At 39.9% G+C, this 144,179-nt stretch overlaps 3 protein-coding genes across 13 annotated transcripts in view; all 3 read right to left on the reverse strand.

Moving 5' to 3' along the window:
• Positions 1-11,956: 11,956 nt before the first annotated feature.
• On the reverse strand, positions 11,957-20,540 carry sqd (RNA-binding protein squid). 3 transcript variants are annotated; one of them, XM_053784858.2, is made up of 6 exons: positions 20,283-20,540; positions 18,958-18,998; positions 14,134-14,261; positions 12,896-13,364; positions 12,579-12,681; positions 11,957-12,375 (listed from the first exon to the last, which is right to left on the reverse strand). In XM_053784858.2, the coding sequence occupies exons 1-6, from the start codon at positions 20,453-20,455 to the stop codon at positions 12,249-12,251; spliced, it is 1,041 nt and encodes a 346-aa protein (XP_053640833.1). In that variant the 5' UTR covers positions 20,456-20,540; the 3' UTR covers positions 11,957-12,248. The 3 variants fall into 3 exon arrangements, with proteins under 3 accessions (XP_053640833.1, XP_053640835.1, XP_053640836.1); XM_053784860.2 differs by having other exon boundaries at positions 11,957-12,365; positions 12,580-12,681; positions 20,283-20,539; XM_053784861.2 differs by lacking the exon at positions 12,579-12,681 and having other exon boundaries at positions 11,957-12,365; positions 20,283-20,539.
• Positions 20,541-37,596: 17,056 nt separating this feature from the next.
• Positions 37,597-102,519, reverse strand: LOC128694663 (long-chain fatty acid transport protein 4). 5 transcript variants are annotated; one of them, XM_053784862.2, is made up of 15 exons: positions 102,427-102,519; positions 83,957-84,052; positions 81,158-81,308; positions 78,088-78,213; positions 75,690-75,801; positions 72,827-72,913; positions 71,236-71,383; positions 70,064-70,265; positions 68,201-68,275; positions 67,563-67,680; positions 55,472-55,615; positions 48,360-48,494; positions 40,372-40,529; positions 39,489-39,642; positions 37,597-38,482 (listed from the first exon to the last, which is right to left on the reverse strand). In XM_053784862.2, the coding sequence occupies exons 2-15, from the start codon at positions 84,037-84,039 to the stop codon at positions 38,325-38,327; spliced, it is 1,851 nt and encodes a 616-aa protein (XP_053640837.2). In that variant the 5' UTR covers positions 84,040-84,052; positions 102,427-102,519; the 3' UTR covers positions 37,597-38,324. The 5 variants fall into 5 exon arrangements, with proteins under 5 accessions (XP_053640837.2, XP_053640838.2, XP_053640839.2 ...); XM_053784863.2 differs by having other exon boundaries at positions 83,957-84,049; positions 102,427-102,502; XM_053784864.2 differs by lacking the exon at positions 102,427-102,519 and adding an exon at positions 102,307-102,404.
• Positions 102,520-127,691: 25,172 nt separating this feature from the next.
• The window catches only part of LOC128694664 (transcription factor E4F1-like), a 68,521-nt gene continuing 52,033 nt past the window's right edge, over positions 127,692-144,179 (reverse strand). For 4 of the 5 annotated variants that reach the window (XM_070095849.1, XM_070095850.1, XM_070095852.1 and 1 more), the window contains 4 exons: positions 140,597-140,795; positions 130,457-130,608; positions 128,529-128,700; positions 127,692-127,852 (listed from right to left, as the gene is read on the reverse strand). In XM_070095849.1, the coding sequence (XP_069951950.1) occupies positions 128,605-128,700; positions 130,457-130,608; positions 140,597-140,795 (447 nt within the window). In that variant the 3' untranslated portion in view covers positions 127,692-127,852; positions 128,529-128,604. Of the gene's footprint in view, positions 127,853-128,528; positions 128,701-130,456; positions 130,609-140,596; positions 140,796-144,179 lie in introns of those variants that run through there. The other variant, XM_070095851.1, reaches the window with a different exon arrangement.

The following is a 144,179-nucleotide window of genomic DNA, read 5'->3' on the forward strand; positions in this document are numbered from 1 at the left end:
CCACCACTCCTTGCTCATGATAGTATCCTATTCTACTTTCCAAATAATTTGTTAATCCATACTTCAGTCGATTTACACGCTTCCCCTCACCCACGTAAAACCTACGAATCCTCTCCTTGGCCACACTGTCCCACCAACGTACAACATTATCAACCCTTATTGCCTCCTCACTTAGCTTCCTCCACAGCGAAGCAAACCCCACCTCCACTTCCTCATCCTCAAGGAGTCGCGTGTTTAATTTCCAGTAGCTTTCAAACCGTTTCACTAACGAATCCCATGCTACCCCCACCACCACTGCCCTGTGATCTGAATAAATTGCTTCTATAGTGTTAAAAGACTCTACTGAAACCACTTGCGTTATATAGATCCTATCCAGTCTAGCTGCGTATTCCCTCCTTACATACGTATGTTGCACTTCACCTATTCCACCCCAAAATGCATCTCGTACCCCAATATCTCTACACAGGTCTCGCAACACGTTTGAAAAATATCCCACCCCCGCTGGCGTCACATCAAATCTTCGTATTATACAATTCCAATCTCCCCCAATCAATGCAACCCTGGGCAGCGCTCTCAAGAAATACACCAGATCATCCCTTACAAATGCCGATTTTACCCTCGCATCGTTCTCCGCCGGAGCATACACTCCAACAAAGGACACGCGTTCACGCATCCACCACCCGTCCACTCTCATTATTCTTCCCTCACCCCCCCCCTCAAACCTTTGCAAAACAAACGGGCTTGCCTCACGAATTAAAACACCTACTCCGCCTTTTAACCGTGTCGTTGGAGTTACAAAAGCCCTATATCCATCCACCTCCAGCAATTTTCCTGCTTTCAAGTTATGCTCTTGTATAAAGGCAACATCTACCTTGTAACGATACAGCAGTCCTCGCAACCATACACACTTACCACTCTTACATAAACCATTAACATTAATTGTCATACACCTTAGGTCTGCTTACGTTTTCCCCCCACTTTTCCCCACCACATTTTTCCGCTGTCCAGTAGCCTCATACACACCGTCCTTGGCACTCACCCCACCCCATCCACTCCTAACCCCTTACTGGCGTTTCTTTTTCTCTGTGCCTCTACACACATCTTCAATCCCCGCCTTTTTCCCTGGTCTTTGTGCTGGAGTGAGGACGTCATCCGAGTCAGACGTGACAGCTGCCCGCTTCCTCGACACTTCCTCTTCCGCCATGCTTGTCTCCTGGCCTTCCTCATTGTGCACCTCCACCTCTATCACCTCATTCCCCTTCTCACTACTTGGCCAAGCCGACATTACATTCCTTTCTCCAGACCCGCATGCTTCCCCTTGTCCCTGTACCTGGTCTCCCGTCGTTACCTCTGTCAAGGCTTCCTCCGATTTAGGGAACATCTCCTGCAAAACTGTCTCAAGCACTACGTCAATTTCTACGTCATTCGGTACGTCCTTGTCCGCCTCGTGCATCACATCCTCTGCAGACGCACTCAATTGCTGCACTGCACCCTCATGCTCCACCTCACGTTGCATTTCCTCCACTTCCTCACTCCACAACCGACCACGCCTACGTCCATCCTGGCGGTTCTGATCTGTCACTGTAGGTCCTCGCCTCGAAATGTCACTCCTTGGTATTCCCTGGCCAGTCCTCCGCCGCACACATTCAGCTGCTATGTGATCATAACCATCACAGTCTACAAGTTCTACGTTGGCCAGCGTAAGTTACAAGTATTTGTGTCCTAAATTCCTCTAAGAACACATACGAAGGTATAGGTTGCCTCAGAGTCATCTTTAGGCTAAAACTACCTTCTGGATAACCCACATAAGCCCCTGCCGTCCACTTGCCTTGTTGAGCTACGTGTACAGTTCCAAACTTCCCGAACACACTACGTAGGTCAGCTTCATTTGCCTCGAAAGGCACATTACGTAACTTTACATACGTAAATTGACTCGAAACATCGACCATCTTTACCAGGATGCCCTCGTTAACCTCGATAGCAACATCCTGATAATGAGCAAGTAGATCCTCATACACGTGTGATGACAGCAGTTTCACAAACATTCGGTAGTTTCCATTTAAGGCTACACCGTAAAGGTCGCAAACCTCAATCCCATATGTCTCTCGAATAATCAGAGGCAACAACGTCAACGCCGAATCTTGATTAATTGTACCTCTCAGTAATTCTATGCCAACAGTGTTAATTCTGCGTCGCACCCCAACCACCATTGTGACAGCCTGGCTAGCACTTGCGCCTGTCAGAGAGGAGTAGCAAACGTCCACCCTCACCGGCAGCTGGGCGAGGAATGATTTAAAATATATTTAGTTGGGTTAGGCTAAAATAAATTGCTCTTGTTATAATAAGGTTAGGTAAGCTTTCTAAGATTCTTCTGGTGCAAAATTAAAATGAAAAAAAATATCTTTAAACGTATTAGAGAAAATTTCAGAAAGGACTTAATTTTAAATGAGTTCTTGCTAATTGACCAGTTAGCATTACATATTAAACGGAAATGGATTTGTCACTACACACATACAAAAATTATAGGGGGGATAAGTTTTTTACATTAACATTAATGAAAAAAAATATCTTTAAACACAGAAAGGACTTAATTTTAAATGACTAATTGACCAGTTTTACATATTCGGCACTATATATATATATATATATATATATATATATATATATATATATATATATATATATATATATATATATATATATATATATATTGTGAGACCAATAGCCTCGGAGAACTGGATAAAAAGGCTTCAAGGAAGAGTATTTGGATTTCTTCCTGAAGCCGTTTAAATATTCCACTTCCCCTACCACCCCATCTTTTCATTCTTTTTTACCAATAGGTATATTTTATTACATAATATGGTACAAAAGGTTTAAAGGATACATTGTTGATATAAAGATGGCATATACAGTACATGAGATGTGAGAGATACATGTCTGGTACATATTGTTACGTGTTTGTCACTGATTTTAATGCAAAAATCGCATCCAGCTCTTCAGAACTGGGGTGCGTGCCCATAATACAACAGGCATTACCCCTTTGAACAGCAGCGCTGAGTTGCTGGAACAGAAAACTAGCTGCCCTGGGATCCCTAGTTACCCTGATGAGTCTTTTGCCTAGCTCCTTAAGGAACTTGGATGCACTCTTTCCCCATGAGCCAAGGGTCTCTGAGCCTATGGGAACAAACATATAATGATGGGCAAGTTCTCCATATTTTCTATACTTTCCGGACTCCCTGAAACTGGCGGCTGTCCCTCCTTCCTCCCTGGTGTATTGGAGATAGGTATCAGCCAAGGTAGATGCACATGCGTAGTCCCACACCACCTGGTTACCGTCTGTCCAGGCTTGAAGTGTGATACCATCTGGACGCTTCTGGCTGCCATCAGATCTGCATAGTTGGGGTGGCTCCCTTACTGCTGGGCATCCGGCTGTTGTGAGGCTCCTCTTGATAATGTTATTAACCTCCTCATGTCTTGCAATCTTTCCCTCGGATTTACGGCACACAAGACCATGGTACCCGAATCGGTCTGCTGCTTCACTGCCACAAATACACTTGTGTTTGGCGAGAATAGGGGCGGCAAGTCGAAGGGCAACACCAATGCGGATGGTCTGTGGGTCGAGCCGTGTGCCAAGGCTGGAGTTGGGAACAGCCAACAGAAAGTCCCCTGTATGAGGAGCTCTCACTGCCAGGAGGCAAGCTCTCTATCTCTCTCTCTCTCTCTCTCTCTCTCTCTCTCTATATATATATATATATATATATATATATATATATATATATATATATATATATATATATATATATATATATATATATATATATATATATATATATATGTATATATATATATATATATATATATGTATATATATATATATATATATATATATATATATATATATATATATATATATATATATATATATATATATATATATATATATATATATATGTCGTGCCGAATAGGCAGAACTTGCCATCTTGGCTTAAATAGCAACGCTCATCTTGCCATATAGGACAAGCGAAAATTTGTGTACGCAATAATTTCACCAAAATCATTCTGAACCTAACGGAAAAAATATATTTCACTGTGTTTGTTTAGTATTAAATTATTGTAAACAAATCTAAAATATATTTAGTTGGGTTAGGATAAAATAAATTGTTCTTGTTATAATAAAGTTAGGTAAGTTTTCTAAGATTCTTTTGGAGCAAAATTAAAAAATTTTACACTAACATTAATGAAAAAAATATATCTTTAAACGTATAAGAGAAAATTTTAGAAAGGACTTAATTTTAAATGAGTTCTTGCTAATTAACCAGTTTTACATATTCGGCACGACATTATATATATATATATATATATATATATATATATATATATATATATATATATATATATATATATATATATATATATATTATATATATATATATATATATATATATATATATATATATATATATATATATATATATATATATATATATATATATATATATATATATATATATAGATATATAGATATATAGAGATATAGAGAGAGAGAGAGAGAGAGAGAGAGAGAGAGAGAGAGAGAGAGAGAGAGAGAGAGAGAACAAGAGGATATCTTTCTCGTGTCGCGCAGTGACTGCAGTAGTTTATTCTCTATAAGGATTACAATGCTGAGTTAACAGAAATTTGGTTGTTGTGTGGTTTACATGTAGTAAAATTGTGATTACAGAGTGTACCACTAGAACGCTTAGCATGGCTAGGCATTTCGGGCAGACTTAGTTTTATTCTTAATTGTAACATATTGGAAATTATGAGGTAAGTTGGTATTATGGCTAAGTGACTAAATACTAGTTTGTGAGTTTAGCAATGTGAATGCTTTTGTTTTGGCACAGTACATAGTTTCAGTATTGGAGTATCACAGGATTCATTATTTTAAGATTGAGATTAATATTTCTGTTTATGGTCAAATGAGTGAGTGTAAGTGTGAACCACCAGGTGGTATTCGTGTAGTTAGTTGACAGGGTGTATCAGGGAGATAAGATGTTTTCTAATGGTAGTTTTGAAGGTGATGAATGTGTCTGCAGTTCTAGAGTTCTCAGGTAGGGTGTTCCAGATTTTAGGGCCTTTGACATACATTGAATTTTTGTAAAGGTTTAGTCGGACACGGGGAATGTCGTAGAGATGTTTGTGTCTGGTGTTAAGCCTGTGGGTTCTGTCACAACTATCAAGAAAGCGTTTTAGGTCAAGGTTGATATTAGAGTTTAAGGCCCTGTAGATGTAGATTGCACAGTAGTAAGTGTGGATGTACTGAACAGGGAGTAAGTTTAGGTCTATGAAGAGTGGGGGGGGGGTGTTGCCAGGGATGGGATTTAGTGATTATTCTTACTGCAGCTTTTTGTTGGGTTATTGGCTTTAGGTGTGTTGCTGCAGTTGATCCCCCCTCAAGGAAGGTTCCTTGATGTTGGTGAGGGGCTCTTGATTTAGGGAATTGGATCTGTGCTCCAGTTCCCCGAATTAAGCCTGAATGCCTTCCACATCCCCCCCCCAGGCGCTGTATAATCCTCCGGGTTTAGCGCTTCCCCCTTGATTGTAATAATAATAATGCAGTTGATCCCCAAGCACAAATAGGATAGGTGAGGTATGGATAAATAAGTGAGTGGTATAGTGTGAGAAGGGCATTTTGCGGCACGTAGTATCGTATCTTGGAGAGGATCCCAACCGTTTTGGATACTTTTTTGGTTATATGCTGGATATGGGTGCTGAAATTCAGGTTGTTGTCAAGGTATAAGCCTAGGAATTTGCCCCCATTATTTCTGGTAATTAGAGTGTTGTCAATCATAATGTTAATTTGTGCATCTCCTGCTCTGCTACCAAACATAATATAGTAGGTTTTGTCAGTGTTAAGCGTAAGTTTATTGGCTGTCATCCAAGTCGATATTTTGATCAGCTCCTCATTCACAGTGGTGTTGAGGGTGGCAAGATTAGGGTGAGAGATGACATAAGTCGTGTCGTCAGCAAAGAGAATGGGTTTCAGGTGTTGGGATACGTTTGGAAGGTCATTGATGTATATGAGGAAGAGCAGGGGACCAAGGACACTTCCCTGCGGAACTCCAGTATCAAGTGGCCGTGTTGCTGATGTTGTGTCTTTAATGGTGACATACTGATACCTATTAGTAATGTAAGATTTGAAATAAGCAAGCGCATGGCCTCTTATACCTTAATGATCAAGTTTGTGGAGTAGGATGTCGTGGTCTACTGTGTCAAAAGCTTTTCTTAGGTCAATAAAAATTCCTAGTGGATATTCCTTATTTTCCAATGCTGTGTAAAGCAGATCTAGCATTTTTATGATTGCATCATTAGTGCTTTTATTTTTCCTGAATCCAAATTGGCAGGGGTTGAGTATGTTTTGAGCCATTATAAATGAATACAGTCTCCTGTGTACGAGTTTCTCAAAGATTTTGGATAGCAATGGTAAGTTAGATATTGGCCTATAGTTGTTTAAGTCTGTAGGGTCACCACCTTTATGTATTGGTGTAACCCTTGCCATCTTGAGTAGTTTCGGGAAGGTGCTAGTCTCTAGTGACTTGTTAAAGAGTAATGAAATAGCATGCGAAAGGACATGGGCCGCTCGCTTGTACAGTAATGGTGGGACATGAGACAGATTCCCCGAGTTATTTTTAAGTGACTTTATAATCTCGGTGACTTCCGTGGGCTCAGTTGGTGCAAGATAGAAGGAATTAGGGAAATTCCCATCTAGGTAGTCCCCGGCATGGGCATTGGTATGTGGGATTTTACTGGCGAGATTAGATCCTATGGTTGAGAAGAAGTCGTTTATCTTGTTAGCTGTGTCAGTGGGATGTAGTGGTGTTTCATTAGGTTTAGTTAGGACAATATTCTTGGTTTTTCTCAGTTTGTGGGTCCCTAGAATCTGAGAGAGTGTTTTCCAGGTTTTTTTATATCTCCTCTAGTGTCTGTGAATCTACTGGAGTAGTATAGTTGTTTGGCTTTCTTTATTACTTTGGTGAGAGCTGATGAATAGTGTTTAAGAATATCTTTGTGTATTAAGCCTTGTCTATATTGCTTTTCATATTGGTGTTTCTTGTCAATGGATTTCAGAATGGTGCTGGTTAGCCATGGGCAACCAAGCCGTTTGTTTGTGATCTGTTTTGTTTTTATAGGACAATGTTTGTTGTATAGTCTAAGTAATTTGTTAAGAAAAATGTCTGTCTAGTCATCAATACCATTGGCCTTGGAGAATTCTGTAGGCCAGTCAACAGTCTCTAGGTCAGCTGTGAACTTCCTTACTGAGGCCTCGTCATGGAGTCTAAATGAGACTTTGTTGTATTCAAGTGGTGGTTTACTAATGTTTGTCAGGAGGAAGGTAGGGTAGTGGTCTGTAGTGCTATCTGTGATTATCCCTGATTTAAGGGGGGCTAGTATATTGGTCCATATGTGGTCTATTATGGTTGCACTTGTCTCAGTGAGCCTGGTTGGTTTAGTTATTGTTGGTTACACTCCCTGGGGTTGTGGCAATGCTAAACTCATGGGGGTCATACAGCAAATGGAATGGGAGACAACCAGGCTCAGTCTAATGGAGGATGGATCCAATTCTTGGAACAAGAAACCCTAAGAGGCACCAATTCGGAGTTCACAATTCCTTTATTTTGCTTAAAGTAAGATTCACACTGCTATGGAGCAGTCCATATTTACCCATGTTTATATTACTGAATAAACAAAGTTGGACAGGGAAGGAGGGCCCTGCCCAAGATTGGCAGGTCCAACGCTTTTCCCCTGAGCTACAATTATAATAATGATGGGGAAGCGCGAAACCCATAGGATCATACATTATTATAATCAAGGGGAGCACTAAACCCGGAGGATTATACAGCGCCTGTGGGAACTGGAGCACAGATCCAATTCCCTAGATTAAGAACCCCTTACCAGCATCAAGGAACCTCCCTTGAAGGGCCCGCTGAGCTACGAGCATCAAAATAAGTTCCAGACAGTACTGCTGTATAATTATAAAAAAAAGCGCTAAACCTACAAGGGTCATACAGCACCGCCGGGCAGGGAAGGATGCTGGAGTAATGGGTAGCAAGAAGGGAAGGGATGATGTTGGGGTAATGGGTAGCAAGAGGGGAAGGGATGATGCTGGGTTAATGGGTAGCAAGAGGGAGGGATGATTATGAGGTCATGGAGTGCAGTGGGACAGTGGATATTATCAAGGGGGAAGCACTAAATCCGTAGGATTATACAGCGCCTGTGAGGAGGATGGGAAAGGTATTCAGGCTTAATTCAGGGAACTGGGGCACAGATCCAATTGCCTAGATCAAGAGTCCCTCACCAGCATCAATTATAATAAAGGGGAGCGCTAAACCTGTAGGATTATACAGCGCCGGGGGAAGATGTGGAAGGTATTCAGGTTTAATTCAGGGAACTGGAGAACAGATCCAATTCCCTAGATCAAGAGCCCCTCACCAGCATCAAAGAACCTTGAGGGGTATCAGCGTCAAGGAACCTCCATTCAAAGGGGGGGGGTAGGGTCAGTGGATAGTGCAGGGGTACAGGGTAGCAAGAGATCGAGTGCACTGCTCTCAAGTCTGCATCAGACTGTTAATCAAAACTAAGTGCTACACCCAAGGGTCATACAGCCATGCAGTGCCGAATGTGTTAAGATGAAATAAAAGATCAAAGCCCACAGAAGATTAGGAATATACAAGAGGCAGTCAGTAATGGTAGGAGTCCCACAAGGAAGCGTCCTTGGACCACTCCTTTTTCTCATCTACATCAATGATCTACCGAATGCATAGCAGCTACTCAAACCCATATTATTTGCAGATGACACTACATATGTATTTTCCCACCCAAACGCAGTCATACTAGCAAACACAGTCAATGCTGAATTACAGAAAATATCTGCCTGGATGACTAACAAACTTACCTTGAACACTGATAAAACCTATTTTATTCAGTTTGGAAACAAAGCTGCAAATGATCCAATTAACATTACGCTAAATGGATCATCAGTCACAAGACTCAGAGGAAAAATTCCTAGGTATCCGCCTTGACACTAGCCTTAAGTTCCGGACACACATACAACAAATCACCAAGAAAATCTCCAAGACTGTAGGCATACTATCAAAGATAAGGTACTACGTTCCACAATCAGCTCTCCTCGCACTGTACCATTAACTCGTATACCCTTATCTTACATATGGAATTTGTGCATGGGGATCAACAACATCCAATCACCTAAAACCCCTAATAACCCAGCAAAAGGCAGCAGTAAGAATGATAAATTCCCACTCCCGCCAGCATACTCCACCAATTTTCAAAAGTCTGAATCTGCTCACCATTAAGAACATCCATACTTATTCATGTACCTACTACATACACTGAACAATACACGCAAATATAAAACCCCCACTCAAACTTTTCCTCGCCAACCTAAACAGGGCACATGACCAAAAGACAAGACATCTCTGATGTACCTCGTGTCCATATCACACTAAAAACTCGATGCACATAAAGGGCCCCAAAATATGGAGTTCATTACCAGAATTATAATAATCAAGGGGGAAGCGCTAAACCCGGAGGATTATACAGCGTCTGGGGGGGGGGATGTGGAAGGCATTCAGGCTTAATTCGGGGAACTGGAGCACAGATCCAATTCCCTAAATCAAGAGCCCCTCACCAACATCAAGGAACCTTCCTTGGAGGGGTTCATTACCAAAGATATTAAAGTTACCCAGTCTGAAAATCAATTTAAGACTTCTCAATTATTATTATTATAATCAAAAAAGAAGCGCTAAGCCACAAGGACTATACAGCGCTGAAGACTTCTCAAAAGCCACTTATCAAAAGCCACTTAAATCACCCTAGATTAAATGCTAAATACTCAGTATACATTTACTCACCTATGTACTCCCACATCATAACTGAAAATCACATTTGAACCTTTTATCCATTGTTGACAGGAATATAACTGAATCGTTTTTCACAAACATTTTTGAATATATTATTATAATCAAGGGGGAAGCGCTAAACCCGTAGGATTATACAGCGCCCAGGGGAGGGGGATGTGGAAGGCATTCAGGCTTATTATTATTATTATAATCAAGGGGGAAGCGCTAAACCCGGAGGATTATACAGCGCCTGGGGGGGGGGATATGTGGAAGGCATTCAGGCTTAATTCGGGGAACTGGAGCACAGATCCAATTCCCTAAATCAAGAGCCCCTCACCAACATGGCATTCAGGCTTAATTCGGGGAACTGGAGCACAGATCCAATTCCCTGAATCAAGAGCCCCTCACCAACATCAAGGACCCTTCCATAAGGGGATTTTTTAATATAAATACGTATATCTTTGTATTATACAAATTTATTCATTTATAATGTTCTACTGTACATTATTATAATCAAGGGGGAAGCGCTAAACCCGGAGGATTATGCAGCGCCTGGGGGGGGGATGTGGAAGGCATTCAGGCTTAATTCGGGGGACTGGAGCACAGATCCAATTCCCTAAATCAAGAGCCCCTCACCAACATCAAGGAACCTTCCTTGAGGGGTTCTACTGTACTACGAAATAATTACTTTCCTACTGTACAACTATGACATACTATTTCTTAGCATTATTTAGGATGTAAGCCAATAATGTTAAGTTGGCCCATTATGCCAAGGCATAATAGAGGCGCTCTGCATTGCAACCCACTACTGTATATACACAATCTCAGTGTACTGTTTGCAAAGACATTAAATAAAATAAATAGTTTGAGTCGTATATACCTGCATCTGAGACCAGTGACAATTTTCCCACAGCAAACTATCCTTACCTCCCTCAAAATCATTAACTCGAGTCAAGTCGTAATGAAAAAAAAAAAAAATCTACGAGAATAAACATTGAGGGGGTGAGGACTTGAACCAATGCTGTACCGGAGCTACGTCACAGGGAAGCGTTAAACCCGTAGGACTATACACCGCATGTCGGGGGATGGAAGGTATTCAGGCTCAATTCCGGGAACCGGAGCACAGATCCATTTTCCTAGATCAAGAGCCCCTCACCGGCGTCAAGAAGGTTGTACTGAGGGGAAGGCACCGAACCCGTTAGGGCCGTCCTGCACCGAGGGTAAGAACATTAAGATGTAAACCGTAAAGGGTTAAGGGAATGGGGGAAAATGTAGATCAAAAATCCTCAGTCAAATTGCATTCTCAGGAAGCAATGGCACCACCCTAAAATGCAAGGCTACATCCACTGCCCATGGTTACCCACTTCCAAAGTAAATGAGGCTAATAGAACGGCAATTGTAATCAACTTAAGGTAAACCTATATTATAATCACACTAAACCCTTAAGGTCATATAGTGCTGCAGGGTAAGGTCCTAGGCATTGATGTGATTGATCAGATCAGCTAGGATTGAGCTGAATCTTCGAGTAAATGGCACAGCAGATAATTTGTCAAGCACCAGTGGAACATTCAGCAATCAAGAATGGGAATTTTGTTAACTATTCTTTAAGTTAAATTAATTTTCCATTTTACAAAGTATGCCATATACAGAAAGCTAGAAAAAGGTAGTTATTTTTACTCTTATTGACCCACGGATGTACGTAAAGTTCCCCCATGGTGCACATTCTGCTCGCCATTCCCGTAAAATTCCAGGCAAAAATGAATATATTAAAAGGCAGAATTCATAGTAAAGGCAGTGAATTTGAAATCTTATTTAAAAAATATTTATTTTAGCCATTTATAACATTTGTAAAAATCTTTCCTGGCAAATATCAATAATCTGGCTTAAGCCGAAGTCCATACCCAGTATCCTGGTATAGTCAAGTTTCATACTATCTATAAATAGAAAATTTCAAAAATCTGAATGTTCTCTACAAAATACTATTTTATAAATGTAACATTTCTGGTCTAACATATTACAATTTATCATGGAAGACTAGGTTCAGTAAAACTATGAAGACATACACAAAAAAATCGCATTTATTCATACATGTAGGACTGTACAGCCATGAGAAATAAAATTCTTAAAATTACGTAAAAAAATTATTTGTATGAACTGTCCAGAGTACAGTGAAATTGCCTGTACACAGGAATGCTTCACATGAACTATAAATGTTTTTGTTGTGACATTCACATTTTGTCATTTTCCATTTTTATAAATATTTTAAATATAGATGGGGCAACTTGACATGGACGCAGGCGTTGCTGTGTTGCAGCACTTCAGGCTTCGCAGCATCATGAGAGCAGGCAACACTTAGTACTCGGTGCCGTTCCACGTGTTGTCGTATTCACCACGCCGACCACTCTCAATATGGTTGGTGCCGCGTCTGCTGCCGCCCACGCTGGCTCTTCCCGTCGTACCCTTGGCCGCCTGGTAAGGGCCAACACCGCCATAAATAATCAGTCTCGTTGAACACTAAAAGTACAGGCTGCCCCATAAAGTTGAACCTATGTATATTTCCATTTATATTTGAGGTTAGGGGCTACATGCAGGTCTAAAAAAACAGGTGGACATTAATTTAATAATGGCATGCAAATAATGCAGACCTAAACACCATATTAACAAGCATGAGCCTGATACTTACCATAACTACCATATCCCCCGCTGCCATAGCCATAGTAATCATTACCATAGCCACCATAACCACCATATCCCCCATATCCACCATAGCCGTAGTCATAGCCACCTGCAATGAAGATTAGATTTAAGGACCTAGAATGTAAGTCGCTTACTCTTCAAGACCACATTACCTAAATACATCAGAGTCAAATGTCTATGATCATACTGCCGGGATACAGGACAAGCATAAGAAACCAAGTTTTCAACAAGTTACACATGATCTTGTTAAAAACTTGAGTCCCACAGCTCTACTGCTTAAACAAATTTACTTGTACACATACCATAACTCCCATATCCTCCATAGCCCCCCTGTCCATAGCCGCCATATCCCTGGTTCCAATTTGCGCCCCATCCTCTTCCTCTACCACGCATAGTAGTGCCACGAGTGCCTCTGATGGCTGTACCACCACGTATACCCCCTCGCATCATTCCCATGGCATCAGGCTTGGGTGTAGCTTTCTTAACGTCAACTTCGTGACCATTTATGCTCTGTTTTGGAGTCTTTAACAATTCGGTGACAACTTGCTCTTGCTCGAAAGTGATAAAACAAAAGCCTTTCCTCTGGTTCTTTTGTTTATCAAATGGTAATTCAACATCAATTATAGTACCGAACTTTTCAAAATAACTTTTGATATCATCATCAGAAAGATCTGCTTTTAAGCCACCAACAAAGATTTTGCCATGGCGAGCTTTAGCTTTCTTTGGATCCACCTTCTTTCCATTGATAACATGATCGCCAGCATTTATAACCTGTAAAGTAAAATTACATTTTTAAACAGTTACAGTTCAAGTTCTTCCTTGAATTCTCCCACGTACCCAATATCCAGAATTTCTCCCCTCCCCCACAATGGAAAATTTCTTGAAGTGCAAGGTATACAGCACGTCAATACTGCTGCATTAATTAGCTAGTTAATGGTTTGACATCAAAACAAACCCAGTTTTAGATTTACTGAATTTTAACAAGTACTTCAAGGCATTTAACATTGTTTGGCACTAAAATGGCAATAAATATTTTCAGCAAAAAGAAATCTCAACCTTTCATTACACTGATAGTACATCCCAATACTTTTGAAACACTAATACCACTGCCATAAATTCCTTTAAATTCCAAATTAAAGCACCAAAATTTTATTAAACTACAGGAAAAAGTTTACCATTCTTCATACTGTGGAAAGCATTGCTTTGGAAAACGAGCTTTCAAATTAACATTAATAAATGCAAAAAGCAACTGAAATGGCACTTAAATTTAGCCTGACAGTCAGGATCTCTCATTACACAAATGTAGGAAATCTTTCCAGAAAAAATTACCTAATGACAGTTCAGCTTGAAACTTATAAAGCCCTTATCTTTCAACTACTGGTAATGCATTTATTCAAAGTATAGTACTAGGAACAATTTAAATTCAATTAGCATGAAATTTTGTACAGTAAAAAAAATCCAATAAATATTTCACTATTCTGCTGTAGTTTGCCTCAAACCCTATCCCAATAAAGAAATCTCTTGCTTTGCTTTAACATACCTTATCAATGGCATCTGGGCTACCAAAGACAATAAATGCAAATCCTCTTGATCTACCAGTGTTTGGGTCCGTCTTTACATTTATGCTCTCAATATTGCCGTATTTACTGAAGTGCTCCCTTAGCTCTTCTGTAAAGTAATATCCAACATTAGCATTTCATTTAAATGGTTATACAGAAATGTTAAAGTAAAAGCCTCAGCAGTGGTCAAAGTCTTCCTAAGAATCAGTAGCAGAACTGTATGATGATCATCATTATAGTGTTTCCTCTACACAAAATACAAAAGAATTGTTAGGCTTCATTCCCCCCTAGGATGGAGTTCAAAGTATTAAGGAAACGGCAAAACTGGCATATGTTATGTGCCTCAGTTTGCAATACTTGATAAAATTTAAACCAACATAGGAATTACAATTATCAAGGCTTAAACATCTGGAATAGAAGTGCTTAAGATCAGCAGTAATTAACCATATTTTTTAGTTTTACCAAACTGGTTAAGCTGTTTCCTTAATCCTATTATACCCACTTGCAATTTCATTCATGCATGGTAGTATACTAAATCAGTAAATGTAACCAATGCCTCTCAAGTTTAAGGTGATCCAAATGAAACTTTCTCTGGAAAGACATTTATTCCAAATCCTACTAGACAAGTATGTCAGACATTTAGGGAAACTAGATTTGTAAGTTTCTTCAATGCCAAAATGTGCAACAATCACTATTAACCATAGTTAAATTAGAGAAATTTGTCATACCATGAATTTGCCAGTCCATCTATTTCTTCCCTCTATTCACTAAGCATTCTAATTAGACAAACGACCATAATTAAAGTTTATAAAATCAACAAGGAATTGTACATAGCATAATGGTGGATATATAAAACTTTATACTCCTTTTACCTATATACCAGCATCAAGAAGAAAATGCCTCAAGATTGGCAAGGTGCTTTTTATCCTCTTTCAATTAATAAACTTTTTGCTTGTGGTATTTTACTTTGGACTTATGGCTTGCCAATTTGTTTGGTAAAGTTAATGGTAAATCTAAATGAAATTTGTCAAGTTATAGTTCAGAAGAAAATTCAAGTAAATATCTGGCTGAAACTTTTGGAATGAGGGTAAAAAATGGGTAGTTTTGAGATTTGAAAAGAATTTGACCAGGATTATAACGGCTACAAGGAAAAAATAATTAACTAAAATCACAAACTACCAGCATCAGTTTACAAAATTATTCCCAGACACTCGAAAGTTACTAGGCACCCGAGTATTTATAAAAACTTGGGCCCAAGGAGACAATGTTGCCAGAAACCCACATCAAAACTCAAAGCAGCCAACCAAATAGCTAGCATTAGTAAACAGTACTTCAAGGATATTATGTGACCCATTAAGTCAGCAAGGTGAAAGTTAAAGAGATGGCTATAGCAGCCTTTGTCATCTATCAATTCATTTCCAAGCAAAACTATAGTTTTCATCAATTTAAGTACAAAACACAGTAGGGTCAGGCTTCTGGGAAGGATGTGTGCAAGTAGGAATATGTAAGTCGAGTAAGCAAGGGGTAGGATGCAATGTCAGGGGTTAGTGCACGAGTAAAACAAAGTTCATGCAAGATTACTCAAAGTCTGGTCTGCATCAAAGGTGGAACTTTCAGCAAGGCCTGCATTGAGGTAGTTCATACAATGGAAGTGGAGCCTGCATGCACTTATGAAAATCCAAAATGTTGAGTAAACAGTGCAATGTAAGATTAATGGGCCAGTACAGAACATTAGGAATCAGGGTACAGAAAACCAAGATCCAACTAAACCAGCTATTGGAAGATAAGCAAGGATGGTAGAGCACTCTTCAAAACAGGTGCTATAACAATTTCATGACAAATACTAGGCAGAAGCAAAAATGTTTAGCAAGCACAGTGGAGCTGAGAAGAGATTTGAAGGTAGTAAAACCAACCATTCAATAGAAAATACTAAAATTATTTAAATTACAAAAAATGGTTGTCCTTTCTTACAACAAACTGGCCGTATCCCACCGAGGCAGGGTGACCCAAAAAGAACAAAAGTTTTCAAATTTAGTAATTTACACAGAAGGGGTTACTAGCCCCTTGCTCCTGGCATTTTAGTCACCTCTTACAACACGCATGGCTTACGGAGGAAGAATTCTGTTCCACTTCCCCATGGAGATAAGAGGAAAAACAAGAAATAAAGAAAATTGCAGAAAACCCAGAGGGGTGTGTGTATATATATGCTTGTACATGTATGCATAGTGTGACTTAAGTGTAAGTAGCAAGATGTACCTGAAACCTTGCATGTTTGAGAGAAAAATGGACATCAGCAATTATACCATGTACAGGGTTTAAAAAAAAAAAAAGGGGGGGGGGGGGACAAAGTAGGTCTGTAGCAAAAAAAATTGGCCACTGTAAGGGAGATGTAGGTAGTTTTAAAAGGCTGTATAGATTAGTGGACCTGCCTAGCATGGGCAAGTAGGCCTATTGCAGTATTCCCTGGTATTGGGGGAAAAAAAATCAACAGGCAGTAATTATAACCACACCACCAGTAACAGATGGATGGGATGGGGAAGCTAACCAATAGCTATGGACATGATGTGCATACCAGATACTTTGGCAGTAGTGTCTAGCGACAACTGTCTAGTGGCAATTCAAGGAGAAGATTAGGACTTGTTGCAATGACACATTTAAAAGGTTATAAAAGTTAATACCACCAAAGGTCAATGGATAAATTTCCAAACATTAATTTTCCTAACTTTCTATACATGTAATGTACTTTAACAGTACAACACAAGACTACATTTTTACCTAAAAATACATCTCCATAACCTATGCACATTTTGGCATGAAAACTCAACCTAAAACTGATTAGGCATCAACTCCTCATGGAGACCATTTTTTTTTTTAAGTGATTTTCATTTACAAAACTTGGTTCAAAGGCAACATATTAAGAGTGGGTGTTAGGAGTTTGATTTGTCTAGCCAATAAGGCCTATGACATCGTTCATTTATTCATATTACAGAATGGAGTTGGTAAACAAAAATCCTGTGCATCTTGCTTAGAGTTAAAAGAAAAATTAGGATATACACTTAGAGAAATGGTTAAGAACTTTAGGCGCTACATCAAAGTATGGAGAGTCAGGCCGATGGGGAGGGGGTTGTGTCATGGAGCATATAGGTATCATCAGGTCAAAGATTATTTCGAACCATACAATTTGGGCGAGTAGTTTCTCTAATATGTAATTCCTGATCTTGTGCTGGCATTCAATGTTAGGTTGAGTGCTGATGTATTTCTCGGGGCAAATTTGGACAGTTTGGTTTCCACTGTCCCTGTTTAATATTAAAATTGGGAATGGTAGCTTAGAGCAGATTCTCCAATTTTGTGTTTGTTGCAGTGGGATTGACAATTTATAGCAGCAACTTCCAAATGAAGATGGTTGTTGCTAACACTGAAAGATGGCCAAATTATTCTGTCCATAGCTTAAAACCCTCATGTCTGTAATCCTCAATGAAAGCATTCAGCCTGTGTGCAAAGTATACTTTGCAACAATCTGCATGGTATCTGGTAGGCTCCCGTGTCATAACTGGATGCTTACGTTTTTTTTTTTAAATATTTCCCAGTTTATCAGGTTCCTACGCAGGTCCCTCTGTTAAGGCAAATGACTGTCCCTTGAGGGTTGAGTACATTGAGTTTCAATTTGTTGGATGGTTTTGCTAAGCTCAGATATTGTAGAATCTCCATCCAGCAAATCAACTCCTTGTACCCTACCACCAAAGAACAGTGTCTCAACATGACCAACATCCCTTTCTATCCTAACAAACTGGGAAATCTTCTCCAAGAAAATCATCCAGTTGCAAAACACTAGGTTGCTGACAAGTACATGGATTAACAAACATGAGGCCAATATGTCAGACAAGAAAATTTAGACAACATATTAGCAACATTCATTGGAAACTGCCACCATCAATCACAAATCAAACTGCAGCTGTACAAACAAAAATCTCATTAGCTACCATGCCTAATTTTAACAGGGACAATGGAAACCACACACTTCAAGATTCACCCTTAGGTGCATACCAGCACCTAGCCTAACAATGCCAGCACAAGATCAGGACTACTACTTGGCCAATTTTTAAGTTTTATTTCATCACCTGCATGACTTTACACCCACATTTTCCCAACCCAACTTCCCACTCACAGATCTGATGCTCCATACCTACCTGCACTGCTCAGGGGTGCAACCTTCCTATATATGCTAATTTTTATATCTGAAAACCCAAGTAAGGGGGTTGAAATGTACAAATTCATCTTCAGTCTCCATGTGGGTTATTGCCGAGCCATGACATGTGCTCACCACCTTAATTGATTACAAGTTTGAAACTGAACATTGTTCAATTACTGACAAGTAGACAAGTAAACTTTTCAGCCTTTCACTATCTACAGCTAAACAAATTAGGCATCTTAGAAATCTTACATTCCACATCTTTCACAAGTTGAAGCTTAATTCTTACACGAATTTATGAAATGTGCACTTACTATACACTACTATCACACAAACTTTATAATTTATAAATTAAATGGTTGTACGTAAATGGAATACAATACAGACAAGATGAGGAATTAGACATGTGCAACATCTAGGCATCTTTAATTCTGTAAACGTTCTATCAATCAGTGGCTATCAATACAATATTTCTTCACATTGTCCTTGTTTTGTATTGATAAAACCACTGGTTGGCAGAAACATTACAAAATTAAAGCTACCCAGATGCTGCACATGTGTAATTCAAATTAAATGGCACCACTTACACTTCAAATTTTAAAAGCAAAGCACTTACTTTCTGTAGTTTCCCAACTCAGGCCTCCAACAAACAGTTTCCTGTAACAGAACAGCGAGTCAAAATCTGTACATTACAATTTGGAAGTTATATTCCCTTAATCCTAAGATGTACTGTACCTTTAGGCTGACTTTCTGCTTCAAATTAAGATGGCAGGGAGAAATACTGCACAAATCTTTTTAACCCACACTTCGGCACGTCAAGCTAGTTGGCAAAATCAACTGCTTAATTTTCTGCTTTTACATTATTCTGAAAAGTCTGGGCAAAACATGGAAATAGATATAAAGGGGAAAAAGATCGAAAAAAAGATGAAATGAGTCAAGTTCTAGTGCATGGTAAGAAATCTAGAACCAGTGAGATGAACCTTTGAACCACTAAGACAAGACAAGATAAATACCCTGGTGTGGATGCGGCGGGCTACAAGGGGGCAACATTTCTTCCCGAAGTAGCTGCCACCTGGGAGGAAGCAAAACAAGGCGCCGTTAGTGGTGATCCAAGCAACTATGGCTCTGCCTTCCAGTTACTGTACCTTAGTCTTACTAGTACCATCACAAGCAAGCTGGGACTTGACGAAACTTGATGCTTGTAGAGCGTCAATTACGTTATCTGGGACACTTCCGCAAAAAAGTGACTGAACAACCATTACAAAACAGCAGTTAAGAGGCATCCCACCCACCGCTAAGACTGTACGCGCCACTGACGCCCAATTATTGTATCCGACTTACGAACCAACAGCAATGACGAGCAACAGACTGAACATGACCACATGAAGGATATGAATCAATATAAGTGACCTAGAAAACCAAAAAGACAAGCTTAATAGTAATATGATGATGCCGAAAGCCTGCAAACACCCTGGACTTATAAATTAAGAACTTATCAAAAGGAACAAATGCCGTGTGAACGCTCCAGGGTGTCTCAAACTGAACATTTTGAATATTGAGGAAGCCAACGCATGGTGGAGCGTCAAGCACAAGGAAAATGGTGGCTGGCGGCGCCATTTTGGTGATCCCGGCAGTCGTGAGCGGTACAGTCTACACTAAGTTATCTACACCTCTACGATTCTTGTGCCCCATGAAACGCGCGCATCATGGCTCCAACACCCTCGTCTCTCAGATTAGCAAGATTATATACAAGTATGCGCCATGATGAGTCAGATAAACACTGATCAACATTCCGGGGGGATGCCTCTTGTTGCTTCACTAAATTTAATAGCAAAGACTTAATACTGATGCACATGTACTTTACATTTTATTATTATTCTTTATATAATTCTGCGTTATATAATGTGGTAGAGGTAGTAGTTATTATACACCTGGTCTTACCTGTCATCGTCCCTGCCGGGTGCGTCCGCTGCGCCGCTGTCGTCTTTATTAGTACCGCCTCCCGTGCATTCCTGAGTCGCCATACCATCACCATTCTCCATGCCGTTGCCTTGAAAATCTCCTCCGGAATAATCTTCCGAGAAATCTTGTCCTTCCATCTCCTGGTCAGCCATTTATAACTATTATTTTCCTTAACAGTAACTGTACGCGTCCGACACGTATGAAGTCCAGCGGCTGAGAGCGGCGCTGTTAGCCCCGTGGAGGCAGCCCGTAATGCGAAGACTCGTTCCTCAACACTACCAACTAGTCAACCAATCACCGCCCGTCTTGGCTAACTCGCGAGCCTAAGTTTACTGCGCATGCTCCTAGGGGTGACGCTTGTTTTGGCGTTTCTTTGCAAGAATTTATTGATCTTAAAAGCGTTATATGGGTCATTTCAATGCATATAAAATATTATTCAACAAAAAATTATATTTATAGCTGTTATGGTAATTAAGATCGGTGAATAGACATCCTCCAATGTTTACAAAATGCTACTCTATATCTGGCAAGGATTTACGTACAATGTTGATGTTTGTTGTATACATTTTTTTCATAAATATAAACAATTTCGTAAATATATATAGTGTTTATTGCCGCACATTAATGAATGCGTATTCCTATATAAATCTAGAACATGTAACATAGAAACTTGAAGTGCAGTAGCTTGACGCCAGTGAAGGTCTGTTGATCCAGGGAAGTGACGCTATACTTCACTGCCACTTCCTTGGATCATTCCTTATTATTTTCCATTTCCTAGTCACTATAGGACTCCAACTGTTTTAATCCTTCCCCATATATATGATAACAATAATTTAATGTACTTTAGGTAATAAAACATAACTGAATGTCAAGATGGTCACTAAGAATATAATAATACAGAAGCTACAGGAACTTGTGAGCGGGACTTTAATTTAAGTAAGTTTATTCAGGTATACATAAATACACTTACACAGATTATCATACACAGCAACACATGTGTAGAGAACTTAGGATAACCCAAAAAAAAGTAAAAGTGACTTATTTCCACTGGTGTCCTTTAAAAATAAAATAACAGGAACAAGGACCTCTGGAAATGTCACTGACTTTTTTGAGTTATTCTAGGTAATATACAGTATGTATGATAATTATACTTATGTCAGTCTGTACCTAAATAAACTTACGCACATCTTGCTATATAAGACGATTGCATTTATCTAAATTTCCGTAAAATTGCACTTGCGTAAAATGTTTATAAATATACACAGAAGCTAGAAGAGCTGCAGTAAACATTACATCATAACTGACTAGTCACATTATAGTGGTAATATTTGTACTCTCTCTCAACACACCGGTCGATATAAATCACATTGACCCTAACTGAGTTAATCCTAGCTTTACATCTACCTAATTTACTAAATAAAACCACTGTAAATAAAATATTCAACCCACGGTGTAAGTAGCAGTGTTGTAAGACACTTGAGCAGTGATAAAGACGGACCCAAGAACACATTTGTGGCCAAACATTTCCTTAATGAATGTCTTGACTAGTGCATATCTTTTTTTTTTTACCAAAAGTTCTATATTATCTTTGAGGAGTAAATAAAAACTTGCCAGGGTCAAGTATATTTGTTAATTAATGCCCCGGCAAGCCAAGCTCCCTAACTCTGTATGATCTCGTTATTCATACTGTAAAAATTACCTATATTAGACATAAGCATTTATTATTATTATTATGAATAAGGGAAAGTTATGAGAGTATTCTCACTGGGAAAGCGCTAAACCCATTCGGGTCATACAACAGTTGTGTAATACTGTCAAGGTTACAGCTGTGGAAAGTGACACAGTTCATATTACTATTACTTCTACTACTCAGTGCTGAAATAAATGGTATAAAATACCGACACAGTGTAAATATAAACACAAAAGCCGTATAATGTGATCCTTTATTGACAACGTTTCTCCCACACAGTGGACTTTATCAAGTCACTTGATCAAGTCCACTGTGTGGGAGAAACGTTGTCAATAAAGAATCACATTATTCGGCTTTTGTGTTTATATTTATGATGATGATGATGATGATGATGATGATGATGATGATGATGATGATGATGATGATGATGATGATGATGATGATGATGATGATGATGATGATGATGATGATGATGATGATGATGCTGCTGCTGCTGCTGCTGCTGCTGCTGCTGCTGCTGCTGCTGCTGCTGCTGCTGCTGCTGCTGCTGCTGCTGCTGCTGCTGCTGCTGCTCCTCCTCCTCCTCCTCCTCCTCCTCCTCCTCCTCCTCCTCCTCCTCCTCCTCCTCCTCCTCCTCTTCCTCCTCCTCCTCCTCCTCCTCCTCCTCCTCCTCCTTAATTAAACTTTATTTCTATAAAGTGGATTACAGTATAATATACAATTAAGGTGACTGACATACATTACTACTACATAGAAAGCCCGTGATACGCAAAGCATCCGGGGCAGCTTAAAACTAAATCGTAATTAGAGATATATTAAAGAAGCTACGTACTCTATATGCCTTTGATGAAGATTTAGACACATGTGCAACATCTGGGTATCTTTATTGTAAACGTTTCGTCATCCGGTGGCTTTATCAATACAGCGTCTAGGACATAATTTGAAGACAGTAGAACTATATACAAAAGATGAGGTAATCAGTCCCTCAGCCTTGGAGTTGGTGTGAAGAGCACCGTAGCCTTTCGTATATGGTTCTACTGTCTTCAAATTATGTCATAGAATCTGTATTGATAAAGCCACTAGATGGCGAAACGTCTACAATAAAGAAACCCAGATGTTGCACATGTATCTAAATCTTCCATCTTGTCGGTAGGTGAGGTGAAGTATGACCAGAGCTTTGGTAAGATTGGGAAGGAAGAAGGATGGATAAAGATAGAAATACGGGAAAGGGTTGGGAGGGTGGTGAGGGTGGCGGGGTTTTAAAGGTAAGTGGCCTAATCACTTTGTCGCAATTTATAAAAGTGTGTATGTTGTGTTATTCATGAATACATTAAATTCATTAGATAGGTATACCTCCTGCCCATCAGTTGCACAGTTATACCAGCTGTATACCAGCATGCCTCTGAGTTGGTTTTGCAATTGCTTTTTTTCCGCAAGAGGCCGGTCGTAAGCCTGCTGCTGCAGATGGAAGTTAAGGGCATTCGATGGAGATTGGTTGCTAACCTGGAGTTGGTTGGCTAAGCAGTTTCTGAGGTGGTGTCCTACCATAGGATGTTTGCAGATGTTACAAGGTTAGTTGTAAGGTGTAGTTTCGTAGAAGTAGGTCTCCCAAAATTGGGGTGCATTTATCCTTGTTGTCGGATGTAGAATGGTTTTGGGGAGGTCACTCAGGATCCTTGGTCGTGGGAAGGTCTCCTTGTGAATGAATTATTATTATAATCAAAAAGAAGCGCTAAGCCACAAGGACTATACAGCCCTTGTGAATGAAGCGTTGAACTCTTTGATGGAGGGTCATTCTTTGGGTCCTGTGGGGAGGTGTGCTGATGATGTAGTCGGTGGTGTTCATTGTATTGTATACCATTCTTGTACAACTTGTATATCTTTGGTTAGGCCTCATTTAGATTATGCTGCACAGTTCTAGTCACCGTATTACAGAATGGATATAAATGCACCGGAAAACGTACAAAGGAGGATGACAAAGTTGATCCCAAGTATCAGAAATCTTCCCTATGATGATAGACTGAGGGCCCTGAATTTACACTCTCTAAAAAGGCGTAGAATTAGGGAAAAATTATTAAGGTATATAAATGGAAAACAAGAATAAATAAAGGAATGCAAATAATGTGCTAAAATATCTTGCCAAGACAAGACGCGCAGCAATGGCTTCGAGTTGGAAAAATTTAGATTCAGAAAGGATATAGGAAAGTAATGCTTTGGTAATAGAGTTGTGGATATGAGTGGAACAAACTACCGAGTAGCATCAGTGAAGCTAAAAGTTGCGTTGTTTTAAAAAATAGGTTAGATTAGGTGTGGATGGGTGTGGGTTGGATCTGACTAGCTTGTGCTAATGGGTCTGATGCAGTGCTCCTTCCTTCTTAAGTGGATATGACTTGGGCCTGACTACCTTAGGCCGTTAGGTGACCTGGACCTGCCTCGCATGTGCCAGTAGGCCTGCTGCAGTGCTCCCTATGTTCTTACGAATTGCACTGCATGCTAGTGGCTTTCGTTTGAGCCTAACAATATTTAATTACATGTAAATGTACATGCTGCAGAAAATAAATTTATTATTATTATTATTATTATTATTATTATTATTATTATTATTATTATTATTATTAATATTATTATACATCATATAGCCCACAGTCACTAAAAACAACATAGCCCTATTCCACATTATTATTATTATTATAATCAAGGGGGAAGCGCTAAACCCGGAGGATTATACAGCGCCTGGGGGGGGATGTGGAAGGCATTCAGGCTTAATTCGGGGAACTGGAGCACAGATCCAATTCCCTAAATCAAGAGCCCCTCACCAACATCAAGGAACCTTCCTTGAGGGGCCCTATTCCACAAAAGTAGCAGTAAAGCAATTGCAAAGAATTACAGACCGATAGCATCAACTTCCCACACCATAAAAATCTTTGAAAGGGTTCTAAGAAGCAAGATCGCCACCCACTTAGATACCCATCAGTTGCACAACCCAGGGCAGCATGGGTTCAGAGCAGGCAGCTCCTGCCTATCCCAACTACTGGATCACTATGACATAGTTTTGGATGCTTTGGAGGAAAAACAAAATGTAGATGTATATACACAGATTCCGAAAGCCTTCGACAAGTGCGATCATGGTGTAACAACACTCAAAATGTGTGATAAAGGAATAACAGGAAAAGTAGGTAGATGGATCTATAACTTCCTAACAAATGGAAAACAAAGAGTAGTAGTAAACATTATTATTATTATAATCAAAAAGAAGCGCTAAGCCACAAGGGCTATACAGCGTAGTAGTAAACAGTAAGGTCAGTGATGGCTACAGTGAAAAGCTCTGTTCCACAATGTACAATACTCGCTCCCATCCTGCTCCTCATGCTCATATCTGACACAGACAGGTGTAAGCCACAGCACCGTGTCCTTTGCGGATGACACCCGAATTTGCATGACAGTTTCATCCATGGAAAACACTGCAAATCTCCAAGCAGACATCAACCAATCTTTAAACGCGCTGCGGAAAACAATAAGAAGTTCAATGTAAATAAATTTCAATTACTCCGCTATGAAAAACTCGAGGAAATTAAAACTGTATCGGGGTATAAAACAAATTCCAACCACACAATAGAGCGAAAAATTAATGTGAAGGACCTGGGAGTGATAATGTCAGAGGATCTCACAACAATGTGCAGCGCTGTATAGCCCTTGTGGCTTAGCGCTTCTTTTTGATTATAATAATAATAATCACAACAATGTATCTACCATATCTGTTAGGAAAATGATAGGATGGATAACGAGAACCTTCAAAACTAGAGATGCCAAGCCTATGATGATTCTCTTCAAATAGCTTGTTCTCTCCAAGCTGGAATATTGCTTTGCACTAACGGCCTCTTTTAAGGCAGGCAAAACTGCAAAAATGGAGAATATACAGAGAACTTTCACGGCACATATAAAACGATAAAACGCCTAAATACTGGGAACGGTTGAAGTCCCTTGATTTGTACTCCCTGGAACGCTGGCGAGAGATACATGGTAATATACACTTGGAAAATCCTAGAGGGGTTAGTGCCAAATCTGCACACGAAAATCACTCGCTACGGAAGAAAAACACTCGGCAGATGTAACATCCCCCAGATGAAAAACAGGGGCGCCACTAGCACGATAAGAAACAACACAATAAGTGTTAGGGGCGCAAGACTGTTCAACTGCCTCCCAGCATACATAAGGGAGGTTACCAATAGACCCCTGGCTGTGTTCAAGAAGGAGCTGGACAGGCTCCTGAAGTCAGTACTCGACTAGCCGACCTGTGGTTTGTAGCTCGGTTTACGTGCGACCAGCAGTATCAGCCAGGTTAATCAGGCCCTGATCCACCACGAGGCCTGGTCACGGACTTGGCCACAGGTGCGATGACCCCCGAAACCCTCTCCAGGTATTAACTAATAGAGGGCTCAACTCGCACCATTGAGGGACCGGGCGAATGGAAACGTTAGTCGTTTCCTTTATAGGTGTTGTCCCTGTTCGCCTAATAATATATAGGTAAGATAAGGTACCTGTCGACTATTTTGAGTCACATTCTGAGGAAGAGGGTTGAAGGTCTCCAATGTAAATAAACCAGGCTGATTACATGGATTCATTGGATTATCCTGGATTATTAACCCTCCGGGTTAATCAGAACAAAAACTTATTCTTCTACCTGCAATAACAGTGAGCACTGGGTTGAAAAGTTCCATCTGACCGAAACGCATCGTAAGTTTCAAAATGTAATATATTGGTAGAATTACCGACAATATGACTCACGAAATCGTAATGATACGATTGCAAACAAACCATACCACGGGCGGGATTTGAACCCGCGACGGTCTAGAGTTTTGAGACTCTCTGACCGTGGGTTCAAATCCCACCCGTGGTATGGTTTGTTTTACCGACAATATGTTAGTTACCCACAATATGTTTGTTGCCATTATAAAATGTCACATTAGTTGCACGTGTCCTTTTACCTAACAAGTTTCAAAATGCTGCACATGTGTCTAGTTAATACATGTGTAGTTATTTACATACCTCTTGTTATGCTTTATCGTACACCTTGTGTGTGATACAGTCATGAGTATATTTAGAAACTTTGAGTGTGAATACAAATGTTACAGTTTCTCGCACGCACAATGGTTGTCCCACAAACACAATAGGTACTTTGTGTAGCCTAGTGGTAGAGCACACCACTCACAGCGGAAATTTCCAGGGTTGAACCATGATGAGATTAAGACACATGTCCAACATCTGGGTATCTTTATTATACCCAGATGTTGCACATGTGTCTTAATCTCATCTTGTCGGTATTATATACCATTCGTACACAGGGTTGAACCATGCATGAGACGGCAGGTAGGGGCAATAATAATAATAATAATAATAATAATATGCATGCTGACTGTTAATAAGTTTATTCAAGTACAGGTACGCATAAATACAGTTACATAAATTATCATACATAGCATACATAGGTGGCCTGGTGGCAAAAGCTCTCGCTTCACACGGTGAGGGTCCCGGTTCGATTCCCTGCGAAGGGGTGGAAACATTAGACGTGTTTCCTTACACCGGTGTGTAAGTTCACCCATCAGTAAAATGGGTACCTGGATGTTAGTCGACTGGTGTGGGTCGCATCCTAAGACAAAACTGAACTAATTTGCCCGAAATGCTCAGCATAACAAGCGGCTTTCTGTATAACAGTGTCATTGATGTCAGCTATGCCTGTATACCTTGTACATGTACTTGTTTACTTGTAGTAAATGAAGATTATTATTATTATTATTATTATTATTATTATTATTATTATATGTGTAGACTACCTAGGATAGCCTCCCCAAAAGTCATAGTGACTTATTTCCACTGGGGTCCTTAGCAATAAATAGTTACCGTTCTAATTTCTCCCCATTTATGCGAACTCCGTTGCCTATCGGTCAACCACGCCTCGATCCATAATAATAATAATAATAATAATAATAATAATAATAATAATAATAATAATAATTAATAATAATAATAATCTTTATTTCTACAGGTACATGTACAACGTCAAAGACCTGGGAGTGATCATGTCGGAGGATCTCACCTTCAAGGACCATAACATTGTATCAATCGCATCTGCTAGAAAAATGACAGGATGGATAATGAGAACCTTCAAAACTAGGGAGGCCAAGCCCATGATGACACTCTTCAGGTCACTTGTTCTATCTAGGCTGGAATATTGCTGCACACTAACAGCACCTTTCAAGGCAGGTGAAATTGCCGACCTAGAAAATGTACAGAGAACTTTCACGGCGCGCATAACGGAGATAAAACACCTCAATTATTGGGAGCGCTTGAGGTTCCTAAACCTGTATTCCCTGGAACGCAGGAGGGAGAGATACATGATTATATACACCTGGAAAATCCTAGAGGGACTAGTACCGAACTTGCACACGAAAATCACTCATTACGAAAGCAAAAGACTTGGCAGACGATGCACCATCCCCCCAATGAAAAGCAGGGGTGTCACTAGCACGTTAAGAGACCATACAATAAGTGTCAGGGGCCCGAGACTGTTCAACTGCCTCCCAGCACACATAAGGGGGATTACCAACAGACCCCTGGCAGTCTTCAAGCTGGCACTGGACAAGCACCTAAAGTCAGTTCCGGATCAGCCGGGCTGTGGCTCGTATGTTGGTTTGCGTGCAGCCAGCAGCAACAGCCTGGTTGATCAGGCTCTGATCCACCAGGAGGCCTGGTCTCAGACCGGGCCGCGGGGGCGTTGACCCCCGGAACTCTCTCCAGGTAAACTCCAGGTACAATGTATACAGGCCTAACTGACAACAATGACACCAATCGACTAATACCCACGTACCTATTTTACTGATGGGGAGCATAGACAACCAGTGTAAGGAAACACGCCCAATGTTTCTACCATTGCCGGGAATCGAACCCGGACACCTCACCGTGTTAACATAAGAACATAAGAACGAAGGAACATTGCAGCAGGCCTACTGGCCCATGCGAGGCAGGTCCAAGTCTCCTACCGGCTTAAGCCAATGCACCCAACCTAGTCAGGTCAGGTCACATTGACTTAAGGGAGGAACACGGCAACCGACCTGGTAGCACAAGCTATCAGGTCCAACTCACACCCACCCACATCCACTCATGTATTTATCCAACCTATTTTATGAGAGAGCCACAAAATTTGATTAACACAAGCCTATCCGATGTTATCCTGACGCCAAATGACTTCGAACAGGCGATAAATGACATGCCCATGCACTCTGCCCCAGGGCCAGACTCATGGAACTCTGTGTTCATCAAGAACTGCAAGAAGCCCCTATCACGAGCCTTTTCCATCCTATGGAGAGGGAGCATGGACACGGGGGTCGTCCCTCAGTTACTAAAAACAACAGACATAGCCCCACTCCACAAAGGGGGCAGTAAAGCAACAGCAAAGAACTACAGACCAATAGCACTAACATCCCATATCATAAAAATCTTTGAAAGGGTCCTAAGAAGCAAGATCACCACCCATCTAGAAACCCATCAGTTACACAACCCAGGGCAACATGGGTTTAGAACAGGTCGCTCCTGTCTGTCTCAACTACTGGATCACTACGACAAGGTCCTAAATGCACTAGAAGACAAAAAGAATGCAGATGTAATATATACAGACTTTGCAAAAGCCTTCGACAAGTGTGACCATGGCGTAATAGCGCACAAAATGCGCGCTAAAGGAATAACAGGAAAAGTCGGTCGATGGATCTATAATTTCCTCACTAACAGAACACAGAGAGTAGTCGTCAACAGAGTAAAGTCCGAGGCAGCTACGGTGAAAAGCTCTGTTCCACAAGGCACAGTACTAGCTCCCATCTTGTTCCTCATCCTCATATCCGACATAGACAAGGATGTCAGCCACAGCACCGTGTCTTCCTTTGCAGATGACACCCGAATCTGCATGACAGTGTCTTCCATTGCAGACACTGCAAGGCTCCAGGCGGACATCAACCAAATCTTTCAGTGGGCTGCAGAAAACAATATGAAGTTCAACGATGAGAAATTTCAATTACTCAGATATGGTAAACATGAGGAAATTAAATCTTCATCAGAGTACAAAACAAATTCTGGCCACAAAATAGAGCGAAACACCAACGTCAAAGACCTGGGAGTGATTATGTTGGAGGATCTCACCTTCAAGGACCATAACATTGTATCAATCGCATCTGCTAGAAAAATGACAGGATGGATAATGAGAACCTTCAAAACTAGGGAGGCCAAGCCCATGATGACACTCTTCAGGTCACTTGTTCTATCTAGGCTGGAATATTGCTGCACTCTAACAGCACCTTTCAAGGCAGGTGAAATTGCCGACCTAGAAAATGTACAGAGAACTTTCACGGCGCGCATAACGGAGATAAAACACCTCAATTACTGGGAGCGCTTGAGGTTTCTAAACCTGTATTCCCTGGAACGCAGGAGGGAGAGATACATGATTATATACACCTGGAAAATCCTAGAGGGACTAGTACCGAACTTGCACACGAAAATCACTCACTACGAAAGCAAAAGACTTGGCAGACGATGCACCATCCCCCCAATGAAAAGCAGGGGTGTCACTAGCACGTTAAGAGACCATACAATAAGTGTCAGGGGCCCGAGACTGTTCAACTGCCTCCCAGCACACATAAGGGGGATTACCAACAGACCCCTGGCAGTCTTCAAGCTGGCACTGGACAAGCACCTAAAGTCAGTTCCTGATCAGCCGGGCTGTGGCTCGTACGTTGGTTTGCGTGCAGCCAGCAGCAACAGCCTGGTTGATCAGGCGCTGATCCACCAGGAGGCCTGGTCACAGACCGGGCCGCGGGGGCGTTGACCCCCGAAACTCTCTCCAGGTAAACTCCAGGTACACAACGTTCTAGCCTCTATAACTGTACTTGGGAGTTTGTTCCACTCATCCACAACTCTATTACCAAACCGGTACTTTCCTATATCCTTCTTGAATCTGAATTTTTCCAACTTAAAACCATTGCTGCGAGTCCTGTTTAGGCTAGATATTTTCAGCACACTATTTACATCCCCTTTATTTATTCCTGTCTCCCATTTATACACCTCAATCATATCCCCCCTAATTCTACGTCTTTCTAGAGAGTGCAGATTCAGGGCCCTTAGTCTATCCTCATAGGGAATGTTTCTGATACATGGGATCAACTTTGTCATCCTCCTTTGTACATTTTCCAGAGCATTTATATCCATTCTGTAATACGGTGACCAAAACTGTGCAGCATAATCTAAATGAGGCCTAACCAAGGATGTATAGAGGTGAAGAACAACCTGAGGACTCCTATTATTTATGCTTCTTGATATGAAGCCAAGGATTCTATTAGCTTTATTGTGAACACTTATGCACTGTTGTCTTGGTTTCAGATTACTGCTAACCAGAACTCCTAAATCTTTTTCACAATCCGTACTATTAAGATCTACATTATTTAGTTTATATGTGGCATGGTTATTGTCCTGTCCAACATTTAGAACTTTGCTTTTGTCTATATTAAACTGCATCAGCCACTTCTCCGACCACTGCATCAGTCTATTCAAATCTTCCTGGAGTGCTCGAATGTACTCGTCAGAATGAATTCGATGGCCTATTTTGGTGTCATCGGCAAACTTGCCGATGTCACTCTTTATGCCCTCATCTTTGTCGTTTATGTAGATTGTGAACAGCAGGGGGCCCAACACTGACCCCTGTGGAACACCGCTCTTGACGCTTCCCCACTCTGATTTCTCTCCATTTATGCAAACTCTCTGCTGCCTATTTGTCAACCATGCCTCTATCCAGGAAAAAATTTCTCCTCCTATTCCATGTGCCTTCATTTTCCTCAATAGTCTCGGATGTGGGACCCTGTCAAAAGCCTTACTGAAGTCCATATACACAATATATTCATTACCATGATCTACCTCCTCAAATACCTTAGTGAAAAAAGTTAATAAATTCGTAAGGCAGGAACGCCCCTTTGTAAAACCATGCTGAGATTCGTTGATTAATTTATGCTTTTCAAGGTGGCTACGAACTGCCTCAGCAATTATTGATTCCATAAATTTTCCCACTATGGAGGTTAGGCTTATTGGTCTATAGTTCGAAGCTAAGGACCTGTCACCTGCTTTGAAAATAGGTATCACATTTGCCATTTTCGAGAGCTTTAGCCACCAGGCCTTCCTATTTCGTGTGCTTCTACTTTCTTCAACAATTTCCTGTTTGGAAATCTATCAAATGCCTTACTGTAGTTCATATACATATACTGTATATGCCTCCCAGCATACATAAAGGGGATTACCAATAGACCTTTAGCTGTCTTGAAGAGGAAGCTGGATAGGTACCTAAAGTCAGTACCTGAGTAATATGACCAGCCGGGCTGTGGCTTATACGTTGGTTTGCATGTGGCCAGCAGTAATAGCCTGGTTGATCAGGCCCTAATCCCCCGCGAGGCCTGGTCGTGGAACAAGCCGTGGGAGCATTGGCCCCCGGAACACCCTCTAGGTTTATCACCTCAAATACTTTAGTGAAAAAAACAAGTAACTTCGCAAGGCAAGAACGCCCCTTGTAAAACTGTGCTGAGATTCACTGATCAAATTATATCTATCAAGGTGGCTTCGAACAGCTTCAGCGATTACTTGTACTGATTCCATCAATTTTCCCACAGTGGAGGTTATCCTGGGTCATTTGCACTCAAGTGTCATCCTGGGTCATCCTTGATTATTACCCTAGTTTTCTTGGGTAGTTAACCCTTAAGATAAGATTTGTTCAGATATTCAACCGGAGGGTTAGCCCCCAGGATAACCCTGTCTTATTTCAGTTTTCATCCTTCAAGCTTGTCCCCCAGGATGCGACCTACACTGGTCAACTAACACCCTGGTATACCTACTTACTGCTGGGTGAACAGGGACAGGTGTAAGGAAACATGCCCATGTTTCCACCCATGCTGGGGATTGAGCCATGGCCACTGTGAGGTGAGGTGAGTGCTCTGCCAACCAAGCCATAATATACTATCTTTATTTACTACAAGTACATGAACATGGTATACAGGCCTAGCTGACTTCAGTGACATACTTCTGTGTAGAAAGCTGCTTGTTATGCTGAGCATTTTGGGCAAATTAGGTCAATTTTGTCCCAGGATGGGACCCACTCCAGTCAACTAACACCCAGATACCCATTTTAATTAAACTGATGGGTGAACAGGGACAGGGACAGCAGGTTTCTTATGGAAACACGTCCCTAATGTTTTCTAGCCGTACCGGAGGAGATTCAAACCCCGGACCTCAGTGTGTGAGCTGAGTGCGCCAGCAATCAAGCTGAGACACTGGGTTTATAACCCTTCAATGTTATACTGGGAAATTTTTCCTCCAGTATTATCCAAAATTAACCTGGTTAGTAACCTGGGAATACCCTAGGTTATTAACCCAATTTTATCTTAGTTTATTATCTTTCAGGGGGTTATCCTCAATAAGTAACCCTCTAGGGTTATCACAGATTAATAACCCTCTAGGGATTGATCATCATAAATTATACACTCTCTAGCTTATTCTGGGTTAACTCCCCATTTTTGTTTTTGGTTATTAACCTTACAATGTTATCCTGAGTTTTTAACCCTCCGATATTTTCCTTAGACATTAAGGCATTAAGGTTATACAGTAATGGGTTATTAACCCTCTGGTGTTATCCTGGGCTAACCCTAAGTTATCATCCGTCTTCAAGGTAGGAAAAAAATTATAGAACTAGAAATGTTCTGAGAACCTTCACTACTCATATAAATTTTGTCAAGAATATGAACTGCTGGGAACCGCTTGAAGTCCCTTGAACTGTATTCCTTGGAATGTAGGTGAAAAAGGAGCAACACAGTGTACACCTGGACAATCTGGGAGGATTAGTCTCAATCCTGTAGGCACTGTACTTCCCAACTTCCAAGACTTAAATCTGGCTAACCAGTTTCCCTGAGCCCCTTCATAAGTGTTACCATGCTTGCTCACACTCGAATAGCACCTTTATTAAAAACCACTTGTCTCCATTCAGTCTTAGCACTCACCACCTCTTACCTTCCACTACAGATATATACACCCCTCTGTCATCCTATTCCTCTATGTCCTCTCTACTTTCCCAAACCACCTCAACAACCACTCAGCCCTTGAAGTGACCCAATATCCTTTTACTTTCCCCATCCCAAATTCTCTAAATTATATTCCAACCACACATTGGCCTCAAACATATCTTCATTACCTGTAGACTCTTTCTTGCTGCAGCATTCAAAACCCATGCCTCACCCTTTTTTTTTCACTTCTATAGATAACCATTTCACCGATGCCTGAACACACTCACCTTTCTCCCCTAAATCAACTGAATATAAATACCCTTTACACATTCTACTGTTTACTCTACATCTTAATGTTGACCTAGACAAAAGATTTCATTACAAGCTGTGATGAAACTGGGCCTAACACTAAAAATAAATACCCTTCAATTAATTAATTTTCATTTGAATATCTATAGAGCCCACATTCAAAGAAACGATTTGGAATAGTTTACTAAAGGAGAAAAGGTTGTACAGTACATTATTAAATGAATTCCAAACAGAATTAAGAAAATAATCTGTGCTCAGTTTAAGTACACTTTTTTTTTAAGCATTGTATCAGAATAAACACTGAAATACTGGTATGCAGCTTCCTTACTAACTAATAAGATTATTTTATTTTGTTACTATATGTATACACTTTACATTCTTGTTTTTGTTGCAAATTTGGCACTCTAAATTTAACATTATAAAACAATTATACTGAATCTTGAATTATCACATATTAGAATTTTCTAGGTAGTAAGTTGGTAGACAGCAACCGCCCAAGGAGGTACTACTGTCCTGGGTTTTCTTCCATTTTCTTTCTAGTTCTTATTCTTGTTTATTTCCTCTTATCTCCATGGGAAAGTGGAACAGAATTCTTCCTCCGCAAGCCATGCGTGTTGTAAGAGGCGACTAAAATGCCGGGAGCAAGGGGCTAGTAACCCCTTCTTCTGTATAGATGGCTAAAAGAGATCAATATATCTGAAATGCGTAGGGAGACACTGGTCAGAGAAATAGCAAGCATCGAACTTAAGCTAAAGGAATCTTATAGGAGTCAGGTATCGCAGGAAGAACTAAAAGCCATAAATGAAATCGAAAGAAACCCAAAGTATTTCTTCTCCTATGCCAAATCAAAGTCGAGAACAACGTCCAGTATTGGGCCCCTACTTAAACAAGATGGGTCCTACACAGATGACAGCAAGGAAATGAGTGAGCTACTCAAGTCCCAATATGACTCAGTTTTTAGGAAGCCGCTAACCAGACTGAGAGTCGAAGATCAAAATGAATTTTTTATGAGAGAGCCACAAAATTTGATTAACACAAGCCTATCCGATGTTATCCTGACGCCAAATGACTTCGAACAGGCGATAAATGACATGCCCATGCACTCTGCCCCAGGGCCAGACTCATGGAACTCCGTGTTCATCAAGAACTGCAAGAAGCCCCTATCACGAGCCTTTTCCATCCTATGGAGAGGGAGCATGGACACGGGGGTCGTCCCACAGTTACTAAAAACAACAGACATAGCCCCACTCCACAAAGGGGGCAGTAAAGCAACAGCAAAGAACTACAGACCAATAGCACTAACATCCCATATCATAAAAATCTTTGAAAGGGTCCTAAGAAGCAAGATCACCACTCATCTAGAAGCCCACCAGTTACACAACCCAGGGCAACATGGGTTTAGAACAGGTCGCTCCTGTCTGTCTCAACTATTGGATCACTACGACAAGGTCCTAAATGCACTAGAAGACAAAAAGAATGCAGATGTAATATATACAGACTTTGCAAAAGCCTTTGACAAGTGTGACCATGGCGTAATAGCGCACAAAATGCGTGCTAAAGGAATAACAGGAAAAGTCGGTCGATGGATCTATAATTTCCTCACTAACAGAACACAGAGAGTAGTCGTCAACAGAGTAAAGTCCGAGGCAGCTACGGTGAAAAGCTCTGTTCCACAAGGCACAGTACTCGCTCCCATCTTGTTCCTCATCCTCATATCCGACATAGACAAGGATGTCAGCCACAGCACCGTGTCTTCCTTTGCAGATGACACCCGAATCTGCATGACAGTGTCTTCCATTGCAGACACTGCAAGGCTCCAGGCGGACATCAACCAAATCTTTCAGTGGGCTGCAGAAAACAATATGAAGTTCAACGTTGAGAAATTTCAATTACTCAGATATGGTAAACACGAGGAAATTAAATCTGCATCAGAGTACAAAACAAATTCTGGCCACAAAATAGAGCGAAACACCAATGTCAAAGACCTGGGAGTGATCATGTCGGAGGATCTCACCTTCAAGGACCATAACATTGTATCAATCGCATCTGCTAGAAAAATGACAGGATGGATAATGAGAACCTTCAAAACTAGGGAGGCCAAGCCCATGATGACACTCTTCAGGTCACTTGTTCTATCTAGGTTGGAATATTGCTGCACACTAACAGCACCTTTCAAGGCAGGTGAAATTGCTGACCTAGAAAATGTACAGAGAACCTTCACGGCGCGCATAACGGAGATAAAACACCTCAATTACTGGGAGCGCTTGAGGTTCCTAAACCTGTATTCCCTGGAACGCAGGCGGGAGAGATACATGATTATATACACCTGGAAAATCCTAGAGGGACTAGTACCGAACTTGCACACGAAAATCACTCACTATGAAAGCAAAAGACTTGACAGACGATGCAACATCCCCCCAATGAAAAGCAGGGGTGTCACTAGCACGTTAAGAGACCACACAATAAGTGTCAGGGGCCCGAGACTGTTCAACTGCCTCCCAGCATACATAAGGGGGATTACCAACAGACCCCTGGGAGTCTTCAAGCTGGCACTGGACAAGCACCTAAAGCCGGTTCCTGACCAGCCGGGCTGTGGCTCGTACGTTGGTTTGCGTGCAGCCAGCAGCAACAGCCTGGTTGATCAGGCTCTGATCCACCAGGAGGCCTGGTCACAGACCGGGCCGCGGGGGCATTGACCCCCGGAACTCTCTCCAGGTAAACTAAATTTAAAAAGAGAAACTTTTGTTTTTCTTTTTAGGCCACCCTGCCTCAATGGAATACGGCCAATTAGTTGAAAAAAAAATAGAATTTTATTTATTTTCTGCCCACTAGTGCCTCTACCTATGTAAGCAACTGATAAATCATTTTTATTCTTCTATCAGAAGTATTTTTCTTCCTTTTAGTTCTGCTTCAACTGACAAATGTTCAAATATATAATTACTGACAATGTAGAATAGCTATACACTACATATTTACAGAACAGAAGTCAATTAACAGAATAGTAGAAAGTAAGTTGTTGAGGATGTTGAGGAGTTTGTGATAAGAAAAAACATTTGTCAAAGATTGAAAAAATTAATATATCAGTTTACAGTACTGCAGCAAAGAGAATGGAGGTAGTGGCAATGTCTGTTCTATTGTCAATAAGGATGTGAATATCATGTAAAAAAATAGAAAGTGAAAAAATTAGAAGACTCCATCAGTATAAATAATAGTCATATTGAATTCAGATTTTTATTGAAAATGTAGAAAGTCAGAACTCTAACACTTTTACACTGGAAATAAAGGCATCATAAATACATGATCCCACTAAAATAGGCAAGATTTTTATATACATATACTGTGAGTGTTTTTTCTTTAAACATTATTCATAGGCTAACTGTACTAAGCCTGAATGTCATGTTGGTTATGTAATAAAATATCCTCGTATAAATAAGTTATCAATAATATCCTCAGGAAAATAAACATTTCCAGAAAATAAAATTTTTATGAGCTAAAGTGTCAACATTTAAAGAAATATTACACTATGATATGCCATGTAACAAAAATCCATTATTGCACAAAAAGTACCACTAATAAATGTGTATTATTATTCTCTAGAAACATTTTGATGAGTCATCTTCATATTACAAAATTGTATAAGGCAGTTAACATGTGTATAAGATAGTCAATATTATAAAAACAAGACAACTAAAGAGTGTTATAAGGCAGCACAAATGAATCTCAGATGTTCAGAAATTAGATGTATGTACAATATTTAGTTATATATTACCTAGTACATGTATTTTCTATGCATAAAATTAAACTGGTATATACTCTCCTGAAAAATATAAGGTGATAAAAGAAAGAGAAAAATGCTTTCATGATACAGTAGCATTTCAATTACATTGCCTTTACAAACTATTACCCCACCTCTTCACTCATCTCTATTTGCATTTTCTCTACAACCTATACCCTTACCTCATGATTTACTATCTTACTGTAAAGACTAACTGTAAGTGGAACATAAGCTCCATCACTTTGGTCCATGAAGTATAGCCGGCCACTGACAATACTGGGATTATAGCCTTCTTCTTGAAGAGTGTATTTCTCTATCTTGAAGGTATCTGAAAAAAAGAAAAGAAGGTATGGGAGTAATGAGTGAGGTGATATGGCCAATTAGCCACCTTTATTAAAAAATTAGGTGCTGTTATTTCCCTTGTGGTAACTTGGGAATGGATTCAAACTCTCAACATTGGTGTATCTTACCTAACAGATACTTAAACTAATTCAGTCAAAAAGCAACTAAATACAAGTTTCGAACAGCTCCCAACTCGAACAAGTATTTTTTTTTTTAACAAGTCGGCCGTCTCCCACCGAGGCAGGGTGACCCAAAGAAAAAGAAAATCCCCAATCGAACAATTAAATTAAATTGAACAATTAGTTAGTTTAATATGTTTATTATGCACCCCATACCCATCCTGTGGGTGGTAGTCAAAAGATTACAGAGGTACATAATTGGTCCAGGGACTGGACTCCAAAGTTTTGATAGCTGAGCAAGTTACAGAGGTAATGAACTCACAATTTACAAAGGTAATGAACTCACAAGTTACGAAGGTAATGAATCCTGTAAGAATGGTTACTTACGTTTATACATGGCTACAATCATGAACAAATTATAGAGTAATGAGCAATTCACACTTCCACACCTGGTCACAACTGTAATGAGTTATTGGTGCAAATATTGATTGTTGAGTCACACACACACACTCACAATACACACACACACACACACAGTTAGTTTTAGTTAGTTTAATATCTTTATTATGCACCCCATACCCATCCTGTGGGTGGTAGTCAAAAGATTACAGGATGGGTATGGGGTGCATAATAAAGATATTAAACTAACTGTGTGTGTGTGTGTGTGTATTATGTAAGTGTATATTTGTAAGTGCTTTTGTAGGTGTATTTTTGGGGGTCTGAAACGGACTAATCTAATTTACATTATTCCTTATGGGAACAAATTTGTTCGGCATCGGCACTCGAACAGCCTTCTGGAACGAATTAAGTTTGTAACTCAAGGTACCACTGTACATCATGCATACCTGCAGCCAACAAAGGTACTGTACTAACCAGTCTTCTTCAAATGCTTAACCACCCTGATAAACAGAGGGCGGGCATAGACTGGAAGTGACATTTGAAGTGCAGCATATAAGTCTACCAGATCAAGTGATTTTTCTTGATCCAAGATGGCTGCCATGCCACAACGACCCTCATATCCAGGAATCTGAAAAACGATCATTGGCAACTTCACTCTTGGCTGATAAGTAGGATAATTTTCCCTGCATGTCTATATGTAATGTAAGTAAAAATACCATTCATTGTTTTCTAATGTATTTTAGTGCAGGGCAGGTTCAATTTCTTTGCCTTCATTCATCTGCTGTTACAGCATGATCTACTCCTCCCCTCTTAGGTGAACTTAATTAGGTTAGGTTAATATAACTTAACCACAAATACTGCAAACAGATGCATAAAAAGGAATAAAGTGAGAGGATATTCTCACAGAAATGTAGACCTAGAAAACATACAACACACTAGAATTTGTAAATGACTGGGGAAAAAAATCCAGTATAAGGTCAAGCAATATATTTCTGCTTCCACATGATCCCACAAACTTAGTGTCCCCCACTCTTTCCTCCATCTTTTTCAATGGTCACACCACCCAGTCAGCCTTGTTTGCCAGTTCCTACACCCCCTCCTCTGCCTTCATCATCAATGAAGAAAATGAGGATTTTTGACCATGTGCATCAAACTGATGAACACAAACTAAGCAACTTTTTACCATGTTCAAATACTTCGACAGCAATGCAAAAAATTTCATACCAGGTGCAAAGAAAGAATTTTACACAATTTTAGAGTGCATGAAACAGAATTTCCACTGTTTGCTTAGAATTTGCAGTATTCACGTACACAAAGTGACATAATAGTAACACAGTATGCACCATCCCAAACTCACCTGAACTCCATATACTGCAACATCATTATGGCCAGTAACTGTGTAGATAATATCTTCCACTTCCATAGTTGAAACATTTTCACCCTTCCATCGAAAAGTGTCTCCTGTTCTGTCTACAAAGTAAACGTACCCTCTTTTGTCCATCACTAGAATATCACCTAGAAGAAACATTTTTGGAAAGTGAATAAGCATGTAAGAGATCATTCATAGAAACATTACCATGAGAGAAGCAATGTAGATCCTACTTCAGTTTTTTAACACACTGGCTGTCTCCCAATGAGGTAGGATGACCCGAAAAGAAAAACTTTCATCTTCATTTACACTGTCACTGTACTGCCAGAGGTGTGCAGATATGACAATTTAGATGTCCCTCTAAACAGCAAATATCCCAAACCACTCCTTTAGAGTGCAGGCACCGTACTTCCCACCTCCAGGACTCGAGTCCAGGTAATCAGTTTCCCTAAATCCCTTCACAAAATATTACCCTGCTCACATTCCTACAGCTCATTAAGTCCCAAAAACCATTTGTCTCTAAACACTCCTAACATGCCTGCTGTATGTCCAAGCCCCTTGAACACAAAACCTCCTTTATACCCCCTCCCTCCATCCTTTCCCAGGATAACCTCTATCCTGCCTTCCCTCTACTATAGATTGATACATTCTACTTTGCCCCATCCTCTCTAAATGACCAAACTGATTTAAAAGTCTTATTATAAAATACCTCCTAAACCTCTTGTGATTTGCTCTGAATGATGATAAATGATTAATTCCTCTATTACGTATTTTAACCCAATGTTACCTATTGCAACAAACATCCATGCTCATGTGTTATTCTCACCACCTTTCAATTTTTCCCAAAACTGACTGCCAGTTTTGTCTATCTCTACATACACTGATGTAATAATATTAAATTTCTGGCAAGGAAACCCTTACCTATGTCTGGTTTCTTCTCTCCTTCCTTAATTCTAGATTCTGCTGATAAATCAAAGTTGTAGCATGCCCAAAATACACTGTATAATTAGTGGCTTTAAAAATAGCAATTATTTTAGTAATTTTTGTAAGCTCTATTTGGAGTTAAAATTAATTTCCATTTTCAAGAACAAAAGAGGGGTTGATGGGATGTTATGGACATGGTGAAAAATGGAGTGAGATAAATTAAGAGGATGTATAATCTTTGGGTGGACGAAAGGAAGTACAGAAGATACACATGAAGGGGATTTTAAGAGGTAGGGGCTTGTGCCCTAGCAGGCATATGTGAACATGTTAAACAGAAGTGGAGACAGTGGCATTTAGGATGTGACATGCTGTTAGAGCATGAACATAGTCACATCTGTATGAATTCTGGGGTATCAGCCAGACTCAAAATTCTTTAAGATGAGAAAGTATCCCACAGTGTCTGCACTGTAAAGGACAGGTTGGGATGATTTCAGTTTGATGGAACATTACATGGTTCCAACTGTTTAGGTACGAAAAGAATGAAGAACTCGAAAGGACTACTATGTATATACAAAACTCAAGAGGGTCACGAAACAATGTAAAGAACACATAAAAAACCTGGGAATAATTATGTCACCTGATCTTTCTTTTCAAGACCATAACAAGACAAAGATCACAACAGCCAGGAAGATGACAGGGTGGGTATTGATTAGAGATTAAACTTTGCCACCGAAGTGGCTAGTTTATTGTGCACCCCATATCCATCCTGTGGACAGTAGTGCGAGAGCATATGGATACACAAAAGGCCTAGGAACTAGGCCCCAAAGGGTAAACAGGAATACATATGGATTTATATCTACATAGTTTTTATTGCATTTATGGATTTAGAAAAGGCATATGATAGAGTGGATAGAGGAGCAATGTGGCAGATGTTGCAAGTATATGGAATAGGTGGTAAGTTATTAAATGCTGTAAAGAGTTTTTATGAGGATAGTGAGGCTCAGGTTAGGGTGTGTGGAAGAGAGGGAGACTACTTACTGGTAAAAGTAGGTCTTAGACAGGGATGTGTAATGTCACCATGGTTGTTTAATATATTTATAGATTGGGTTGTAAAGGAAGTAAATGCTAGGGTGTTCGGGAGAGGGGTGGGATTAAATTTTGGGGAATCAAATTCAAAATGGGAACTGACACAGTTACTTTTTGCTGATGATACTGTGCTTATGGGAGATTCTAAAGAAAAATTGCAAAGGTTAGTGGATGAGTTTGAGAATGTGTGTAAAGGTAGAAAGTTGAAAGTGAACATAGAAAAGAGTAAGGTGATGAGGGTGTCAAATGATTTAGATAAAGAAAAATTGGATATCAAATTGGGGAGGAGGAGTATGGAAGAAGTGAATGTTTTCAGATTCTTGGGAGTTGAAGTGTCGGCGGATGGATTTATGAAGGATGAGGTTAATCATAGAATTGATGAGGGAAAAAAGGTGAGTGGTGCGTTGAGGTATATGTGGAGTCAAAAAACGTTATCTATGGAGGCAAAGAAGGGAATGTATGAAAGTATAGTAGTACCAACACTCTTATATGGGTGTGAAGCTTGGGTGGTAAATGCAGCAGCGAGGAGACGGTTGGAGGCAGTGGAGATGTCCTGTTTAAGGGCAATGTGTGATGTAAATATTATGCAGAAAATTCGGAGTGTGGAAATTAGGAAAAGGTGTGGAGTTAATAAAAGTATTAGTCAAATTCAAATTCAAACTTTATTCTCTATAAGTATTACAATGCTGAGTTTACAGAATTTGGTTATTGTGTGGTTTACATGTAGTAAAATAATAATTACATAGTGTACCACTAGAACGCCTAGCATGGCTAGGCATTTCGGGCAGACTTACATTAAATCTTAGGTTTAAAATGTTACAAAATTGAGATAAGTTGGTATTACGGCTAAGTGACTAAATACTAGTTGTGAGTTTAGCAATGTGAATGCTTTTGTTTTGGCACTATACATAGTTTCAGTATTGGAGTATCACAGGCCAACTTTTGACTAGTTAAGATTCATTATTTTGAGATTGAGATTGATATTTCTGTTTATGGTCAAATGGGTGAGTGAGTGTAAGTGTGAACCACCAGGTGGTATTCGTATTATTATTTGACAGGGTGTATCAGGGAGATAAGATGTTTTCTGATGGTAGTTTTGAAGGTGATGAATGTGTCTGCAGTTTTGGAATTTTCAGGTAGGGTGTTCCAGATTTTAGGGCCTTTGACATACATTGAATTTTTGTAAAGGTTTAGTCGGACACGGGGAATGTCATAGAGATGTTTGTGTCTGGTGTTGTGCCTGTGGGTTCTGTCACAACTATCAAGAAAGCGTTTTAGGTCAAGGTTAATATTGGAATTTAAGGTCCTGTAGATGTAGATTGCACAGTAGTAAGTGTGGATGTACTGAACAGGGAGTAAGTTTAGATCTATGAAGAGTGGGGGGGTGTGTTGCCAGGGATGGGATTTAGTGATTATTCTTACTGCGGCTTTTTGTTGGGTTATTATTGGCATTAGGTGTGTTGCTGCAGTTGAACCCCAAGCACAGATAGCATAGGTGAGGTATGGATATATAAGTGAATGGTATAGTGTGAGAAGGGCATTTTGCGGCACGTAGTATCGTATCTTGGAGAGGATCCCAACCGTTTTGGATACTTTTTTGGCTATATGCTGGATATGGGTGCTGAAATTCAGGTTGTTGTCAAGGTATAAGCCTAGGAATTTTCCCCCATTATTTCTGGTAATTAGAGTGTTGTCAATCTTAATGTTAATTTGTGCATCTCCTGCTCTGCTACCAAACATAATATAGTAAGTTTTGTCAGTGTTAAGCGTAAGTTTATTGGCTGTCATCCAAGTCGATATTTTAATCAGCTCCTCATTCACAATGGTGTTGAGGGTGGCAAGATTAGGGTGAGAGATGACCCTAATGTATATGAGGAAGAGCAGGGGACCAAGGACACTTCCCTGCGGAACTCCAGTATCAAGTGGCCGTGTTGCTGATGCTGTGTCTTTAATGGTGACGTACTGATACCTATTAGTAATGTAAGATTTGAAATAAGCAAGCGCATGGCCTCTTATACCGTAGTGGTCAAGTTTGTGGAGTAGGATTTCGTGGTTTACTGTGTCAAAAGCTTTTCTTAGGTCAATAAAAATTCCTAGTGGATATTCCTTATTTTCCAATGCTGTGTAAAGCAGATCTAGCATTTTTATGATTGCATCATTAGTGCTTTTATTTTTCCTGAATCCAAACTGGCAGGGGTTGAGTATGTTTTGAGCCGTTATAAATGAATACAGTCTCCTGTGCACGAGTTTCTCAAAGATTTTGGATAGCAATGGTAAGTTAGATATTGGCCTATAGTTGTTTAAGTCTGTAGGGTCACCACCTTTATGTATTGGTGTAACCCTATATAAATCTCCTGCAAGACCAGGACCCACACTTAACTGAATTCACAAACACAATGAGTAACTGCATGTTGCTACCAACAGTAACAAAACCTACAAGAGTTACGGAGACTAGTGTTTCCCTACTTGACCACATCTGGACCAACACCATATCCCCTTTAAAATCAGGCATAATTACAGATAATACCACAGACCACTACCCTACTTTCCTCATAACAACTCTTGGTAAAATACCCCAAGACACTACTAAAGTCACCTTCAGACTTCACAATGAGGCAGCCATATGACCTGTCTTTGTAATACTCATTTGTGCTTTATAGTTATCTGTTTACAATAATGTTTTATCACTGATTTCATCATTGCTTAGTTAATTTTAAGCCAGCCCGTAATGCTATGCATATAAGTGGCTTTGGCATGCTGCTCTTACCTGTATTTTTTTGTACCTCTGTATGTATGCTAAAATTACTAAATAAAATAGGATCTAATCTCGCCAATAAAATCCCACATACCAATGCCTATGCCGGGGACTACCTAGATGGGAATTTCCCAAATTCCTTCTATCTTGCACCAACTGAGCCCTCGGAAGTCACCGAGATTATAAAGTCACTTAAAAACAACTCAGGGAATCTGTCTAATGTCCCACCATTACTGTACAAGCGAGCGGCCCATATCCTTTTGCATGCTATTTCATTACTTTTTAACAAGTCACTAGAAACTAGCACCTTCCCGAAACTACTCAAGATGGCAAGGGTTACACCAATACATAAAGGTGGTGACCCTACAGACTTAAACAACTATAGGCCAATATCAAACTTACCATTGCTATCCAAAATCTTTGAGAAACTCATGCACAGGAGACTATATTCATTTATAACAACACAACATACTCAACCCCTGCCAATTTGGATTCAGGAAAAATAAAAGCACTAATGATGCAATCATAAAAATGCTAGATCTGCTTTACACAGCATTGGAAAATAAGGAATATCCACTAGGAATTTTTACTGACCTAAGAAAAGCTTTTGACACAGTAGACCACGACATCCTACTAATCAAACTTGACCATTACGGTATAAGAGGCCATGCGCTTGCTTATTTCAAATCTTACCTTACTAATAAGTATCAGTATGTCACCATTAAAGACACAGCATCAACAACACGGCCACTTGATACTGGAATTCCGCAGGGAAGTGTCCTTGGTCCCCTGCTCTTCCTCATATACATCAATGATCTTCCAAACGTATCCCAACACCTGAAACCCATTCTCTTTGCTGACGACACGACTTATGTCATCTCTCACCCTAATCTTGCCACCCTCAACCCCATTGTTAACGAGGAGCTGATCAAAATATCGACTTGGATGACAGCCAATAAACTTACGCTTAACACTGACAAAACCTACTATATTATGTTTGGTAGCAGAGCAGGAGATGCACAAATTAACATTAAGATCGACAACACTCTAATTACCAGACATAATGAGGGCAAATTCGTAGGCCTATACCTTGACAACAACCTGAATTTCAGCACCCATATCCAACACATAACCAAAAAAGTATCCAAAACGGTTGGGATCCTCTCTAAGATACGATACTACGTGCCGCAAAATGCCCTTCTCACACTATACCACTCACTTATTTATCCATACCTCACCTATGCTATTTGTGCTTGGGGATCAACTGCAGCAACACACCTAAAGCCAATAATAACCCAACAAAAAGCTGCAGTAAGAATAATCACTAAATCCCATCCCTGGCAACACACCCCCCCACTCTTCATAAATCTAAACTTACTCCCTGTTCAGTACATCCACACTTACTACTGTGCAATCTACATCTACAGGACCTTAAACTCCAATATCAACCTTGACCTAAAATGCTTTCTTGATAGTTGTGACAGAACCCACAGGCATAACACCAGACACAAACATCTCTACGACATTCCCCGTGTCCGACTAAACCTTTACAAAAATTCAATGTATGTCAAAGGCCCTAAAATCTGGAACACCCTACCTGAGAACTCTAGAACTGCAGACACATTCATCACCTTCAAAACTACCATTAGAAAACATCTTATCTCCCTGATACACCCCATCAACTAACTACACGAATACCACCTGGTGGTTCACACTTACACTCACTCACCCATTTGACCATAAACAGAAATATTAATCTTAATCTTAAAATAATGAATCCTATGATACTCCAATACTGAAACTATGTACTGTGCCAAAACAAAAGCATTCACATTGCTAAACTCACAAACTAGTATTTAGTCACTTAGCCATAATACCAACTTACCTCATAATTTGTAATATTTTAAAACAAAGAATTAAACTAAGTCTGCCCGAAATGCCTAGCCATGCTAGGCGTTCTAGTGATACACTCTGTAATCATTATTTAACTACATGTAAACCACACAACAACCAAATTCTGTAAATTCAACATTGTAATCTTTATAGAGAATAAACTTTGAATTGAATTAAAGTTATACCAAAGTTATATTCTACATTCTCCTTCTGGGTACTCTTCTTGGCTAACATATCAACTTTATCATGAAGGAGTAATCCAATGTGTGATGGGATCCATAGCAATTGTACATATTGAGAACTTTCAAAACAAGGGAAATACAGTGGACCCCCGGTTAACGATATTTTTTCACTCCAGAAGTATGTTCAGGTGCCAGTACTGACCGAATTTGTTCCCATAAGGAATATTGTGAAGTAGATTAGTCCATTTCAGACCCCCAAACATACACGTACAAACGCACTTACATAAATACACTTACATAATTGGTCGCATTCGGAGGTAATCGTTATGCGGGGGTCCACTGTAATGCCAATGGTGACACTCTTCAAATCACAAGTGCTCCCTCACTTAAAATATTGCTCAGTGCTGACGGCCCCGTTCAAAACAGGAGAAATATCAGAGCTGGAACAAATACAGAGATCGTTTACGGCTTGCACTGAGCCAGTAAAGCACCTAAACTACTGGGAACACCTTCAACTCTTGAACATGTACTCACTGGAGCGGAGGAGAGAGATACATGATAATATATACCTGGAAAGTACTCGAGGGCCTGGTCCCAAATCTGCACACTGCCATAACAACATACTTGAGTGAGTGATATGGGAGGAAGTGTAAAATAAACCCAGTGAGGAGCAGGAGTGTGGTGGGGACAATAAGGGAACACTTTATCAACATCTGGAGTCCCAGACTATTCAACATCTTACCAGAAGATATCAGAAACACAGCTGGGACAAGTGTAGAAGCTTTCAAGAGGAAACTGGACAAGTATCTTCACGAGGTGCGAGATCAACCAGGCTGTGATGGATATGTGGGGCAGCGGGCCTCCAGCAGCAACAGCCTGGTTGACCAGGCAAGCACCAGACAAGAGTAGAGAAACTCTCAAAACTCTTCAAAGGTATATCAAAGGTATGCACTTCTGGAAAGACAGTTAGGGCACATATAATGAATGTTTTTTTTTTGTGTCTGGGGGGGGGAGGCTTACTTTAATCTGAAAAATACAAATAATAATGTACAAGTACATGTATTCTCTTCTTTGGGGTCACCCTGCCTTGGTAGGAGAAAGTCATTGAGAAAAAAGTACATATAAATTAATTTTACCTGATACATATGCAAAGTCTCCCTTCTTGAAAACATCGTTTATAATCTTTTGTTGTGTTGCCTCTGCATCTACATATCCATCGAAATTACTGAATGAATTTTTCTTGATCATTCCAATGATTTCTCCAGGCTCACCTAAGGAAGCCAAATCATGTGCTAAGAACTTCTGTAGCTATGATGGGTTAACTTTTTTAAATTCTAGATACCTATTTCTGAGCATTAAAATAATGATAAAAAATTAAAACTTGATATATTGGTATTGCTCCCAAAACTGTCAAAGTGCAATGGCATAACAGGAGGCCATAACTATAAACTGCAATAAGGAATAAAAGCTACCTAGACTTTTTCTTTATATAAAAAAAAAGTGGTAGAACAATGGAATGCTTAACAAGTGCTATAACCACTGAAAAATTGAAAAACTTAAGGATACAGTAGATTAAATGCTGAAGACAAGATACATGAACTTTGTTTTGCTCTTGTAGCTAAAAAAAAATAAACATGCATACTGCCGATTACTACTATATAAAGATCATTAGTGCGTAACTTTTTTTTTTTATATCAAGTCGGCCGTCTCCCACCGAGGCAGGGTGACCCAAAAATGAAAGAAAATCCCCAAAAAGAAAATACTTTCATCATCATCATTCAACACTTCCACCTCACTCACACACAATCACTGTTTTTGCAGAGGTGCTCAGAACACAACAGCTTAGAAGCATATACCTATAAAGATACACAACATATCCCTCCAAACTGCTAATATCCCGAACCCCTCCTTTAAAGTGCAGGCATTGTACTTCCCATTTCCAGGACTCAAGTCCGGCTATATAAAAATAACCGGTTTCCCTGAATTTTTTTTTTTTTTTTCAACAAGTCGGCCGTCTCCCACCGAGGCAGGGTGACCCAAAAAAGAAAGAAAATCTCCAAAAAGAAAATACTTTCATCATCATTCAACACTTTCACCACACTCGCACATTATCACTGTTTTTGCAGAGGTGCTCAGAATACAACAGTTTAGAAGCATACACATATAAAGATACACAACATATCCCTCCAAACTGCCAATATCCCAAACCCCTCCTTTAAAGTGCAGGCATTGTACTTCCCATTTCCAGGACTCAAGTCCAACTACAGTATATGAAAATAACCGGTTTCCCTGAATCCCTTCATTAAATATTACCCTGCTCACACTCCAACAGATTGTCAGGTCCCAAATACCATTCGTCTCCATTCACTCCTAACACGCTCATGCACGCTTGCTGGAAGTCCAAGCCCCTCGCGTACAAAACCTTCTTTACCCCCTCCCTCCAACCTTTTCGAGGACGACCCCTACCCCGCCTTCCTTCCCCTACAGATTTATACGCTCTCCATGTCATTCTACTTTGATCCATTCTCTCTAAATGACCAAACCACCTCAACAACCCCTCTTCAGCCCTCTGACTAATACTTTTATTAACTCCACACCTTCTCCTAATTTCCACACTCCGAATTTTCTGCATAATATTTACACCACACATTGCCCTTAGACAGGACATCTCCACTGCCTCCAACCGCCTCCTCACTGCTGCATTCACAACCCAAGCTTCACACCCATATAAGAGTGTTGGTACTACTATACTTTCATACATTCCCTTCTTTGCCTCCATAGATAACGTTTTTTGTCTCCACAAATACCTCAATGCAGTGGGGGGAAATAAATGGGATTACTACTATACTTTCATACATTCCCTTCTTTGCCTCCATAGATAACGTTTTTTGTCTCCACAAATACCTCAATGCAGGATGTACTACTATACTTTCATACATTCCCTTCTTTGCCTCCATAGATAACGTTTTTTGTCTCCACAAATACCTCAATGCCCCTCATCAATTCTATGATTAACCTCATCCTTCATAAATCCATCCGGTGACACGTCAACTCCCAAATATCTGAAAACATTCACTTCTTCCATACTCCTCCTCCCCAATTTGATATCCAATTTTTCTTTATCTAAATCATTTGATACTCTCATCACCTTACTCTTTTCTATGTTCACTTTCAACTTTCTACCTTTACACACATACCTTTACATATTTATGTTAACTATTTTTGACATGTTAATGATGCCTAATCTAATAATCCCTACAAACCTCTCATGCAGAACAGTGCTATAGGTCAAGATAAAAATTATATTAATATAATGCATTTGCAGTTGTAGTTTAAAGCAATTGGTTGAGGCTTAAGTTTAGATGAACATTTAATTAGTGCCAAATCTGTTATATAAGACATCTAAATATTAAGAAGCATTGTTCTGAGAGTCAGTGTAGATTCCTGCTGAATATTTTTGTTAAAGCTGAGATAGAAACCCAGAATCATTACACAGTACTTCAGAAACCTAAGGTGCGTTTGCATTAAAGGTTAATTATACTAATTTAAGCACTGTTGAGATACTGATAAAAATAAACAGCACATAATATTGTAAATCTGTCAACATGGGTCTATGAAGCTTTATAACACAGTATCTACACTGTTTTGCACAGGCTTCTTTGTTCCTAACACAAGTGCCAATCATGAAACAGCTTAGGTCAGAATTAATATTAGGGTACCCTAAAAATTAAATGAAAGTCTCTAACTCTGTCATTAAAAGTATGTTCCCAAACTGCCATAATGAACTACAGAACTCAAAATATAGGACAGAAACTACATATTCACAAATTATGTGCATCAAATTCTAACCTAAATGGTGAAAATATTATTAATAAGCTTGGTCACAAACCTATAACAAACACCACCCTTCTATACAACATAAAAATATGATTGGTTCCCACAAATTGTCAACAAGAAAAATGTGAATTAACTAAGACTACTTTCCATAATGCCTGGTACTAAGGCATATGCACACCTAGCTTGATTAAAAATGACTAATTAGTCAAATTACTTACCAGGATACTCTGTTATCTAGTAACAACAGTGCATATTAAATTATACTAAAGGAATGTGCATTTTGTTTTTGAATCAAAAAATTTTTTTTTTTCAACAAGTCAGCTGTCTCCCACAGAGGCAGTGACTCAAAATGAAAGAAAATCCCCAAAAAGAAAATATTTTCACCATCATTCAACACTTTCACCTCACTCACACATAATCAATGTCTTTGCAGAGGCACCCAGATGCAACAGTTTAGAAGCATATATAAAAAAAGAGCAGAGTATATGAAGAGTAAAAGAAAGGTGAAGAGAGTGGTGAGAGAGTGCAAAAGGAGAGCAGATGACAGAGTGGGAGAGGCACTGTCAAGAAATTTTAATGAAAATAAGAAAAAATTTTGGAGTGAGTTAAACAAATTAAGAAAGCCTAGGGAAAGTATGGATTTGTCAGTTAAAAACAGAGTAGGGGAATTAGTAGATGGGGAAAGGGAGGCATTAGGTAGATGGCGAGAATATTTTGAGGAACTTTTAAATGTTGAGGAAGAAAGGGAGGCGGTAATTTCATGCACTGGCCAGGGAGGTATACCATCTTTTAGGAGTGAAGAAGAGCAGAATGTAAGTGTGGTGGAGGTACGTGAGGCATTACGTAGAATGAAAGGGGGTAAAGCAGCTGGAACTGATGGGATCATGACAGAAATGTTAAAAGCAGGGGGGGATATAGTGTTGGAGTGGTTGGTACTTTTGTTTAATAAATGTATGAAAGAGGGGAAGGTACCTAGGGATTGGCGGAGAGCATGTATAGTCCCTTTATATAAAGGGAAAGGGGACAAAAGAGAATGTAAAAATTATAGAGGAATAAGTTTACTGAGTATACCAGGAAAAGTTTGGCAGTTTGGAGGGATATGTTGTGTATCTTTATATGTTTATGCTTCTAGACTGTTGTATTCTGAGCACCTCTGCAAAAACAGTGATAATGTGCGAGTGTGGTGAAAGTGTTGAATGATGATGAAAGTATTTTCTTTTTGGGGATTTTCTTTCTTTTTTGGGTCACCCTGCCCCGGTGGGAGACGGCCGACTTGTTGAAAAAAAAAAAAAAAAAAAAACCAGGAAAAGTATACGGTAGGGTTATAATTGAAAGAATTAGAGGTAAGACAGAATGTAGGATTGCAGATGAGCAGGGAGGCTTCAGAGTGGGTAGGGGATATGTAGATCAAGTGTTTACATTGAAGCATATATGTGAACAGTATTTAGATAAAGGTAGGGAAGTTTTTATTGCATTTATGGATTTAGAAAAGGCATATGATAGAGTGGATAGAGGAGCAATGTGGCAAATGTTGCAAGTATGTGGAATAGGTGGTAAGTTACTAAATGCTGTTAAGGGTTTTTATGAGGATAGTGAGGCTCAGGTTAGGGTGTGTAGAAGAGAGGGAAAATACTTCCCGGTAAAAGTAGGTCTTAGACAGGGATGTGTAATGTCACCATGGTTGTTTAATATATTTATAGATGGGGTTGTAAAAGAAGTAAATGCTAGGGTGTTCGGAAGAGGGGTGGGGTTAAAATATGGGGAATCAAATTCAAAATGGGAATTGACACAGTTACTTTTTGCTGATGATACTGTGCTTATGGGAGATTCTAAAGAAAAATTGCAAAGGTTAGTGGATGAGTTTGAGAATGTGTGTAAAGGTAGAAAGTTGAAAGTGAACATAGAAAAGAGTAAGGTGATGAGGGTATCAAATGATTTAGATAAAGAAAAATTGGATATCAAATTGGGGAGGAGGAGTATGGAAGAAGTGAATGTTTTTAGATACTTGGGAGTTGACGTGTCGGCGGATGGATTTATGAAGGATGAGGTTAATCATAGAATTGATGAGGGAAAAAAGGTGAGTGGTGCGTTGAGGTATATGTGGAGTCAAAAAACGTTATCTATGGAGGCTAAGAAGGGAATGTATGAAAGTATAGTAGTACCAACACTCTTATATGGATGTGAAGCTTGGGTGGTAAATGCAGCAGCGAGGAGACGGTTGGAGGCAGTGGAGATGTCCTGTCTAAGGGCAATGTGTGGTGTAAATATTATGCAGAAAATTCGAAGTGTGGAAATTAGGAGAAGGTGTGGAGTTAATAAAAGCATTAGTCAGAGGGCAGAAGAGGGGTTGTTGAGGTGGTTTGGTCATTTAGAGAGAATGGATCAAAGTAGAATGACATGGAAAGCATATAAATCTATAGGGGAAGGAAGGAGGGGTAGGGGTCGTCCTCGAAAGGGTTGGAAAGAGGGGGTAAAGGAGGTTTTGTGGGCGAGGGGCTTGGACTTCCAGCAAGCGTGCATGAGCGTGTTAGATAGGAGTGAATGGAGACGAATGATACTTGGGACCTGACGATCTGTTAGAGTGTGAGCAGGGTAATATTTAGTGAAGGGATTCAGGGAAACCGGTTATTTTCATATAGTCGGACTTGAGTCCTGGAAATGGGAAGTACAATGCCTGCACTTTAAAGGAGGGGTTTGGGATATTGGCAGTTTGGAGGGATATGTTGTGTATCTTTATACGTATATGCTTCTAAACTGTTGTATTCTGAGCACCTGTGCAAAAACAGTGATAATGTGTGAGTGTGGTGGAAGTGTTGAATGATGATGAAAGTATTTTCTTTTTGGGGATTTTCTTTCTTTTTTTGGGTCACCCTGCCTCGGTGGGAGACAGCCGACTTGTTAAAAAAAAAAAAAAAAAGATATATATAACATACCCCTCCAAACTGTCAATATCCCAAACCCCTCCTTTAAAGTGCAGGCATTGTACTTTCCCAAATTCCTAAAATGTATATTAGTGTTAATGCTTAAGGTTCGAATCTATCAACTCCGAGAAGGGAAATGCAAGTGTGTATGTGTACCCGGCAATATACCGGGCAAAATGATGATCTATTATCATCTGGAAATAGAATGGTAAAAAATCTGAAGGCAGCAAAACAATACTGTAGTCTTCAAACTGGAATGATGATGATGATAATACTAGTAATAACAGAATAATAGCAATAAAAACATTACTATTTATAACAGAAAAGATAAATTAACAGAGGCATATAAATCTGGAGTGACTGGAAAGAGTAGATGACATTCCAGTAAGAGTTAGGAGAGGATGAAAGAAGTTTTGAGTGGATGGGGCCTGAGCATCCAGCAGACATGTGTAAGCATGTCAGAAAGAAATGAATGAAGACAAATGGATTTTAATGGATGTGTTGCTAGTGTGAGCAAGGTATAAAGAATTCAGGAAAATCGGTTAGCCAGACTTGATTCCTGGAGGTTGGAAGGGTGTGCCTGCACTTTGAAGGGTAGGTCGAGTTGCTGCAGTTGAAGGGCAATCCGAGTTGTGATATCAGCATACCCCTGGCAAGGCATTGAATGAATGAAAAATCATCAATGTGTGGGAGATGGCCACTGGGGTAAAAAAAAAAAAATAATAATGGTAAAAATAATACAATTTTATAAATATTATGTAGAGAATTTGTAGTGTGGAAATTAGGTGATGTGGAGTTACTAGAAGTATTATTCAGAGAGCTGAGGAGAGGTTGTTGAGGTGGTTTGGTCATTTAGAAAGGATGGAGGAAAATAGGAGGATTTGGAGGGTGTATAAATCTGTATTGGAGGGGAGGATGGGTAGGGTTTGTCCTAGGAAAGGATGGAAGGAGGGTCGGGGGTTAAAGAGGTTTTGTGTGTAAGGGGCTTGGACATAAAGAAGGCATGTGTGAGCATGTTAGATAAGAGTGAATGGAGAAGAATAGTTTTGGGACCTAATGAGCTGTTGGAGTGTGAGCAGGGTAATATTTTGTGAAGAGATTCAGGGAAACCTGTTAGCCAGACTTGAGTCCTGGAGATTGGAAGTACAATGACTGCACTTTTAAAGGTTTAGGATATTTGCTGTTTAGAGTGACATCTAAACTGTCGTATCTGTGTGCATCTGTAAAGGCAGTGACGGTATCAATGATGGTGAAAGTGTATTTTTTTTTTTATGGGTCACCCTGCCTCGGTGAGAGATGGCTAGCGTGTTAAAAAAATAATAACAATGAAAATAATAATGAAAATATCAATAATAATAGTGAAAATAATAATAATAAAACAAATTAATAAAAACCGTTTTCTTAAAATTATTACTTTTATACTACAGAACCTCTAATACAACAAGTTAATACTAATTAAATACAGTAATTCTGTTAAAATTCCATGATACCTGGTTTACACTTGATGCACATTCCATCGACTCCTCTGACAATTTCTTTGGTCTTGTTATCAATCTTGAGGAGAGCTACTGGGTATATTTTAGGTGCCGTCAATAGCAGAAAACCAACAGCTCCAGTGTGGCCTTCCATGTTTACTGTTGAAGAAGTTACATACTGTACATAACTTTTCCATTTCATATGATAAATGATAAACTTTGTTTCTACAAAACATGGTTTACACTTGATCCCAAAAAGGCAACACTAATGACATACTTTATAGAAATCACCTGGTTATTCAGAGCATTTCGAGCTGCCTTAAAATAAACTTATAACTGCAGTATAACCAGAATTTTTGTAAACAATCGGTTGGAAGTTTCAGTAAAATAATTTGCTTTAATGTTTGTGGAAGTTATTACAAATGTTGGTCAAATACAAATGCAACTACTGATCAAAATTTCAGTACTACTCCACAGGACATGCAATAAACTGAAGGCCCAGAAAATGCATAGCATCTTGAGCAAAACTTAGCCTATACTAAACTTAAAATTTACTCAACTAATTTAAAATAAAAATCACAAAAAAAATCCTTGTCAAATTTAGCAGTGTGAGTGGGAGTAGTTACTTGACTTACAATACAAAATATAATGAGATAGTAAATGCCTATCTACTAATACATGGGAGTTGATGAAAAGTTGGAACAACAGGGACAGAATTAGATGAAAACAGGCTTTTTTTTGACACACTGTAAATTTTTTTTGTCAAGATAGCATTAACGTTAGGAGGTGCTTTGCTTTTTAACAGTAGCCAAAATGGTTGGGATCCTCTCTAAGATACATTACTACGTACCACAATCTGCCCTGCTCACACTATACTATTCACTTATCTATCCCTACCTCACATATGCCATTTGTGCTTGGGGATCGACAAAGCAACCTACCTAAAGCCAATAATAACCAGACAAAAAGCCTCAGTAAGAATTACTGTATCATGCAATCCAATACTAGGCAACACACACCCCCCCTCTTCAAAGACCTAAACTTAATCACTGTGCAGAATATCCACACTTACTACTGTGCAACCTATATTTACAGAACCATAAATTCCAATATTAACCCTGAACTAAAACGCTTTCTTGATAGTTGTGACAGGGCTCATAAGCACAATACCAGACATGAAAATCTCTACGACATTCCCCGTGTCCAGCTAAATCTATACAAAAATTCATTGTATGTAAAAGGGCCTAAAATCTGGAACTCCTTGCCTGAAAACTCTAGAACTGCAGACTCAACCACCATTTTCAAAACTACTGTTAAAAAACACTGTCAGCTAAGTACATGAAAACCACCTATACACTGGTACCTCGAATTTTGGCCATACGTAATTCGTTCCTGGAGTTTACCTGGAGAGAGTTCCGGGGGTCAACGCCCCCGCAGCCCGGTCTGTGACCAGGCCTCCTGGTGGATCAGAGCCTGATCAACCAGGCTGTTGCTGCTGGCTGCACGCAAACCAACGTACGAGCCACAGCCCGGCTGATCAGGAACTGACTTTAGGTGCTTGTCCAGTGCCAGCTTGAAGACTGCCAGGGGTCTGTTGGTAATCCCCCTTATGTGTGCTGGGAGGCAGTTGAACAGTCTCGGGCCCCTGACACTTATTGTATGGTCTCTTAACGTGCTAGTGACACCCCTGCTTTTCATTGGGGGGATGGTGCATCGTCTGCCAAGTCTTTTGCTTTCGTAGTGAGTGATTTTCGTGTGCAAGTTCTGTACTAGTCCCTCTAGGATTTTCCAGGTGTATATAATCATGTATCTCTCCCTCCTGCGTTCCAGGGAATACAGGTTTAGGAACCTCAAGCGCTCCCAGTAATTGAGGTGTTTTATCTCCGTTATGCGCGCCGTGAAAGTTCTCTGTACATTTTCTAGGTCGGCAATTTCACCTGCCTTGAAAGGTGCTGCTAGTGTGCAGCAATACTCCAGCCTAGATAGAACAAGTGACCTGAAGAGTGTCATCATGGGCTTAGCCTCCCTAGTTTTGAAGGTTCTCATTATCCATTCTGTCATTTTTCTAGCAGATGCGATTGATACAATGTTATGGTCCTTGAAGGTGAGATCCTCCGACATGATCACTCCCAGGTCTTTGACGTTGGTGTATCGCTCTATTTTGTGGCCAGAATTTGTTTTGTACTCTGATAAAGATTTAATTTCCTCATGTTTACCATATCTGAGTAATTGAAATTTCTCATCATTGAACTTCATATTGTTTTCTGCAGCCCACTGAAAGATTTGGTTGATGTCCGCCTGGAGCCTTGCAGTGTCTGCAATGGAAGACACTGTCATGCAGATTCAGGTGTCATCTGCAAAGGAAGACACGGTGCTGTGGCTGACATCCTTGTCTATGTCGGATATGAGGATGAGGAACAAGATGGGAGCGAGTACTGTGCCTTGTGGAACAGAGCTTTTCACCGTAGCTGCCTCGGACTTTACTCTGTTGACGACTACTCTCTGTGTTCTGTTAGTGAGGAAATTATAGATCCATCGACCGACTTTTCCTGTTATTCCTTTAGCACGCATTTTGTGCGCTATTACGCCATGGTCACACTTGTCGAAGGCTTTTGCAAAGTCTGTATATATTACATCTGCATTCTTTTTGTCTTCTAGTGCATTTAGGACCTTGTCATAGTGATCCAATAGTTGAGACAGACAGGAGCGACCTGTTCTAAACCCATGTTGCCCAGGGTTGTGTAACTGATGGGATTCTAGATGGGTGGTGATCTTGCTTCTTAGGACCCTTTCAAAGATTTTTATGATATGGGATGTTAGTGCTATTGGTCTGTAGTTCTTTGCTGTTGCTTTACTGACCCCTTTGTAGAGTGGGGCTATGTCTGTTGTTTTTAGTAACTGTGGGACGACCCCCGTGTCCATGCTTCCTCTCCATAGGATGGAAAAGGCTTGTGATAGGGGCTTCTTGCAGTTCTTGATGAACACAGAGTTCCATGAGTCTGGCCCTGGGGCAGAGTGCATGGGCATGTCATTTATCGCCTGTTCGAAGTCATTTGGCGTCAGGATAACATCGGATAGGCTTGTGTTAATCAAATTTTGTGGCTCTCTCATAAAAAATTCATTTTGATCTTCGACTCTCAGTCTGGTTAGCGGCTTGCTAAAAACTGAGTCATATCGGGACTTGAGTAGCTCACTCATTTCCTTGCTGTCATCTGTGTAGGACCCATCTTGTTTAAGTAAGGGCCCAATACTGGATGTTGTTCTCGATTTTGATTTGGCATAGGAGAAGAAATACTTTGGGTTTCTTTCGATTTCATTTATGGCTTTTAGTTCTTCCCGCGATTCCTGACTCCTAAAGGATTCTTTTAGCTTAAGTTCGATGCTTGCTATTTCTCTGACCAGTGTCTCCCTACGCATTTCAGATATATTGACCTCTTTTAGCCGCTCTGTTATTCTTTTCCGTCGCCTGTAAAGGGAGCGCCTGTCTCTTTCTATTTTACATCTACTCCTCCTTTTCCTTAGAGGAATAAGCCTTGTGCATACATCGAGTGCCACCGAGTTAATCTGTTCTAGGCATAAGTTGGGGTCTGTGTTGCTTAGTATATCTTCCCAGCTTATATCTGTTAGGACTTGGTTTACTTGGTCCCACTTTATGTTTTTGTTATTGAAGTTGAATTTGGTGAATGCTCCCTCGTGACTAGTCTCATTATGTCGGTCTGGGGCTCCACGCATACATGTCTGAACCTCAATTATGTTGTGATCTGAGTATATTGTTTTTGATATGGTGACATTTCTTATCAGATCATCATTGTTAGTGAAGATGAGGTCTAGTGTATTCTCCAGTCTAGTAGGCTCTATTATTTGCTGGTTTAAATTGAATTTTGTGCAGAGATTTAAAAGCTCGTGTGAGTGTGAGTTTTCATCAGAGCTGTCTCCTGGTGTTATTACTGCAACAATATTATTTGCTATATTCCTCCATTTTAGGTGCCTTAAGTTGAAATCCCCCAGGAGCAAGATGTTGGGTGCAGGAGCTGGAAGATTTTCCAGACAGTGGTCAATTGGAATTGCTGGGATGTTGCATCCGGAGGCTTGTAGACTACCACAATGACTAGGTTTTGGTTCTCGACCTTTACTGCTAAAACTTCCACTACATCATTTGAGGCATTAAGCAGTTCTGTGCAAACAAGTGACTCTGCAATGTACAGGCCAACCCCCCCTTTTTGCCTGTTCACTCTGTCACATCTGTATAGGTTGTAACCTGAGATCCATATTTCGTTGTCCAAGTGATCCTTTATGTGGGTCTCAGTGAAAGCCGCGAACATTGCCTTTGCCTCTGCAAGCAGTCCACGGATGAAAGGTATTTTGTTGTTTGTTCCTGGCTTTAGACCCTGTATATTTGCAAAGAAGAATGTTATCGGACTGGTGGTATTGTTGGTACTGGGGGGGGGATTTTTTTTCCGGCATTAGTATCTGTATCTGTTGGTTTGGAGTGGAGGCCATCGACTGTGGTTCCACTCCAGGAATGACTGGATTTGGTGTACGATTTCTACCATTTCCTGCCAGTTTTTTTTCCTTCCTGGGACTAAAAAACCTCTCCCTCTTGAGTGGCTGTGGCTACCCAGGTTTTCCCATGGCCTGGATGTTTTGTATCTTTTTGTCCCCTTTAGATGGTATGCCTGGCAATTTAAGTTATAGCACAGTCTTTCCTGTACTGAAGAGGTACACAGTTCAGGGTGAAAAAGCTTACAGGAAGGGAGTTTGCATTTTCCTGTTGCCATATGGGCATGGCATTTTCTAGGGTGGTCATAGTTGCACATCCCATCTGTTTTTCCAGATTTCCCATGCCAGCAGATACCAAGTGCAGAGTATGTGCACAGGCTTGGTTTCCGTTTGCCTTGGGTTTCTGTGACTTTATTCCCTGTTGGTGCATGTTTACCTGTCTTACTTCTATCCTCCCTAGCACCAACAATGGAGCTCCCACCAGTTGTTCTTGGTAATATATCCTCACTATTGCTAGTGGAGTCCTCTTGTTTGCTATTTCCTGCAGTATTTCTAGTTTGCAATATTGGTTTTATCTTATCTTTGACTACACTTGTTTCCCTACTATGGCTCCTGTCCCCTATGAGGTCATTTATATGTATTCCTTCCTGCGTATAATTCCCGACTACCTGGACAAAATCTCCAGCTTCACCATTACTGTCTCCCAGGACAGCATCTCCAGCTTCACCATTACTGTCTCCCAGGACAGCATCTCCAGCTTCACCATTACTGTCTCCCAGGACAGCATCTCCAGCTTCACCATTACTGTCTCCCAGGACAGCACCTCCAGCTTCACCATTACTGTCTCCCAGGACAGCACCTCCAGCTTCACCATTACTGTCTCCCAGGACAGCACCTCCAGCTTCACCATTACTCTCTCCCAGGACAGCACCTCCAGCTTCACCATTACTCTCTCCCAGGACAGCACTATCAGCCCCACATTTACTGACTACCAGGAGCTGTTACCGAACGAATTTGTTCCCATAAGGAATAATGTAAATTAGATTAGTCCATTTTAGACCCCCAAAAACACACTTACAAAAGCACTTACAAAAATATATTTACATAATTGTTCAAGTTGGGAGCTGTTCGAAATTTGAGGTACCACCGCACTATTACTCATATCATGCACACATCCAAAACAAAATAGACTTACTCTCGATATCTGTGATTCACCCTAATTTACATTTACACTCACCCAAATGACCATAAAAATAAAATTCCGAATATAACTATTACCTCATAAATCTTAAGCAATATAGGAGCTTTAATAGAAAATATGTATCATGCCAAGACAAAACCATTCTCATTACTAAATTTACAAATTGTAATATAGAGTAAGAATTAACATTAGTCTGCCAGAAATGCCTAGGCATGCTAGTGGCCTTCTTTGTAATTTCTATTTTATAATATGTAAACCACAAATTGTAATAAAAAAAAAAAAAAAAAAAAAAAAAAAAAAAAAAGGTAAACCCCACATTGTAATCTTTACAGAGAGATAAACATTTCAATTTCAAGTGGTTGGTAGATAGAGAACCTTAGAAATGCTCCGGTAGAGTTACAGATTTTAGAGCCATTGATGCAAAATGAGTTTTTACACAGATTGAGTTGGACATAAGAAATATTAGAGATATTTTTGTGATGAATTATGTCTATAGATTCTGTTGCAGCTATCATGGAAGTTTCAGAGCAGGGTTTATATTAGAACTGATTGTTCTGTACAATGCATGCAATTTAAAGGAGGGGTTTGGGATATTGGTTGTTAGGAATGACATCTAAATTGTCATATCTGAGTGCCTCTGCAAAGACAGTGATTAAGTATGAATGATGGTGAAAGTGTTGAACAATGATGAAAGTTTTTCCATTCTTTCTGGATGTCCCTCCAAACAGCCAATACCCCAAACCCCTCCTTTAAGGTGCAGGCATTGTACTTCCCACTTGGAGGACCTAAGTCTGGCTAACCAGTTTCCCTGAATCACTTCACAAAATATTACCCTGTTCACACTCCAGTAGAATGTACAGTAGTATGAGTGAATATTATGTACACTGATTAAGTTTTATACACAAATAAGTTGCACATAGGAATCTGAAACTTTGTGATGATGTTTCAGTCTGACTTGGATCATTAACTAGTCACAGAGAGAAGCATAAAGGGAAGGAAGCCAGCATACTGTGGATACAAGGGGGAGGTAGGGGACAGGTGGGGAAGAATGGTAGTAGGAAGTATGGAGAAAGTGCATGTGTTCAGATATTATGGAGTAGACTTGTCATGGATCTGAAAGATAAGGTGAAACATAAAATTGACAAGGCATCTGTAGAGACAAAGAACAATTATCCATGGAGCCAAAAAGGGGAATGTATCAGAGTACAGTGCTACTAAGACTTGTATAAGAGTGTGAAGCATGGGTCTTAAACATTGCAGTGAGGAGGAGGTTGGCGACAGCAGAAATGTCATGTCTGAAGGCAATGCATTGTCTGAATATTATACAGAAAATTAGTAGTTTGGAAATTAAAAGGAGGTACGGGGTTACTAAAAGTATTATCCAGAGAATTGAGGTGGTTTGGACATTTAGAGGATGAAGCAAAATAGGATGACTTGGAGGATGTAAAAATCTTTAATGAGGGGAAGGTGGGTTAGAGGTCATCCAAAGAAAGGTTGGAGTGACAGGGGTAAAGGAGGGTTTATATGCAAGATGTTTGGATGTTCAACAAGTGTGTGTGTGTGTGTTAGATAGGAGTGAATGGAGACGAATGGTTATTGGGACCAGATGAGCTGTTAGTGTGTGAGCAGGGTAATATTTTGTGAAGGAATTAAGGGAAACCAGTTAGCTGGACTTGAGTCCTGGAGGTGAGCAGTACAATGTCTGCACTTTAAAGGAGAATTCTGGGATATTGGCTGTTTGGAGTTACATCTAGACTGTTGCAACTGAGTACCTCTGCAAAGACAGTGATTATGTTTGAATGATGGTGAAAGTGTTGTTGAATGATGTGAGTGTTTTTTTTTTTTTTTGAGGGGGTCACCCTGCCTTGGTGGAAGAAGGCCGATATGTTAAAAAAAATAATCACAGGGAAGCATTAAACATGTAGGAGTCATACACTGTTTGGGAAATGGCCATTAATCAAGTTTCATCAAAGGATATAGTACTGTATATACTGTACATTAAAAAATCAAACTGATAGTGGTTGATAACAAGTGTTCACTCTCTGTTTGACTGTCAAGGTCCAGCAAGAAATTTCCTATTTTTAATTCCCTTGTCTACCTTATTATATTGTGATGAACTTATTTGAATTACAGTAGATAAAATTCATGATAGACAACAAATCTCCACCAACTGCAGTGCTACCACATTCATGCAAATTTCCTTTCAATTTTTTTTTTAACACGTCAGCCATTTCCCACCGAGGCAGGGTGACCCAAAAAGAAAGAAAAACCTATAAAGAAGAAAAAACTTTCATCATCATTCAACACTTTCATCATCACTCACTCATAATTACTGTCTTTGAAGAAGCACTCAGATACAACAGTTTAGATGTCCCTCCAAACTGCCAATATCCCAAACCCCTCTTTTAAAGTGCAGGTACTGTACATCCCATTTCCAGGACTCTAAGTCCAGCTAACTAGTGTCCCTGAAAAAACACTGCAAAGTCGCTGTTTTAATCGAAAATCACGGTCTCAGTTTTTTCTCATTATACACTGTGTGCTGCAGGATTTGTTTTATGTGGTGTACACATACCACATAGATGTATTCTCTCATATCTAGGCCCAAATTTACCACTCACAGCTTATCAGAGTGAGCTGAGCTCATGGCGTAGATCTACGGTTTGGACCCTGAACGTAAAGCCATAGATCTACAGCACGGACCCTGAAAGGGTTAATACATGTGATAACATTACTGACTGTAGCACATGCAGTATTTTGGATGAAACTAAAGGTACTGACATAGAAATTTTGTACAAAACCAGAAATAATAACAGTTAATTTTAAGTCAAATCTGCTTGTACTCGCCTAATTGTGGTTGCAGGAGTTGATTCATCGCTTCTGGCCCCGCTTCTTCACTGGTCACTACTGGGTCAGTCACTCCCTCTCTGCTCCGTGAGCTTATCATACTTCTTCTTAAAGCTATGTATGGATCCTGCCTCCACTAAATCACTTTCCAGACTATTCCACTTCGTGACAATTCTGTGACTGAAGAAATACACTGGAACCTCGGTTTTCACAATTAATTCGTTCCAGAAAGGCTGACGAAAACCGAATTGTACGAAAACTGAAGCAATATTTCCCATAAGAAATAATGTAAATCCAATTAATCCGTTCCAGACACCCAAAAATATTAACAAAAAAAAAATGCATTTTATAGAGAGTAACCAGTTTTACATACAGAAAACAATGAGAAATAAATATAAATGACAAATGAAATGGATAAATGAACATTTAACATCACTTTTACCTTTATTGAAGACTCTTGTTAGCGTATGGAAGACAGCGGAGGGGAGAGGAAGTTGGAGAGGTTAGTGTTTGGAAGGGGAATCCCCTTCCATAAGGACTTCAGGTATTAATTAAGGCCCTATCCCGGGTTACTTCCCTTCTTTGTCTTTTACTGCCGAGATCGGCCACATGTACGCCACTTTTGTACTTTGCTACGAGTTCTTACTTGAATATCGTGTTTCTCACCTTCTTTATCAAAGGGCTGCCACTTGGAACTCTCTTTGGCCCCATAATGGCTTATTTAGGAGTCCCACTCAATAAACAATGGATTACATGTATTACGAAATGTTTCAGATGAACACTCAGGGTAATGCTCACTCAACTAGAAACAAAACCAGACTGACTCAGAACGCGTGGAATGCTTTGTGTGGGTGCAATCAGGCGGACATGTTTGGTATGGTATACCATTGTCAACTCTTTGAAAACTGAGTGGATGTACAAAAACTGGGACAAAATTTCAATGAAAAGTCATCAAAAACCAAATCCTACGAAAACCAGGGTATGTGAAAACCAAGATTCCACTGTACGTGTACTTCCTATCATCCCTGCGACTCAAACGAGTCTTCGGCTTCCAATTGTGACAATTGTCCCAACTCTGAAACATCTTGTTCCTGTCCACCTTGTCAATTCCTCTCAGAATTTTATATGTTATCACGTCCCTCCTGTCCCTCCTGTTGATAAGTTACATTTATGTACTTAACAAGGCAACTACAGTGGTACCTCAAATTTTGGCCATAATTCATTCCAGAAGGCTGTTTGAGTGCCGTTACCAAATGAATTTGTTCCCATAAGGAATAATGTAAATTAGATTAGTCTGTTTCAGACCCCCAAAAATACACTTACAAAAATACACTTACATAACTATTTGAGTTGGGAGCTGTTCGAAATTCGAAGTACCACTGTACTTCAAAAAAATTTTTCTTTTTTTTCAACAAGTCAGCAGTCTCCCACCGAGGCAGGGTGACCCAAAAAGAAAGAAAATCCCCAAAAAGAAAATACTTCCATCATCATTCAACACTTCCGCCTCACTCACACATAATCACTGTTTTTGCAGAGGTGCCCAGAATACAACAGTTTAGAAGTATATACGTATAAAAATACACAATAAATCCCTCCAAGCTGCCAATATCTCAAACCCCTCCTTTAGAGTGCAGGCATTGTACTTCCCATTTCCAAGACTCAAGTCCAGTTATATAAAATAACCGGTTTCACTGAATCCCTTCACTAAATATTACCCTGCTCACACTCCAACAGCTAATCAGGTCCCAAATACCATTTGTCTCCATTCACTCCTATCTAACACGCTCACGCACGCTTGTTGGAAGTCCAAACCCCTCGCCCACACCTCCTTTACCCTCTCCCTCCAACCTTTTCGAGGACGACCCCTACCCCGCCTTCCTTCCCCATATTTATACGCTCTCCATGTCATTCAACTTTGATCCATTCTCTCTAAATGACCAAACCACCTCAACAAACCCTCTTCAGCCCTCTGACTAATACTTTTATTAACTCCACACCTCCTAATTTCCACACTCCGAATTTTCTGCGTAATATTTACACCACACATTGCCCTTAGACAGGACATCTCCACTGGCTCCAACTGCCTCCTCGTTGCAGCATTTACAACCCAAGCTTCATACCCATATAAGAGTGTTGGTACTACTATACTTTCATACATTCCCTTCTTTGCCTCGCTAGATAACATTTTTTGCCTCCACATATACCTCAATGCACCACTCACCTTTTTTCCTTCATCAATTCTATGATTAACCTCATCCTTCATAAATCCATCCGCCGACACGTCAACTCCCAAATATCTGAAAACATTCACTTCTTCCATGCTCCTCCTCCCCAATTTGATATCCAATTTTTCTTTATCTAAATCATTTGATACTCTCATCACCTTACTCTTTTCTATGTTCACTTTCAACTTTCTACCTTTACACACACTCCCAAATTCGTCCACTAACCTTTGCAATTTTTCTTTAGAATCTCCCCTAAGCACAGTATCATCAGCAAAATGCAACTGTGTCACTTCCCATTTTGTATTTAATTCCCCATAATTTAATCCCACCCCTCTCCCGAACACCCTAGCATTTACTTCTTTTACAACCCCATCTATAAATATATTAAACAACCATGGTGACATTACACATCTCTGTCTAAGATCTACTTTTACCGGGAAATAGTCTCCCTCACTTATACACACCCTAACCTGAGCCTCACTATCCTCATAAAAACTCTTTACAGCATTTAGTAACTTACCACCTATTCCATATACAGTGGACCCCCGGTTAACGAACTTTTTTCATTCCAGTAGTATGTTCAGGTGCCAGTACTGACCGAATTTTTTCCCATAAGGAATATTGTGAAGTAGATTAGTCCATTTCAGACCCCCAAACATACACGTACAAACGCACTTACATAAATACACTTACATAATTGGTCGCATTTGGAGGTGATCGTTAAGCGGGGGTCCACTGTACTTGCAACATCTGCCATATTGCTTCCCTATCCACTCTATCATATGCCTTTTCTAAATCCATAAATGCAATAAAAACTTCCCTACCTTTATCTAAATACTGCTCACATATATACTTCAATGTAAACACTTGATCTACACATCCCCTACCCACTCTAAAACCTCCTTGCTCATCCACAATTCTACATTCTGTCTTACCTCTAATTCTTTCAATAATAACCCTACCGTACACTTTTCCTGGTATACTCAGTAAACTTATTCCTCTATAATTTTTACCTGGTATACTCATTAAACTTATTCCTCTATAATTTTTACAATCTCTTTTGTCCCCCTTTCCTTTATATAAAGGGACTATACATGCTCTCCACCAATCCTTACGTACCTTCCCCTCTTTCATACATTTATTAAACAAAACTACCAACCATTCCAACACTATGTCCCCCCCTGCTTTTAACATTTCTGTCATGATCCCGTCAGTTCTAGCTGCTTTACCCTCTTTCATTCTACATAATGCCTCACGCACCTCCCCCACACTCACATCCTGCTCTTCAAATATAATCAAATAATCTACAATAGCTTATAATACATGACTGACTTACTTAAATTGGCATTGCCTTCTGTGGAGCCATAAAACTCACAAATCTTGGGTATCTGAAATCTATTCTTGAAATCATTCCATATGTGATGACGTAGCCCATTGCCAAACATTACACGTATCTGATGGACATGTCTTGGAATTATTATAATTATACATATAAAAATACAAATACAAAATTTATTTCTTCACAAGGGTTACAATGTGTGACTACATTTTATAATTTGTTAAGTACAAAGAAACCCACCATCATGCCAGGGCACTTCAGGCAGACTAATTTTGGTATGAGTAAGACTGATATGAATATTTAGAAAGAAAAACTAAAACAAATTGAATGATGAAAATAGATGTGTTGTTAAAATATGAGAAAGTTAACATTTATGAAGGAATTTAGGGAAACCAGTTAGCCAGACTTGAGTCCTGGAGGTGGAAAGGGCATTGCCTGCATCCTGAATGAGGGGTGGGAATGTTGCAGTTGGAATGTAATCTGAATTGTGGTGTCAGCACACTTCTGGCACAATAGTGACTGAATGAATGATGCAAGTGGAGGTCATTTTGAGAGCTGTTTGTTGGTGCACAGCTTGAATATAAAAAATATGAACCCTTAACCCCTGAACATATAATGAGTACAGTACAGTTTACCTTGTGCTTAGTATCCTCTGGCTTCTTTGGTTGATTAACCAGGTAACGGCACATCTCTCCAATGTATTGTCCAGCCTGAGAATAAGAGTGAATATATCTGAATTGATGAGAGGAAAAAGGTGAGTGGTGCACTGAGGAGTCTGTGGAGACAAAAAATGTTATCCATGGAAGCAAAGAGGGGGGAATGTATGAGAGTATAGTTACACCAATACTCTTATATAGGTGTGAAGCATGGGTGGTGAATGTTGCTACAAAAGGCTGGAAGCAGTAGAGAGGGCATAATGCAGAGAATCTGTAGTTTGGAAATTAGGTGTTGGATTACTAAAAAAGTACTGTCCAGAGGGCTGAGGAGGGATTGTTGAGGTAGTTCGGACATTTAGAGAGAAGTACTATTTGATTATTTAGAAAGTTGAAAACTAACATAGATAACAATAAAGTGATGATGGTATCAAATGATTTAGATAAAGAAAAACTGGATATCATATTGGAGGGAAGGAGCGTGGAAGAAGTGAACGTTTTTAGATATTTGGGAGCTGACTTGTCAGTGGATGGGTTTATAAAAGATGAAGTTAACCACATAATTGATGAAGGAAAAAAGGTGAGTGGTGCATTGAGGTATCTATGGAGACAAAAAATGTTATCCATGGAGGCAAAGAAGGGAATGTACGAGAGAATAGTAGTACCAACACTCTTATATGGGTGTAAAGCATGGGTTGTAAATGCTGCAGCGAGGAGGATGGCGGCAGTGGAGATGTCATGTTTAAGAGCAATGTGTGGTGTAAATATAATCCAGAGAATTCAGAAATTAGGAAGTGTGGAGTTACTAAAAGTATCAGAGGGCTGAAGAGGGGCTGAGGTGGTCTGGTCATTTAGAGAGAATGGAACAAAGTAGAATGACTTGGAGAGCACATACATCTGCAGGGAAAGGAAGGCGGTGTAGGGGTCATCCTCGAAACAGTTGGAGGGAGGGGGTAAAGGAGGTTTTGTGGGCGAGGGGCTTGGACTTCCAGCAAGTGTGCGTGAGCATATTAGATAGGAGTGAATGGAGACGAAGGATTTTTGGGACATGACAAGCTGTTGGAGTGTAAGAGATAAGATAAGATTTCGTTCGGATTTTTAACCCCAGAGGGTTAGCCACCCAGGATAACCCAAGAAAGTCAGTGCGTCATCGAGGACTGTCTAACTTATTTCCATTGGGGTCCTTAATCTTGTCCCCCAGGATGCGACCCACACCAGTCGACTAACACCCAGGTACCTATTTGCTGCTAGGTGAACAGGACAACAGGTGTAAGGAAACGTGTCGAAATGTTTCCACCCGCCGGGAATCAAACCCGGGCCCTCCCTGTGTGAAGCGGGAGCTTTAGCCACCAGGCCACCGGGCCTGGTGGCAGGGTAATATTATTTTGTGAAAGGATTCAGGGAAAGCAGTTAACCGGACTTGAGCCCTAGAAATAGGAAGTATAATGCCTGCACTTTAAAGGAGAGGTTTGGGATATTGGCAGTTTGGAGGGACATATAAACTGTCGTATCTGAGCACCTCTACAAAGACAGTGATTATATGTGAGTGATGGTGAAAGTGTTGAATGATGATAAAAGTTTTTTTCTTTCTTTTTGGGTCACCCTACCTTGGTGGGAAATGGCCGACGTGTTAAAAAAAACAAATTCCCTAATCAAACATGCAATAGTGTACACATATAAATGAGAAGCATAATTAAATATCTGGTACATTATTATTATTATAATCAAAAAGAAGCGCTAAGCCACAAGGACTATACAGCATATCTGGTACAATCATTAAAATTAAAACATTGCAAAACCTTAAGTAACAGAAAAATGTTCAGTTCTTTAGCAGGAATTACATACAGTTGCACCATACTTTATGGCATCTGTCCAATACTCTGTTGATGAAAATTTCTCTTTTATTACAGTACAGCAGCCAAACAACAAAGCCTGACCAGTTCCCAGCATGCCCCCTGATGAATGGAAGAGAGGGAGGGGGTTGTATATCACATCTCTGGGCTCAAGCTTCATGAAGTAATATATGCTGCTTGTGAACACAAGAAATCTGTGGAAGAAATATAATCATACACCTTAATATTTAGATAATTAAACTGCTAGTTTCAAAAGAAGAAATTCAACACACTAATACAATGAGAAAATGAAAACAAAAAGTTTTATAACAGAAAGAAACAGTCACTTACTCTCTTTATTACTACCAATGAGAAATGATTAATGCAATATCTCGTACCTCTGCTCATACCTGTCATGAGCAATAAGTAAAGCTGTCACAGACTATTAATAACAACTTGCATGAATTTGTAATACGTATACGAATGGTATATAATACCGACAAGATGAGAGTAAGACACATGTGCAACATCTGGGTATCTTTATTGTAGACGTTTCGCCATCCAGTGGCTTTATCAATACAAATTCTAGGACATAACTTGAAGACAGTAGAACTATGTACAGAAGATGAGGTAATCAGTCCCTCAACCTAGGAGTAGGTGCGAACAGCACCATAGTCGTGGTGCTGTTCGCACCTACTCCTAGGTTGAGGGACTGATTACCTCATCTTCTGTACATAGTTCTACTGTCTTCAAGTTATGTCCTAGAATTTGTATTGATAAAGCCACTGGATGGCGAAACGTCTACAATAAAGATACCCAGATGTTGCACATGTGTCTTACTCTCATTTGTAATACGTAGTTGTTTTTAAAGCCACCAATAAAACCACCTGAGACATCTCTAAGTTATTTTAAACCATACATATGGTCAGTTTTATTTTTCCCATTATGCACTGCATTCTCTTATATCTAGGCCAAAATTTACACTTCACAGCCTCTCTCAGTGAGTTGAACTCATGACATAGAACCAGGTGAGGGAGCCCTGGCTTCAATGGCGTAGTTCTATGTTATGGCCTCTGAAAGGGCTAAACTGGTGGAAAAAAAGATACTGTAATTCTAAGAAGTGTTATTCCTAAGCGATTCATTAGAACCTTTATGTAGAAACTACCACTTGAGAAAAATGATTACCTAGAATGCGTGATTCTGACAGCTTTGGGCAAGCCAGTTGTTCCTGAAGTATAAATGTAAAGCATGTCATCACCAAAGTTGACATACTGAAGTTGCACTGGGCGAGTTGGATCCCCATTGTAGACAGCAGCATCTAAGTTCACCCAATCTAGTCAATTTACATCAAACATTGTCATTAAATTTTTCTTGTCTTTCATAATTTTCAAAGAAAAAGCAAATTAAACACACTCACTAATTTTTTTTTTCAACAAGTCAGCCGTCTCCCACTGAGGCAGGATGACCCAAAAAAAGAAAGAAAATCCCCACAAAGAAAAAACTTTCATCATCATCAACACTTTCACCTTACTCACACATAATCACTGTTTTTGTAGAGGTGCTCAGAATACAACAGTTTAGAAGCATGTAAGTGTAACGATACACAACATATCCCTCCAAACTGCCAATATCCCAAATCTCTAATTATAGACATTATTTATTTATGAACCATCAAACTAAAATGATGTAACATTTGAAGCATAGGTGGCGAATGTTGCAACATGGAGAAGGCTGGAGGCAGTAGAGATGTCGTGTCTGAGAACAATGTATGGTGTGAATATACTGCAGAGAATTTGTAGTTTGGAAATGAGAAGGAGGTGTGGGATTACCAAAACTATTATCCAGAGGGCTGAGGAGGGGTTACTGAGGTGGCTTGAAATAGAATGACTTCGTGAGTGTATAAATCTGATGTGGAGGGAAGGCAGGGTAGGGGTTGGCCTTGGAAAGGTTGGAGGGAGGGAATAAGGGACATTTTGTGAGCAAGGGGCTGGGGCTTCCAGCAAGCATGTGTGAGTGTGTTAGATAGGAGCAAAAGGAGACAAATGGTTTTTGGGACTTGATGTGCTGTTGGAGTGTGAGCAGGATAACATTTATGATGGGATTCAGGGAAACCAGCAGGCCAGACTTGAGCCCTGGAGATTGGAAGTACAGTGCCTGCACTCTGAAGGAGGGGTGTTAATGTCGCCGTTTTATAACTGTAGTGTAAGCGCGCCTCTGGGAAGACGGTGATGGAGTGAATGATGGTGAAAGTTTTTCTTTTTCAGGCCACCCTACCTTGGTGGGAAATGGCTGATGTGTTAATGATAATGATATAAAAAATTATTTATTTAATAGGAGGGCCCCACTTATACAGCAGGTCAGGTTGTGGGCTACTGCTGTAAAGCAAAAATTGCTGTAAAGTGAATCATAGCCTTTTTTCACTTTCAAATGTATATAAAAGCCTGATACCATGTTTACACTATCATATATTAAGTGAGCAATATTGCCAGGCCCAAAAAAATGCTTATACAGTACACACATTACTTACCTTACAATTTTTCATCCTTAGTTTATGGTCATGAATATACTTATTGCAGGAAGTCCAAATAAAAGAAGAACGGGTATAAATGAAAACCGCTGTATTAGTGAAATGCTGAAAAGTAAAGCACTAAAACGGGGCCTGCCTGTAAACACTAAGTGGCTTTCATTCACCAACTTCAGTCAATAATATATTCATAGATCATAGAAACTATGCTTAAATAGTTCATAAATTGTCACACAATTTTGTATTTCATACCTTTGATTACAAGCTTCCTCTCATCAACACCACTCACAAAGACCTGAAGTTTTGAGATTTCTTTATCATCTTGTATGTCACAGATTTCTGAAATATCAAAGATGGAAGCATTTGTTAAAGACTCTTGTTATGACCAGTAGTTTTGGTTAAAAATTAAAATTAATATTATGATTCTTTAGTTCCATTAATTGCATTACAAAGTATATGATAATCAGAAGACTTTTTGTCTGAAAAAAATTTGTACTATTTATTCTATCAATGTTTACCCCAAGATGAAAAGTGACTGTACTCCTCTTTACAGAGTCTCTATTTACTGTGTCACTTCTTTCATTCCCCAATGTCCAACTAAAAATTGGAAAACTTAATATAAATAACAGCACTTACTGAGAACACTGCTTTATGTACAAAGATTTTAAGTATGAAAAACTACTTTCTGTACAGGTTTCAATGAACTACTTATAAATAACTCAAAATCCCCTTATCACTACAACTTTTAGCTCAGTATGCTTCCTTAAGACTCGACTGAACAAAGGAAAGCAAAGTGATGAAGGTAACAAATAAATTGGATATCAGATTGGAAAGAGAGAGTATGGAAGGAGTGAACGTGTTCAGATATTTATGAGTGAACTTATCAGCAGATGAGTATATGAAAGAGACACAATGAACAATAGAACTGATAAAGGAAAAAAGGTGGGTGGTGCATTGAGGCATCTGTGACGACAAAGAACATTAGCCATAAAAGCAAAAAGGTATAGTGGTATCAACACTCTTATAGGGGTGTGAAGCTTGGGTTGTGAATGTTGCAGCTAGGAGGTCAGAGGCAGTGGAGATGTCATGTCTGAAGGTAATTTTTATTATTATTATCACACTGGCCGATTCCCACCAAGGCAGGGTGGCCCAAAAAAGAAAAACTTTCACCATCATTCACTCCATCACTGTCTTGCCAGAAGGGTGCTTTACACTACAGTTTTTAAACTGCAACATTAACACCCCTCCTTCAGGTAATGTGTGGTGTAAATATTATGCAGAATATTTGTAGCTTGGATATTAGGAGGAGGGATTGTTGAGGTAGTTTGGACATGTAGACAAGGTGTATAAACCTGTGGTGGAGGGAATGCAGGGTAGAGGTCATCCTAGTTACTATGTACCTCAAACAGCACTACTTATATTATACTACTCTCTAATCTATGCCTACCTTACCTATGCTATTTGCACCTGTGGATCCACCACAGCAAATCACCTTAAGCCAGTAACAAGAAAAAGCAGCAGTACGAATGATCACCCAGTCTACTGCCTGACATCATCCCCCAACTCTTCAAAGACCTAAACTTACTTGATACAGACACTCCTCACTTAACGACTTACCTGTTTAACAAATGCGCAGACTTACGACCAGCTCTCTGATGAATCGGTTTTGTATGCTGTCCAAGAACTTTGGTCATGGAAATGGCAGTTCTAACATGCTTAATTTAGATGATGAAGTGGAAGATACTGCAGAATTAGTGGAATATGTCAAGGGATAGCTAACTAACAAAGATTTAATAAAGAATATACGTAGTTGGAAGCACAGCAGTACTTGGAAGAGGAAGAAGAGGAAAGAATAGAAGTACAAAAGAAAGTCACTGTCAAGGGGTTAACTGGTGTGTTCTTGAAAGTGAATGCGGCTATATTAGAACTAGAGGGTATGGACCCGAATGAAAGTGGAACAGCAAATGGATAAACATTTATGCTATCATGAAATTTATGAAGAAAAAAAAAATTACAAAGTAGGCCAAATTAATGGGATTCTTCTTGAAAGTTACACCCCAGACCCCTACTCCTACAAGTCCTTCCATTCCTTTACTATCATCTCCCTTACCTTGGTCCTCTACAGCTCCTGACAACTCTACTGATAACTCTGATGATGACGCTCCTCACTTATCGACCAATTCGCTTATCAATCTAGTCGTAGGAACGTAATTTGGTTAAGTGAGGAGTGCCTGTACACACACACACACACACACACACACACACACACACACACACACACACACACACACACACACACACACACACACACAATACACACACACACAATACACACACACACAATACACACACACACACACAACACACACACACACACACAACACACACACACACACACAACACACACACACAACACACATACACAACACACACAACACACACACACACACACACACACACACACACACACACACACACACACACACACACACACACACACACACACACACACACACACACAAAAAAAAAAAAAAAAAAAAAAAAAAAAAAAAAACTACAGCTCCTACTACATATACTGTACGAGACAATAAATTCAAATATTACTACTACTGTATCTACTAGCACTACCTATCTTTTACCTCACGTGGTACCTACATACGTATATATGTTCTGTGTCATCGTGACTCACAAAATTGTAAGAACACAATTGCAAACAAACCATGGTACATGAGGGGCTCGAACTCACAGTGAGTAAGTCATAAACTCCAAGCCAGTGCATAAGCCACTGACCAGCTGGCTCAGTGCCTTATGCACTCCAGTGGCCTGGAGTTTTACAACTCACTTGCCATGAATTTGAGCACCACATGCACCGTGGTTTATCCTCTGTGTCCTTGTAATGTTTGTAACGGCTTGACAAAGCTTCTGGAGAGCAAAACGTTGCCACAATAAAATGTCACACAAATTGCATCTGTGTCCATTTACCATTATGTATATGTAAGAAGTAGTAAATTAATATATTTTCCTGAGACAAGTATACCTGGAGAAGGTAAATTTCACAAATGATAACAAAGTTTCATAAATGATAACAAAACTTCATAAATGATAAGGTGAATACCTTGCTGAAGCTCTGCTCCACAGATAACAGCCTTGCATGCTGCCATTTTGATGCAATGCTGAAGAGATTTCAAGCGTATGCTGCTACTAATCAGAGCTGGTATTGCTCCTATCTGAAGTGAAAATTAAGTATAAGACTTACAAAAATTAAATTCATCATAAAAGGTTTCTTTCAACATAATATAAACAAGAGTAGGTCTACTGGGACAAGTTAGGCAGGTTCTACTCTACATACTCTTGTATAATTCAGCAGGATGATACATATTTATAGGTGGTAAAAAATGAGTTACCTGAATCAAGCAGGCATATAGTGCCCTAGTTTCATTTCATGAACAGTATCTTTGCAGCAGATTTGAACAGTGCTTGTTGATCTTCAGGGATTGTGTAAAATGAGTTTTTCAGCATCATCAAAATTTTAGCAAAGCAGCCAATTTCCTCTGATCTTTGAAAATTACTATATTGCTACTCTTAAGGAGTGGAAATTCATGGATCATGCAAGAGGCTTAGTGCTCAACACCATTTCCTTCAACATTAGTTTGACCAAAGGAGTTTGCAACAAAATACAGGCTGCCATTAACTGGGAGATTATCTGGATTGCTAGTCATCACTATGTCTTGGAAGTGGGTCTCCCTGATATCCCCAAGGAGTATGGACTCAATTCCCTTTTCCTTGTGTGTTCAATGACAAGTGGGGAATCACTAATGTATCTTGTTGGAAGTCAGCAACTGATGATGAGAATTTCAAGTTAGTTCTCTGGTTTTTATGGCAGGATTCAGACAGCAATGAGGAGCCTGAAGGTGGCCATCAAGCCAAAGGATCACCCTAGGTGTGATTACAAGGAACTCCTTGTCCTATTGTACATTTTCCTTTGGGAGATTTCAGAGGTGAGAGAATCAGGGCACCTGAAGCTTTCCATCAAGCCAGATGGATGGCAAAAGCCATCCATGCTCTGAAGATCTTCCTCTTCAGAGAGAGCAGTTATGTACCATTTTTCATGAAATATGTGCAGTGCAGAATTTCAACCTCTTAATTTCTCTCTTCTGCATCAGGTACAGTACTTGCATCAAGCAGTGATTACGTGAGCCCCCCAAAATGACAGATCTTCATGAAGATTTTTAGGTGTGAAATTCTGAATCATCATTGGACAAACACTGCCCTCATCACTTTCAGGTGCCACTTGTGGTATGTGTCCAAAGTACTAGTTGGTCTTGCATACTTCAGTGGCCGGACTGGAGAAGAGAAGGCTGCATTGGAAGAGAATCTCAAAAAGAGAGAGCAAACGGGACTGAAGAGTCTTGATGGCAAGAGATTCTCTTGTCAAAACCTACTTTATAAAGCGGCATGAAAACATGAAACATCTTCGATATAATTTTCCTTAATAGTCATCAGCAGTCTTCCAAGTTCTTCCTCACCAGGCCACCTTCTTGGAATGAAGACAAAATATACCTAAATTTCATGGCCCTTGTCATTTCACTGAAGGCTGTGACTTAGAGTGCCAAAAGAGGTATTGCTCTGATCTCACAATCCGCTTATTCGTCACCATGGATGAGACCCAAAAGCAGTATATACCACCAAGAGCTATAGATCAGCACAGGAAAACAATGCCCTTCATGTCAACAGCTGTATTCCTAAAATAAATTAATTCTATACCAATGTTGTTTATTTTTTCCTGGTTTTTATGATAGCCAGAATGCTTAATTTTTGCAGGGCTCTTATATATTAAACTAAAGTACTGAGATTTCACCCAACAATATGTTTGAAGTAAAGGGTGACATGAGGAAGGTTAAATTACATATACGTACCTATAAAAACATATTTAACCTCAAATAAGTAAATTAGACAAATAAGCCACAATACATCCTCCAACAAGGTGGCTAAAGAAAAATAGGAAGAATTTAAATTTGAGCATTGCAGTCTGTACCAGGATGTACACTCAAACCATTTGAGTGGAGATAAAATCTCCATCATGACAATGCTGCAGCTGTACTGTACAATACTAGTAAACAATAAGATTAGAGTGGGTATCACCATAATCCTAACATAAATTTGAGTGTGAGATCAATTTATTTTTAGTTATATATGGGTACTGTATTGAGAGTGGTTTTGATCTAGATGTACTTAAAAAGTATATAGTGCAGTATCCATGCATGAATTTCACCTGCTTATTAATAAAATTAACAAACTGGTATACAGAGTCCAATAACAATATTAAGCTTTCATCTAGTATTATACATCAGTATTAAGAGTTTGAAATTGATCAGAAGAGGCTTGCTTAACTTACTGCAGTGTCTGTATTCCCTCTTATTGCCAAAAATTTTGTAGGAAAAATCATAACTAGTATAGGAATTTCCTTTTGGGCCATACCTAATTTACATGTGAAAAACTTCCAGTTAACTCACCTTACAAAGCCCAAGCCAAATGCAAATATACTGGACACGGTTCTCCATGAAAAGGCCAATGACATCCCCATGCTCCACTCCCTTGAAGGCAAAGTAATTGCCTATTTGATTACTCAGCATATCCACCTAGAATAAATGAAGGTATTAGTTGTAAAAATACATGTAAGAAAACCTAAGAAAATGAGGGTACTGCTATAGACCTACTAACTACCCCTAAGATTCCAATTCATGAAACTGTCCAATCAATCCTTAAAGCTGCCCAAAGCACTTTCTTTGATAGCATTATTTTTTTTAACACGTCGCCGTTTCCCGCTGAGGCAGAGTGACTCAAATAGAGAGAAAAACCTAAAAAGAAAAACAACTTTCATCATTTAACACTTTCACCATCACTCATACATAATCACTGTCTTTGCAGAGGCGCTCTGATACGACAGCTTAGACATCCCTCCAAATTGCCAATATCCCAAACCCCTCCTTTAAAGTGCAGGCATTGTACTTCCAATATCCAGGACTCAAGTCAGGCTAAACGGTTTCCATGAATTCGTACACAAAATATTACCCTACTCACACTCCAACAGCTCGTTAGGTCCCAAAAACCATTTGTCTCCATTCACTCCTATCTAACACGCTCACACATGCCTTGTGTATGTCCTAGTCCCTTGTCCACAACACCTCCTTTACCCCCTCCCTCCAACCTTTTTGGAGAGCCCCTACCCAGCCTTCCTTTCCCTACAGATTTATACGCTTCCAAGTCATTCTACTTTGTTCCATTCTCTCTAAATAACCAAACCCCCTCAAGGTGTACTGTAGTAGGTCTACTGAGTGACCCAGAGGTGAATCTACTATGAAACTAATGAAGCTTAACCCTTTGGGGGTTTCGGCCGTACTAGTACGGCTTATGCCCCAGGGTTTTTGATGTACTAGTACGCCTAAATTCTAGCGCCCTCAAATCTAGTGAGAGAAAGCTGGAAGGCCTACATATGAAAGAATGGGTCTATGTGGTCAGTGTGCGCAGTATAAAAAAAAAACCCTGCAGCACACAGTGTGTAATGAGAAAAAAAAAAACTTTGACCGTGTCTTTGGAATAAAACAGCGACTTTGCACTGTATTTTCGTATGGTATTAATTGTTATATTCTAGTTTTCTTGGTCTCATTTTATAGAATGGAAGACATATTACAGAAATTGAGATGATTTTGACTGGTTTCACAATGAAAAGTACCTTGAAATTGAGCTCAAAGTAGCAGAAATGTTCCATTTTTACCAAAGTTCAAAAGCAAACAAATCATGCCAAGTGTCCAATACACGTCAACTGGTGAGTCTAATATTTGTTCACAAGTGCGCTGATATTATTTATACCATTTCTACACTAATGCAGTAGTCTGCATAACAGTAAATCTTCTATTTTTTGTAAGAATAAAAATTCAAAGTGGAAAGCCAAAGAAATACAAAAGGGGCCTGGGGATGTAACTAACGAACAGAGAACTTGTTATTTTAGTGCAAGAAATGTCTTTCTTGTTTATTCTGGACCCTATTCGGAAATTGGCATCTTTTGAAATTTGTGTGAAATTGGCAAAATTGCTAAATTCTGACCACTTTATTGGATATTTGAAATCAGTAAATGGGTGGTTTCTTGTACTCATTCGATAGAAAAAATGGAGTTCTGGCGAAATAGTTTTGAATTTTGTCAACTAGTACATTGGAATTGGCCGAAAATAGGGCTCAAAGTGGGCAAAATCACCAATGCGTAAACATCGTCAAGACTGCTAACTTCGCAAGAGCATAATTCCATAAGTTTTCCATCAAATTTCATACTTTTGGTGTCATTATGATCGGGAAAATATTCTCTAACTTTTCATAAGAATTTTTTTTTTTTTTTTTTAAATTTTGGCGACCCTGAGAACAAGTCTCTAAGAAGGCCTGGCGACCCCCAAAGGGTTAAGCTTCAAGACCCTTAATCCTGGAGGGGCCCCAGAAGTGATTTCTGTTCACATTGTTAAATATTTTGGGTCTACTCTATGAGAAGGAGTTTTTAAAAAATGTTAATAATATAGTGCAATTCAGTACAAAATAATAGTTAAAATAAAAGTTAAAAAGTTATTAATGTATCATGTAGGCTAGCTGTTACTGGTTGTGAAGGGGCCCCATAACAGTTCAGGCTTCAGGGTCCCAAAAATGTAGGTATGCCAATGACTGAGCCATGCTAAATATGTTGAACTACTTACTCTACTGTAAGCATTTCTCACTTTTGCATTCATTTAATCCATATTTAAAGGTGCTCAAAACATTTACTACAATAACATCACCTGCACTGGGCACCTTGTTCCACTCATCAAGAACTCTACTGCCAACCTCTGTCTGACTTTTTTGGGTTATCCTAGGTTCTCTACACATATGCTGCTATGTATGATAATTCTATGTAACTGTATTTGTGTATACCTGAATAAACTTACTTACTTACTTACTTAACCTAGTAATTTCCAGATTCCTCTCTGAATCTGAATGTATTCAACTTAAATCTCCACCATTCCAGGTTTTGTTTTGTTTGGATAACTTCAGAGCCTTTTTTTTTTAACACACTGGCCATAGGTGACTCATAAAAGAAGAAACACATTCAATGTCACTCATTCAAATCCATCTTGCCATAAAAGTGCTGACATCACAGTCACATCCTTCAAATTGCAACATCCTCACCTCTCCTTTAGAGTTTAGGTACTGTACTTCCTGCTTCCTAGAATCTAGTTCAGGTCATCAGTTTCCTTGAATCCCTTCATAAATGTTACCCTGATCAACACCTTCCTTTTTATACCCCTCCTTGTACTGTTTGTATTGGCTTGATAAAGATTTTGGCAAGGGAAATGCAGTAATAATAAATGACATTCATTAGCTACTCTTGTGTCCATTCAGCTAATAGGTAACCTCGACATGACAAGTTACATTCCAACCCCCCACATCATGAAGTAAGACAAAATAAAAAATACAAAAAATTGAAATTCCACTTGTGAAAATGTCCAAAACTCATTTGTAAATAGAATGCAGACAAAATGTTAAATTAAAAAACTGAGAACCCACCTGTGAAAATGTCCAAGACTCATCTTTAAAATAGAATGCAATGTCATTTCTCTTCTTATATGCAACAGTTTCAAAAAGTTCAGGAACACAGAGATTGTTCCTTTTGGCATGCCAAACCTTCCACTGTAATTTTGTGTAGCACACTAGAGCCCTGAAATAAAATGCAGTATTCATACCCTCAGTTAAATAATGTGTGATAGTCTAGGTGAAAAATCAGCAGGTAACATAACCTGAGTTTATTTCTGCCATCAGTTACAAATTTTCACAATGGAAAGCAATTTGACTGGCTGCTCAAGTTTACCAGTAGTCACCCAGGCTCTTTCCCATGTTGTACCACAGACACCCCTTTAAACACAAATTTTATATCCTTAGAACTTATATGAATATTACAGTGACTTAGTTCTATTAACACAATTTTTATATGTTCCAAGGAAAGCTAATTCTATGCTTAGCACTTCAGGCATATTAGAGTTACAGAAATTTTTTGCAAGCTACTGAACACTAGTACTGTATATACTAACAAGAGTGCACATCTTATTAACAGATAAACTTGGGGAAGACAAACAAAATACACAGTGATAACAAATGATTATATGTCATCCTCAAGTCAGGCTGGCTTTTTTTTCTCTAATGTACTTTTCTGGTGAGTGTAGCTATTAACAGGCTGTCATCCACTAGCCGTGGACTCATACAAACCTACAGCCCCTTGTGGGCCTCACAATAAATCTAGAAAGTCTAGGAGGAAAGGAAGGAAGGAAGGAAGGAAGGAAGGAAGGAAGGAAGGAAGGAAGGAAGGAAGGGAATTGTTAGATTTGCAAAGCACTTTGACAAAAAGCCTCACTGTGGATTGATATGTCGTTTTATCCTGATTGTAAACACTGGAGTCAGACTACGCCTGTGGATTTCCTCTCACACTGGCTTTCAAATGCATGATAAAAATGATGAATTGACAAGGAGGGAGGGAGTAAATTACAATGCTGGACTGTCCACAAGTAGTTTGCAGACAATACAAAATAAACCTAAAATAAACCTCAACTGAACATTACTGGCTTGAAACAGGAGACTGACACAAGTCAGTCCATCTATTTTAATTCTAAGATGCAGGAAGAGTTGCAAATATACTGTATGGTGTATACAACAAAACCAGAAGACTCCTGGATGTCACCAATGCCAAGTTTTGGATGGGTTACAGGTAGCTGTGGGAATTTACACTAGTTAATGTAGCTGTAACTAAAAACAAACCTTGCCATCATTATATGATGGAATGCAAAAGCATGAATTCAGAGACAACTTACTCACAAATGCTTAAGAAATGTCAAAGCATTTTATCCACAGTGGTATATTACCATTCTGGAAAACTACTGACTCTGCTTATTGTAAATATGGTAACTCATTACCACTTAAATGTTTCTAAATTCAATCAGTATATTGCATACATAAGGGTGATTACCAACAGACCCTTGGCTGTCTTCAAAAATGCTCTGGATAGGCACCTAAAGTCGGTACCTGATCAGCCAGGCTGTGGCCCGTACGTCGGTTTACGTGCGGCCAACAGGGCTGGTTGATCAGGCCCTGATCTACCATGAGGCCTGGTCACAGAGGCATTAACCCCCAAAACCTTCTCCAGGTATTATAACTACATAATTCATAATCATTCATGGACAGAGCAGGATTTGAATCTATGGCAAAATAAGTCCTCAAGTTAGTAGGCTAGTGCTCTTACCACTGTACAATTCTGACTTAATCAGATTCAACCTATTAGGTACTGTATACAGTCTCTCCTCACTTAGCGATGTACTCGTTTACTGACAACTCAGACTTATGATGGTCTCTCTGACAAGTATGCATACCTAAATAATGTATATTAGAGCTGATTTCCTCTATTCTGTTTATTACATTATAGTATACACTGCTGTATAAAAATTTAAAAATATATTAAAAATGTTATAAATGGTGCTAAGGTACATTAAGACAATATCAAAGATGGCTGACAGACCCATTACCATTATAGTATGCTCCTTGCTTAGCAACGAATTCATTTACCGACGTGGTCTTAGGAACGGAACTCCGTTGTTAAGTGAGGAGAGGCTGTATTTCTATACACTGCCTGTTCCATGAGTTATTTACAACTGCCTAAGTCAGTAACTCATAACCACATATAAGCTACTTCTTTTGTGACTGAATTCATATTTGAATAAACCCATTACAATCATTACTAATTCATAAATATGCAGTTAATTGTTATTGTAATGTGCTTAGCAATAAAAACTGTTGGGGTCAGGTGGACTCATTAAGTGCCTCTGTAATCTTTTAACCACCATCCATAGGTTGAGTATGAGGTGCATTATAAAGCTGTGGAAGGAAATCAACCAAGCAGTATAAACTTTGGGCTTCTTTGTATAATTCCAAGTAGTTTACCAGCCTTACTGCAAATGCTTACCATATGTGCCGGTGTTAAATTTCTGAGCAGACCTACTAGTCCATGCCTAGCATAGACCAGTAGGCCTGCTGCAGTAATCATTTTTTCTTAGCTTCTGTCAATGAGATTAGCCCTGCCATGCCTTGTCTGAGGAGTAATAAGACATGTAACCTTGAGTCTATCCTGGTGTGATAAGACATGTAACCTTGAGTCTATCCTGGTGTGATAAGACATGTAACCTTGAGTCTATCCTGGTGTGATAAGACATGTAACCTTGAGTCTATCCTGGTGTGAAGTAATTTACATTTTTCTCATCCCAAATCAGTATTGTGAAGAAAATAATAATTATAATAAAAAATTAGAAACAAAAATTCACATACCTCAAATCCCGAGGAACTGTTGATAACATGTAAAACCATTTTCTGACATACATAATTGCCTTCCTTATGAACTCTATGTCCATTGGATGAAGTCTTCTGGAAAAAATTATAATATGAACATACACGTATTATTATTATTATTAACACATCGGCCATTTCCCACCAAGGCAGGGAGGCTCAAAAAAGAAAAACTTTCATCATCATGCACTCCAACACTGTCTTGCCAGAGGCCAGGGAGGTGTACCATCTTGTAGGAGTGAAGAAGAGAAGGATGTGAGTGTGGGGGAGGTGCGTGAGGCATTATGTACAATGAAAGGGGGTAAAGCAGCTGGCATTGGCGGGATCATGACAGAAATGTTAAAAGCAGGGGAAGATATAGTGTTGGAGTGGTTAGTATTTTTGTTTTTTTATTTATTTATTTATTTATTTATTTATTTATTTCCAATTTGTGCACACATACAGAGGTACAAAAAAATACAGATAAGAGCAGTATGCCAAAGCCACTTATACTATGCATAGCATTACGGGCTGGCTTAAAATTAACTTAAGATTAACTAAGCAATGATTATTATTATTATTATAATCAAAAAGAAGCGCTAAGCCACAAGGACTATACAGCGCTGCTACTAAGCAATGATGAAATCAGTGATAAAACATTAATGTAAACAGATAACTATAAAGCACAAGTGAGTATTACAAAGACAGGTCATATGGTTGCATTCAGTTAGGTAGTGATTCTGTTTGGTAGTGTATTTAAAAAATAATAAAGTTAGATTGGGTTTTAGGTTTAACATTTATGTGATATAATTGTGAGAAACATTTAAGATATACAATTTATAATGTTCAGTTATTCAGTATTTATTTGGTTTTGGGTGAGTAAGTAATCTTTGAGAAGAGACTTGAATTTATAAACAGGTTGTGTTTCTTTTATATTTACAGGTAATGAATTCCAGATTTTAGGGCCTTTTATGTGCATTGAGTTTTTGCATAGTGTGAGATGGACACGAGGAACATCAAAGAGTGATCTGTGCCTTGTGTTATGGTCATGTGTTCTGTTGAGGTTGGCAAGGAGATGTTTGAGGGGAGGGTTAATATCAGAGTTAAGTGTTCTATGTATGTAATAGGTGCAGTAATAAGTATGGATGTTTTGTATGGTGAGTAGGTTTAGTGTATTGAATATTGGTGGAGTGTGCTGCCTGTAGTGAGAATTTGTTATCATTCTAACTGCAGCCTTTTGTTGGGTAATTAGTGGTCTGAGATGGTTAATTGTTGTTGAGCCCCATGCACAAATTCCATAGGTGAGATAGGGGTAAATAAGAGAGTGATATAGGGCCAGGAGGGCTGACTGTGGAACATAGTACCGTATCTTCGATAGTATGCCTACAGTCTTGGAAATTTTCTTAGAAATTTGATGTATATGTGTATGAAATTTGAGTCTATTATCAAGGTGGATTCCTAAGAATTTTCCCTCTGTTAGTTTTGTGATAGGTGATCCATTTATCATTATGTTAAGAGGGACATCTGTAGCTCTGTTACCAAACTGAATGAAGTAGGTTTTGTCAATGTTTAGTGTAAGTTTGTTAGTCCTCATCCAGGTAGATATTTTCTGTAATTCGGTATTTACAGTATTGGCTAGCGTGACTGGGCTCGGGTGAGAGAAGACGTATGTAGTGTCATCTGCAAATAGTGTGGGTTTGAGTAATTGCGAAGCATTTGGAAGGTCATTTATGTATAGGAGAAAGAGAAGAGGGCCAAGGACACTTCCCTGTGGGACACCAACTGTAATTGGTTGTGCAGAAGAGTTTGCCCCATTTGCGTACACATATTGGCTTCTGTTGCTGAGGTAAGACTTGAGGTAGTTGAGGGAGTGCCCTCTTATACCATAGTGTGACAATTTTACGTGGAGCAAGTCATGGTCAACTGTATCAAAAGCTTTACGTAAGTCAATGAAGATCCCCAGTGGGACTTCTTTTTTCTCTATTGCAGTGTATATATGTTCTAGCATGTGTATAATAGCATCATTAGTATTTTTATTAGGCCTGAATCCAAATTGGCAGGGGTTGAGTATGTTTTGGGAGATAAGGTAGGAGTAGATTCGTTTATGAATTAATTTTTCGAAGATTTTTGAGAGAGGGTGTAAGTTGGATATTGGCCTATAGTTATTCAACTCTGTTTGGTCTCCTCCTTTGTGGATCGGGGTGACCCTTGCTATTTTGAGTACTGTAGGGAAGGTGGAGGATTCAATGGATTTGTTAAAGAGTGTTGCAATGATTGGTGATAGCACTTGTGACACTTTTTTGTATATAAGGGGTGGTAAGGTATTTAAATCTCCTGCCTTGTTTTTTAGTGCGTTGATAATAAGGGAGACTTCGTATGGGTTAGTCGGAGCTAGGAACAGTGTGTTCGGGTAGTTGCCGGTGAGGTAGTCATTTGGTGGGGTATCTGAGCTTGGGATTTTATTGGCAAGGTTTTGTCCTATAGTGGAGAAGAAATCATTGAGTCTGTTTGCTGTTTCTGTTGGTGGGAGTTGGGGTTCATTTGTTTTTGCTAATTTTATTTCGCTATTTCGTGATATCTTTTTTGTTCCCAGAATTTCTGATAGGGTTTTCCAGGTCTTTTTTATATCACCTCGTAAGTTGGATAATCTGTTCTCATAATACAATTTTTTTGCCCTTCTTATCAGGCTGGTTAGGATTGACGAGTAACGTTTTGTTTGGTCTCTGGTTATGTGACCCATTCTGTACTGTTTTTCATATTGGTGTTTTGTATTTATGGATTTGAGAATGCTGGGTGTTAGCCAGGGACTGTTCAGTCTCTTTGCTGTCATCTGTTTAGTTTTTTTAGGGCAGTGCTTGTTATAGAGGTATTGGGTTTTTTTTAGAAAATTATTAATACATTCGTCAATATCTGTATAGGTTTCTAGCTCAGTGTACCAATCAATGTTTGCTATTGCTGTTGTGAAGTTATTAATGGCTGCCTCATTGTGAAGTCTGAAGGTGACTTTAGTAGTGTCTTGGGGTAGTTTACCAAGAGTTGTTATGAGGAAAGTAGGGTAGTGGTCTGTGGTATTATCTGTAATTATGCCTGATTTTAAAGGGGATATGGTGTTGGTCCAGATGTGGTCAAGTAGGGAAACACTAGTCTCTGTAACTCTTGTAGGTTTTGTTACTGTTGGTAGTAACATACAGTTACTCATTGTGTTTGTGAATTCAGTAACGTGTGGGTCCTGGTCTTGCAGGAGATTTATATTGAAGTCACCTGAGAGTAGTAAGTGATCTTTGTTCATGCGTGCATCAGTTATCATACTTCCTAGATTTTGACTAAATTGGCTAATGTTTGACTGTGGAACTCTGTAGATGTTTATCAATGTGAGAGGTTTTTGTAGGTACTTTGATTTGAATTTAGCTATTATATATTCCCCATGTTCATCCCTTGTGCAAGTATTAGTGATACATTCTAGTTGGTCTGAGTAGTATATGGCTGTGCCACCCCCTTGTTGATCAGGCCTACAGTTGTGTATGGCTGTGTAACCAGGAATGGCATAGACATCTGTACTATCAGGCTTTAGCCAGGTTTCAGTTAGTGTAATGATGGACATATTGGCATGTAAGGAATTTAGTAATGCTATGAGGTCATCGTAATGCTTGCTTAAAGATCTGATATTGTAGTTAAATATAGTTATGTTGTTGTTGGCACTGAGAAGTGCCTTTGATTGTTCTGCAGTGTAGTAATTACAGTTACTGTTTGATTCATTTAAGTCATTAAATAAGAGGTTGGTATCAGGATCAATGCTTGTAATCATAAGATTTGTAGTGAATCTATAGTTTGAATTAAGTATAAAACAAAGTAAATAGTCTTAAGCTAAAAAATAGCACCTGGATTATTTAACAAATGTAAAATAATGAGCTAAGGGACTAATACAAATAAAGTGATGATAAAATAGTGGAGCTTGGGAATATGATAGTAGGTAGTACTATAAAGGTAATTTTTTAAAGTTAGAATTATAGTATAAAATTATAATATAAAAGGGACTAATATAGGTTGTGGTGACCAATAAAGTGGTAATCAAAAAATGAGCTTTGGAATATAATGGCAAAATTGTGAACTTATTCTACTTTAGCACCTAAGAATAGCACCTTGATTATTTTAACAATTGTGAATATATAAACTAGGATAGTTATATAAAGCTAAAATAAAGGAGAAAACATATAAGGGACTACAATTAAGTAATGGTTAACAAAGTTAAATGGACAGATGGTAGGAATTATAATATAAACTTATAATATAAAAATACAATTTGAAATGGTACTTGCAATTGCACTAGAGTCTGGTATAGGTTGTTGACAAGATCAAGATTATACCTAGATTTAAATTGACAAAATAAAATTCACAATTAAAGTACCAAAAGAATAATAGTAAAAAAATAACAATGGTAATGTCTTGATTATAATATGATAGTAAGAGGGTAGACAGGTACACAGGTACAAGGGATAATATAAAGGTTGGGGTTGAATATAAAAACTTGAAAATTTGGCTACAAAATGTTATGAGAAGTATAAAATAATGTTTAATGTACAAAATTAAAATTGACTGGTAGTAAATATGGTGTTTAGTAAAATTTTAGTAAGTAATAATGATTACAAAAAAGTGAAAAAGTAATGTTTATTTCATTCAATATTGCACTGGTAGTTATACTTGAGGTTATATGGCAGTACAAGGTAATTAAGAGTAATCTAGGATAGTAAATGTGGTATTAAAACAGGTAAAGGTAATTAGACAAGTAATGGTTATTAAATGTCAAAATTGTTAAGAGTAAATTGAAATTTTAGTAAAAATGATATTTATTAATTTTAGTAAGTAATATCAATTGATAGTATTTAAAAAAAAAAAATATGAGGTAGTAATATGGACAGAGAAAGTATCAATTCAGCTAATGTTTAAGCGAACAATAGTAAATAACAAAATCACATAAGGTGACCTATGCTTACTAGTAAAATCACAAAATGAGGTAGTTGATTATTTAATTACTAAGAGATTGTACAATGAAATTTGATAAATGTATGAAGGAGGGGGAGGGACCTAGGGATTGGTAGAGAGCATGTATAGTCCCTTTATATAAAAGGAAAGGGGACAAAAGAGACTGTAAAAATTATAGAGGAATAAGTTTACTGAGTATACCAGGAAAAGTGTATGGAAGGGTTATTATTGAAAGAATTAGAGGTAAGACAGAATGCAGGATTGCGGATGAGCAAGGTTTCAGAGTGGGTAGGGGATGTGTAGATCAAGTGTTTACATTGAAGCATATATGTGAACAGTATTTAGATAAAGGTAGGGATGTTTATATTGCATTTATGGATATAGAAAAGGTATATGATAGAGTAGATAGGGAAGCAATGTGGCAGATGTTGCAAGTACTATATGGAATAGGTGGTAAGTTACTAAATGCTGTAAAGAGCTTTCATGAGGGTAGTGAGGCTCAGGTTAGGGTGTGTAGAAGAGAGGGAGACTACTTCTCAGTAAAAGTAGGTCTTAGACAGGGATGTGTAATGTCACCATGGTTGTTTAATATATTTATAGATGGGGTTGTAAAAGAAGTAAATGCTAGGGTGTTCGGGAGAGGAGTGGGGTTAAATTATGGGGAATAAAATACAAAATGGGAATTGACACAGTTACTTTTTGCTGATGATACTGTGCTTATGGGAGATTCTAAAGAAAAACTGCAAAGGTTAGTGGACGAGTTTGGGAGTGTGTGTAAAGATAGAAAGTTGAGAGTGAATATAGAAAAGAGTAAGGTGATGAGGGTATCAAATGATTTAGATAAAGAAAAATTGGATATCAAATTGAGGATGAGGATTATAGAAGAAGTGAATGTTTTCAGATATTTGGGAGTTGATGTGTCAGCAGATGGATTTATGAAGGATGAGGTTAATCATAGAATTGATGAAGGAAAAAAGGCGAGTGGTGCATTGAGGTATATGTGGAGACAAAAAATGTGATCTATGGAGGCAAAGAAGGGAATGTATGAAAGTATAGTGGTACCAACACTCTTATATGGGTGTGAAGCTTGGGTTGGAAATGCTGCAGCGAGAAGGTGGCTGGAGGCAGTGGAGATGTCCTGTCTAAGGGCAATGTGTGGTGTGAATATTATGCAGAAAATTTGAAGTGTGGAAATTAGAAGGTGTGGAGTTAATAAAAGTATTAGTCAGAGGGCTGAACAGGGGTTGTTGAGGTGGTTTGGTCATTTAGAGAGAATGGATCAAAGCAGAATGACATGGAGAGCGTTTAAATCTGTAGGGAAAGGAAGGCGGGGTAGGGATCATCCTCAAAAGGGTTGGAGGGAGGGGGTAAAGGGAGTTCTGTGGGCGAGGGGCTTGGACTTCCAGCAAGCATGTGTGAACGTGTTAGATAGGAGTGAATGGAGACGAATGGTATTTGGGACCTGACGAGCTGTTGGAGTGTGAGCAGGGTAATATTTAGTGAAGGGATTCAGGGAATCCGGTTATTTTTATATAGCCGGACTTAAGTCCTGGAAATAGGAAGTACAATACACTTTAAAGGAAGAGTTTGGGATATTGGCAGTTACGAGTGCCCCAACTTACGAGTTTTCCGAGTTACAAGCCATTGCTCGGTTGATTTTTTGCTTTGAGTTGCAAGCCAAAGTCAGAGTTATGAGGGAGCTTCAGATACACCACTAATTGGCGGCATATCTGAAGTCAAATCCAACTCCGTACCCAGAGGAATGTCAGGTACTTCATCCCACCTCACATGCTCTTCCAACACATAACTGGAAGGATAATACTCCCATACTAATCCCAGATTGTAGTGAGGCATCTTGTCTCTTCTTTGGTTCTCGTATAAATCAGGGGATAAGGTAACCTCCATTTCAACATCAGTAGGAGGGGTGGAGTACTGATAGTGGTGGGTGAAGTAGTGATGGTGGTGGGTGGAGTCCTGATAGTGGTGGGTGAAGTAGTGATGGTGGTGGGTGGAGTCCTGATAGTGGTGGGTGAAGTAGTGATGGTGGTGGGTGGAGTCCTGATAGTGGTGGGTGGAGTAGTGACAGTGGTGGGTGGGATAGTGATAGTGGCAGGTGGAGTAGTGATAGTGATGGGTGGAGTAGTGATGGTGGTGGATGGAGTAATGATAATGGTGGGTGTAGTAGATATGGTGGTGGGTGGAGTAGTGAGGGTGGTGGATGGAGTATTGATAATGGTGGGTGGAGTAGTGAGGATGGTGGGTGTAGTAGAGATCATGGTGGATGGAGTAGTGAGGGTGGTGGGTGGAGTAGATATGGTGGTGGGTGGAGTAGATATGGTGGGAGGTGGAACAGTGAGGGTGGTGGGTGTAGTAAGATAAGAGATAAGATAAGATTTCGTTCGGATTTTTAACCCCGGAGGGTTAACCACCCAGGATAACCCAAGAAAGTCAGTGCGTCATCGAGGACTGTCTAACTTATTTCCATTGGGGTCCTTAATCTTGTCCCCCAGGATGCGACCCACACCAGTCGACTAACACCCAGGTACCTATTTGCTGCTAGGTGAACAGGACAACAGGTGTAAGGAAACGTGTCGAAATGTTTCCACCCGCCGGGAATCGAACCCGGGCCCTCCGTGTGTGAAGCGGGAGCTTTAGCCACCAGGCCACCGGGCCACCAGCCAGGCCACCGGTGGTGGGTGGAGTAGTGAAGGTGGTGGGTGGAGTATACAATATTTCTTATTTATAAATACATTTTTCTTATTTAAAAACCTGTAACAAAAAAATTGGGGTGGTTTTCTGGGGGCTGGAATGGATTAATGTCATTTCAATTAATTTCAATGAGGAAAATTTATTTGATACACGAGCAAATTGAGTTACAAGCTCAGTCACAGAACGAATTAAACTCGTAAGTCAAGGTACCACCGTATATTATTCATTTCACTTGGAGACCAAGCTTGGCAACCAACTGTGCTTCCTTCTCATGAGAGAGAAATGCTAGATTTGAGGCAATGCATAGCAGCAGGCCTGCTGCAAGTATTTCTCCATTCTTGTGTTCTTATTCCAATTTGTCAAATGATTTCAAGAATTTCACTGGACTACAAAGGCACTGTTCAAAATGTTCACCCTGCTGACATGCTGGTGTTCTGAAATGTATTTAAGTTTATGTCACAGCTGACCTATTTTATTTTCTGCAGTCCAGCTATTTATATAGAAGATATTAAGGAAGTTTTTGTCTTGTTGATCTTATGTCTCTCTATATTTGTAGACCAATTCCCAAGTTTTTACCAGTACGTACTTGCATATAAGCTAGCTTGTTTTTTGAGTATTTTCCTAACATACCTTGACAATTATTGTTCTTTACCTGGAGTTTACCTGGAGAGAGTTCCGGGGGTCAACGCCCCCGCGGCCCGGTCTGTGACCAGGCCTCCTGGTGGATCAGAGCCTGATCAACCAGGCTGTTACTGCTGGCTGCACGCAAACCAACGTACGAGCCACAGCCCAGCTGATCAGGAACTGACTTTAGGTGCTTGTCCAGTACCAGCTTGAAGACTGCCAGGGGTCTGTTGGTAATCCCCCTTATGTATGCTGGGAGGCAGTTGAACAGTCTTGGGCCCCTGACATTTATTGTATGGTCTCTTAACGTGCTAGTGACACCCCTGCTTTTCATTGGGGGGATGGTGCATCGTCTGCCAAGTCTTTTGCTTTCGTAGTGAGTGATTTTCGTGTGCAAGTTCGGTACTAGTCCCTCTAGGATTTTCCAGGTGTATATAATCATGTATCTCTCCTGCCTGCGTTCCAGGGAATACAGGTTTAGGAACCTCAAGCGCTCCCAGTAATTGAGGTGTTTTATCTCCGTTATGCGCGCCGTGAAAGTTCTCTGTACATTTTCTAGGTCGGCAATTTCACCTGCCTTGAAAGGGGCTGTCAGTGTGCAGCAATATTCCAGCCTAGATAGAACAAGTGACCTGAAGAGTGTCATCATGGGCTTGGCCTCCCTAGTTTTGAAGGTTCTCATTATCCATCCTGTCATTTTTCTAGCAGATGCGATTGATACAATGTTATGGTCCTTGAAGGTGAGATCCTCCGACATGATCACTCCCAGGTCTTTGACGTTGGTGTTTCGCTCTATTTTGTGGCCAGAATTTGTTTTGTACTCTGATGAAGATTTAATTTCCTCATGTTTACCATATCTGAGTAATTGAAATTTCTCATCGTTGAACTTCATATTGTTTTCTGCAGCCCACTGAAAGATTTGGTTGATGTCCACCTGGAGCCTTGCAGTGTCTGCAATGGAAGACACTGTCATGAAGATTCGGGTGTCATCTGCAAAGGAAGACACGGTGCTGTGGCTGACATCCTTGTCTATGTCGGATATGAGGATGAGGAACAAGATGGGAGCGAGTACTGTGCCTTGTGGAACAGAGCTTTTCACCGTAGCTGCCTCGGACTTTACTCTGTTGACGACTACTCTCTGTGTTCTGTTAGTGAGGAAATTATAGATCCATCGACCGACTTTTCCTGTTATTCCTTTAGCACGCATTTTGTGCGCTATTACGCCATGGTCACACTTGTCGAAGGCTTTTGCAAAGTCTGTATATATTACATCTGCATTCTTTTTGTCTTCTAGTGCATTTAGGACCTTGTCGTAGTGATCCAATAGTTGAGACAGACAGGAGCGACCTGTTCTAAACCCATGTTGCCCTGGGTTGTGTAACTGATGGGTTTCTAGATGGGTGGTGATCTTGCTTCTTAGGACCCTTTCAAAGATTTTTATGATATGGGATGTTAGTGCTATTGGTCTGTAGTTCTTTGCTGTTGCTTTACTGCCCCCTTTGTGGAGTGGGGTTATGTCTGTTGTTTTTAGTAACTGTGGGACGACCCCCGTGTCCATGCTCCCTCTCCATAGGATGGAAAAGGCTCGTGATAGGGGCTTCTTGCAGTTCTTGATGAACACAGAGTTCCATGAGTCTGGCCATGGGGCAGAGTGCATGGGCATGTCATTTATTGCCTGTTCGAAGTCATTTGGCATCAGGATAACATCGGATAGGCTTGTGTTAATCAAATTTTGTGGCTCTATCATAAAAAATTCATTTTGATCTTCGACTCTCAGTCTGGTTAGCGGCTTGCTAAAAACTGAGTCATACTGGGACTTGAGTAGCTCACTCATTTCCTTGCTGTCATCTGTGTAGGACCCATCTTGTTTAAGTAGGGGCCCAATACTGGACGTTGTTCTCGATTTTGATTTGGCATAGAAGAAATACTTTGGGTTTCTTTCGATTTCATTTATGGCTTTTAGTTCTTCCCGCGATTCCTGACTCCTAAAGGATTCTTTTAGCTTAAGTTCGATGCTTGCTATTTCTCTGACCAGTGTCTCCCTACGCATTTCAGATATATTGACCTCTTTTAGCCGCTCTGTTATTCTTTTCCGTCGCCTGTAAAGGGAGCGCCTGTCTCTTTCTATTTTACATCTACTCCTCCTTTTTCTTAGAGGAATAAGCCTTGTGCAAACATCGAGTGCCACCGAGTTAATCTGTTCTAGGCATAAGTTGGGGTCTGTGTTGCTTAGTATATCTTCCCAGCTTATATCGGTTAGGAATTGGTTTACTTGGTCCCACCTTATGTTTTTGTTATTGAAGTTGAATTTGGTGAATGCTCCCTCGTGACTAGTCTCATTATGTCGGTCTGGGGCTCCACGCATACATGTCTGAACCTCAATTATGTTGTGATCTGAGTATATTGTTTTTGATATGGTGACATTTCTTATCAGATCATCATTGTTAGTGAAGATGAGGTCTAGTGTATTCTCCAGTCTAGTAGGCTCTATTATTTGCTGGTTTAAATTTAATTTTGTGCAGAGATTTAAAAGCTCGTGTGAGTGTGAGTTTTCATCAGAGCTGCCTCCTGGTGTTATTACTGCAACAATATTATTTGCTATATTCCTCCATTTTAGGTGCCTTAAGTTGAAATCCTCCAGGAGCAAGATGTTGGGTGCAGGAGCTGGAAGATTTTCCAGACAGTGGTCAATTTTTAACAGCTGTTCCTGGAATTGCTGGGATGTTGCATCCGGAGGCTTGTAGACTACCACAATGACTAGGTTTTGGTTCTCGACCTTTACTGCTAAAACTTCCACTACATCATTTGAGGCATTAAGCAGTTCTGTGCAAACAAGTGACTCTGCAATGTACAGGCCAACCCCCCCCTTCCTTTTGCCTGTTCACTCTGTCACATCTGTATAGGTTGTAACCTGGGATCCATATTTCGTTGTCCAAGTGATCCTTTATGTGGGTCTCAGTGAAAGCCGCGAACATTGCCTTTGCCTCTGCAAGCAGTCCACGGATGAAAGGTATTTTATTGTTTGTTGCTGGCTTTAGACCCTGTATATTTGCAAAGAAGAATGTTATCAGACTGGTGGTATTGTTGGTACTGGGGGGGATTTTTTTTCCGGCATTAGTATCTGTATCTGTTGGTTTGGAGTGGAGGCCATCGACTGTGGTTCCACTCCACTCCTAGTACTGCAACCACATTTCTACTTTTTTTTTACCCAGTACCACAACCAGGATTTTATTCTGGGGATAGGGAGTCTGCTTAATCCAGGATTAAATATGAGGCTTAAAAATTATAAGGTACTGAAAAAAGCTAAGAAATCATCTTTAAAACGATTTTTAGTGTATATGTGAAATTTATGAAACTACTGTCCTTTGGTTACTAATCAATACAGTGAAAATTAGCCAGTAATTTAAAGTATTTGCTTCTGTGGGGAGTTGGGGATGTTTTAGCCCTTTTAGCCATCCCTCCCATGGCTGTGCCACTGCTTCTACTGCACATACCTGTACCCCTATCTTGTATCAGTTTGAAGTCTTACACAATTCAGCAGCAGCCCCTTCGAATGAACTGGCACCTCATCCCTTGCATGTATATCATGGCTGCCATAGAAATTATCCCATTGGTAGCCCTTGGCCTGGTGGCAAAGCTCTCAATTTGCACGTTGAATGTCCGGGTTCGATTCCTGGCAAGGGTGGAAACATTGGGCGTGTTTCCTTACACTAGTTGTCCATGTTCACCCATCAGTAAAAATGGGTACCTGGGTGTTAGTCGATTGGTGTGGGTCTGAAATGCTCTGCATAACAGGGGGCATTCTATATAGTAGTATGTCATTGATGTCAGCTAGGCCTGTATACCTTGTATTACCTGGAGTTTACCTGGAGAGAGTTTCGGGGGTCAACGCCCCCGCGGCCCGGTCTGTGACCAGGCCTCCTGGTGGATCAGCGCCTGATCAACCAGGCTGTTGCTGCTGGCTGCACGCAAACCAACGTACGAGCCACAGCCCGGCTGATCAGGAACTGACTTTAGGTGCTTGTCCAGTGCCAGCTTGAAGACTGCCAGGGGTCTGTTGGTAATCCCCCTTATGTGTGCTGGGAGGCAGTTGAACAGTCTCGGGCCCCTGACACTTATTGTATGGTCTCTTAACGTGCTAGTGACACCCCTGCTTTTCATTGGGGGGATGGTGCATCGTCTGCCAAGTCTTTTGCTTTCGTAATGAGTGATTTTCGTGTGCAAGTTCGGTACTAGTCCCTCTAGGATTTTCCAGGTGTATATAATCATGTATCTCTCCCTCCTGCGTTCCAGGGAATACAGGTTTAGAAACCTCAAGCGCTCCCAGTAATTGAGGTGTTTTATCTCCGTTATGCGCGCCGTGAAAGTTCTCTGTACATTTTCTAGGTCGGCAATTTCACCTGCCTTGAAAGGTGCTGTTAGAGTGCAGCAATATTCCAGCCTAGATAGAACAAGTGACCTGAAGAGTGTCATCATGGGCTTGGCCTCCCTAGTTTTGAAGGTTCTCATTATCCATCCTGTCATTTTTCTAGCAGATGCGATTGATACAATGTTATGGTCCTTGAAGGTGAGATCCTCCGACATAATCACTCCCAGGTCTTTGACGTTGGTGTTTCGCTCTATTTCGTGGCCAGAATTTGTTTTGTACTCTGATGAAGATTTAATTTCCTCATGTTTACCATATCTGAGTAATTGAAATTTCTCATCGTTGAACTTCATATTGTTTTCTGCAGCCCACTGAAAGATTTGGTTGATGTCCGCCTGGAGCCTTGCAGTGTCTGCAATGGAAGACACTGTCATGCAGATTCGGGTGTCATCTGCAAAGGAAGACACGGTGCTGTGGCTGACATCCTTGTCTATGTCGGATATGAGGATGAGGAACAAGATGGGAGCTAGTACTGTGCCTTGTGGAACAGAGCTTTTCACCGTAGCTGCCTCGGACTTTACTCTGTTGACGACTACTCTCTGTGTTCTGTTAGTGAGGAAATTATAGATCCATCGACCGACTTTTCCTGTTATTCCTTTAGCGCGCATTTTGTGCGCTATTACGCCATGGTCACACTTGTCGAAGGCTTTTGCAAAGTCTGTATATATTACATCTGCATTCTTTTTGTCTTCTAGTGCATTTAGGACCTTGTCGTAGTGATCCAGTAGCTGAGACAGACAGGAGCGACCTGTTCTAAACCCATGTTGCCCTGGGTTGTGTAACTGATGGGTTTCTAGATGGGTGGTGATCTTGCTTCTTAGGACCCTTTCAAAGATTTTTATGATATGGGATGTTAGTGCTATTGGTCTGTAGTTCTTTGCTGTTGCTTTACTGCCCCCTTTGTGGAGTGGGGCTATGTCTGTTGTTTTTAGTAACTGAGGGACGACCCCCGTGTCCATGCTCCCTCTCCATAGGATGGAAAAGGCTCGTGATAGGGGCTTCTTGCAGTTCTTGATGAACACAGAGTTCCATGAGTCTGGCCCTGGGGCAGAGTGCATGGGCATGTCATTTATCGCCTGTTCGAAGTCATTTGGCGTCAGGATAACATCGGATAGGCTTGTGTTAATCAAATTTTGTGGCTCTCTCATAAAAAATTCATTTTGATCTTCGACTCTCAGTCTGGTTAGCGGCTTGCTAAAAACTGAGTCATATTGGGACTTGAGTAGCTCACTCATTTCCTTGCTGTCATCTGTGTAGGACCCATCTTGTTTAAGTAGGGGCCCAATACTGGGCGTTGTTCTCGATTTTGATTTGGCATAGGAGAAGAAATACTTTGGGTTTCTTTCGATTTCATTTATAGCTTTTAGTTCTTCCCGCGATTCCTGACTCCTAAAGGATTCTTTTAGCTTAAGTTCTATGCTTGCTATTTCTCTGACCAGTGTCTCCCTGCGCATTTCAGATATATTGACCTCTTTTAGCCGCTCTGTTATTCTTTTCCGTCGCCTGTAAAGAGAGCGCCTGTCTCTTTCTATTTTACATCTACTCCTCCTTTTTCTTAGAGGAATAAGCCTTGTGCATACATCGAGTGCCACCGAGTTAATCTGTTCTAGGCATAAGTTTGGGTCTGTGTTGCTTAGTATATCTTCCCAGCTTATATCGGTTAGGACTTGGTTTACTTGGTCCCACTTTATGTTTTTGTTATTGAAGTTGAATTTGGTGAATGCTCCCTCGTGACTAGTCTCATTTTGTCGGTCTGGGGCTCCTCGCATACATGTCTGAACCTCAATTATGTTGTGATCTGAGTATATTGTTTTTGATATGGTGACATTTCTTATCAGATCATCATTGTTAGTGAATATGAGGTCTAGTGTATTCTCCAGTCTAGTAGGCTCTATTATTTGCTGGTTTAAATTGAATTTTGTGCAGAGATTTAAAAGCTCGTGTGAGTGTGAGTTTTCATCAGAGCTGCCTCCTGGTGTTATTTCTGCAACAATATTATTTGCTATATTCCTCCATTTTAGGTGCCTTAAGTTGAAATCCCCCAGGAGCAAGATGTTGGGTGCAGGAGCTGGAAGATTTTCCAGACAGTGGTCAATTTTTAACAGCTGTTCCTGGAATTGCTGGGATGTTGCATCCGGAGGCTTATAGACTACCACAATGACTAGGTTTTGGTTCTCGACCTTTACTGCTAAAACTTCCACTACGTCATTTGAGGCATTAAGCAGTTCTGTGCAAACAAGTGACTCTGCAATGTACAGGCCAACCCCCCCCTTTTGCCTGTTCACTCTGTCACATCTGTATAGGTTGTAACCTGGGATCCATATTTCATTGTCCAAGTGATCCTTTATGTGGGTCTCAGTGAAAGCCGCGAACATTGCCTTTGCCTCTGCAAGCAGTCCACGGATGAAAGGTATTTTGTTGTTTGTTGCTGGCTTTAGACCCTGTATATTTGCAAAGAAGAATGTTATCGGACTGGTGGTATTGTTGGTACTGGGGGGGGATTTTTTTTCCGGCATTAGTATCTGTATCTGTTGGTTTGGAGTGGAGGCCATCGACTGTGGTTCCACTCCAGGAATGACTGGATTTGGTGTACGATTTCTGCCATTTCCTGCCAGTTTTTTTTCCTTCCTGGCACTTGAAGAAATAAAGATATTATTATTATTAAATTATATTATTATTATTTATCTAGGCAGTAGGTTGGTAGACAGCAACCGCCCAGGGAGGTACTACCGTCCTGCCAAGTGAGTGTAAAACGAAAGCCTGTAATTGTTTTACATGACGGTAGGATTGCTGGTGTCCATTTTTCTGTCTCGTAAACATGCAAGATTTCAGGTACGTCTTGTTACTTCTTCTTACACTTAGGTCACACTACACATACATGTACAAGCATATACATATATATATGTACACACCCCTCTGGGTTTTCTTCTATTTTCTTACTAGTTCTTGTTCTTGTTTATTTCCTCTTACCTCCATGGGAAAGTGGAACAGAATTCTTCCTCTGTAAGCCATGCGTGTTGTAAGAGGCGATTAAAATGCCGGAAGCAAGGGGCTAGTAACTCCCTTCTCCTGTATATATTATTAAATGTAAAAGGAGACGCTTTCGTTTTTCCTTTTGGGCCACCCCGCCTCGGTGGGATACGGCCGGTGTGTTGAAAGAAAGAATAAGATTATTATTTATCAATGAATCAAATACGTATCAAGTTCCCTGCAGTAACTGTCCAGCAAGCAGTTTACACCAACTGCCCTAGATATCTATTTACTGCCCACTCCTCTTCCAGACAAAATGCTACATATGAATAGGATCTCTACCTTTGACCTAATTATATAAATTGTTGCCTTGTATTTGGCTAGCAGCTCTTACATTTCCTAATATGATGTTATCTGACCTGTTAACTAATACATCCTGTGAAAATTGGGGACAATAAACATTTACTATCTTGAAATGTGTAGAATGAGGGGAGATACATGTACAAATGGAAGGATGGTGTACTTATTATATAAATAGATAATCACTAAACCAGTAAGTCATACATTGTCTGAGGAAGGGGAGACAATCAGATTTTGATCCTTGAATCAAGAGCTCTTCAAGAAAGTCAAGGCATTTAGTACCTCCACCACCCAACTTCTTGAAGGAAAAAAAAAAAAAAAAAAAAAAAAGGCACAACCAGCAATTACAAAATGCCTCTCTCCATTAAAAATTATATTAAGGAAAAAAAATTTAAGTCCAGTCCCTGGGCTTATTATGTGACTCAATTTTTTTGGGGACCCTGTATGACCCATATGGGTTTAGCACTTCCCTCAAATAATAATAATATTTTTGACCACTTCCTTCAATAGTAATTAAAAATGTATCACATCACCATATAATTCCCATCCATGACCAACTCCACCCTTGAAAATGAACTGGTTGAGCACTATACTTATTGCACTCAAACACGTGAAACGTGCCATGTATCAAAAGTTGACATTTTAATTGTGAGTCCCTATCATCTACAAATTCTCTTAAATCCGTGTCAATTATGGCAGACCAGTGACAAGCCACACAGGTATAGATTTGTAGACAATGGAACAATGCAGTAGGCCTATTGGCCCAGGCTAGGCAGGTTCAATTCACACCCACTTATGCACCTGTCCAACCTGTCTACAAGTCTACTGCCAAACCTGTACTTCCCAATATCCTTTTTAAATCTAAATTTCCCCAGTTTAAATCCACTGCTGCGAGTCCTATCGTAATCAGATATTTTCAAAATGATATGTATATACCTTTCATTTATTCTTGTACACTTAAATCATCTCCCTCCTAATTCTGTTTTTTCAGAGTCGAGAGTACCTTGTGTGGATTCCCTCTCACATTGGCCTTTCCTTTAAGGCTCTTTAATGACAGTAAAGGGCTCTTGATCCAAGGAATTGGGCCTCCCCTTTTATCAAACTGGAGTGCTCCCCATGATCCCCCCCCTGCTGTCATACCTACCTGGAGGGTATTCATGACCCCTATAGGTTTAGCATTCCTCTATGAATGTACTAATCAATGGATTTATTACATTCATTGGGCAGCGCTAAACACACAGGGGTCATACATTGCCCGGAGAATTGGAAGGCATTCAGATTCAATTCATAGAATTAGAACATCAATCCAATTCCTTACATTAAGAGCCCCTAGCCAGCATCAAGGCACCTCCCCTGAAGGGACAATGAATTTCAAATACAGGATAGAATTGATAAATTGTTATAGGTGTATGTCTTCAAAGAGGGAGTAGATTACAGCTTTGGGCTGTCAGCTGGTAGTTATCAGGACAATAATATAAAAAAAATCATTAACTGAACTACATTAACTTGAGATAGAGTGACACCCATCAGTTCAAAATATTCATATTATCATGCAAGAGGAACCTCTGTGAGAGTTATTTGTGGGCAATATAGACCATCTTAACCACCTGAATTTGGAAGGTGAATAAAAGGTTGACTCAGTAGATGAGCCTCCAAATCCCCATTACCCTGGAGAGGGTTTCGGGGGTCAACGCCCTCGCGGCTCAGTCTGAGACCAGCCCTCACGGTGGATCAGCGTCTGATCAACCAGGCTGTTACTACTGGCTGCACGCAAGCTGCCGTACGAACCACAGCCCAGTTGATCAGGTACTGACTAGGTGCCTGGTCAGTGCCTTCTTAAAGATAGCCAGGGGTCTATTGGTAATCCCCATTATGGTGGGTGGGAGGCAGTTGAACAGTCTTGGACCCCGGACACTTATTGTGTTGTCTCTCAATGTACTCGTTGCGCCCCTGGTTTTCACTGGGGAAATGTTGCATCTCCTGCCGAGTCTAGGTGTCAGGTTGACCAAAAGGAAAAAGCACACGCTAGAGCATTGTATAACGCAGTGCCCACGCAGCAGGACCTAGATAATGGTTCAGGAGGAACGATAACGTCGTATAAAGTGTCAAGCAGCGCTTGGAAATGACAGAGCATTAGGGCTGATCCAAGTAAGTTAATGTTAATTTACGTTAGGCTACATTAGGTCAGTAAGGTATGGTGAAAGTACTTGCATTAGGTTAGTTAAGTTAGCGTTAAAATTACCAGCATACACCAGGGTTGAATTTCAGGCAGACTGTCTCCTACCTTCCACCGGCAATAAAACCTCTCAATATTTTGTAATTTTCAAAACTTTACGGCTCTGGATATGTTCGTGCCTGCACCTAGATAAGTAAAGGACGTTGCGGTTATCATATCTGAACTTACAACCAGTATAGTTATGAACAAAAGTTGGTAAATATGACGAGAATAACGTTCGTAGTCCACCAGCGGCCGCTCACCTGCCTCACTCAAATCACCTCCCATCTTATCATTCACGTTGAAGTCAAAATAACATAATAAATCTTCGTTTCCCTACCGAATTGCGCTATAAAATTTAACAAAACGTGGTACTTCAATAGCATATAATTTTCTAATTAATTTTAATTACGATATAAGTTTTGAATTGACAAGTTAAGAACCTTTAAGAGGGAGACATTTAGATGTGAGACGAGAGAATAAATCCAGTTCCATGGATCAAGAGCCCCTCACCATCATCAAAGACCCTCCTCTGAAGGATCCTTGACGTTAATGAGGGGTTTTTGATCTAAGGAACTGGATCTGTCCTTCCTTTGGACTGAACCTGATTACCTCCGTTTCCCAGGCGCTGCATAACCCCTATGGGTTTAGTGGTCACTGTTTAATATAACGAACTCAGCTAAATGTTGCAACTTATCTTTTCTGAACTCTAGTATACACGGTGCTAGCTCGTGTGAGTGTGAGTTTTCATCAGAGCTGCCTCCTGGTGTTATTACTGCAACAATATTATTTGCTATATTCCTCCATTTTAGGTGCCTTAAGTTGAAATCCCCCAGGAGCAAGATGTTGGGTGCAGGAGCTGGAAGATTTTCCAGACAGTGGTCAATTTTTAACAGCTGTTCCTGGAATTGCTGGGATGTTGCATCCGGAGGCTTGTAGACTACCACAATGACTAGGTTTTGGTTCTCGACCTAGATTAGATTTAGATTAGCGACCTTTACTGCTAAAACTTCCACTACATCATTTGAGGCATTTAGCAGTTCTGTGCAAACAAGTGACTCTGCAATGTACAGGCCAACCCCCCCCCCCCTTTTGCCTGTTCACTCTGTCACATCTGTATAGGTTGTAACCTGGGATCCATATTTCGTTGTCCAAGTGATCCTTAATGTGGGTCTCAGTGAAAGCCGCGAACATTGCCTTTGCCTCTGCAAGCAGTTCACGGATGAAAGGTATTTTGTTGTTTGTTGCTGGCTTTAGACCCTGTATATTTGCAAAGAAGAATGTTATCGGACTGGTGGTATTGTTGGTACTGTGGGGGGATTTTTTCTCCGGCATTAGTATCTGTATCTGTTGGTTTGGAGTGGAGGCCATCGACTGTGGTTCCACTCCAGGAATGACTGGATTTGGTGTACGATTTCTGCCATTTCCTGCCAGTTTTTTTTCCTTCCTGGCACTAAAAAACCTCTCCCTCTTGAGTGGCTGTGGCTACCCAGGTTTTCCCTTGGCCTGGATGTTTTGTATCTTTTTGTACCCTTAAGATGGTGTGCCTGGCAATTTAAGTTATAGCACCGTCTTTCCTGTACTGAAGAGGTACACATTTCAGGGTGAAAAAGCTTACAGGAAGGGAGTTTGCATTTTCCTGTTGTCATATGGGCATGGCATTTTCTAGGGTGGTCATAGTTGCACGTCCCGTCTGTTTTTCCAGATTTCCCATGTCTGCAGATACCAAGTGCACAGTATGTGCACAGGCTTGGTTTCCGTTTGCCTTGGGTTTCTGTGACTGTATTCCCTGTTGGTGCATGTTTCCCTGTCTTATTCCTATCCTCCCTAGCACCAACAATGGAGCTCCCACCAGTTGTTTTTGGTAATATATCCTCACTTTAGCTAGTGGAGTCCTCTTGTTTGCTATTTCCTGTGGTATTTCTAGTTTGCATGACCAGTGACATCACTACTGCATGACCAGTGACATCACTACTGTGGAAAATACTGCATATATTTTCCAGAAATTCAGTATTTATATGTAAATAGATGGCCATACTGTATTTAATAATATTTATGTCATAGAAAACGGAAAGCCTGTGTCTGCGCAGACGAGACTCACCATCTTGGTTTTGAATTTTGTACAAACGTTGGTGTAATGGGAAGAATTTTTCGTGCTCTAGAGGCTAAAATTGTGTTGACACCTCTCAAATAGGAGGCGAAATTGGTGGATGTGCATTCCTGCATAACTTGAGATATCAGACAACTGGACAAGACAGCTCCAGGAACCTCAGATAAGCTCTCTAGATTTGTGTGCAATTCTGGCCAGCATTATTTTCATAGATTTAGTTAGAGTGAGGTTTTCTGAGTATGATGCACATTAATCTCCAGTCAAATTGGTGAGTGATATTAAGATATATTTTCCTCCTGTTATGTAATTGTGAATATACATAACCATTTATTATTTTTAATATACAGTCCACAAATTTATATATTTACCAGTATTCCTGGTGTATGTATATTTCATTTAATTAATAGGTCCAGAGCAACTTGTGGTTATGACAGTAGTAGGTATCGAAGGGGGACATTTTTTGCGACCTAGGTGTCCCAAATTCCTACTTGTCTATGTAACATTGATAAATAATAATTATCTTTGTTATCATTTATTGCTATGTACATAATTAGTTACATTCAGATAAATGCAATTTTCCACATTTAATATGCCCGTTGGTCCTTCTTGAACCGGAGGTAATTAGTGAAGTCATTAATTAGTTAATTACTTAATAATTATATGTGAAATGACAGAAGGAGGTGGATATTAAGTTCACAAATTTGTTTAATGTGTAGTGGATTATAATAATTACAATATTAATTTTGATAAGATAAGCCAAGTGTAGCTAATTATATTAATGTGTATATTAATTTTGCAAAGCCAAAGTGGCTAGGATTTATATTAATGTATTTGCATAATGTTAATTTTGATAAGCCAATTCTGGCCAAGATTTATATCAATGTATGTGTAATTGATAAGCCAAGTGTAACTAATTATATTAATGTGTATATAAATTTTGCTATGCCAAATTCTGGCAAGGATTTATTAATTTGTGTAATATTAATTTTGATGAGCCAAGTTTGTATTAACGTACATTTAAAATTTATATAATTTTTTTGCACATGTAATTGCTGAGCTCAAGTAGCTAGAATTTATTTAAAGGTAAGTTGCACTATTTACCTTTATAAAGTGCATAATTTAGTACATAATCAGTGTTATTAAGTTGAATTTAATACATTGCATCATGGCTGAAAATGAGGAAATTAATATAGAAGACAAACATATGGAATATAGAGTAAAGAAAGCATTAATACAGGCTAGAAAAGTTCATGTAACCAAGGCATATAATAAGTGCTTGGAATTAATGAATCAAGAAACTGTGAATACTGATGATTTAAAATTGTATTTAGATGCTTTTAGCCTGGTGGCTAAAGCTTCCGCTTCACACACGGAGGGCCCGGGTTCGATTCCCGGCGGGTGGAAACATTTCGACACGTTTCCTTACACCTGTTGTCCTGTTCACCTAGCAGCAAATAGGTACCTGGGTGTCAGTCGACTGGTGTGGGTCGCATCCTGGGGGATAAGATTAAGGACCCCAATGGAAATAAGTTAGACAGTCCTCGATGATGCACTGACTTTCTTGGGTTATCCTGGGTGGCTAACCCTCCGGGGTTAAAAATCCGAACGAAATCTTATCTTATCTTATCTTATTTATTAGTAAACTGTGTAGATGAGACTGAAATAGATCTCATGATTAATCAGTATTATGAATTAGACGAAAAGATTCTTGTAAAAGTCAGGCCTTGAATAAATTAAAATGTGGAAACCAGGAAGTTGGTCAGTCTGCTCCAACAAATAATATGTCTTTGCCAAAACTCCCAGAATTGTGTTTGCCTGTGTTTAATCCTGGAGAAAATTGGGAGGAATTTTGGTCAATTTTTAAAGCAGCTGTGCATGATAGGAGTGATCTAGCCTGTGTAACTAAATTATTTTACCTCAAAGGACAGGTGAGAGGAGATGCTCACCTGGGAGACAGTAATGGTGAAGCTGGAGGTGCTGTCCTCGGAGACAGTAATGGTGAAGCTGGAGGTGCTGTCCTGGGAGACAGTAATGGTGAAGCTGGAGATTTTGTCCAGGTAGTCGGGAATTATACGGAGGAAGGAATACATATAAATGACCTCATAGGGGACAGGAGCCGTAGTGGGGAAACAAGTGTAGTCAAAGATAAGATAAAACCAATATTGCAAACTAGAAATACCACAGGAAATAGCAAACAAGAGGACTCCACTAGCAATAGTGAGGATATATTACCATAAACAACTGGTGGGAGCTCCATTGTTGGTGCTAGGGAGGATAGGAATAAGACAGGGAAACATGCACCAACAGGGAATACAGTCACAGAAACCCAAGGCAAACGGAAACCAAGACTGTGCACATACTATGCACTTGGTATCTGCCGACATGGGAAATCTGGAAAAACAGACGGGACGTGCAACTATGACTACCCTAGAAAATGCCGTGCCCATATGACAACAGGAAAATGCAAACTCCCTTCCTGTAAGCATTTTCACCCTGAAATGTGTACCTCTTCAGTACAGGAAAGACTGTGCTATAACTTAAATTGCCAGGCACACCATCTAAAGGGGACAAAAAGATACAAAACATCCAGGCCATGGAAAACCTGGGTAGCCACAGCCACTCAAGAGGGAGAGGTTTTTTAGTGCCAGGAAGGAAGAAAACTGGCAGGAAATGGCAGAAATCGTACACCAAATCCAGTCATTCCTGGAGTGGAACCACAGTCGATGGCCTCCACTCCAAACCAACAGATACAGATACTAATGCCGGAAAAAAAATCCCCCCCCCAGTACCAACAATACCACCAGTCCGATGACATTCTTCTTTGCAAATATACAGGGTCTAAAGCCAGCAACAAACAACAAAATAACTTTCATCCGTGGACTGCTTGCAGAGGCAAAGGCAATGTTCGCGGCTTTCACTGAGACCCACATATAGGATCACTTGGACAACGAAATATGGATCCCAGGTTACAACCTATACAGATGTGACAGAGTGAGCAGGCAAAAAGGGGGGGTTGGCCTGTACATTGCAGAGTCACTTGTTTGCACAGAACTGCTTAATGCCTCAAATGATGTAGTGGAAGTTTTAGCAGTAAAGGTCGAAAACCAAAACCTAGTCATTGTGGTAGTCTACAAGCCTCCGGATGCAACATCCCATCAATTCCAGGAACAGCTGTTAAAAATTGACCACTGTCTGAAAAATCTTCCAGCTCCTGCACCCAACATCTTGCTCCTGGGGGATTTCAACTTAAGGCACCTAAAATGAAGGAATATAGCAAATAATATTGTTGCAGTAATAACACCAGGAGGCAGCTCTGATGAAAACTCACACTCACACGAGCTTTTTTAAATCTCTGCACAAAATTCAATTTAAACCAGCAAATAATAGAGCCTACTAGACTGGAGAATACACTAGACCTCATCTTCACTAACAATGATGATCTGATAAGAAATGTCACCATATCAAAAACAATATACTCAGATCACAACATAATTGAGGTTCAGACATGTATGCGCAGAGCACCAGACCGACAAAATGAGATTAGTCACGAGGGAGCATTCACCAAATTCAACTTCAATAACAAAAACATAAAGTGAGACCAAGTAAACCAAGTCCTAACCGATATAAGCTGGGAAGATATACTAAGCAACACAGACCCCAACTTATGCCTAGAACAGATTAACTTGGTGGCACTCGATGTATGCACAAGGCTTATTCCTCTAAGAAAAAGGAGGAGTAGATGTGAAATAGAAAGAGACAGACGCTCCCTTTACAGGCGACGGAAAAGAATAACAGAGCAGCTAAAAGAGGTCAATATATCTGAAATGCGTAGGGAGACACTGGTCAGAGAAATAGCAAGCATCGAACTTAAGCTAAAGGAATCTTATAGGAGTCAGGAATCGCGGGAAGAACTAAAAGCCACAAATGAAATCGAAAGAAACCCAAAGTATTTCTTCTCCTATGCCAAATCAAAATCGAGAACAACGTCCAGTATTGGGCCCCTACTTAAACAAGATGGGTCCTACACAGATGACAGCAAGGAAATGAGTGAGCTACTCAAGTCCCAATATGACTCAGTTTTTAGCAAGCCGCTAACCAGACTGAGAGTCGAAGATCAAAATGAATTTTTTATGAGAGAGCCACAGAATTTGGTTAACACAAGCCTATCCGATGTTACCCTGACGCCAAATGACTTCGAACAGGCGATAAATGACATGCCCATGCACTCTGCCCCAGGGCCAGACTCATGGAACTCCGTGTTCATCAAGAACTGCAAGAAGCCCCTATCACGAGCCTTTACCATCCTATGGAGAGGGAGCATGGACACGGGGGTCGTCCCACAGTTACTAAAAACATCAGACATAGCCCCACTCCACAAAGGGGGCAGTAAAACAACAGCAAAGAACTACAGACCGATAGCACTAACATCCCATATCATAAAAATCTTTGAAAGGGTCCTAAGAAGCAAGATCACCACCCATCTAGAAACCCATCAGTTACACAACCCAGGGCAACATGGGTTTAGAACAGGTCGCTCCTGTCTGTCTCAACTATTGGATCACTACAACAAGGTCCTAGATGCACTAGAAGATAAAAAGAATGCAGATGTAATATATACAGACTTTGCAAAAGCCTTCGACAAGTGTGACCATGGCGTAATAGCGCACAAAATGCGTGCTAAAGGAATAACAGGAAAAGTCGGTCGGTGAATCTATAATTTCCTCACTAACAGAACACAGAGAGTAGTCTTAGTTTAATATGTTTATTATGCACCCCATACCCATCCTACCGAGAGTAGTCGTCAACAGAGTAAAGTCCGAGGCAGCTACGATGAAAAGCTCTGTTCCACAAGGCACAGTACTCGCTCCCATCTTGTTCCTCATTCTCATATCCGACATAGACAAGGATGTCAGCCACAGCACCGTGTCTTCCTTTGCAGATAACACCCGAATCTGCATGACAGTGTCTTCCATTGCAGACACTGCAAGGCTCCAGGCGGACATCAACCAAATCTTTCAGTGGGCTGCAGAAAACAATATGAAATTCAACGATGAGAAATTTCAATTACTCAGATATGGTAAACACGAGGAAATTAAATCTTCATCAGAGTACAAAACAAATTCTGGCCACAAAATAGAGCGAAACACCAACGTCAAAGACCTGGGAGTGATCATGTCGGAGGATCTCACCTTCAAGGACCATAACATTGTATCAATCGCATCTGCTAGAAAAATGACAGGATGGATAATGAGAACCTTCAAAACTAGGGAGGCCAAGCCCATGATGACACTCTTCAGGTCACTTGTTCTATCTAGGCTGGAATATTGCTGCACACTAACAGCACCTTTCAAGGCAGGTGAAATTGCTGACCTAGAAAATGTACAGAGAACCTTCACGGCGCGCATAACGGAGATAAAACACCTCAATTACTGGGAGCACTTGAGGTTCCTAAACCTGTATTCCCAGGAACGCAGGCGGGAGAGATACATGATTATATACACCTGGAAAATCCTAGAGGGACTAGTACCGAACTTGCACACGAAAATCACTCACTACGAAAGCAAAAGACTTGGCAGACGATGCAACATCCCCCCAATGAAAAGCAGGGGTGTCACTAGCACGTTAAGAGACCATACAATAAGTGTCAGGGGCCCGAGACTGTTCAACTGCCTCCCAGCTTACATAAGGGGGATTACCAACAGACCCCTGGCAGTCTTCAAGCTGGCACTGGACAAGCACCTAAAGTCGGTTCCTGACCAGCCGGGCTGTGGCTCGTACGTTGGTTTGCGTGCAGCCAGCAGTAACAGCCTGGTTGATCAGTCTCTGATCCACCAGGAGGCCTGGTCACAGACCGGGCCGCGGGGGCGTCGACCCCAGGAACTCTCTCCAGGTAAACTCCAGGTACTCATACAAGCCTTTCCCAATGTAAATGACTCTTACAAGGAAGCAGTTGACTTGTTGAAAGTCACTTATGGTAATATAGAACAAAGTAGGTTGGATCTAGTGAATATTATTGTTAATTTAAAATCTCCAGATCACACTTACAAAGGTTTACAACAGTTTAGAGTTAAACTGGAGAGCACTCTCAAAACTTTAAGTAATAAATATAATCTGAAGGAATCAGACTGGTTATTGAGTGCCATTGTACAGAATAAATTACATTATTAAACTCTTGAATGTCTCTCAAACAAATATCACAAGGGTTATTTTGGTCTGGAGGAAATAAGACTAGGTCTACAAGAATTAATTGTGCAGTTGCAGACCAGCCAACTAACTCATTTTAAAGATGCAACACATAATAATTCCGAGGTATCTGTCAAGTTTCATAAAGGGAAAAAATTTACCAATAGTAATAATCAAAATTCATTTCCTAAAAAGAGTTGCATAGGTGCATATCAAGTAGCAGGAATCAGAAATAATGATTCTCAACAAGGTAAGAAGAATAAGTACCCTTCTAAGAGTAGCCCAGTTAATAAGAAACCAGTCAAAGAAAGGAGAGATTGTCTCTTCTGCAGGGGTACTCATTTTTCTAAGAATTGCAATGCATACAATTCATGGAATGATAAAGTTGAAAGATTGGAGGAACTTGACAGATGTATCAGGTGTTTGGGTAATCACAATGTAAAGGATTGTTATGCCAAATTAAACTTCTGTTAACAATGTCACAAAGGAAGACACAATATAGTCATGTGTAAAGGTCTATATGATAATGTTGATAATAATGATAATGTTGACAATCCTGACACATCAGTAGCTAATGTAAAAATTGCTGCTAATGTTAATAATGCTGGTTTTGCTGAAGTAGCCTTACCTGTGTTACAGGTAAAAATTGATAATAAAAGGCATAAATCAAAAAATGTAAATGCATTATTGGACCAGGGATCACAGCGTACCTTCATAAAACATAAATGTCTTGATGGTATAAAAGTACAGATGGGAGATCCCACAACTTTAAAATTATCTGGTTTTCTCTCGGATAAAAGGTCTCAATTGTATGACACTGTTTATGTAACTGTCAGGTTGGGCAATGAGAAAAATCGTGTTAATGCAGTAATTGTAGATAGACTTCCAGAGAAAATATCTACAGTAGGGCTTAGTAAAGCTACAGAAAGACTCTCACATAATGTAAATTTAGCACCTTCTGGTGTAAGTGATGATTCTGTAGGCCCAATAAATATTTTGATAGGTAGTGACTATTATGCCTCCTTTGTAAAGGATATGGTAAAGAAATGTGGTGTCACCCTTTTGAAGACTGCTGGAGGCCATGTGATGTATGGTAGGATTCCTCGTAATAATAATTCTTGACTAGAGGAAACTACAAATACCATAACTGTGTGTCTTACTCATGAAGTTGTACCCCAGTATAATTCTTTCATAGAGGATGGTGTTGAGCCAGTGCATAAATTGTGGGAATTAGACAGCATTGGAATAAATGTAAATGAAGAAAGTCCGGATGATTCTTTTACTCAGGAGCAGTACCTGAAAGATGTAAAATTTGAATCTGGACAATACTGGGTACGACTTCCGTGGTGACTGAACCATCCAGAATTGCCCACTAATTACAGAATGGCATATGGACAGTTAAAAGCTCAGCTCCACGAACTGAGTAAGACACCAGAATTGTTAACTGCCTATAATGATATAATTGCTGAGCAGTTAATTAATAAATTTATAGAAGAGGTACCTCCTGAGCAAGCCAAAATTTATGGTCACTATTTGCCACATCACGGAGTGAAGAAGGATTCTAAGACCACTCCTCTGAGAATTGTGTTTAATTGTAGTGCCAGGAGTAACAAAAACGTACCTAGTTTAAATGACTGTTTGATGACAGGTCAGCTAACAAAGGGGGGCAGCAGAGGGCAGCAAGGGACTAGCTCCCTTAAGGTTTACTATACTAATAGCAGGAGTGTTAGAAATAAGATAGATGAGCTAAGATTAATTGCAAGTGCAGGAAACATAGATATTATTGCTATAACAGAGACCTGGCTCAATCTGAAAGATAGAGAGATGCCCTCTGAATGTCACATACAAGGCTATAAATTATTCCACACTGACAGGGTCAACAGGAAAGGTGGTGGAGTAGCGATGTATGTCAGAGACAATTTAAATTGTTGTGTAAGACAAGATATTAAATTAGAAGCGTCAGCCACTGAATCTGTTTGGTTACAGCTTCTCGAGGGCCGAGAAAAACTAATTTTGGGTGTGATTTACAGGGCCCCAAATCTTGATAGGGAGTGCAGTAAACTTCTATGGGACGAAATTCGTAAGGCATCTACATACGAAAATGTTGTGCTAATGGGAGATTTCAACTATAGACAGATTGACTGGAGCAATTTGACAGGAAATTTAGAGTCGGGTGACTTTCTTGATACGATCCAGGATTGTTTTTTAAAACAGTTTGTGACAGAGCCAACTAGGGGAAATAACCTCCTTGACTTGGTTCTTGCCAGTAGGGAAACACTAATTAATAATCTTGAGGTTAATGATGAGCTTGGGGAGAGTGATCACAAATCACTCAGTTTTAATATATCATGGAATTCCCCTAATAATGGCAATCAAGTCTCCGTCCCTGACTTTCGCTTGGCTGATTTCATAGGACTGAAAAATTACTTAGGTGGGCTGAACTGGAATGACCTGACTAAGGGTCAGGTAGGTGGTGATGGTTGCCGATATGATGCTTTCCAGGGCATAGTTCTAGCTGCTCAGTCAAATTATGTTCCAAATAGGGAAATCAGATCAAACAAAAATGATCCTAAATGGATGAACAATAGATTAAAATATCTGATTGGTCAAAAGAGAGGCATATATAGGCAAATCAAAAGAGGAGAGGGGCAATTAAGAAATCGATATATTCAGTTAAAGAGAGAAATAAAAAAGGGAATTAGAAAAGCAAAAAGAGATTATGAGGTTAAAGTTGCAAGAGAATCGAAGACTAACCCAAAAGGATTCTTTCAGGTATACAGAAGTAAGATCAGGGACAAGATAGGCCCACTCAAAAGTTCCTCGGGTCAGCTCACTGACAGTGATAAGGAAATGTGTAGAATTTTTAACACATACTTCCTCTCAGTTTTTACACAGGAGGATACCAGCGATATACCAGTAATGATAAATTATGTAGAACAGGACGATAATAAACTGTGCACTATTAGGGTCACAAGTGACATGGTCCTTAGGCAAATAGATAAATTGAAACCTAACAAATCCCCAGGCCCTGATGAACGGTATGCAAGGGTTCTAAAGGAATGTAAAGAGGAGCTTAGCACACCTTTGGCTAATCTTTTCAACATATCACTACAAACTGGCATGGTGCCAGATAAGTGGAAAATGGCAAATGTGATACCTATTTTCAAAACAGGTGACAGGTCCTTAGCTTCGAACTATAGACCAATAAGCCTAACCTCCATAGTGGGAAAATTTATGGAATCAATAATTGCCGAGGCAGTTCGTAGCCACCTTGAAAAGCATAAATTAATCAACGAATCTCAGCATGGTTTTACAAAGGGGCGTTCCTGCCTTACGAATTTATTAACTTTTTTCACTAAGGTATTTGAGGAGGTAGATCATGGTAATGAATATGATATTGTGTATATGGACTTCAGTAAGGCTTTTGACAGGGTCCCACATCAGAGACTATTGAGGAAAATTAAAGCACATGGAATAGGAGGAGAAATTTTTTCCTGGATAGAGGCATGGTTGACAAATAGGCAGCAGAGAGTTTGCATAAATGGGGAGAAATCAGAGTGGGGAAGCGTCACGAGCGGTGTTCCACAGGGGTCAGTGTTGGGCCCCCTGCTGTTCACAATCTACATAAACGACATAGATGAGGGCATAAAGAGCGACATCGGCAAGTTTGCCGATGACACCAAAATAGGCCGTCGAATTCATTCTGACGAGGACATTCGAGCACTCCAGGAAGATTTGAATAGACTGATGCAGTGGTCGGAGAAGTGGCAGATGCAGTTTAATATAGACAAATGCAAAGTTCTAAATGTTGGACAGGACAATAACCATGCCACATATAAACTAAATAATGTAGATCTTAATATTACGGATTGCGAAAAAGATTTAGGAGTTCTGGTTAGCAGTAATCTGAAACCAAGACAACAGTGCATAAGTGTTCGCAATAAAGCTAATAGAATCCTTGGCTTCATATCAAGAAGCATAAATAATAGGAGTCCTCAGGTTGTTCTTCAACTCTATACATCCTTGGTTAGGCCTCATTTAGATTATGCTGCACAGTTTTGGTCACCGTATTACAGAATGGATATAAATTCTCTGGAAAATGTACAAAGGAGGATGACAAAGATGATCCCATGTATCAGAAACCTTCCCTATGAGGATAGACTAAGGGCCCTGAAACTGCACTCTCTAGAAAGACGTAGAATTAGGGGGGATATGATTGAGGTGTATAAATGGAAGACAGGAATAAATAAAGGGGATGTAAATAGTGTGCTGAAAATATCTAGCCTAGACAGGACTCGCAGCAATGGTTTTAAGTTGGAAAAATTCAGATTCAGGAAGGATATAGGAAAGTACTGGTTTGGTAATAGAGTTGTGGATGAGTGGAACAAACTCCCAAGTACCGTTATAGAGGCCAGAACGTTGTGTAGCTTTAAAAATAGGTTGGATAAATACATGAGTAGATGTGGGTGGGTGTGAGTTAGACCTGATAGCTTGTGCTAACAGGTCGGTTGCCGTGTTCCTCCCTTAAGTCAATGTGACCTGACCTGACTAGGTTGGGTGCATTGGCTTAAGCCGGTAGGAGACTTGGACCTGCCTCGCATGGGCCAGTAGGCCTTCTGCAGTGTTCCTTCGTTCTTATGTTCTTAACTACTGACGAAATTAAGACACATGTGCGGCGTCTGGTTGTCCTTGTTGTGGACGTTTCGCCATCCAGTGGCTAGCTGGATGGCGAAACGTCTACGATGGGGATGCCCGGGTGTTGCGCATGTGTCTTAATTTCATCTTGAAGGTATTATATACCATTCTTGTACTACTACTACTACTACCACCACCTCTTCCTGCCTATACGTATATAGCCGTCCTGCTCCACCTCTGGTTAGTGTGACTTTGTCAATGGTCCAAGTCGGACCGAAACGTCGTCGTAAGCTTCTCTCTTTTATGTGCGGGTTATTTGTGTAAAGTATTCCCCTCCCCATAAAGGGGCAAATATATTGTATGGTGTACCAAGTTGAAAGTTTGAGGCTCATCTGAAGAGACATACTCGTGGCATCAAAAAATGCAAGAGTAAAGTACTCTAATATCATTTTTTTTATTTCATATTTCATGAGTGTGTTCAGCCTGTAAGGGAGAGAGAGGTAGCTCCAACTCTTTGAATCAAGAGCCCTTCAGCAGCATCAAGGCACCTCCCTTGAAGAGTCTAGTAATCAGTGTACATCTTCCTTTTGGAGATACTGAATCGCTACCCCCAACATTCATTGTCAATTACTTGGCAACCTATATCCTGTATTTCCATGAAATATTAACATCATACTGTACTACATAAATTTAATTTAACTTACAACTCTGAGGTTGATAACCATTTACTTTGCTAAATTATTATTACATGTATTGTAATCATGAGAAAATGCTAAACCCTGCTCAAGAAGAAATTTCTCGCCTAGCTGGTAGTAATAAGTTATCACAAGTTATATACACTGATGGATCTAAACAGGAGTCTTCTGGCAGGGCTGCATCTGCTCTTGTTGCCACCTCCCTAGTTAAGAACAATAATAAACTTGTTGAACTACGTATAAGAATTAACAACAAGGCGTCTACATTGCAACCTGAACTGTTTGCAATCCTAATGGTGCTAAAGCTAATTTATGACATTGAGCATGACACTATCATCATTACTGATTCTGTCATCACAGTAAATCAACCATTCAAATCATTATGAAGCTCTGTGTAGTCTGCAGTCAATCAAACAAACGGGTTTCCACATGGATAAATTGCCATTTTTGTGGAAATTGGTGTCATGCCCCTTGTGCAGATATCCAAGAACTAGCTACAAGTAGTATTAAAACAGGGAAGTGTTTTTGGGTATGCCCAAATGAGATAAATCTGTGGACTAAAATCACAAGGGTATTAAAAGAGGATAACATCAAAGCTGCTTTCATAGAAAACCTGGAAGCTTTCTACAACAGATGGGAACATAAAAAGTCTGGGCTGAATGGTACTGCCCTTGATACTGGCCATGTAGTCAGAAACTGTAAGCCTGGAGGTGATGCCCTGGTAGTCAGTAAATGTGGGGCTGATAGTGCTGTCCTGGGAGACAGTAATGGTGAAGCTGGAGGTGCTGTCCTGGGAGACATTATTATTATTATTATAATCAAGGGGGAAGCGCTAAACCCGTAGGATTATACAGCGCCTGAGGGGGGGGGATGTGGAAGGCATTCAGGCTTAATTCGGGGAACTGGAGCACAGATCCAATTCCCTAAATCAAGAGCCCCTCACCAACATCAAGGAACCTTCCGTGAGGGGTGTCCTGGGAGACAGTAATGGTGAAGCTGGAGGTGCTGTCCTGGGAGACAGTAATGGTGAAGCTGGAGGTGCTGTCATGGGAGACAGTAATGGTGAAGCTGGAGGTGCTAGTAAGTAAGTTTATTCAGGTATACACAAATACAGTTACATAGAATTATCATACATAGCAGCATATGTGTAGAGAACCTAGGATTACCCAAAAAAGTCAGACAGAGTGACTTATTTCCATTGGGGTCCTTTTACCTTATTATTATAATATAAAGGTTATAAAATGTTCTTATTATTCTATAATGAAGATAACATCTTATTATCATACTAAAAAGACTATCTACAATACGAGGGTCATTACTAGGAATAAGGTAAAATTTACACGTGTGTTAGCTAAAAAATAGAAAATCATTCCCCTCCCTTTCTGTAGCTACATTCATCAGACACCTTTTGGCACTCTTCTTGAACTGGTTCATGCTATGACTGGCTTTGACATGTGAGGGCAGTCTGTTCCATTCCTTTATTGCTGTACAATAAAAGGTGTTTGAAGCCTGGCCACTGACTGTGGGTACTACAAAGTTGTGCTCTCTCCCCCTAGTACTATGATTGCTTTGGTTCCCAACCTTGACAAAATTGACAGCAAGATATTCTGGACATTGTTTGTGAGCAATTTTATAAACATGATTTAGCTTCAGTTGTTTTACTCTGTCTTCAACATTCAGCATATCCAACTGCTGTAATTCATCCTGGCCTACATGTTCTCTTGGTCCCAGCCCCAGGATGAATCTTACGATTTTGTTCTGGGTGATTTGCAGTCTATCTTTCAGTTTTTTTGTCAAGGCAGAGTACCAAGAAGAGCAAGCGTAATCCATATGGCATTGTATAAGGGCTAGACATAGGGTCCTGCGAGCCTCAGTAGGTAGACACTGTGCTTGTCTATACAGGAACTTCAGTCTGGCATTCGCTTTCTTTACTACACTGTTCCCTATCAATTCTCCTGACATGCATGGGTCAAAGGGGATTCCCAAATATTTTACTGATGAAACCAAGTGATGGGCTCCTCATTACATTGAACATTAAAATTATTTACCCTTCTCAGTTTATGTTTCGTGCCAAAGAGAATGGCTTCAGTTTTCCCTAGGTGTAATGATAGTTTGTTGTCTACTAACCATTTGCTGCAGGACTCCAGTTCCAGTGTTAAAACATTAGCAATATCTTGTGGGTCTTTACCTGACACTAACAGAGCACTGTCATCTGCATACAGTAGGAGTTTGCACTTGACACTGATAGGCATATCATTGACATAACATAAGAATAATAAGGGACCCAGAATACTACCTTGGGGAACTCCACATGTTATCGGCAGGGGTTCTGATTCTGTTTTGTTGATTTTGACTATTTGTCTCCTGTTGCTAAGGTAGGACTTAAACCAATCTACAGAACCTATACCGATAGCTTGAAGTTTCTTACATAATATATTGTGGTTGACAGTATCGAAGGCCTTTTGCAGGTCTAAGGTTACCATACCTATGAGGTTCCCCTTTGACATTTCAGTTCTCAGGTAATCCATCAGATTAATAAGGGAGGTGTCGGTTGAGTAGGATCTTCTAAAGCCCGATTGATAGCTATGGAGAATGTTGTTGTCATTAAGGTACTTAACTACTTGAGAATACACCGCCCTCTCTAGAATTTTAGATATTATACTGAGTATACTAACAGGCCTATAGTTGCTTACATCAGACCTACTATTTTTCTTGAAGATAGGAGTAACTGCTGTCCTGGGAGACAGTAATGGTGAAGCTGGAGGTGCTGTCATAGGAGACAGTAATGGTGAAGTTGGAGGTGCTGTCCTGGGAGACAGTAATGGTGAAGTTGGAGGTGCTGTCCTGGGAGACAGTAATGGTGAAGCTGGAGGTGCTGCCCTGGGAGACAGTAATGGTGAAGCTGGAGATTTTGTCCAGGTAGTCGGGAACTATACGCAGGAATACATATAAATGACCTCATAGGGGGCAGGAGCCGTAGTGGGGAAACAAGTGTAGTCAAAGATATGATAAAACCAATATTGCAAACTAGAAATACCACAGGAAATAGCAAACATGAGGACTCCACTAGCAATAGTGAGGATATATTACCAAAAACAACTGGTGGGAGCTCCATTGTTGGTGCTAGGGAGGATAGGAATAAGACAGGTAAACATGCACCAACAGGGAATAGTCACAGAAACCCAAGGCAAACGGAAATCAAGCCTGTGCACATACTATGCACTTGGTATCTGCAGACATGGGAAATCTGGAAAAACAGACGGGACGTGCAACTATGACCACCCTAGAAAATGCAGTGCCCATATGACAACAGGAAAATGCAAACTCCCTTCCTGTAAGCTTTTTCACCCTGAAACGTGTACCTCTTCAGTACAGGAAAGACTGTGCTATAACTTAAATTGCCAGGCACACCATCTAAAGGGGACAAAAAGATACAAAACATCCAGGCCATGGAAAACCTGGGTAGCCACAGCCACTCAAGAGGGAGAGGTTTTTTAGTGCCAGGAAGGAAAAAAAACTGGCAGGAAATGGCAGAAATCGTACACCAAATCCAGTCATTCCTGGAGTGGAACCACAGTCAATGGCCTCCACTCCAAACCAACACAGATACTAATGCCGGAAAAAAATCCCCTCCCCCCCAGTACCAACAATACCACCAGTCCGATGACATTCTTCTTTGCAAATATACAGGGTCTAAAGCCAGCAACAAACAATAAAATACCTTTCATCCGTGGACTACTTGCAGAGGCAAAGGCAGTGTTCGAGGCTTTCACTGAGACCCACATAAAGGATCACTTGGACAACGAAATATGGATCCCAGGTTACAACCTATACAGATGTGACAGAGTGAACAGGCAAAAGGGGGGGGAGGGTTGGCCTGTACATTGCAGAGTCACTTGTTTGCACAGAACTGCTTAATGCCTCAAATGATGTAGTGGAAGTTTTAGCAGTAAAGGTTGAGAACCAAAACCTAGTCATTGTGGTAGTCTACAAGCCTCCGGATGCAACATCCCAGCAATTCCAGGAACAGCTGTTAAAAATTGACCACTGTCTGGAAAATCTTCCAGCTCCTGCACCCAACATCTTGCTCCTGGAGGATTTCAACTTAAGGCACCTAAAATGGAGGAATATAGCAAATAATATTGTTGCAGTAATAACACCAGGAGGCAGCTCTGATGAAAAATAACACTCACATGAGCTTTTAAATCTCTGCACAAAATTCAGTTTAAACCAACAATTAATAGAGCCTACTAGACTGGAGAACACACTAGACCTCATCTTCACTAACAATGATGATCTGATGAGAAATGTCACCATATCAAAAACAATATACTCAGATCACAACATAATTGAGGTTCAGACATGTATGCGCGGAGCCCCAGACCGACATAATGAGATTAGTCATGAGGGAGCATTCACCAAATTCAACTTCAATAACAAAAACATAAAGTGGGACCAAGTAAACCAAGTCCTAACCAATATAAGCTGGGAAGATATACTAAGCAACACAGACCCCAACTTATGCCTAGAACAGATTAACTTGGTGGCACTCGATGTATGCACAAGGCTTATTCCTCTAAGAAAAAGGAGGAGTAGATGTAAAACAGAAAGAGACAGGCGCTCCCTTTACAGGCGATGGAAAAGAATAACAGAGCAGCTAAAAGAGGTCAATATATCTGAAATGCGTCGGGAGACACTGGTCAGAGAAATAGCAAGCATCGAACTTAAGCTAAAGGAATCTTATAGGAGTCAGGAATCGCGGGAAGAACTAAAAGCCATAAATGAAATCGAAAGAAACCCAAAGTATTTCTTCTCCTATGCCAAATCAAAGTCGAGAACAACGTCCAGTATTGGGCCCCTACTTAAACAAGATGGGTCCTACACAGATGACAGCAAGGAAATGAGTGAGCTACTCAAGTCCCAATATGACTCAGTTTTTAGCAAGCCGCTAACCAGACTGAGAGTCGAAGATCAAAATGATTTTTTTATGAGAGAGCCACAGAATTTGGTTAACACAAGCCTATCCGATGTTATCCTGACGCCAAATGACTTCGAACAGGCGATAAATGACATGCCCATGCACTCTGCCCCAGGGCCAGACTCATGGAACTCCGTGTTCATCAAGAACTACAAGAAGCCCCTATCACGAGCCTTTACCATCCTATGGAGAGGGAGCATGGACACGGGGGTCGTCCCACAGTTACTAAAAACAACAGACATAGCCCCACTCCACAAAGGGGGCAGTAAAGCAACAGCAAAGAACTACAGACCGATAGCACTAACATCCCATATCATAAAAATCTTTGAAAGGGTCCTAAGAAGCAAGATCATCACCCATCTAGAAACCCATCAGTTACACAACCCAGGGCAACATGGGTTTAGAACAGGTCGCTCCTGTCTGTCTCAACTATTGGATCAGACTTTGCAAAAGCCTTCAACAAGTGTGACCATGGCATAATAGCGCACAAAATGCGTGCTAAAGGAATAACAGGAAAAGTCAGTCGATGGATCTATAATTTCCTCACTAACAGAACACAGAGAGTAGTCGTCAACAGAGTAAAGTCCGAGGCAGCTACGGTGAAAAGCTCTGTTCCACAAGGCACAGTACTCGCTCCCATCTTGTTCCTCATCCTCATATGTGACATAGACAAGGATGTCAGCCACAGCACCGTGTCTTCCTTTGCAGATGACACCCGAATCTGCATGACAGTGTCTTCCATTGCAGACACTGCAAGGCTCCAGGCGGACATCAACCAAATCTTTCAGTGGGCTGCAGAAAACAATATGAAGTTCAACGATGAGAAATTTGAATTACTCAGATATGGTAAACACGAGGAAATTATATCTTTATCAGAGTACAAAACAAATTCTGGCCACAAAATAGAGCGAAACACCGTCAAAGACCTGGGAGTGATCATGTCGGAGGATCTCACCTTCAAGGACCATAACATTGTATCAATCGCATCTGCTAGAAAAATGACAGGATGGATAATGAGAACCTTCAAAACTAGGGAGGCCAAGCCCATGATGACACTCTTCAGGTCACTTGTTCTATCTAGGCTGGAATATTGCTGCGCACTAACAGCACCTTTCAAGGCAGGTGAAATTGCTGACCTAGAAATTGTACAGAGAACCTTCACGGCGCGCATAATGGAGATAAAACACCTCAATTACTGGGAGCGCTTGAGGTTCCTAAACCTGTATTCCCTGGAACGCAGGCAGGAGAGATACATGATTATATACACCTGGAAAATCCTAGAGGGACTAGTACCGAACTTGCACACGAAAATCACTCACTATGAAAGCAAAAGACTTGGCAGACGATGCAACATCCCCCCAATGAAAAGCAGGGGTGTCACTAGCATGTTAAGAGACCATACAATAAGTGTCAGGGGCCCGAGACTGTTCAACTGCCTCCCAGCATACATAAGGGGGATTACCAACAGACCCCTGGTAGTTTTCAAGCTGGCACTGGACAAGCACCAAAAGTCGGTTCCTGACCAGCCGGGCTGTGGCTCGTACGTTGGTTTGCGTGCAGCCAGCAGTAACAGCCTGGTTGATCAGGCTCTGATCCACCAGGAGGCCTGGTCACAGACCGGGCTGTGGGGGTGTTGACCCCCAGAACTCTCTCCAGGTAAACTCCAGGTAATGCTCTTAACTCATATAATGACTCCAACAACATGCTCATTGGAGAAGTCAGGTATAGATACTCAAAAATCAGGGACAAAGGAATTAATGTACACTTGCTATGGATCCCATCACACATTGGATTACTCCTTCATGATAAAGTTGATATGTTAGCCAAGAAGAGTACCCAGAAGGAGAATGGAGAATATAACTTTGGTATATCTGTGTCTAGCATTAGGAATAATATTAAGAGGGAAGTAAACAATGAAAATGATTGTTTTAGGAATGCAGTTAGAAGCCTGAGTAGATCTATAACTCACTATGATAACATGAACATAGATAAGCATGTTTATGGAGCATCTTGCAATGTGAACAGACTGACTGATGCTGTAGTGGCCAGGCTTAGGCTTGGTTACAAGTACTTCTGGCAGTTTGGGAGACACACAGATGATAATCAAACTAAACGTAAATTATGTGATCAGGCATATGGTCACTGTCTTGAACAATATGTGTTTAATTGTCCACTTATTGAGGAATACAGAGATAGACAGTATAATAACCTATGTGACATGTCAAGATAACTTATTAATGAAAATAAGATGCCAGATATACTAAGCAAATTTCCTAAATTTGCTTGTAACAGATAAGTGAACTATAGATTTTTTTTTTTTTTCAACAAGTCGGCCATCTCCCACCGAGGCAGGGTGGCCCAAAAAAAAAATACATTCATCATCATTCAATTCTTTCACACATAATCACTGTTTTTGCAGAGGTGCTCAGAACACTAACAGCTTAGAAGCATATACGTATAAAGATACACAACATATCCCTCCAAACTGTCAATATCCCGAACCCCTCCTTTAGAGTGCGGGCATTGTACTTCCCATTTCCAGGACTCAAGTCCGGCTATATAAAAATAACTGGTTTCCCTGAATCCCTTCACTAAATATTACCCTGCTCACACTACAACAGATCGTCAGGTCCCAAATACCATTCGTCTCCATTCACTCCTATCGAACACGCTCACGCACGTCTGCTGGAAGTCCAAACCCTTCGCCCACAAAACCTCCCTTACCCCTTCCTTCCAACCTTTTCGAGGACGACCCCTACCCCGCCTTCCTTCCTCTACAGATTTAAATGCTCTCCATGTCATTCTATTTTGATCCATTCTCTCTAAATGACCAAACCACCTCAACAACCCCTCTTCAGCCCTCTGACTAATACTTTTATTAACTCCACACCTTCTTCTAATTTCCACACTTTGAATTTTCTGCATAATATTTATATTTACACCACACATTGCCCTTACACAGGACATCTCCACTGCCTCCTCGCTGCTACATTCACAACCCAAGCTGCACACCCATATAAGAGTGTTGGTACTACTATACTTTCATACATTCCCTTCTTTGCCTCCATAGATAATGTTTTATGTCTCCACATATACCTCAATGCACCACTCACCTTTTTTCCTTCATCAATTCTATGATTAACCTCATGCTTCATAAATCCATTCGCCGACACGTCAACTCCCAAGTTATCTGAAAACATTCACTTCTTCCATACTCCTCCTCCCCAATTTGATATCAAATTTTTCTTTATCTAAATCATTTGATACCCTTATCACCTTACTGTTTTCTATGTTCACTTTCAACTTTCTACCTTTACACACACTCCCAAACTCGTCCACAAACCTTTGCAATTTTTCTTTAGAATCTCCCATAAGCACAATATCATCAGCAAAAAGCAACTGTGTCAATTTCCATTTTGTATTTGATTCCCCATAATTTAATCCCACCCCTCTCCCGAACACCCTAGCATTTACTTCTTTCACAACCCCATCTATAAATATATTAAACAACCATGGTGACATTACACATCCCTGTCTAAGACCTACTTTTACCGGGAAGTAGTCTCCCTCTCTTCTACACATCCTAACCTGAGCCTCACTATCCTCATAAAGACTCTTTACAGCATTTAGTAACTTACCACCTATTCCATATACAAGTACTTGCAACATCTGCCACATTGCTTCCCTATCCACTCTATCATATGCCTTTTCTAAATCCATAAATGCAATAAAAACTTCCCTACCTTTATCTAAATACTGTTCACATATACGCTTCAATGTAAACACTTCATCTACACATCCCCTACTTACTGTAAAACCTCCTTGCTCATCCGCAATCCCACATTCTGTCTTACCTCTAACTCTTTCAATTATAACCCTACCGTACACTTTTCTTGGTATACTCAGTAAACATATTCCTCTATAATTTTTACAATCTCTTTTGTCCCCCTTCCCTTTATATAAAGGGACTATACATGTTCTCTGTGAATCCCTAGGTACCTTCCCCTCTTTCATACATTTATTAAACAAAAGTACCAACCACTCCAACACTATATCCCCCCCTGCTTTTAACATTTCTGTCATGATCCCGTCAGTTCCAGCTGCTTTACCCCCTTTCATTCTACGTAATGCCTCATGCACCTCCCCCACACTCACATCCTGTTCTTCTTCACTACTAAAAGATGGTATACCTCCCTGTCCAGTGCATGAAATTACCGCCTCCCTTTCTTCGTCGACATTTAAATATTCCTCAAAATATTCCCGCCATCTACCCAAAACCTCCCTCTCCCCATCTACTAACTCCCCTACTCTGTTTTTAACTGATAAATCCATATTTTCCCTAAGCTTTCTTAATTTGTTTAACTCCAAAATTTTTTCTTATTTTCATTAAAATTTCTTGACAGTGCCTCTCCCACTCTATCATCTGCTCTCCTTTTGCACTCTCTCACCATTCTCTTCACCTTTCTTTTACTCTCCATATACTCTGCTCTTCTTATAACACTTCTGCTTTGTAAAAACCTCTCATAAGCTAACTTTTTCTCTTTTATCACAACCTTTACTTCATCATTCCACCAATCACTCCTCTTTCCTCCTGCACCCACCCTCCTATAATTACAAACTTCTGACCCACATTCTAATACTGCATTTTTAAAGCTATTCCAACCCTCTTCAACCCCCGCACTGCTATAGATTTTTTTTTTTTTGCAACAAGTCGGCCATCTCCCACCGAGGCAGGGTGACCCAAAAAGAAAGAAAGAAAATCCCCAAAAAGAAAATACTTTCATCATCATTCAACACTTTCACCACACTCGCACATTATCACTGTTTTTGCAGAGGTGCTCAGAATACAACAGTCTAGAAGCATACACATATAAAGATACACAACATATCCCTCCAAACTGCCAATATCCCAAACCCCTCCTATAGATATGGAGATATAAATCCATATGTATTCCTCTTAACCCTTTGGGGCCTAGTCCCTTGGCCTTTTGTGTATCCATATGCTCTTGCGCTACCATTCACAGGATGGATATGGGGTGCACAATAAACTAGCCACTTTGGTGGAAAAATCTAAATCCCTGGGAACTGAGAAATTCAGGTTTTATCTGAGGAATGAGGCTAGTTTAAATTCCCCTGATATTGAGCTAATAAAAAAAAAAAAAAAAAAAAAAAAAAAAAAAAAAAAAAAAAAAAATTAACTCTTTGGCAACACAGTGGTCCAAGAATCATTGTTCTATGATGTTCCTACAAGGAATTATAGTCATTTATAACATGTATGGATGCCACCACCCATAGCGTGCCTGCTCACGTTGTCAATTTTCATTTTTTTTCAGATTTTTTCATTTATTTCTTGTATTATTCTTTCTAATATAATAACTGATGATTTGGCTTCATAACAGAGTGGGTGGAGCTAATACAGAGTCTGAGAGCCAATCCGGAACCATCTGGGAACATATGCTTATGTCAGCAGGAATTCCCGAGTCTCGTGAGGCAGGGGATTATTCATTATGATGCTAATATCAACACTACGGCTTATTTACCTATCACAATTGATCTAATATGACATAATACCAAGCAGTCCGATGGAGAGATCAAGTTACCGCTAAGAGGATAGGGGATAAACCTACATCCTCTTATACCCCCCTGGGTACTTGTATTAGAGAAAATGGAGTGTAGTACAGGGCTAACTATGATATACTCATAATACACCATAAAACTGGAAAAAAGCTATTTTCTCAATTTTTTTTCCCCCGGCGTGTGCTCATTTTTGTTGATTATCTTGGAAGTAAATTATTCATTTATATCATTAAACAGAGCCATTAATAATGATAGAAATGCAATGAATTTCACAAACAACATAAAAGAATGACTGTTTTACACACGGGTGAAATTATTTTATTATCACAATTTTTTTTTGTATGTGTGGGGGAAAGGAGGCAGATTTTTGCTAAATGTCAAAACCATACTAACTTTATTTTTTTTAAGAATGAAGATAGAATAAATTACAGTATGTATTCTTTTTACATTTCATTAATCTTTTCAAGAAAATATTGAAAATTTAAAGAGGTTGGAGCAAAATAGTATATTAAAAGGGTGGCTAAAGCTCCCGCTTCACACACGGAGGGCCCGGGTTCGATTCCCGGCGGGTGGAAACATTCGACATGTTTCCTTACACCTGTTGTCCTGTTCACCTAGCAGCAAATAGGTACCTGGGTGTTAGTCGACTGGTGTGGGTCGCATCCTGGGGGACAAGATTAAGGACCCCAATGGAAATAAGTTAGACAGTCCTCGATGACGCACTGACTTTCTTGGGTTATCCTGGGTGGCTAACCCTCCGGGGTTAAAAATCCTAACGAAATCTTATCTTATCTTATCTTAGGGTGGAGGGAAGGAGGGGCAGGGGTTGTCCCAAGAGAGGCAGTAAAGGTTTTGAGTGCTAGGAGCTTGAACATTTAACAGGTCTGTGTTTTAGAAAAGAGTGCGTGGAGGCAAGTGGTGTTTTTGACTATACATGTTGATTGTGAGGAAGGTAAAATTAATGAAGCTAGTCAGGGTAAACTTGGTTAGCTGGACTTGAGTCCTGGAGGTGGGAAGTATTGCCTGCATTCTAAAGGAAGGGTGAAGGTGTTGTAGTTCAGAGGGCTATCTGAACTGTCATATCAACACTCTTCTAGTAAGACTGGGATTGAATAAGTAAAGTGAGCATTTCCTCTCTCTTTCAGGTCAACCCTACCTCATTGGGAGATGGGCAGTGTTAAAAGAAAAAAAAAAAATTGAGATCTGCACTCATAAGATGGGGGAAAAGATATTAATGTATAGTCAAAGAGGTCATCATATGGTTGGTAATATAAGATTCAAAAGTTTTTTTAGTTTATTTACAAGGAATACTTCTGACATATATTATGTTAAATATTTGTCAGAGATGAAAGGAAAACTGTCGAGGTTCTACTCTCTGACAGCTATGACTGGTGATAAAAATGTATGAAGATGATTCATGTTCCTCTTCTTCAATATCTGCAAGAAAAAAAAACAAGTTTCAGTACAAGATTATCTAGAGAGATAAGTTTAAGACAAGAAATATTTTAGTAATATATACAACAGCATGGAGAAACACTACCAGTTCTGCAACCACTATAAATGTAATTGTTTAATATTTCAGGATTTTACTCTATTTCTTTTCCCTTTTGCCCTCTGCAATCCACTGTTGAAATAGGCCACTTCCTTTGTGACAGATTTAAAGAACACAAAAGAAATATTAACCTTACAGACACTGACAATGGCATTGGCTGTCATGTTAGAGACCATAGAAATGACAGCCCTGCTGACTGATAGGAGGAAAAGAGGTTATAAGATTAAATGGGATATGAAATAATTAATAATAAAGGCTCATAACACCCTCAACAGAAACCAGGAGGCTATAGTTTTAGACTACAAAGAGAAAACTGCCAAATGGATATTAGAAAGTTATTCTTCATAGTAGTAGAACAATGAAATGGTTTACAAGAGGAGGTATTAAGTGCTATGACCACAGGAAACTTGAAAAAATGTACAAGGTTAAATACTGATGATGGGGCACCTTGAGCTCAGCTCTGCTCCTCTTGCTATAAATAGATACAGCAAATTGACATTAACATGCATTGTTCACCATGGCATTATAGTAACAAAAAATTTTTTATAACCTAGAACTTACCATATGATCTGTAGTGAATTGACAGCAGCTGGAGGTGTAGTTTTTCTTGTACAGTACCAAGAAACCAGCCTCTTCCTCAAGCAAGGATGAACTGAGAGACTGCCTTCTCTCTGTTATGTTGTCTGGCCAAAACATTTTCAGAAAGTTCAAGAGATGGTCTGTGTATGCTTAGCTAGAAAAAATACAGTGTTACACAGTTTTGCCAGTAGACAAAAATAAGTACAACAGTAGCCATTAAAAGTGTATGATAAATGAAATGCCAGTAAATTAAAAATAAGGTGAACATGTTACAATATTAAGTGCTGCATTCACTTCACTCTTCTACCACTACTTCCCCAACTCGTGTTGTCACCAAGGGGTTAGTTATATGTTTCACCTCTTTCTTCTATCACTATTTTCATAGCAGCCAGGTTTATGGAGGATGACACATATCTTAAATATTTGGATCCAGCTCATTCTTTTGTGAAATCTTGGCCTTTAAAGTAGCATTTACTCTTCTCAACTTCATGAAAGTATGGTATAATATACAAAACAACTCAGAGGAATTGCAGTCTACAACAGGCTTATGCCTCAATCCATACAAAGGTTTTCCTGGTTATGTACTTCTTTCAATGCACTGGCCGTATCCCACTGAAGCAGGGTGGCCCAAAAAGAAAAACGAGGGAAGATGTGTAAAGATAGAAAATTGAAAGTGAACATCGATAAGAGTAAGGTGATGAGGGTATCAAATGATTTAGATAAAGAAAAATTGGATATTACATTGGAGGGAGGGAGTATGAAGAAGTGAACGTTTTCAGATATTTGGGAGTTGACTTGTCAGCAGATGGGTTTATGAAGGATGAAGTTAACCATAAAACTGATGAAGGAAAAAAGGTGAGCGGTGTGTTGGGCAAAGAAGGGAATGTACAAAAGTATAGTGGTACCAACACTCTTACATGGGTGTGAAGCATAGGCTGTAAATGCTGCAGCGAGAAGGAGGCTGGAGGCAGTGGAGATGTCCTGTCTAAGGGCAATGTATGGTGTAAATATTATGCAGAGAATTCATAATGTGGAAATTAGGAGGTGTGGAGTTACTAAAAGTATTAGTCAGAGGGCTGAAGAGGGGCTGTTGAGGTGAATTGGTTTGGAGAGAATGGAACAAAGTACAATTACTTGGAGAGCATATAAATCTGTAGAGGAAGGAAGGTGGGGTGGGGTTGTCCCCAAAAAGGTTGGAGGGAGGGGGTAAAGGAGGTTTTGTGGGCAAGGGACTTGGACTTTCCAACAAGCGTGCGTGAGCGTGTTTGATAGGAGTGAATGGAGACAAATGGATTTTGGGATCTGACGAGCTGTTGGAATGTGAGCAGGATAATATTTTGTAAAGGGATTCAGGGAAACCGGTTAGCTGGACTTGAGTCCTGGAAATGGGAAGTACAATGCCTGTGCTTTAAGTAAGGGGTTTGGGATATGGGAGTTTGGAAGGACGTCTAAGTTATCATATCTAAGTGCCTCTGCAAAGACAATGATAATGTATGAGTGATGGTGAAAGTGTTGAATGATGATGAAAGTTTTTTTTTCTTTCTTTATGGGTCACCCTGCCTTAGTGGGAAATGGCTGATGTGTGAAAAAAAGAAAAAGAAAGGGATACAGACTATGCTGTCCGAAAAATCTCTAACATAGGTTTCTGTAAAATCGACAAACATTGCATATGTTTCTAAAAGGAGACCATTTATTTGAGGAACTTTATTTTTCATCTTGTTTTAAAAAGAAAGGTACATATATGTATATACCTGGTTTTCACTTAACTAGTGATTTTGTTGGTTGATTTAATACTGGCGGAGGGACTAGATCAGCACACACTTGTGCTGGGATACAATCAAACAGGTACCTGCTACATTTGATACCCAAGTAAAAGGAGGCATGGAGACAAATTCAGAATATCAACTCACCTGATTATTCTTCTGATCCTGAATATCTTGATTACATCCCTCACTTTTCTCATTTATTTCAACTTCATCCAACTTGTGATTTGTGTTTTTAACAAGATGAATCCCGACATTGCCAGTTTTTGCTTCCACTGCGGCTTGTTGGGCACATGGCACTGCAAGGAAAATGACCATCAACCATATACCATTTGCTTTTATATGCATTTTCAAATGCATATAAAAGCCTGATAACATGTTTTTACTATCATATATACTGTATTAAATGAGCAATAGAGCTAGGCCTAAACAACACATATACAGTATACACATTACTTACTTTAAAATATTTTCATCCTTAGCTTATAGTGAATGGTGAATATATTTAATGAAGGAAGTCTGAATAAATGAAGAATGGGTATAATTGAAATCAGCTGCATTAGTGAAATGCTGCAAAACGGGGCCCTCCTATAAGTACAGTGGACCCTTGAGTTACAAGCCTACCGATTATCGAACTTTTGGAGTTCAGAACACTTTGTTCTAACCAATTTTGTTCTGAGTATCGAACTCTACCCATCTTTTGAACCACCGGGTACCGGACCTGTCTGCCAGCCCACTCTGTCCTCATCCCCTTGTAAGTCAGTATGGCTTTGTTGATGCTTGAGTGAACACTAACCTGCCACTCATTTAAACATTTCACAATTTATTCATTGTGTTTGGTGCTTGTTTATTAAGTGTGACTGTGAAATAAGCGGTGGTGGTGGTGGTGGATGGTATTGGTGGATGGTATTGGTGGAAGGTATTGGTGGATGGTATTGGTGGATGGTGGTGGTGGTGGTGGTGGTGGCTATCTGGCTGGCTGGCTGGCTGGTTATCTGGCTATCTGGCTGGCTGGTTATCTGGCTATCTGGCTGGCTGGCTGGCTATCTGTCTTACAGGTATACATAAATACAATTATACCTAGTGTAAATTACCTAGGATAACCCAAAAAATCCAGTCTGGCAAATAATATGTATCAGGTCTCGGATGTGACGTAGTGACTACTGTGTCGTGTGTAATACATGTTGGTTCTGAGTCAGAGAGAGAGGCAAGCAGACAGACAGACATGTTTATGTGTAAGGTGAAAACAAATAAAGTGAAGGCAGTGTACCCTCATCAAATGTTACCACTATCATTAGTGGAGTGATAAGAAAGATGCTAATCAAATGTTACTACTGTCATTAGTTTAGTGATGAGTGCCAGCCAGCCAGCCAGCCAGCCAGCCAGCCAGCCATCTAGCCAGCCAGCCATCTAGCCAGCCAGCTATCTAGCCAGCCAGCCAGCCATCAAGCCAGCCAGTCATTTAGCCAGCCAGCCATCTAGCCAGCCAGCCAGCCATCTAGCCAGCCAGCCAGCCATCTAGCCAGCCAGCCAGCCATCTAGCCAGCCAGCCAGCCATCTAGCCAGCCAGCCAGCCAGCCATCTAGCCAGCCAGCCAGCCATCTAGCCAGCCAGCCAGCCAGCTATCTAGCCAGCCAGCCAGCCATCAAGCCAGCCAGTCATTTAGCCAGCCAGCCATCTAGCCAGCCAGCCAGCCATCTAGCCAGCCAGCCAGCCAGCCATCTAGCCAGCCAGCCAGCCAGCCAGCCATCTAGCCAGCCAGCCAGCCATCTAGCCAGCCAGCCACAGCCATCTAGCCAGCCAGCCACAGCCATCTAGCCAGCCAGCCACAGCCATCTAGCCAGCCAGCCACAGCCATCTAGCCAGCCAGCCACAGCCATCTAGCCAGCCAGCCACAGCCATCTAGCCAGCCAGCCAGCCATCTAGCCAGCCATCTAGCCAGCCATCTAGTCAGCCAGCCAGCCATCTAGCCATCTAGCCAGCCAGCCAGCCATCTAGCCAGCCAGCCAGCCATCTAGCCAGCCAACCAGCCAGCCATCTAGCCAGCCAACCAGCCAGCCATCTAGCCAGCCAGCCAGCCATCTAGTCAGCCAGCCAGCCATCTAGCCAGCCAGCCAGCCATCTAGCCAGCAAGCCATCTAGCCAGCCAGCCAACCAGCCATCTAGAGGGCCTGTCGATCCTGAAAGGGTTAAGGACGTGTTACCTAAAGTCTTTATGGAAGGGGATTCCCCTTCCAAACAATAAGTGCCCCTCCCTATCTTCCAGATGTCATCAACAATCTTCAATAAATGTAAGTAAAAATGTTATTTTATAGGTTTATTTATCTATTACTAATTGTACTATGTATGTTTGTTGTGTGTATGTAAAACTATAATGTAATCTATATAAAATATATTTTTGTGTGATTTTTTTGGGGTTTCTGAAACAGATTAATTGTATTTCCATTATTTCTTATGGGAAATATTGGTTCGACTTTCAAACATTTCGACTTCACAACTAGCTCCTGGAACAGATTAAATTCTAAACTCAAGGGTCCACTGTACATGTATACTGTAATATACTATTAAGAATTTTAGAAAAACCACAAAAAGTAGATAGGAGGTAGATAGCAGGTAACCCCTTCTTCTGCATAAATTACTGCAAGGGGTTTGGACTTCCAGCAAGCGTGCCTGAGCGTGTTAGATAGGAGTGAATGGAGACAAATGGTATTTGGGACCTGACGAGCCGTTGAGTGTGAGCAGGGTAATATTTAGTGAAGGGATTCAGGGAAACTGGTTTCTTTATATAACCAGACTTGAGTCCTGGAAATGGGAAGTACAGTGCCTACACTCTAAGAGAGGGGTTTGAGATATTGGCAGTTTGAAGGGATATATTGTATATTTTTATACGTATATACTTCTAAACTGTTGTACTCTGGACACCTCTGCAAAAACAGTGATTATGTGTGAGTGAGGTGAAAGTGTTGAATGATGATGAAAGTATTTTCTTTTTGGGGATCTTCTTTCTTTTTGGGTCACCCTGCCTCAGTGGGAGACTGCCAACTTGTAAAAAAAAAAAAAAAAAAAAAAAAAAAAACTTTAATTTTTCTTCATAGGTCACCATGCCTCAGTGAGATACAGCTGGTTTGTTGAAAAAAAAAAACATTCATTTTTCTTTATATGTCACCCTGCCTTGGTAGGAGATGGCTAGAGTTAAAAAAAAAAAAGTAGATAATCCCATAGCCAGTAGCATTAACCCTTTCAGGGCCGAGAGGCCCTCTACTAAACTCGTTCTCAGGGTTGAAAATTTTTCGGAAAAAAAAAAAAAGAAAAAAAAAATTCTTATGAAATGATAGAGAATCTTTTCACAATCATAATGACGCCAAGAGTATGAAATTTGATGGAAACCTTTCGGAATTATGCTCTCGCAAAATTAGTGGTCTCAACGATGTTTACGCATTGGCGATTTCGCCCACTTTGAGCCCTATTTTCGGCCAATTCCTGTGTACTAGTCGACATAAATTATATTTATTTTGCTAGAACTCCATTTTTTCTATCGAATGAGTACAAGAAACCACCCATTTACCAATTTCAACTATCCAATAAAGTGGTTAGAAATTGGCAATTTTGCCAATTTCACACAAATTTCAGATGCAAATTTCCAAATAGGGTCCAGAATAAACAAGACAGACATTCCTGGCACTAAAATAACAAGTTCTCTGTTCGTTAGTCATGTCCCCAGACCCCTCTTACATTTCTTTTGCTTTCCACTTCGAATTTTTATTCTCACAAAAAATAAAAGATTTACTGTTATGCAGACTACTGCATTAGTGTAGAAATGGTATAAATAATATCAGCGCACTTGTGAAAGAATATTAGACTCACCAGTTGACGTGTATTGGATGCTTAGCATGATTTGTTTACTTTTGAACTTTGGTAAAAATCGAACATTTCTGCTACTTTGAGCTCAATTTCAAGGAACTTTTCATTGTGAAACCAATCAAAATCATCTCAATTTCGGTAGTATGTCTTCCATTCTATAAAATGAGACCAGGAAAACTAGAATACAATCATAAATACCATACAAAAACACAGTGCAGTCACTGTTTTAATCCAAAAACACTGTCAAAGTTTTTTTTTTTTCATTACACACTGTGTGCTGCAGGATTTTTTTTATACTGCACACACTGACCCCATAGACCCATTCTTTCATATGTAGGCCTACCAGCTTTCTCTTGCTAGATTTGAAGGCACTAGAATTCTAGTATGTCAATAACCCTGGTGCATAAGCCGTACTAGTATGTCAGAAACCCTGAAAGGGTTAATGTGCAGTGTGTACAATTACCAACCTCACCCTTAGCTTTGGTACAGTACCAAGTCCCCACAGCAACCCGTCTTAGTGACTACCTTAACCACTGCTACACACACTTCTGATTGATACTGCCAGATAGACAAGTATCTCCCACCACCCCCTTTCACTGCAAAAGTCTTTCTCTCACTAATGCCTCACAATGTCCACAAACACAATCTCTACCAACCACCACCTCCCATTTCCACTCATTATATGTACAGTGAAGCCCTGGATTACGAAATTAATCTGTTCCATAGAGAGCGACTTATCCTGAATCTGACTTATTCCGAATTAATTTTCCCCATGAAAAATAATGGAAATCCAATTAATCTGTTCCAGACACCCAAGAGTATTAAACAAAATAATTTTTTTACATGAAATATACATTTCCCTACACAGAAAACAATGAGACATGATGAGTAACATATTAGTAAAATGACACTTACCTTTACTGAAGACTTACTGATGAATGATGAGACAGGAGGAGGGGAGAGGATAGAGGTGTAGTATTGTTTAGAAGGGGAATCCCCTCCCATAAAGACTTAAGGTAAAACATCATTTTCCAATGTTACATCCCTTCTTTGCTTTTTAACCCCTAAACTGTCCAAACATAGATCTACGTTCACTTGCGTGGCACTCTGAATATTTTGAAAAATAAAAAAATAGTGTTTTTTTTCTTTTAAAATGAAGAGCACATTTTTAGGGTCAGTATTTACCGAGAAAATCGCCAGTGCATAAATACAGCTGACATAAAATTTGCAAAAGCGTAATTTCATCAATTTTCCATCTAATTTGTACTTTTGGCTTCACTACCTTCAGAAAAAGATTCTCTTATCATTTCAAAAGAAATTTTTTTTTTTTCAGACGTATATATACTCAATAATTCTATCGGGTTATAGTAAGCGCGTATGCACCTGGAGAAGAGAGAAGTGTAGAGGAGAGAGAGAGATTCTGGGAAATGTTGAGTGAATGCGTGGGGAGTTTTGAATCAAGTGTGAGAGTAATGGTGGTTGGGGATTTCAATGCTAAAGTGGGTAAAAATGTTATGGAGGGAGTAGTAGGTAAATTTGGGGTGCCAGGGGTAAATGTAAATGGGGAGCCTTTAATTGAGCTATGTGTAGAAAGAAATTTGGTAATAAGCAATACATATTTTATGAAAAAGAGGATAAATAAATATACAAGGTATGATGTAGCACGTAATGAAAGTAGTTTGTTAGATTATGTATTGGTGGATAAAAGGTTGATGGGTAGGCTCCAGGATGTACATGTTTATAGAGGGGCAACTGATATATCGGATCATTATTTAGTTGTAGCTACAGTTAGAGTAAGAGGTAGATGGGAAAAGAGGAAGGTGGCAACAAGTAAGAGGGAGGTGAAAGTGTATAAACTAAAGGAGGAGGAAGTTCGGGCGAGATATAAGCGACTGTTTGCAGAAAGGTGGGCTAGTGCAAAGATGAGTAGTGGGGGGGTTGAAGAGGGTTGGAATAGTTTTAAAAATGCAGTATTAGAATGTGGGGCAGAAGTTTGTGGTTATAGGAGGGTGGGGGCAGGAGGAAAGAGGAGTGATTGGTGGAATGATGAAGTAAAGGGTGTGATAAAAGAGAAAAAGGCAGCTTATGAGAGGTTTTTACAAAGCAGAAGTGTTATAAGAAAAGCAGAGTATATGGAGAGTAAAAGAAAGGTGAAGAGAGTGGTGAGAGAGTGCAAAAGGAGAGCAGATGAAAGAGTGGGAGAGGCACTGTCAAGAAATTTTAATGAAAATAAGAAAAAATTTTGGAGTGAGTTAAACAAGTTAAGAAAGCCTAGGGAAAGTATGGATTTGTCAGTTAAAAACAGAGTAGGGGAGTTAGTAGATGGGGAGAGGGAGGTATTAGGTAGATGGCGAGAATATTTTGAGGAACTTTTAAATGTTGAGGAAGAAAGGGAGGCGGTAATTTCATGCACTGGCCAGGGAGGTATACCATCTTTTAGGAGTGAAGAAGAGCAGAATGTAAGTGTGGTGGAGGCACGTGAGGCATTACGTAGAATGAAAGGGGCTAAAGCAGCTGGAACTGATGGGATCATGACAGAAATGTTAAAAGCAGGGGGGGGATATAGTGTTGGAGTGGTTGGTACTTTTGTTTAATAAACATATGAAAGAGGGGAAGGTACCTAGGGATTGGTGGAGAGCATGTATAGTCCCTTTATATAAAGGGAAAGGGGACAAAAGAGATTGTAAAAATTAAAGAGGAATAAGTTTACTGAGTATACCAGGAAAAGTATACGGTAGGGTTATAATTGAAAGAATTAGAGGTAAGACAGAATGTAGGATTTCGGATGAGCAGGGAGGCTTCAGAGTGGGTAGGGGATGTGTAGATCAAGTGTTTATATTGAAGCATATATGTGAACAGTATTTAGATAAAGGTAGGGAAGTTTTTATTGCATTTATGGATTTAGAAAAGGCATATGATAGAGTGGATAGAGGAGCAATGTGGCAGATGTTGCAAGTATATGGAATTGGTGGTAAGTTACTAAATGCTGTAAAGAGCTTTTATGAGGATAGTGAGTCTGAGGTTAGGGTATGTAGAAGAGAGGGTGAATACTTCCCGGTAAAAGTAGGTCTTAGACAGGGATGTGTAATGTCACCATGGCTGTTTAATATATTTATAGATGGGGTTGTAAAAGAAGTAAATGCTAGGGTGTTCGGGAGAGGGGTGGGATTAAATTATGGGGAATTCAAAATGGGAACTGACACAGTTACTTTTTGCTGATGATACTGTGCTTATGGGAGATTCTAAAGAAAAATTGCAAAGGTTAGTGGATGAGTTTGAGAATGTGTGTAAAGGTAGAAAGTTGAAAGTGAACATAGAAAAGAGTAAGGTGATAAGGGTATCAAATGATTTAGATAAAGAAAAATTGGATATCAAATTGGGGAGGAGGAGTATGTAAGAAGTGAATGTTTTCAGATACTTGGAAGTTGACGTGTCGGCGGATGGGTTTATGAAGGATGAGGTTAATCATAGAATTGATGAGGGAAAAAAGGTGAGTGGTGCATTGAGGTATATGTGGAGTCAAAAAACATTATCTATGGAGGCAAAGAAGGGAATGTATGAAAGTATAGTAGTACCAACACTCTTATATGGATGTGAAGCTTGGGTGGTAAATGCAGCAGCGAGGAGACGGTTGGAGGCAGTGGAGATGTCCTGTCTAAGGGCAATGTGTGGTGTAAATATTATGCAGAAAATTCGGAGTGTGGAAATTAGGAGAAGGTGTGGAGTTAATAAAAGCATTAGTCAGAGGGCAGAAGAGGGGTTGTTGAGGTGCTTTGGTCATTTAGAGAGAATGGATCAAAGTAGAATGACATGGAAAGCATATAAATCTATAGGGGAAGGAAGGAGGGGTAGGGGTCGTCCTCAAAAGGGTTGGAAAGATGGGGTAAAGGAAGTTTTGTGGGCAAGGGGCTTGGACTTCCAGCAAGCGTGCATAAGCGTGTTAGATAGGAGTGGAGACGAATGATACTTGGGACCTGACGATCTGTTGGAGTGTGAGCAGGGTAATATTTAGTGAAGAGATTCAGGGAAACCGGTTATTTTCATATAGTCGGACTTGAGTCCTGGAAATGGGAAGTACAATGCCTGCACTTTAAAGGAGGGGTTTGGGATATTGGCAGTTTGGAGGGATATGTTGTGTATCTTTATATGTATATGCTTCTAAACTGTTGTATTCTGAGCACCTCTGCAAAAGCAGTGATAATGTGTGAGTGTGGTGAAAGTGTTGAATGATGATTAAAGTATTTTCTTTTTGGGGATTTTCTTTCTTTTTTGGGTCACCCTGCCTCGGTGGGAGACGGCCAACTTGTTGAGAAAAAAAAAAAAAAAAAAAAAAAAAAAAAAAAAAAAAAAAAAAAAATTCTAGCGGCTTCAAATCAAGAGGAAGAAAGCTGGTAGGCCCACATGTGACAGAATGGGTCTGTGTGGTCAGTGTGCACCACATAAAAAAAAATCCTGCAGCACACAGTGCGTAATGAGAAATAAAAACTGATCGTTTTTTTGGATTAAAACGCCGACTTTGAGGTGTATTTTCGTATAGTATTTATAGATGTATTTGCGTTTTCATGGTCTTAGGTGATAAAATGGAAAACATATTACAGAAATAGAGATGATTTTCATTACTTTGACGATGAAAACGACCTTGAAACTGAGCTCAAAGTAGCGGAAATGTTCGATTTTTACCAATGTTCAGGATTAAAAAATCACACCACACGTCCAATACACGTTAACTGGGGAGTCTAATATTCTTTCACTAGTGCACTGATATTATTTATACCATTTTTACAATAATGCAGTAGTCTGCATAACAGTAAATTTTGTATTTTTTTGTATGAATAAAAATTCAAAATAGAAAGCAATAATAATATAAGAGGGGCCTAGAGATGTGACTAATGAACAGAGGATATGTTATTTTAGTGCCAAGAATGTCTACCTTGTTTATTTTGGACCCTATTTTGAAATTGGCATCTTTTTTAGTTTGCGTGAAATTGGCCAAATTGCCAATTTCTGACCACAATATTGGGTAGTTCAAATTGGTAAATGGGAGGTTTCTTGTACTCAGCTGATAGATAAAATGGAGTTCTAAAGAAATAGCTATGAGTTTGGTCAACCGGAACAACGGAATTGGCTGAAAATAGGGCTCAAAGTTGGCGAAATCGCCGATACGCATATGTCGCCGAGACTGCTAACTTCGCGGGAGCGTAATTCCATGAGTTTTCGACCAAATTTCGAACTTTTGGTGTCATTACCATCGGGAAAAGATTCTCTTATCATTTCATAAGAAAAAATAATTTTTTTTTTCAAAAATTTAGCAACATAGGATGAGTTTCAGAAAGGGGCCTGAAACAGTCAAAGGGTTAAATTAAGTTATTCCTGAAAACAACCTCATTTAAAGTATTTACGTCTAATTCTGTTTCAGTTAAATATTTGTTGTCAGGTTTCTTTTTCATAAAATGTTTCTGAAATTTAGTCTTTTTGAGATAATACTATGTTTATGGTACAGTGCATATGTAAAAGTTTATGAATAGTCTGTAGTTCGGTATCTGTGGTTTACTGTGGCCCAAAAATAACCCTTAATTTTGCTTAATGATGTAAAGTGCAGAAGCAGTGATGGTGGAAGTTCTTCAAAGCCTATGAATACTACATATACGTATATATATATTTTTTTTTTTTCAACAAACTGGCCGTATCCCACCAAGGCAGGGTGGCCCAAAAAGAAAAACAAAAGTTTCTCTTTTTAAATTTAGTAATTTATACAGAAGGGGTTACTAGCCCATTGCTCCTGGCATTTTAATCGCCTCTTACAACACACATAGCTTACAGAGGAAGAATTCTGTTCCACTTCCCCATGGAGACATATATAAATATACATAAATAAAGCAACAGACACTCTTACTGATTTTAATGTGTACCTGCATGCCAGCACAGTGTGTAAGTTTATTTAGGTACAGGTATACATAAGAATCATTATCAGAGTGCATGTAGATATAAAATATGAAATAACTTTTAAAAACACTTGAAATTTTGGAGTTTCCAGACATAATGGAGAGATGTGGAGCTTATGGAGCTCACGGAGAATGTAAACAAACTGGGTGGAGTGCGGTGACCATATTAGAAAGTCAGGAAGGGGGAGCCGTATAACGAGTTTTGGTTATAATTTGAAATGTCCGCATTAGCGGAACGCCGTAAAGCGGGGTCCTACTGTATATAGGGTTAGCTACTATCAGTGGTTTCAATATCCGTGGCAGGTACTTGTAATGTCTACCCCATGGATATGGGGTCCTTCTGTACTGTAATCTGCTAAGGAAGAGTTCAGCATATTATCTAATATTTAGCATAGTATACATGTATTCTGCACATTTAGTTCAATTATGTATAGTATATCCCAATAATGAAATATTTCAAGTTCAGAGAACTGTATGCACTTACTTTTATGTTTTAGATGTCTACTTAGAGTACCATGTTCTTTGAAGCATCGACCACAATACTGGCAATGGAACGGTGCCTCTCCAGTATGAATTCTTAAGTGACGAATCATTGAAGCTTTTGTATCAAATGCTTTCTGACATTCTATGCATATGAAGGCTTTAACACTATCATGAGTTCTTTCGTGCATATTTCTGGCACTCTGAAAAAGAATTATTTAAATTGTTTGAAATTAAATTATTTTTTTTTTTCAACAAGTCGGCCGTCTCCCACCGAGGCAGGGTGACCCAAAAAAAGAAAGAAAATCCCCAAAAAGAAAATGCTTTCATCATCATTCAACACTTTCACCACACTCACACACAATCACTGTTTTTGCAGAGGTGCTCAGAATACAACAACTTAGAAGCATATTATTTTATTTTTATTTTATTATCACACTGGCCGATTCCCACCAAGGCAGGGTGGCCCGAAAAAGAAAAACTTTCACCATCATTCACTCCATCACTGTCTTGCCAGAAGGGTGCTTTACACTACAGTTTTTAAACTGCAACATTAACACCCCTCCTTCAGAGTGCAGGCACTGTACTTCCCATCTCCAGGACTCAGGTCCGGCCTGCCGGTTTCCCTGAATCCCTTCATAAATGTTACTTTGCTCACACTCCAACAGCACGTCAAGTATTAAAAACCATTTGTCTCCATTCACTCCTATCAAACACGCTCACGCATGCCTGCTGGAAGTCCAAGCCCCTCGCACACAAAACCTCCTTTAACCCCTCCCTCCAACCTTTCCTAGGCCGACCCCTACCCCGCCTTCCTTCCACTACAGACTGATACACTCTTGAAGTCATTCTGTTTCGCTCCATTCTCTCTACATGTCCGAACCACCTCAACAACCCTTCCTCAGCCCTCTGGACAACAGTTTTGGTAATCCCGCACCTCCTCCTAACTTCCAAACTACGAATTCTCTGCATTATATTCACACCACACATTGCCCTCAGACATGACATCTCCACTGCCTCCAGCCTTCTCCTCGCTGCAACATTCATCACCCACGCTTCACACCCATATAAGAGCGTTGGTAAAACTATACTCTCATACATTCCCCTCTTTGAATCCAAGGACAAAGTTCCTTGTCTCCACAGACTCCTAAGTGCACCACTCACTCTTTTTCCCTCATCAATTCTATGATTCACCTCATCTTTCATAGACCCATCCGCTGACACGTCCACTCCCAAATATCTGAATACGTTCACGTCCTCCATACTCTTTCCCTCCAATCTGATATCCAATCTTTCATCACCTAATCTTTTTGTTATCCTCATAACCTTACTCTTTCCTGTATTCACTTTTAATTTTCTTCTTTTGCACACCCTACCAAATTCATCCACCAATCTCTGCAACTTCTCTTCAGAATCTCCCAAGAGCACAGTGTCATCAGCAAAGAGCAGCTGTGACAACTCCCACTTTGTGTGTTATTCTTTATCTTTTAACTCCACGCCTCTTGCCAAGACCCTCGCATTTACTTCTCTTACAACCCCATCAATAAATATATTAAACAACCACGGTGACATCACACATCCTTGTCTAAGGCCTACTTTTACTGGGAAAAAATTTCCCTCTTTCCTACATACTCTAACTTGAGCCTCACTATCCTCGTAAAAACTCTTCACTGCTTTCAGTAACCTACCTCCTACACCATACACTTGCAACATCTGCCACATTGCCCCCCTATCCACCCTGTCATATGCCTTTTCCAAATCCATTAATGCCATAAAGACCTCTTTAGCCTTATCTAAATACTGTTCACTTATATGTTTCACTGTAAACACCTGGTCCACACACCCCCTACCTTTCCTAAAGCCTCCTTGTTCATCTGCTATCCTATTCTCCGTCTTACTGTTAATTCTTTCAATAATAACTCTACCATACACTTTACCAGGTATACTCAACAGACTTATCCCCCTATAATTTTTGCACTCTCTTTTATCCCCTTTGCCTTTAAACAAAGGAACTATGCATGCTCTCTGCCAATCCCTAGGTACCTTACCCTCTTCCATACATTTATTAAATAATTGCACCAACCACTCCAAAACTATATCCCCACCTGCTTTTAACATTTCTATCTTTATCCCATCAATCCCTGCTGCCTTACCCCTTTCATTTTACCTACTGCCTCACGAACTTCCCCCACACTCACAACTGGCTCTTCCTCACTCCTACAAGATGTTATTCCTCCTTGCCCTATACACGAAATCACAGCTTCCCTATCTTCATCAACATTTAACAATTCCTCAAAATATTCCCTCCATCTTCCCAATACCTCTAACTCTCCATTTAATAACTCTCCTCTCCTATTTTTAACTGACAAATTCATTTGTTCTCTAGGCTTTCTTAACTTGTTAATCTCACTCCAAAACTTTTTCTTATTTTCAACAAAATTTGTTGATAACATCTCACTCACTCTCTCATTTGCTCTCTTTTTACATTGCTTCACCACTCTCTTAACCTCTCTCTTTTTCTCCATATACTCTTCCCTCCTTGCATCACTTCTACTTTGTAAAAACTTCTCATATGCTAACTTTTTCTCCCTTACTACTCTCTTTACATCATCATTCCACCAATCGCTCCTCTTCCCTCCTGCACCCACTTTCCTGTAACCACAAACTTCTGCTGAACACTCTAACACTACATTTTTAAACCTACCCCATACCTCTTCAACCCCATTGCCTATGCTCTCATTAGCCCATCTATCCTCCAATAGCTGTTTATATCTTACCCTAACTGCCTCCTCTTTTAGTTTATAAACCTTCACCTCTCTCTTCCCTGATGCTTCTATTCTCCTTGTATCCCATCTACCTTTTACTCTCAGTGTAGCTAGAACTAGAAAGTGATCTGATATATCTGTGGCCCCTCTATAAACATGTACATCCTGAAGTCTACTCAACAGTTTTTTATCTACCAATACATAATCCAACAAACTACTGTCATTTTGCCCTACATCATATCTTGTATACTTATTTATCCTCTTTTTCTTAAAATATGTATTACCTATAACTAAACCCCTTTCTATACAAAGTTCAATCAAAGGGCTCCCATTATCATTTACACCTGGCACCCCAAACTTACCTACCACACCCTCTCTAAAAGTTTCTCCTACTTTAGCATTCAGGTCCCCTACCACAATTACTCTCTCACTTGGTTCAAAGGCTCCTATACATTCACTTAACATCTCCCAAAATCTCTCTCTCTCCTCTGCATTCCTCTCTTCTCCAGGTGCATACACGCTTATTATGACCCACTTCTCGCATCCAACCTTTAGTTTAATCCACATAATTCTTGAATTTACACATTCATATTCTCTTTTCTCCTTCCATAACTGATCATTTAACATTAATGCTACCCCTTCCTTTGCTCTAACTCTCTCAGATACTCCAGATTTAATCCCATTTATTTCCCCCCACTGAAACTCTCCTACCCCCCTTCAGCTTTGTTTCGCTTAGGGCCAGGACATCCAACTTCTTTTCATTCATAACATCAGCAATCATCTGTTTCTTGTCATCCGCACTACATCCACGCACATTTAAGC

This window comes from Cherax quadricarinatus, chromosome 51, assembly GCF_038502225.1.
Source record: "Cherax quadricarinatus isolate ZL_2023a chromosome 51, ASM3850222v1, whole genome shotgun sequence".
In the NCBI taxonomy this organism is placed as follows: Eukaryota; Metazoa; Arthropoda; class Malacostraca; order Decapoda; family Parastacidae; genus Cherax; species Cherax quadricarinatus.

Excerpts from the sequence above, each read along its gene's own strand:
- sqd (XM_053784858.2), bottom strand. The coding sequence starts at position 20,455 with ATGGCTGACCAGGAGATGGAAGGACAAGATTTCTCGGAAGATTATTCC. Across the intron at positions 13,365-14,133 it reads GCCCAGATGCCATTGATAAG|GTTATAAATGCTGGCGATCA; the intron begins GTATGTTAAAGC and ends TTTACTTTACAG. Across the intron at positions 12,682-12,895 it reads TGGAGGATATGGGAGTTATG|GTGGCTATGACTACGGCTAT; the intron begins GTATGTGTACAA and ends TCTTCATTGCAG.
- LOC128694663 (XM_053784862.2), bottom strand. The coding sequence starts at position 84,039 with ATGGACATAGAGTTCATAAGGAAGGCAATTATGTATGTCAGAAAATGG. Across the intron at positions 81,309-83,956 it reads ACAGTTCCTCGGGATTTGAG|GGCTCTAGTGTGCTACACAA; the intron begins GTATGTGAATTT and ends ATTTTATTTCAG. Across the intron at positions 68,276-70,063 it reads CCATAAAGTATGGTGCAACT|GCTGGACAATACATTGGAGA; the intron begins GTATGTAATTCC and ends TCTTATTCTCAG.